Source organism: Microcebus murinus, chromosome 2, assembly GCF_040939455.1.
Source record: "Microcebus murinus isolate Inina chromosome 2, M.murinus_Inina_mat1.0, whole genome shotgun sequence".
In the NCBI taxonomy this organism is placed as follows: domain Eukaryota; kingdom Metazoa; phylum Chordata; class Mammalia; order Primates; family Cheirogaleidae; genus Microcebus; species Microcebus murinus.
In genome coordinates, this window is record NC_134105.1 from 123,399,525 (window position 1) to 123,543,703 (window position 144,179).

The 144,179-nt window shown below is 47.1% G+C and overlaps 1 protein-coding gene, 2 long non-coding RNA genes, 1 other non-coding gene and 1 pseudogene across 4 annotated transcripts; 1 reads left to right on the forward strand and 4 right to left on the reverse strand.

Annotated features, from left to right (window-relative positions):
- Positions 1-20,867: 20,867 nt before the first annotated feature.
- Positions 20,868-49,589, reverse strand: LOC142869604 (uncharacterized). Its single transcript, XR_012918203.1, has 4 exons — positions 49,368-49,589; positions 44,263-44,458; positions 22,109-22,267; positions 20,868-21,057 (listed from the first exon to the last, which is right to left on the reverse strand). It is a non-coding gene; the product is annotated as an uncharacterized LOC142869604 (long non-coding RNA).
- A 1,210-nt stretch (positions 49,590-50,799) lies between these two features.
- SEC16B (SEC16 homolog B, endoplasmic reticulum export factor) lies at positions 50,800-89,420 on the reverse strand. The gene is given in 25 exon segments (XM_012765024.3): positions 50,800-51,873; positions 51,876-51,915; positions 52,506-52,604; positions 54,017-54,115; positions 54,676-54,828; positions 57,428-57,495; positions 58,288-58,587; positions 59,857-59,932; positions 62,010-62,123; positions 63,265-63,405; positions 65,401-65,506; positions 67,149-67,260; positions 68,248-68,365; positions 72,122-72,203; positions 74,173-74,270; positions 78,378-78,608; positions 79,268-79,403; positions 80,751-80,812; positions 81,190-81,341; positions 81,998-82,139; positions 83,246-83,354; positions 84,068-84,188; positions 84,927-85,039; positions 86,386-86,734; positions 88,699-89,420. Coding segments are annotated over 24 exon segments (3,135 nt in total). The 5' UTR covers positions 86,682-86,734; positions 88,699-89,420; the 3' UTR covers positions 50,800-51,706.
- On the reverse strand, positions 59,987-61,638 carry LOC105871615 (glyceraldehyde-3-phosphate dehydrogenase pseudogene; annotated as a pseudogene).
- Positions 89,421-95,881: 6,461 nt separating the features above from the next.
- On the reverse strand, positions 95,882-101,218 carry LOC109730375 (uncharacterized). The gene is made up of 3 exons (XR_002223177.2): positions 100,909-101,218; positions 99,404-99,637; positions 95,882-98,674 (listed from the first exon to the last, which is right to left on the reverse strand). It is a non-coding gene; the product is annotated as an uncharacterized LOC109730375 (long non-coding RNA).
- Positions 98,076-98,179, forward strand: LOC142869764 (U6 spliceosomal RNA). Its single transcript, XR_012918332.1, has one exon. It is a non-coding gene; the product is annotated as a U6 spliceosomal RNA (small nuclear RNA).
- Positions 101,219-144,179: the final 42,961 nt, after the last annotated feature.

Here is a 144,179-nt window from a genome sequence, read left to right on the forward strand (position 1 = left end):
CTTTGGGATCAGTTGTGATATCTCCTTTTTATTCCTGATGGAGCTTATTAGAGATTTCTCTTTTCTGCTTTTCGTTAGCTTAGCCAATGGTGTGTCAATTTTGTTTATTTTTTCAAAGAACCAACTTTTTGTTTTATTAATCTCCTGAATAGCTTTCCTGTTTTCAATTTCGTTTAGTTCTGATTTGATCTTGTTGATTTCACCTCTTCTGCTGGGTTTGGGGTTGGTCTGTTCTTCTTTTTCCAGCTCTTTGAGTCGTTTCATTAGATTGTCTATTTGTGATCTTCTTGTCTTTTGGTTATAGGCATTTATGGAGATAAACTTTCCTCTCAGAACTGCTTTAGCTGTGTCCCAGAGGAGTTGATAACTTGTCTCTCCATTGTCGTTTTCTTCATAGAAGTTTTTTATTTCCGTCTTGATTTCTTCATTTACAAAGTAATCATTTAGTAGGAGGTTGTTTAATTTCCACGTTTTTGTGTAGAAATGTGAGTTTCTGTTAGGGTTGATTTCTAGTTTTATTCCACTGTGATCTGAGAAGGTACATGGTATGATTTCTATTTTTTTAAATTTCTTGAGATTTTCTTTGTGTCCTAGGATATGGTCAATCTTAGAGAATGTCCCGTGAGCTGATGAGAAGAACGTATATTCAGTGGATTTTGGGTAGAATGTTCTGTAGATGTCTGTCAGACCCAATTGTTCTAGAGTTTTGTTTAAGTCCATTATTTCTTTATTAATTTTCTGTTTGGAGGATCTGTCTCGTGCCATCAGTGGGGTGTTGAAATCTCTGGCGATTATGGAGTTGCTATTAATCCATTTGCTTAGCTCCAGTAAAGTTTGCTTTATGAATCTGGGTGCACCTAAGTTGGGTGCATATATATTTAAAATTGTTATCTCTTCTTGTTGAACTGTGCCCTTCACCATTATATAATGACCCTCTTTGTCTTTTACTACTTTTGTTGGTTTAAAAACTAAATCGTCTGAAATTAGAACTGCCACACCAGCCTTCTTTTGGCTTCTATTTGCTTGGAATATTGATCTCCACCCTTTTATTTTTAGTCTATATGCATCCTTGCAGGTTAGATGTGTTTCCTGAAGACAGCATATACTTGGCCTGTATTTTCTTATCCATTCAGCCAGCCTATGTCTCTTGAGTGGAGAGTTTAAGCCATTCACATTTATTGAGAGAACTGATAGGTAAGGTAGATTACTGATCATTCTGTTGGGTTGGATGTTGTTGCTATGATTTCTGTCTTGAGCCATTGTAATATCTGGCCTTTAATATCTTTGGGTTTTGGTTGTTTTTATATTCGTGGGTTATTATTATGATGTTCCGTGCATAACGCTGTTTTAAGTACTTCTTGTAGGGCTGGTCTTGTCTTGGTGAATTCTCTGAGCCTTTGCTTGTCTGAGAATGTTTTTATTTCTCCTTCATATACGAAGCTTAGTTTTGCAGGGAATAATATTCTAGGCTGGGCATTGTTTTGTTTCAAAAGAGTGAGAATGGGGCCCCAGTCTCTCCTTGCTTGTAAAGTCTCATTGGAGAAGTCTGATGTTATTCGAATTGGCGTTCCCTTGTATGTTACTTGCTTCTTTTGTCTTACAGCTCTTAGAAGGGCCTCTTTAGTTGATACTTTGGTCAGTCTGATGACTGCATGTCGTGACGTCTTCCTGTTTGCGTTGAATCTCCCAGGGGTCCTCTGAGCTTCTTGAATTTGTATATCAAGATTTTGAGCAAGGCCTGGGAAATTTTCCTCTATTATATCTTCAAACAGCTTGTCCAACCCTTGAGTGTTGTCTTCTTCCCCTTCTTGTAACCCTATGACCCTCACATTAGGTTTCTTCACATAATCCCACAGCTCTTGTAGGCTTTGCTCTTTTCTCTTGTTTCTCTGCTCTATTTCTGTGACTGATTTATTTAATTGGAGGGTGTTATCTTCAAGCTCTGAGATTCTTTCTTCTGTTTCATCTACCCTGTTCTTGAGACTTTCCACTGTATTTTGTAGTTCCTTGAATTGATTCTTCATTTCCAGGAGTTCAGTTACACTTTTCTTCAATGTGTCTATTTCTTTTCTCATATCCTGGAGACTTTTTGTGGTTTCTTGGTGTTGGTTGTTGAGTTGTTGTTGCAGCTGGGTGAGTGTTCTTAGGTTCCACATACGAAATTCCTCTTCTGTCATATTGGTTGCCTGATTTTGGTCGGTGTCCGTGTCTAGGGGGCTGGTGCTCCTCTTTGGGGGTGTGTTTTCTGTTTGGTTCTTCATATTTCCTGAGTTCTTTCGCTGATTTCTTCCCATGTCGATCAGTTGTTGTTTCTTTCCTTAGGTTATTGTTTGGGTATTCACACACCTTGTTTAGTTTCTGAGGCGTTAGGTGGTGCCTGTGGGTGAAATTGGACCACTTCCTGTATATTGAGTCAGTGGGTGCCATGGAAAGGCTGTGCAAGATGCCGTCCCTGTCAGTAGGTGGCGTTTGCTTGGAGGAACAGGCTATGGTGTTGATTTTGAGTCCTGTTATCAGCTCTCGTTCTGGGCGGAGCTGGGTTGGGTAAGCCTGCCCTCAGGCCGTTAGCAGGGGTCAAAGTTCTTTTCTCTGCTTCCAGGGAAAGCCGTCAGGGCGGGGCTGGAATGGTCCCGCTCAGCCAGAAAGTCTGGGTGTGGGGGTGGGGCTGTCTGAGACCCGCAGTCTGCAGCAGGCCTTGCTTCTTTCCACCCTCCCCAACTCTGCAGCTACTCCTGGGCCTCTGCCAGCAGGCCAGACCACAAGCCACCAGGCCTCCCCAGACTGTGATGCCGGCAGGGAGGTTCCCTGCACAGGGACACCACCTGGGTTGGGCGCATGGCCTCCTTCTGGGAGGAGGGTTGCCCTCCAGGACGCTGATCCGCCCCTGGAGGCACACAGACCTCAGTAGGCTGTTCACGTATAACCCTTCTGTGCCCGGGCAATGGTAGCCCTCGGTGCAGGGGATCTGGTCTGCAGGTCCGACCTCTGGGTCCCAGAGTTCAAACTGTATTCCCACCAGGGAGAGGATTTCCGGTCCTAATTCACCCACAGGGAGCCCAAGCTGGGTCTATGTCTCTCAGCCTCTGAGTCGGCACCGTTTTCCTGGGAACACAGGTGCCAGCAGCACCTGGGAGGGCGGGCAGGGTCCCAAACGGGAAGGTCCCGTTCCCTGGAGGTGCCTCCGGCTGGTGGCTGTATTGTCTCTCTGGGCAGCCGCGGGTAGGGTCGGCGGAGGGGAGGGGGAGGCAATATGGTGCCTGCCGCGTGGCTCTCCGTGCACACGGAGGTGCCCGGAGGAAGTTGGGAACCTGGTGCCACGTCTGCTACAGGCTCACCGTTGGCAGGCGGCGGCAGTCTCTGGGCTGGTGTCCGCAGGTCTCTCCACCCACTGGGGAGCCCACCAGCAGTCCCGAATGCAGGGGAGGGGAAACAGCAATTCCACCTACCCTTGCTGCTGGTCTCCGGGCTGCTCCGGTGGTCTCAGCCTCCAGTTCTCCTCCGCAGCCTCCTCCCGTGGAGTCTCCCGGGGTCTCAGGTACCCCTCCTTCCGGCCCTTGTCCGCTGTATGCTCGTCTTCTTGCTTCTTTCCTCTATTTTCTGCTAGAATCTGTCTTTTCTGCAGAGACCCTCTGTCTGGCGGTGTTATTCGTCCGCCATCTTGCTCTGCCCCCCCTGTAAGGAATATTTTTGCTTTACAGACAAGAGGCAGGATGTCTGGAGAGATCTCTCCTAGCATATGGGAAAATGGAAGGATTTCTATCTTTAGCTGCAAAGATAGTGGTAGCTCAGACTTGAAGACGTAACCCAAGTGAAGCTTCCCCACCATCGCGGTCTCTGCGTAGGGTGAAGGTCACGCGTGAGAATGAAGCCTTCTTCCCAGGCATTCTCCCGTGGCCTCCAGCTTCTGCCTCGCTCTGCAGCAATGCTAATCGGGGGTAAGAAAAACTAATCTTTTCTTTTTCTAACAACATTGATCAAACCTATCAAAGAAGCACCAAAAAAAAAAAAAAAAAAAAGAAAGAAAGAACGAAAACCTTTCAACCGGGGATTATAATGAAATATTTAAGAGAAAAAAAATTAAATATATAGAATTTGCTTACTATTAGTCATGGGAAAGTTAAGAGGAAACATGATAATTATGTGATTGAAAGACACTTGAGACATTCTTTATTTGAAAAACATATACATGTAAACTGAGTATCACAGCCTACCCAATTGTCCAAGTACCCAGTTGTCACTGAGTAAAAATGAATACCAGATACCACTGGCAGCTCCTGGATGTAATAGTACTTCTTTTGATGCTGAATTCTATATAAAACAAATGTGGCATAGAACTCTTCAGTTACTAAAGGACTAAAATGACCTCATTACAGAAATCAGCAGCTGCAAGGCCTGGACCCCAGCAAACGCCAGCAGGGCCATGGATAAAGAGGTGAAGGTGCCTGATGTGCAATAGAGAATACGCACAGTGGCCTTACTGAGTGAAACCAGAGTATGGACAGAGGTGAATTTTCTCCTAGAATATTTCAGCTCTAGATCAGAAAAGAAAAATGCAAAACTCTATCTCTAAATCTAAAATGCTTTCTATAGCCTCTGGGATTTTGTTTCAGGTGTTCCTTTTGCCTACCCCAGCCTTCTCCAGGCCAATGTACTCATCCTTCATTCTCTGCAGAGGCCAATTCCTATCGTCTGCATTCCCCAACTCCCAAGGCTGGGTTATGTGACCCCACGTGCTTGTGCAGCTCTCTGCAATCGCCTCCTTATAGAAAGTGTTTACTCCTTTGTCTCCCCTGCTAGACTGCAAGTTCCTGGAAGGGAAGGAAAGGATGCAGCACATACAAGAACTCAGTAACTGTTCTGGCTTGGTTAAAGTCTCTAGTTGGATGGGAAAAAATGGAGCACTTAACCCAGGAATGGGGCAAACCCTGACAGAGCCCACCAGCCAAGGTGGACCAGATCTCGTGCAGGGGGGGGGGGGGGGGGACTAGAGGGACAGTCCTGGAGAGAAATAGCTTAAGAATAAGATTTTGTCCCGCACCAATCAATGCCATTGGAGCTTCCTTTCCAGAATCTACGGCTTCTTCTTACTCTGTCTTAGAGCAAAGAAGCCTTTAGTCTGCTACATTTAAAAAGTCAAAACCCTTTATCATAATAAAATTTTGTTAATAAATGAGGACCCTGAATACAGATTACTAGAAGTACAGAGGCAGACAGGCCTGAGTTCAAGTCTTAACTTTGCTACCAACTGGCCAAGAGGTGAGTCATTTAATCTCTCTGCACCTCCATTTTCTTATCTGCAAAATAGTGATAATAATAACTGCCACTTCAGAGTTCTCTGAGGATTAGATTAAGTAAAGTAGGACATACACTTTGCACTTTATTCAGTGAATTTCTTAATGATAGATGTGTGTGAGACCATGTGTTTCAGCAACATTTAGAGTTATGATACTCAAATATTTACTAAATTTGTTCCTGTTGTGTCAAGTACTATAAAGACAAACAAGCTATCTTTCCCGCCCTCAGGGAAGTTACAGTAAATTAAATTAAACAGACCCTGAACCAGCTGTAGCACAGAGAGGTTAAGACAGTTGCCAAAGGCTCCCAGATGAGAGAAGTCGGACAAAAAGACATACCTGGTAATTCCCAGGTGTTGCTCTTTCCCATAGTTCACATTTCTTGAGGAGGGGGGAAAAATAAATCATGATAGATAAAGAAGGGGCATTTCTTTAGCTGCTATGCCCCTTCTGCAGAAGCTAAGTAAAAGAAAGAAGATAATGTTACAGACAACAGATAGTAAATACGGTGTTTCCTGAGAATGCATCTAAGGTCATTACAAAAAGAAAAAAAGAGGCAAAAATAAATTCAAAGGTTTTATTTAACAATGCTGTCCCATAACAGTGTTGTCACCCAGAGCAGAAAACCTGGACAAATGAAGACCAGGGAGCTGTTTTTCAGCAGTAGAAGGAAATGCAGATGGGCTTCCATTTTTTTTCCTTCACCTCAATGACTCCTCTTTTGAAAAAGAAATGCCTGTTGCAAAAACTCTTTCACTCCATGACAGTGAAAAACTCATGTGTGAGAGGAACAAAATCATTAATTAACAATCCACCTCCAACTTCAACCTGCCAGGGATTCAAAAGACTAACTCCTAACAACAAAAGGGTCTTCTGTTTAATGGGCATAATAAGGGGTCCTCGGATATGGGTTTGGGGACAGTCAGGACTCTGCTTAAGAAAGGAAGAACTATTGAGAGGGACCTCAAGGAAAGATCCCAACCTAAGTCTCCTCGATAAATACTATCGAACATCTGCTTTGTATTAGACATGGACTAAACAGGGTTCACACACATCCCTTCACTCTGGGTCACAAACTAGGCGTCGTGGCTGGCTTCTGTTTTTAAATGAGGGAGCTGGCCAGAGCACTGTGGCTCAGGCTGTAATCCTAGCACTTTGAGAGGTGGAGGCAGGAGGTTCGCTTGAAGCCGGGAGTTCAAGACCTGCCTGGGCAACATAGCAAGACTCTATCTCTACAAGAAATAAAAGAATTAGCCAGACGTGGTGACACATGCCTGTACTTCTAAATAAATAAACGAGGGAGCAGACCTGACGAGTAAGATGATCTCCTGGAGGTGACATGACCACCTATAAAGGCAATTGTGGAAATTAATCTATACCAAGTTTATGCTTCTGAGGGTGATGAAAGCTGATCACAAGAGCTGATACGAATCAGGAAAGGAACCTGATTTATTCTGAGGAAGAACAGGGAGGAACTGGAGAGGGTGGGGGTACTCCTGAGAGGGCCAGGCTTCAAAGTTAGCAGTGCCAGCATCTGGGGAACTGATTAAAGGCCCAGCCAGGGAGACAGGAGATTTCTGGGGACATAAAAGGCCAGGGAGACATCTGAACCTACACCTAAAATTACTGAAACATAATTTGGGTGAGGCAGAGATTGACTGCAGTCAGAAGACCTGTGCTTCAGTCCCAGCTCTGGAACATGCTTGTTATTTGACCTTAGTCAAACAAGTTCACCAAATCTCCCGCGTTTTGCCATTTTCTCACCTGCAAAATGGCCAATATGTGCTTCATAGCAAAAATGAATTAATGTCATTAAAAATGGCTCAAAAACTGCACAGGGACCTCAGCAGCATGGCCTATGGCAAGGCTTCCTAATTGTTTCTCGACCCCATCTCCACTTTGGCAGCCCCCCCACCCCGCCTTTAGGAGGCAAGACCTAGAGTGGGCTCTGTTTGCTCGGGATCCAATTATTTCATCCCTGCATTTAGGATCCTATCAAAACTGGACTTGACCACATCTAGCCCCTTTCCTGGACAGTGGAGCTGCTGGGCGGAGAGGACGCCTGCCCCCACTGCAGAGCTGACAGCAAGGGCCTCGTTCCAGCCTCCTTTCATGAAGTCAGTGTCTCCTTTTGATTGAGTTTCCTCATGCTTAAATGAGGGGGTTGGAACCGCTGATCTCCATAGTCTTTTAGAAGATCCCTCCTGAGGCAGTCCCATTGGTCCATTTGTTCCAGCACTTTCTATGGCCCAATTAGCAGCATTTATCCAATTTTTTTGTCAGGTATGTGCTTCTATTCCAGGCATTCTGAGCCAATTCTGCAAATCAGACTTCTTGGAAGACTCAAATGTTTTAACAATCTTCAAACATAGGACATCAAGCGTGCCATTTTCCCTTCATCTACCAACTTTGTACTTTTATCAAAAAAAGAAAGAGGTACTGAGTCCATCTGGCATGATTTGCTTTGAATAAAAGCCCATCTGTTTATTATTTCTAATTTCATTGTCCTCTAGAATGTTTACAGAAGCTTCTTTCAGTATTTATTGCGCCATGTTTCTAATTACTGACCCAGACGTCAGCGCAGTCGTGGTGGGGCACCGGGCTAGGAGGAAGGTGTCTTTCCCTTTTTCATCTCCGCAGTTCTTTGCCCTGGAGGCGCGATGTGGCCCTCGGCAGTCAACAGAGCCCTGGTGTGACGCTGCAGAGGCGGATTCTGACAGTCAGCCCCTTTATCACAAGTCTCCCTGGGGACTTGGGAAGCTGCCTCTGATGAGTTTTTGCCTGCGACACCATTATTGTCAAAGGAAGGATAGAAATAATTACCTGACTTATCATCTTGAGGCTTTAAGCTTCATCCTGGGGCCCGTGATCACTGGGAACAGAGGCTCATCTCTGTCCTCAGGAGTCCTGAAGAGACAGGTAAAAGATTCACATTTCTCAAATGGTGGTGTCTGAAAGGCAAGGGATAGGACAGTCTGCCATGAAAACATTTCCGACTTGGTCCTTTTTAAAATATACCAAAAAATCCAAAATGCTAAAAGCTATTTAAAATTAAACTGTTTTTCCCAAATGAGTTTCCATTTCTGATTTCTCCAGTTCTTCTAGGATTCTTTATTTTTCTCGTCTTGCAGCACTGTCACTCCCCTCAAGTATTGTCACTCCCTCTTTGTAGGATCTTAATACCTTTCCCAACTGTCCCTGGCTGCCACTGCCACTCCATTGTCTAATTTCAGCCCCTGTCACATTTTCTCTGTTCCTGCAACGCCGCCCAGCTCTCGGTCTCTCCTGCCCCACCCACCATGCGCTGACTCCAGAATAATCCACCTAAAACGCCTTGGCTTCATCACCTCCCTCCCCAACAGTGCCCTGTGAGTGCCCGGCCTGCAGGACTGCGTCTACACCCCTCGCTGGCGTGCAGCGTCTCCACGCAGGCCGCCCGGCCCCGCGGCTGTGGCGTCCAGCTGCTGCCCCGCGGCCCTCCCTGCAGCAGTGCCGTGCTCGGGGCTCTGCGCTCTGCGCTCCCAGCTTCTGCTCACAGGGACTTTAGGCACACGAAAGGATTGAAAACGAAACAAAGACGGAATTTACAATGAATTCTTAGTGCAGACACCAAGAGGTAATAGTCAATTTTACACTGCCTTTTTGTGGGGAATGTCACAATCCTCCTGATTCTCATACTCCCCTCAGATCCTGGAAAAAGATGTGCACTGTGTGATCCACTAGACAGGCCCCAACTCTCCCCCAGTGACTCAGAAGGAAGTTCTAATTTTAAAAAGAAAGAAAGAAAGAAAATAAAAACAGAAAGCAGCAGACATAATAGAGGAGAGGCATGTGTTAAAAAGACAGGCTTTGGAATCAAGTAGAATTGGATTCAAATCCCAGCCCAGACACTTGCTAATGCCATGACCTGGGCACGGTCCCCGCCCTACCTGAGACTGCTTCCTTATTAGTGAAACCGGCATCTCCACCTTGCAGGGCTGGTGTGAGAGTTAAAGTGGACGTGCACAGCGTCCCCGCACACACCTGGCGCGCGGCCTTGCAGTCAGGGCTGTGTCACTCCAAGTTTCACTCTACTCCAAGGACTCTCATGGGCTTGGGCCACTCTCTGCTGACTGGCAGGGCCACTCTGTCAGCCTTCCACAGTCCTGTGCCCACGTCTAACTGGGACTAGAGGGTGCAGGGAGGCCTAGCCAGTGATCACAGCTCTTCCTCCGAAGGTCGCAGTCTGCAGACGCCCGTTGAGGCCTCCTTCTGGCTGCAGCTCAGCTGCCCAGCACCCCAGGCCCCAGGCGGGGGTCCTTGCTTCCCCTCAAAGAGTATTACCCCCTTGTCATTCCTAGTGACCGGCTTCAGATTCGTCTCCCAGAGAGTGAGCACACTGACTCTATAGACCACGACAAGCAGAAAAGAATGATGGTTGAGGCAGGTTAGCCTAAACCTGGGCCCTTGAGCCAGAGTGCCTGGAATTGCCCCTGCTTTGCCATTGCTAAGCTGGGCATTCTTGGGCATGCTGCTTAGCTTCTCTGTGCTTTGATTTCCTCACCCACAAAATGAAGGCACTAATAGTACCTGCTTCGTGGGGTTGTAGTGAAGATTAAATGAGTTACTGCACGCAAAGCACTTGGAATACTGCTTGCACATGGTAGGTGCATAATAAAGGTTAGCTGTAATACTGATGTCCTCTCGTCACGAAGGTCTCCAGCACCTCACCATGGCTGATGGAGACAGCTCAGCTCCCGGCTGCCTGGGCGCTTCTCCAAAACCCCCACTTGTCACCGCCACCGTGCGCGCACACTCACGCACCCACAGCCCTCGCGGCTCCCCAAGGCCAGAGAAGGAGAATTTCTTAGAGCCCTCAGCAGCGACATTGCTCACCAGCTCCCCCAATGAAACAAATGCTCAGCAGCGTCTTAGATGCGATTTGCTCAGCGAACTGCCTTCAGTTCTCCCAGTCCAGCAGGGGAGAGGTCAGGGATGCAGTTTTTGGTCTAATCCTCCCTTGGAAGACCATAAAAATGTGTCTTTTGGCCTAAAATGTCTGAAATGTCTATATGAGCTCAAATTACCAAATATTTCTCAAACTTATACCTTTCTTTGGTCTCTCTTATAAAGTTTACAAGTTTTAATTCAACCTTTCAGGAAACATCTATGGAGCATCAGTTTTATGTCAAGCACTGGTGGAGCGAGTCAGAGACAGACTTTGGCTTCCAGGTCACAGTCAAGAGGGGAACACAGGCAGCTGGACAGATCGCTTCAATGCAGCATGACAAGTGCTAAGTCAGAGAAACGTACAGGGACCTTGTGGAGAACAGGAACGGAGCGCCCAGCCCAGACAGGCCGGTCAGGGAAGGCTGCCGGAGGAGCTGACTGCTGAGGTGGATTAGGATGAGTCTCATTAACAAGGAATGGCATTGCAAAGCATGTAGGCATGGACAAATCTAATGTGGTTCATTCGGCAGCACGAGAGGAGACAGAGTGAGGAGGGGGTAGGAAGTGAGAACGGCAAGATGGCAGGCACCAGACTTTGACTGGACTCCGTGTTCTGCTGAGTCTTTTGGATTTTAGATGAGAGTGCAAACAGTGAAGGGTGCTAAGCCAGGAAGTAAATGGTAAAAGTTGGATTTGGCTAGAAGTAAGAGGGTTTTCCAGTGGAGGGGAGGAGTGTCCAGAAGCAGAGAACGTTTAGTGATGAACCTGGATTTGTAATAATCCAGGTGAGAGGTGGAAAGAACCTATTCTAAGAAAGCGTCAGTAGGACTAAAGGGAAAGGCATTTCAGAACCATTTAGGAGGTTAGATCGTCGGGATACCAGGGCTAGATAGGCAGAAGGGGAGAGGAGACAGACATGGATGAGTTCCAGATTTCTGCCATGAATGGAAAGTCAAGCTTTAATTTATGAGTTAGAAACTCTAAGAGTATTTTAATTAATATACTTTCCTAGGCAATATTATAGGTATTCTTCACTTTAAGACAATGCTAAAGAGGATTATAATCATACCAATTAGATAGCAAAGAAAATACTTAATTTCTAGACCCTGAAGCCTCAGATGGACACATTTTTAAGCAGCAACAGATATTGTCTCCAACTGAAGCGTGTGCAGCTGCAGTTCTGCGACCTAGAAGTGACAGCCATACAGAGAACAAGACCAGGTGGGAGGGGCAGAGAAACACAGAAACAAAGACTCCTAGGCACAGAACACATTTCTGTGGGCCAGATAGGAGGACTGATCAGAAGAGCATGAAAGAGGTGGTTTCAAGTTAGGCGGCTGCAGCGGGAGAGGGACTGCCACAGCTTGTGGGTGCGACTGCTCTGGCAGGACCCCAAGCGCTGCTGTCAGAGCAGCAGAGACTACGGCTTGCAGCTGACCCCGTGTGGAACTCTTGGTTATAGTTTTCAATTACAAATAGTTCAACATTGGTTCATTTCCAATGTTGAACTATTTGTAATTGAAAGGTTCAGGGTTCTTTTGTCAGACGTCATTAACTAAAACCAGAAAAGTCTACAGGAGAAAATGGAAGATGGGGGATTGGAAATGAGTTTTGGTGAGAAGGTAAATGCCAGGCCTAGGAATAACGTCTACATTCCTAAGCAATAGGGAGCCATTGAAGACTTTTGAGCAGAGCCATGTATGAGATGAAGGCAAATGTTTAAGAAGAATCTGACAGCCCTGTGCCAAATGGATTAGCTTGGCTGTAATCCACTCAAATACTAAATTATTGCAATTATTTTAATTAAACCATTCACTTTCCCCCATTGTTGCATCTTCAGACTCTGCTGTCTCTTAAAGCCCTGGCAAAATTGTTTGCTAAGGATGCCTAGTTTTCTGTCTCAGTTATTTTCAACCAGAGGAAGCACAAGATTTGGAAATGAGTTGGCATTTGCGGTGCGGGGGGGGGGGGGGCGCGGGGGGGCGGGGTTGTTGCTGTTTTCACAAGGTGGGGGAGGGGGTACTGGCATTTAGTTCTACAAGGGACAGTGGTGCCAAGTAGCCTCAACACACTGGACAGTCCTATACAACAAAGACTCTTCCTCCCCAAAATGCTAGCAGCGCCCCTGCTGAGAAACATGGCGCCTGAACTCTTTTGCTGTCCCTGTCTCTGTCTTCTACAAATTTTCTTCTCCTATTTATCACCAGGCATCCCGCCAGCCACCTGATTAGCAGGTTAAATGGTCACTCAACTGTCATCAAACTCCTTCTCCCTTTCAAAAGTAACTGGAAGAAAGCCAATGTCCATTATTGACTGGTTCCATAGCACTTAAGATTTCCATAGTGCTTGGCAATCGTTTCTATTAGCTAATTCTCATGTCAACACATGAATTGAGTTCGTTTTGTTATTAGTGGTTTGCAAACGAAGACACTCAAGTACAGAAGATTTGGCAATCTGTTCATGTCTCTTACGTTTAATTCATAGAATCAGATTTGGAAAGCTATTTTCAAAGACAATAATTATTTCAAATCTCTAGAAATTCACTTAGTAGGATGCCATTTGAGAATACATTTTAATATAAACATTCCTTGATTTTGGAATTTAAATACTTTGGTGACCTAGTTATGAAAAGTGAATCTCCCTCTCCACCAGTTTGCATTGTACTATTGAAGATATATCCCTATTTTTTAAAATCTCTAAAAGAACTGAATGTTATATTGACATCTTTATGTATGGCTTTTTGATATCTGTTACGTTTTATTACTTCTATTACTGGCTGTCTTTTGGGGAATGTCGTATCTTCCTAACAGATTGAAAGTGTCTCCAAGGCAAACTGTCTTGTTCTTTGTGTTTCTCCAGGTACTAGGACAGTGCTTGGCCTGCGGTAATTACTTAGCGAATATTTGCTGATGGATTAGTGACCAAATTGGTGGCCAGTTTCCATGGCTGCATCTGTGAGGAACTGTGGCCCCACCCAGAAGCCTACCCTCGGAAAAGCATCTTCACAGAGCGCCACGCCGTTCGCAGTGTCCAGCCTCCAGGAAGCTCCTGTCGCAATTAGCGTCCTTTTGCCGACACTCGTCTCCAAGCCATGGGGTTTTCTCTCACGACAAGCAAGTCCCCGACTGCACACCTGCAACTCCCTTTACCTATCTTCCATTCGGAAATTTACTGTGCCAAACACACCTGAGTACTTGCCCAGTGAGGGTGTGGTAGATAGACTGCAAAAATGTTCACAATTCTCCCATCCACTCCTCCCCAGGTCCTTGGACTTTGCAATGTAGCTTTGCTTCTTCTTCTATCAAGACATGGGTCTATTTTCTCATTCCCTTGAATTTAGTCTTGTAACTTACTTTGGCGGGTAGAGTATGTCAGATGTGAGAATGTGCCAGTTCCAAGGATAGGCCTCAAGGGAAGTTGGGTGTTTTCACTTGTTCTCATGGAAACTTGCCCAGGCAGGGAGAGGGCACAACAAGCCCAATCAGCCTGCTGTGTAATAAGAGCCACATAGCCAAACCTTCCCTAACACCTCAGACAACAACAAGCAGCTGCCAGACACAGGAATGAGGCACACTAGGCCACCAGTCTGTAGCTGGCCTGCCAGCTATCCGCAGGTGCATGAGCAGGCCCGGCCAAGATCAACCAGGTCTGCCCAGATCAGCAGAGCCGCTCAGCTGCCTACAGCCCCCTGGGTATTATTTAAGGGCACCAGGTTTTAGGATGGTTTGTTCCACAGCATTATTTAGGTGATAAATATCTTTAAAGAGGTCTTTTTAACCATGAACAAATTTAATAGAAAACTATCTTAATTTGAACCCTTTAGATAATGTCAAATAAACTGTTTTGTTTCTTTATTCATATATTCAGAATCATCAAAGAATAAGGTCAACAACAAAACTAATTTTTTAGATAATTGATGCTTACCTCTTAAAGTCTAAAACCTTTTATTTAATATAACCATTTTGAGGATAATCTTTCTAAACTCCATTATATATACATCTATTCTGTATACATCAACATAATATTTGGGTTTTTCCTTTTATTTTTAGTTGACATGTAATAATTGTACATATGTATGGGATTGAGAGTAATGTTTTGATACATGTATACAATGTTTAATGATTAAATCAGGGTAATTAGCGTATCATCACCTCAAACATTATCATTTATTTGTGTTAAGAACATTCAAAATTCTTTCTTCTAGCTTTTAAAATATATACAATAAACTTGTTAACTATAGTCATGCTACAGGGATATAGAACACTAGAACTTAATTGCTCCTATTTAGCTGGAATTTTGTATCTTTTAACCAAACTCTTTCTATCCTCCCCTCCCCTACTCTTCCCAACCTCTACTAACCACAGTGCTACTCTCTACTTCTGTGAGCTCAATGCTTTTTGCTCCCACATATAAATGAGAACATGCAGTATTTATCTTTCCGTGTCAGACATATTTCATGTAACATAATGTCCTTCAGGCTCATCCACGTTGCCTCAAATGACGGAATTTCATTTTTTATTACACCTGAATAATATTCCAATGTGTATATGTACACTTTCTTTATCTATTCATCTACAGCATGATATTTGATTCTAACTTTCCCTTAGTGATATTATTAATAAAAATGCCATGCTAACGTACTATACAGTAATGACCTCAGGAAGTACGTAAGTATATTAGACAATTTACTTCCACACTGGATTGTCCCAGACAATTTTGCCTTTGTCACTCATATCTGTGGATGCAGACACTTTGGGACCCCTCCTCACACTTTAAGATATCATCTATCATTTCTTGCTACTGTGTTATGTGCTTGTCCCTGGAAGCTACCTGTCTTTCAGATTGTTTCTTACAATCTACTGTGGACCATTAAGCCATAGAACCATATTTGTAATTTTTTAAAAGTTCCCCAAATTAAATGAACTCTGAGTGACTAAAATTTACCTGAAGCAACACACCCACAAAGAGGGAATACGGATTTATTTCCTCACCCTAGAGACACATTATCAGCTGAGATAGATATAATTACCCCAGGAAAACATAAGCTTTAGGTAAAATTAACAAGACATCAGAAAATTATAACTATAAAAGAAATACAATGAACTTATCAAACTATGACATCTAATACAGAGAATATATGTAAGTATAAATTCAAACTCAAATTTTTTTTTATTTCAGCATATTATGGGGGTACAAATTTTAAGGTTTCAAATAATGCCCTTCCTTCCCCCTTCCCCTACAAGTCTGAGTTTCCAGCGTGACCATCCCCCAGACGGTGCACATCTCACTCGTTATGTATGTATATGCAAACTCAAAATTGTATAACTAACTAAACTATCATTTAAATGAGAAGGTAAAATCGAGATATTCTTGTTTCTATAAGGCTTCAGAATGTTTCCTAGGCAGACTCTGTCATTGAAAACATTCCCTAAGTCCAAAAGAAGAGATATTAGTTCCCATGGGTGCTATGAAATATGCAAAAAGTGATTAAAGACCTTAGTGAGTAGCCAATGAAAGGTAGGAAGGGGGTGCCAAAAAATATGGTAAATGGAAAACATAAATTAAGATGGTAAAAATAAGTCCTAATATAACAGCAATTTTAAAATGTAAATGAATTGAATTCACTGAATAAAAGAAGAGACTCTCAGACTGAATGAGAACATAATCACCATGGAATAAGATATTTATAAAGGCCACATTTTAAACACAAGCTTTCTGAAAGTAGAAAGGATATTTTTTAAAATGCCAAGCAATTATGAACCAAAGAGAACTGAAGTAGTGATCTGCATTTCAGACAAATTAGAAATAAAATTATAAGACATAACAAAGGACAGAGAGAAACATTATATATTGGTAAAAGAAACAATGAATCCAAAATATATAGCAATATTATTATAAAAAGTAATATTAACATTTATTGAGGACTAGGCACCATTCTAAGTCCAAATCTAAGATCTTTTCATGTATAAACTCATTTAATCTTCACAACAAGCCTATGACAGAGTTATATTGCTATCACCATTTTACACATGGGGCAACTGAGGCACAAATATATATAATCATAAATACAAATGCATCCAACAATAAAGCCCTGAAATACAATGCAATGACTAACAAAACTAAGGAGACAAACAAATTAATTAATTGTGATTAAAATGTTTAGATGTACCTTTAAAAATCTATTGAATCAAGCACACACAAAAAATAATCCTTGAATTCACAATGATACTCAAAGAGGGAAGGAGGTCTCATTTACAGAACAATAACAACTAATAAATGTGGAAGACACAGTAGAAAAAGAAAATTACCATCTGCAACAATGTAGTTCTTGATTCAAGCAAGGATCACTGATGTATGATAAAACCACTGGGTGAAGGTTATTGAGAAACACAATATTTAACCAGTCTTAAATAAGACTACTTACTGATTTCAAAGTGGAAAGAATATACCTGCACAACAAAAAGATCTGGTGGACACCACCTAAACCAGGTCACCAACCGTGGACAAACTGATATCATGTGCCTCCTCATGTGATGCAACAGGAAGAACATTACTTTGACCCTCATCACAAGGAAACAATCAGAAAAGTCCAGACTGTGGAACATTAAGACAATTGAACTGGACTCTAAAAAAATGTCAATCCCAACCAAACATAAAACATAATCCCTGATTGGACACTTGATCAAAATTAAAAGTGAAATAGCTAGTAACCACTTCGGTCTGGCACTCACAGCCACACTCACGGCTGCACTCACGGCCCACAGCCCCACTCACAGCCCACAGCCACACTCACAGCCACACTCACGGCCCACAGCCGCACTCACAGCCCACAGCCGCACTCACAGTCCAAGCCGCACTCACAGCCCACAGCCGCACTCACAGCCGCACTCACAGTCCAAGCCATACTCACAGTCCACAGCCGCACTCACAGCCGCACTCATGGCCCACAGCCACACTCACAGTCCAAGCCGCACTCACAGCCACACTCACAGTCCACAGCTGCACTCACAGCCCACAGCCGCACTCACAGCCGCACTCACAGTCCAAGCCGCACTCACAGCCACACTCACAGCCCACAGCCGCACTCACAGCCGCACTCACAGTCCACAGCCGCACTCACAGTCCAAGCCGCACTCACAGTCCAAGCCGCACTCACAGCCCACAGCTGCACTCACAGCCCACAGCCGCACTCACAGTCCAAGCCGCACTCACAGCCCACAGCTGCACTCACAGCCGCACTCACAGCCGCACTCACAGCCCACAGCCGCACTCACACTCCAAGCCACACTCACAGCCCACAGCCGCACTCACAGCCCACAGCCGCACTCACAGCCCACAGCCGCACTCACAGCCGCACTCACAGCCCACAGCCGCACTCACAGCCCACAGCCGCACTCACAGCCGCACTCACAGCCCACAGCCGCCCTCACAGCCCACAGCCACACTCACAGCCCACAGCCGCACTCACAGCCACACTCACAGCCCACAGCCGCACTCACAGCCGCACTCACAGCCCACAGCCGCACTCACAGTCCACACTCACAGTCCACAGCCGCACTCACGGCCCACAGCCCCACTCACAGCCCACAGCCGCACTCACAGTCCAAGCCGCACTCACAGTCCACAGCCGCACTCACAGCCGCACTCACGGCCCACAGCCACACTCACAGCCCACAGCCGCACTCACAGTCCAAGCCACACTCACAGCCACACTCACAGTCCACAGCCGCACTCACAGTCCACAGCCGCACTCACAGCCGCACTCACAGTCCAAGCCGCACTCACAGCCACACTCACAGCCCACAGCCGCACTCACAGCTGCACTCACAGTCCAAGCCGCACTCACAGTCCAAGCCCCACTCACAGTCCAAGCCGCACTCACAGCCCACAGCTGCACTCACAGCCCACAGCCGCACTCACAGCCGCACTCACAGCCGCACTCACAGCCACACTCACAGCCCACAGCCGCCCTCACAGTCCAAGCCGCACTCACAGTCCACAGCCGCACTCACAGCCGCACTCACAGTCCACAGCCGCACTCACAGCCACACTCACAGCCGCACTCACAGTCCACAGCCGCACTCACAGCCGCACTCACAGTTCGCACTCACAGCCCACAGCCGCACTCACAGCCGCACTCACAGCCCACAGCCGCACTCACAGCCCACAGCCACACTCACAGCCGCACTCACAGCCCACAGCCGCACTCACAACCGCACTCACAGCCGCACTCACAGCCCACAGCCGCACTCACAGCCGCACTCACAGCCGCACTCACAGCCCACAGCCGCACTCACAGCCGCACTCACAGCCGCACTCACAACTCACAGCCGCACTCACAGCCGCACTCACAGCCGCACTCACAGCCGCACGGCGGTCTGTGCTGTGCATCGACCACCGGTCCGGTCTGCTCTCGTGTGATGAGGAAAGCTTGAAAGCACTGACAGCGTGTTTTACTTTACAGGCAGCTTTACTTGTCATGTAAATCAGAACAGGTAACATATACATATATGTTTTCATTACGTTATTTTTAAATGTTCACAATTTTATTTTGATAAATGAAAAATTAGAAGAGTCATCACAGCTGTCGGCTAAAGTCGCTGTGCGCGTTCATCTGTGGCTGTCGACTGTAGTTGACTCTGGTCCCGAAGTGGTTAATGAATTAAAGAATAAAACACTGATTACCTTAACAGGTATAAAATATTGAAAAAGTTCAATCTTTTAATGGCCTTAAAAGAAAAGAACTCAGAAATCTAGAAACAAAAAGTAAATTCCTTAAGTCAATGAAAGAGATCTACAAAAAGAGCCACAAGCCGGGCGCTGTGGCTCACGCCTGTAATCCTAGCTCTTGGGAGGCCGAGGCGGGCAGATTGCTCAAGGTCAGGAGTTCAAAACCAGCCTGAGCAAGAGCGAGACCCCGTCTCTACTATAAATAGAAAGAAATCAATTGGCCAACTGATATATATATAAAAAATTAGCCGGGCATGGTGGCACATGCCTGTAGTCCCAGCTACCAGGGAGGCTGAGGCAGAAGGATCGCTCGAGCCCAGGAGTTTGAGGTTGCTGTGAGCCAGGCTGACGCCACGGCACTCACTCTAGCCTGGGCAACAAAGCGAGACTCTGTCTCAAAAAAAAAAAAAAAAAAAAGAGCCACAAGAAACCTCATTTTAATGTACCCCCTTCAACACCAAAAGCAGACACCTCTATCACTGTTTCTGCAACTGCTTTGAGACACAGTCCTCCGTGACTTGGCCAATGCAATGAGATGAAAATTACAAGGGAAGACCAAACTGTAATTGTCTGAAAATAACAAAGAATGAATAAGAATTTTATAGAAAAAATCTTATAACCTTTTAAATCATGTAAATTCTGATTAATAGAGAAAAACCCAATGCTCATGGATAAGATGAGTTAACATCATAAAGATGTAAATTTTCTCCCAATTTAATGTATAAATTTAATGGGATGACAAGAAAAATTTCAGCAGGATTTTTTTAACATCTTATCAAACTGATTCTAAATTGACTACAGAAAGATAAATATCCACGAGTAATAGAATTTTGAAAAAGAAGGAGCAGAAGCAGTCACTTGTTTTTGGAGTTGCTATAATAAGTTACCACAAATAGGGTGTTCTAAAACAACAGAAATTTATTCTCTCTCGGTGCAAGAGGCTAGACATCCAAAATCACGGCGTCAGCAGGGCCACATTCCCTCTGGAAACCCTAGGTAAGAATTCATTCCTTGCCTCTTCCAGAGTCTGTGGCTTCGGGCAGTCCTTGGCTTCCCTTGGCTTGTGGCTGTGTCACTCCAGTCTCTGCCTCTGTCTCTGACTCTTTTTTTCCAAATAAGGCAGCATTCACAGGTTCTGGGGATTTGCATGTGGACATGTGTTCTTTAGGGCCCCACACAAGCCACCGCACTCACCCCGCCAGAATGAAGGCAGACTACAAAGCCCTGGCACGCCCCGCCCCGTGCGGACAGACCAGACCAGTAAGACAAAACAGGAGCCAGAAAGAGTTCCAAGCTAAAAACTGGGCATATGGGACATCTGACATGATAAATCATTGAGGAAGGGTCAGTTCAGGAAACTGTTTTGTAAAAAATAAAACTATATAGAGATCATTTTAATTTGGGTCCTTTATTCAAAGGTAAAATCCAGGTTGATTAAAAACCTAAAGATTAAAGATGAATGGTGTGTGTGTGTGTGAGTGTGTGTGTGTGTGTGTGTGTGTGTGTGTGTGTGTGCCAGAAAATAAAGGAAAATACCCTGGAACCCTTTGGGTCAGGAAAAGATTTCTTAAGACCCCAAAAATACAAACCATAAGGTGAAAAATTGGCAATTTCAATTACATCAAAATTAAGGATTTCTTCTTTGTAGAATTCTACCCCTCTTTCCAGAAGGTGAAGCTTCATTCCCCTCTCCTTGAATGTGGGCGGAACTAAGTGACTTACATCCAAAGAACAGAGTATGATAAAGAAAACAATTTAACTTGACAGTGGAGAAACCTAGCAGACACCCCCTTAACCAAGTGTCCAGGGTTGACATTGCTAGTGGTGAGCTGTGTTTAATGTTATACACCCTTTGATATGGTGCAATTTAAAAAAAAAAAAAGACACCTTACTTCTGTTGTCTTCTTCCAAAACATGCATAAACCCAGTTTAATCATAGTAAATCCTCAGACAAACCTAAATTGAGGGACATTACTCAAAATGCTTGACCAATGCTTCTCAAAATTGAGAAGGTGATGGGAACAGGGAAGACAGAGCAGCTGTCACAGGCGGAGACACTAAGGAGACGCAGGACTAACTGCAGTGCACTGTCCTGGATTGGGTCCTGGAACAGGAAAAGAGTGTCAATAGGAAAACTAGTGAAATCTGCATAAATCTCTGGTTTAGTTAATAGCAGTAAACCAAGGTTAATTTCTTAGTTTTTTTTTTGTTTTTTTTTTTTTTTTTTTTTTTTTTTTTGAGACAGAGTCTCGCTTTGTTGCCTAGGCTAGAGTGAGTGCCGTGGCGTCAGCCTGGCTCACAGCAACCTCAATCTCCTGGGCTCAAGCGATCCTTCTGCCTCAGCCTCCCGAGTAGCTGGGACTACAGGCATGCGCCACTATGCCTGGCTAATTTTTTTTTATATATATATATTAGTTGGCCAATTAATTTCTTTCTATTTATAGTAGAGATGGGGTCTTGCTCTTGCTCAGGCTGCTTTCGAACTCCTGACCTCGAGCAATCCGCCTGCCTCGGCCTCCCAGAGAGCTAGGATTACAGGGGTGAGCCACCGCGCCCAGCCCAATTTCTTAGTTTTGACAAATGCACCAAGTTAGACCCAGTAAGACATTACCATTAAGCAAAGCTTGGTGAAGGGGCAACTCTCTGTAGTAGCTTTACAACTTTTCTGTGAATCTAAAATTATTCTGAAATAATAATTTCTCTTCAATAAAAGATACAAGAAGAAACTTCCATCAACTAAAATTCACAAAAATGAATGTCTAAATATGCGGAACCCCGGTAAATAAATGAGAAAGACTAGAAACCCAACTCTGGAATAGAAAAGGCTACGACAGACAGTTCCCAGAAGGGGAAATAAATGGCTAGGAAGTATATAAAGAGATGCACTATCTCACAAATAATCAGAAATATGCTAAATAAAATCAAATAAACACATTTACATGAATCAGTTTGGAAAAAAATACGGATCAGAATGTGGAGAAACAGGAAACCTAGTTCACTCCTGGTAGGAGGGGGACGTGGAGCAGGTGTTCCGGAAGGCACCTCGCAGTGCTCCGTGGGATTAAGTGGTTACCCTGTGACCTGTGACCCCCCTCTGGGGCTCACTCCCTAGAAACACCCAGAACAGTAGGGGCATAGGAAGGAGTGGTCCTCACAGCACTGTTGGCAGCTGCAAGCCCGGAGGCAGCGGCGGTGTTGTGACTCGGGCTGTGGGCACGGCGGGCGCGCTGGGGCTGTGGGCACAGTGTGTGCGCGCTCGGGAACACGACACGCAGAGGCACTGGCCACATCACCTTCCCCAACGTGCGTGGGTCCTGGAAAATGATGCCAAGTGAAACAATAAATGGCTATATATATATATATATATATATATATATATATACACACACATGTCTTGAAATAACCATTTATATAAATTTAAACATCATACATTTCAATGGCATATTCCAAACACATTAGTATGCATGTTTACCATATATCAAGGGATAAAATAGGCGTGGGGGGTGGGGCTTGCAAAGGGAAAATACTGAAATAAACTAACACATGGGAGAGACCATGAGCAGGCAGATGCCATGCGCTCCATAGGATGACGACTTCGGTTTGCACTGAGGTCCAAACTAAAGAAAGCAGGGGAGAGTATGGTTCTGGATGAGGGCTCGAGGAGATCACCTTTGAGCTAAGAGCATGAGTTTTAGTGTGGAAAAATGTGGGACAAATATATTATCTGTTCAGCAGCCCTTTTTCTTTACATACTGATTACAAAATGAGTCATTTCTTAATGGTCAGATAAGTCATGCTCAGATAAGAAAGCCATTGCTGTACCACGTTTCATTACAATAAGATCCACCTACAGACAGCCTGACACTCATGAGTAATTCTTTCCGAGACCTTTATGAATCCCCTTAATTCACAAATAACCACTATGGCTCATAATTTCCCCTGTAATATGCATATACAAAGAGTGAAAAACAACATTTTGGGGGGTGTTTGGGGGCAGGGTGTCACACTCATTTACTTGCCATGTAACCCACTGCTACACTCCAGCACCCCAGCCCGCAGGTGAAATTATAATTCATGCTTCAGCAAAAATACAGACTATAATATATTTTGAACATGGAGGGTCATTTGCAAATAATGAGAAATGCAAATTTTAAATCAATGAAAGTCCAGAAAATACTGTGAGATTACCACAGCAGTGCTCTGGAAGAGCTACTGGGGCTCTTTTACGTGTTTGATACAATCTCTGAAATAACGGAGGCCACGCCACAATCCCTGCTCATGTCGATCGACACTTTGGCCTGCAGCGCAGACCACTGACTCTAAGCAAATCACAGAAGATTGAGTTTCTAAAAGAAGCTGTTGATTTCAAAGCTTTTAATGATTCAAATTTTCAATCAGCATTTTTTTCCAGTTCACGGATTCTGTGGCTCAACCAATGTGTGCGGCCCATCTCCTCCTAAATTCTTATAGTAATACAATCCTGCCCATCACTATACCTCACTCTGGAAAATAAAGCCTATATGTTCATTTCACCCTCATTTACCTCGTCAGATTGCAGAAGCATGGGAAAGAAAGTAAAAAAAATTAAAAAAAATAAATCCCAGCAGCATCTCAGAAAGCGTCTAAAGGGAAGCTGACCGAGCCAACGATCCTTCACACAGCTGGCCCGACGGGAGACTGTGCACAGGCTGGCAGCTCTCGCGGGGACGCAGGACAGACGCCCGCGGAAAAAAGAGAAAGAGGAGAGTGGCTTCAGCCTCCAGCCAGAACTGTGTCCGTCTCACAGGGTCCTTCCACCACAGGAGCCTGGAGGTGAAAATAATTCTGCTTTAAAACGCACAGGGGCTATGCAGAAACGCAGCCGACGATTGCGAGCACCAAGGGGCAGGGCATAGGCTCCTACTGTGTGGAATTGCATGTTATTCAGAAAGGTGATTTTAGAAATGAAGCCGGTGGGGAAATAAATAGAGTAGGAACTCAAAATTCACTCAGGTATTGCCCCTGTATCTGTAAAACTAAAGGATTGTAGCTTGTGAAGGTAGTGCCATTAAACTATGACACTGAAGGTCACTCCTATTGCCCTTTTCTGTGAAGGACCTCACTGCTCCTCTGCCTCGTTGATGCCATGCAGCCGGCGCTCACTCACTGGCTCACCTGGAGCCAGCCAGGTGATATTCAGAAAGCCTCATGCTGTCGTAAAGGTCTCCCGGAGCCGCTTCCCACGTTCTGTCCCCAGTGGTGACCCACCCTCATCTCTGGCCTCTTCAGTGCCCCCAGCCAAGCTGCTATCCTGCGAATTCCCAGTAGGGGAGCCAGGTGGTGGCAGTAGCAGAGTATGATTTCTATAGGTGTGTGGCAAATGCATGTTTCACTGGGGTTACCTTGAGAGCCAAGGGCAATCAACACTGGAATATGTCTTGCATGTAGGAGGTGCCCAATAAAAATGTATTCGATGAATGGAGACATAATGAACAACTGACAGTTCGCTGCAGTAGCAGGAGACCGAGGGAAGAAACAGTCAGCATCCAATTCTGGCAGGTCTGTCCAGAGGAACAAAACCCCAGCTGGGGGTGGAGCACAGGGACAGAGCTCAGCTTCCTGGAGGACAGCGCTGGCAAGGAAGTAGCAGGTTTCCAGGGCGACAGCCAAGGAGGCTGTGGATGAGAACAGGGTTCCGGTCGCAGCAGGGAAGGCGGGGGTAGAATGCGGTCAACTCAGCCCGCGTTGAGGAAGTCCGTGCAGGCTCGCGGGCACTCAGCAGCCGTGGCAGGATCAGCCAGGAGCGGGCAGGGAGCACTGCGGAGGAGGGGACCTCCGGGCCTGCCGCAGCTAAGCAGGACCCGGGAGGACTGCTGCCCACACCTCCTGTTCGCATCTCTTGCCTTTCTAGCTGGCTCCTCTTGGGCAGTTAATTCGAGCCCTGGCGGAAAGGCCGCTGACCAGGAGGCCTCATCGGAAGCACCAAATTCCAGTCCCAGCCCTGCCATGACCGGAAAGCGCCCTAAGGCAAGTCCTTTAACTTCTCCAAGTCACGCCTCCCATAATTAGGAGCGATGGCTAAACTCTGAGGATAAGGGAGATTAGCCCTATGGAAGGGCTCTGTAAAGAACGTAGCACCATGAATGTCGGCTATCTGTGCAGTAGGCAGTGTTCCATGTTGAAGCCGGTGTTGAATTTGTCAAACTGAATTTTATATTATTATAGAAATAAAGCTTTAGTTTCTCATTCAAGAAGTTCGAAGCATCAAGCAGGCAAAATGAGTTCTGCAGGGAGCCAGAGAGGCCTTCTCCGGGCCGAAGGCGCGCTGCAACCGGCATCCCCAACTCCGCGCCGGCCCTGCTTGCCGCTGGGGTCTGCCGCCTGGGCACGCCGCGCGGCTGAGCACCTGCTGCAGGGCAGGTAAGCAAAGCCTTCGCTGAGGCCAACAGTCGTGGGGTGTGCAGCCTATCCACGCGTGGCTCTTATGCTGCATTAGGATGTATGGCCTCATAGGTCCGGAAGTCCTAGAATGTGGGTCCTCGCGGCGTGCTCTACGTGACTGGCTGATAAACGGTCATTTACTCACTGGCTTTCATGGCCCATGAGAGCCTTAACCTGGAACACTGTCCCTAACCACCCCTCAGTGACACGGCAGTTCCTCCTGACGGGCTGTGAGTGGCGGCGGCATGGTGGCGGGTGGGGAAGGGTGAGGAGCAGCCGGTGCGCGCCGCCGTGCCCGGACTGCCACCTCGCTGCCTAGAGGAAGGCCAGGTCTGCACTGGTGTGTCACACTACGGCACGCACTCTAGCACACAGGCCATGTCACACATATGAAGAGGTTTCGGGGAAGTGCTTACGTGTTATGAATAGCATGTGTTACTTGATCAAGTGACTTAGCCTTCAGCGTCCACCTTCTGCTGGTTCACACCCAATGACTGTGTTCACCTGCTTGACATGCTCTTCAGGTGCAGGCAAAGGAGTGGGGTATGTTTTTCCATTTCCTGGTGGCACCTGCGAACGCTTCTGTGACTTTAGGCAAGTCACTTCTCCACTCTGGGAAGAAGCAGTCCGCCACTTGGTAACAGATGGTTCCCAGTTTTGCTTGTAAGATCATTGGTTGGCATTTACAAGGAAGTTTTAACAGAAATTATAAATAGTAGTTTGAAAATGTTACAATGGTTATTATAATAACAATAGCTACAAGGACTGAGTGCTTATTACTTGCCAGAAGCTACACTAAGCATCTTCCATGTAAGACTCCCGCGGTGACTCACAGTTAGCATGAGAGGGGACCCGCAGTTGCCATTCCACAGACGAGCCTGAGGCTCAGAGAGGCCAAGTGCCTTGCCCCGACGCCACGAAAGACAAAACTGCAGCTTGACAGCTGTGCTCTTGACCACTCCTCCACAGTGGTGACCCTTGTGTTCTTTATACTTACCATAGTTCCCAGATCTGAAAATGAATAGTTTTAATTGTGCAATCAGGAGGGCATTCTGTGGTTACCATCAGCCATCCAAATTTGGTGTTAGCTGTGCACAGCTGATGCACGAGAGCCTGAGTCAGGGCCGGGGCCAAGTGAGGGATGAGAAAGAAGAACATGGAGAATGAGGAATGGGGTAGAGGAAGAACTCAGAGATGAAGGAGGAGGAGGGTGAGCGAATGGAAATGGAAAAGAAGACATCTTCGTGGGCGAACATGAAAAGGAACAGTGGAAGGACGTCAGAGCAAGATAGTGAGAGCCTTTGAGTGTCAAATTAAGGACTTTGGACTCTATTCTGCCTCCTAAAACAGTGCCACTTTTTGCTTCATGTGGATTTCGTAACATGAAAATGTAATGAATGTTGGTTAAAACAGCTGTCAACTGGAAAAAGGAGACAGCAATTGCTGGCATCTACAAAGACCAAAAAAAATTTTTTTTAAAGAATGAGATTACTTAAGTGCCATATTTGTAATAAGAATCATCTTTTCCTTTGAAGTAATAAAACAAGATGATTTTCACATTTTCAAAATACTAATGATAATCCAGCACGTTAAATTATTGCAAACACTGAGGTGCCTGTGATCAGGGACCATATCTTCTGACGTGGCGTGTTTATGTTTTGTTTTATACGCCCTCCTCAACAGCATCCGCCCCTGTCTCTACACTCAGCAGGTACTCCACAAACACGAGTGGCTGGAATTCCCAGGCAGACCTCCATCCTCAGCAGCTCCTGAAATATGAAGCCGGAAAACTGAGGCAGAAGTCCAATCATGAGCCAACCAAGTGGCATTTAAAAAGACTGCTTCTTGAAGCCTTCTAAAGTATTCAGGGCTCAACCCACTGCAAGAAAAAATCAAACACCAGGCACCTGCCCTGCACAGCAGAGCCGCGCTCACGCGTGCCCTGGCGTGCTGACGCTGGGAAACAGAGGCGCGGGCCCTGCCCTCCAGGACGCAGGGAGTGGTGGGGCGGAGCTGGTGGGTGGAGGGCATCCGTGAGTCCCGCACAGAGAGGCTGGGTAGAGGGAAGACGGTGGGTGCAGGCGCCAGGGCAGGACCCTCCCAGACAGGACCCTGTGGCCTTCGCCGCTCCTCTGCGACCGTGCGAGGAGGCCGCCTCTGCTGCACCTGGCAGTCGAGAGAAGAGGGAAGAGGGGACGTTTGCTTTACTTTGATTCCTTTTGGCCATTATCCCCAGGGACGTCGGTCGCCTTCCAGCCCAGGAAGGGCCTGCCCCAACTCTCGGGCTTCGTCTACCCCTGCTCTAGCCATCCTGGACATTTTTCTGTTCCTCAAAGTGGAGTATTCCCTCCACTTTGGGCCTTTCTGCAGTCTCTTCTTCTAACTGCCACATTCTTCTCCCTCTCCTCCCTCCCCGCTAGCTTGGCTTTCTGGGCTCTATAACACATTCATGCGTCTGCTTAGACGTCACTTCTGAAGGGAAGCCCTCTCTTCCCCAGACCAGGTTGAGTGTCCTGCCATAAACCCCTTAGCACCCTATTGTTCTCTCTTCATGACTCTTATCACACTTGCGAGTATTTGGTCATTGCCTCTGACCCCTCTAGATCTGCGGTCCCCAAGCCCCGGTATGGGTTTGTGGTTTGTTAGGGACCAGGCCTCAGAGCTCCGTGGCCCCCCTCCCCACTCCCCACCTCCACGGTCCATGGGGAAATTGTTTTCCATGAGACGTAGGAAACAGGGGAGAGACGCAGCAGGAGGTGAGCGTGGGCTGGAGCAAGGCGCCATCTGTGATTGCAGCCACTCCCCACCACTCGCATAGCCACCTGAGCTCCGCCTCCCCGCAACCCCGTCTGGAAAACCTGTCTTCAGTGGAACCAGTCCCTGGTGCCAAAAAGATTGGAGACCACTGCTCTGACCATGAACTTTCTGAAGACAGGGCTATATCTGTCTTTTTTCCCACCATCTCTTTGGCATCAAGAGCAGGACCAGGCATAGAACAGATGTCCAACAGGTATTTGTTGAGTGAGTGAGCGAGTTCATCTCTACAGAAGACCAAGTTTCTGGAGATTGGCATTAGTCCCCTGTGAGTTTCTAGAGGCTGAGACCAAGCCTGGTTCATCTTTGTGGCTGGGTGCCCTGCAGCATGCTGAGACATCGCAGTCACTGGGGTCACAGGCTGGGCCAGAGCACAGCCGAGCGTGAGACAGGACCTCCTCACATGGGGCTCTCCTCTGCCCAACTCCAGAAGACCAGCTCAAGTTCACCCACTACAGGAAACCTTGCCTCTCCAACCCAGCCCCAAATCAGCTTCCTCTTCTCAACTCCTATGGGCCTTACTGACTGTGCCGTTCACTTAGCCCTTCTCCCTCCTGTCCTTGCCTGTCTCTCTCCTGAGCTCCTTGAAAGCAAAAGCTGTGTCTTCTTTTCTTTAATCTCTTGACTCCTAATTCCCTACACAGAGTCCATGCTTAATACATGTTGATTCAGAGCTAACAAGAAACTTAATTTGTTTCCAAAAGATTTTATAAACTCCTTCCCTGGTGGACTTTGACAAATAGGGTAGATATTCAGGTGTATGGAAAGCTGAGTGAGAGCTTTTCTGGAAACTCGAAGGCAAACTACATTAAGTCCCTATCCAAGCCTTCGTCTCTACGAAAAGTATCTCACTGACACTGTAAAAATGAGAAGATGCTGTTTTTGTCTTCTTTCACTTTAGACAGAGCCTGGCAATCACAAAAGGAACATTGGAGAATACACAAATACATGAAATTAAACAATATGCCCCTGGATGACAGGTAGGTCAATGAAGAGATTAAGAAGGAGATTAAAAAATTTCTTCAAACAAATGAAAAGGAAAACACTACATATCAAAACCTACGGGACACAGCAAAAGCAGTAGTAAGAGAAAGTTACAGCAATAGTGCCTACATCAAAGGTAGAACGGCCTCGAGCCGGCAGAGCGCGGCTTTGCCAGGCGAGCCGAGACCTCAGAGGCGCCGAGCGGCGGCGGGCCCCCCACCCTCGAGCACGGCGACAGGTGCCCGGCCTGCGGGCAGAGTGAGCAGCTGCCCGGGCAGCTGGGGACGATCGCCGCGTCAGCACAGGAAGGACAGGCAGCACCACAGAGGTGACCCTGTCGCCCCACAGAGGCCCGGCTCCCGCCAGCGCCCTTCCGTGAGGCCCTGCCCCACGCCGCGGCACGCTGCCCTGGCCACAGGCAGCGCCACCGTCTTGCGGGACTCTGCTCCCCGCAGCCACCTTTCCCCAGGGCAGACACAGGAAAGGCCTCCTCAGAGGGCCCTGGGTGCGTCTGGTCCACCCGCCTGCTTCTGTGTCACACTTGGTTACTCGCCCAACACAGACTCATCTGTGCTGAGACTCCGGACTGATGAGATCCTGGGAAGCCTTCAAACTGGGGACTACAAACTGCAGCGTGTTGTCCCGGGTCGGTTTGAATTGTCTAAAGCTCTGATTACTTTCTGATCGCTTCTTTTTAACCTGGAACCCTTTATTTTTCATTTTCAAAAGGGAAAAATTATAGAGTGCTTTAGAGGAGGCAAAGGGTGCTGCTCGGTTGTTTGTTTGGCTACACGAAAGCCTGAGTGGTCAACAGCTAAATCCGCAGAGCTGCCTGGCAGCCAGCTCCGTCTCAGCAATCTTCCCAGTGGGGTATGTGACCTTTGCCTCAAGGGAATGAGAAACTACAATCTTCGATGGCATTTTGCAGGGGAATAATGCAAAGGTTAAACATATTGTTTTAAATATATCTGTGTTCCCACCTAGTTTAATGATCACAGAGACTCCATGCAATCCTTTTAGCCTGATTTCTTATCGTGTTGGTCTCTCAAAGGTAGAAGGACTTTGCATCTCACCGTATTTGCTTGCCCTGGCAATATGGGGTCACAGAGAGCTGCCTGGACTTCAGCTCGCAGACTGCTTGCTGTCTGGGGGGTGGCGGGTCGCCCCGTGGCTGCTGAGCCACTGAAACATGGCCAGCCACATTGAGACGCTCCGTAAGTGTGAATATAGACTTTAAAACTTAGAATGAAAAACAATGTAAAAATCGGATTAACTTTTTAAATATTTGATTGTATGTTGAAATGATAATGCTTTGGGTGTGCCGGTTAAATCAGAGTAGCTCAGCCTTCCCACTCTCCACCTGCGAGCCGGGCCACTCCATGCTGCAGGGCTGGCTGTGCCCTGTGTGTCGTGGGACATTTAACAGTGTCCCCAGCTGTCTCCCACGAAGTGCCTCTAGCACCTTCCCAATTGTGACAATCAAAAATTGCCTAATGTCGGCCGGGCGTGGTGGCGCATGCCTGTAGTCCCAGCTACTCGGGAGGCTGAGGCAGGAGGGTCGTTTGAGCCCAGGAGTTTGAGGTTGCTGTGAGCTAGGCTGACGCCACAGCACTCTAGCCCGGGCAACAGAGTGAGACTCCGTCAAAAAAACCTATTTCCTATAAAGGGTTTTATATTAATATTATTCTCAGGACAATTCTATGTGGTAGAAGGAGCAGTTATTATTTTTATTTTCATTTTACTGATGGGAAAACCGAAGCTCAGAAAGAGCAGAATCTCACAGCTGGCAAACTTCAGAATTTCAAGGCCAGGATTCATGTTGCAGGTCTTCTGGAGCAGCCTCCAACAGACCCCTGGGTGGGGGGTGGCCTCCTAACAAAAAGTCTTACAGGGAGAAAGCCATGCATGTTTCAGTAACTTTCATGGTCGTGGCCTGCCTGATGCAAGGCTACAAAAACTCGGACAGCTAGAACAAATAGCAGAGATTTCCCCACCACTGTTAATTATCCAGCAGAGAGATTTTGCATGCTGCTGCCCAAAAAAATAAGCCTACTTTAACTTTAATGTATGACCTACAATTCAGCAAAAGAGACACTAACTTGATTGCATTGAACTTACTCAAGATGATATTTTTCTCTAGAAAATCCAAAAGATTTTTTATTTTATTTTTGTGAGCTAGAGATATGAATGTTGCTGGAATCCTAAATAGGAAAAAAAAGAGAGAGAATGAAAAGAAAAACAGGAAAAGCATGCCTGTTACACATTAAAATAATTTCAGCAATGGCCTCTCAGTTGGGAGACCCGGGCTGTGGTGTTCTTAAAGAGCCATCAAACTAAGTGCTCAAGCCCCCAGATTCACAGGAGGCTGCTGGAGCAGCAGAGCCCAAGAGATGGGGCCGTAGCACTCCTCAGCCCCACAGCCCCAGCCCTCTTCCATCCGCCCGCTCTGCCGCCCCGCCGGCAACGCCCTGCAGACGTCGGGAGCAATGCTGCCACGGTGGAGACCCGTGAGCCTCCTCCTGACCTCTCCCAGCCTGGGCCAGCCCCATGAGCCCCCGAGACCCAGGGCGCAGAGCATGTCACATAACGAGATTTCCAGGAGAAAAGGACTTTCGCTAAAGAGTATGTCAGCAGATGTCAGTGGAAACCCTGAATAAAGAACAAGGGCGACATTGCCCTAACACCCCTTGCCTTTGGGTTTTCCAAGTGTCATTTCCAGACACTCTACTCCTGGCCCCGCTGCTGATTTGCTACTACTCTTCTTTCTTTTCGGCCTTGGTTTATCCAAAATGTTGCTCTCTGAGCCCTGAGGCTCTATGAGTCTGTGTCGGACCGCTCTGCGCTTGGATCCCAGCGTCACTCCTAGAGCTCATGCACCTGATCACCAAGATGCTATAACCAAGGAGAACTTTCTTCTGTAAAGAGAAGTCCATGCCCCAGCTCCACTGGGTCCCGGCACACCTGCAGGTCCCGCCCCCGCCAAGGCCATACATCTTCCTGTGGGGGCGCGGGGGCCGAGAGCACATCGCCTCAGCCCTGCAGGAGCACTGAAGCTCAAAGCCCCAAGAAGAGCCAGCCTAAGCTGGGTTCATGAATGCTTTATGACTGTTCTGCCGAGCAGTTACCCCCATGCTAAGCGCGTCAGAACAAGCCTTCCGAGCCATGCTGACGGATGTGTGCGGGGAACCTGTGGGAGTTATTAATATTCATGCTCCTGTCACACTTTTGCAAGTAACGGAAGCTTGTTTTCTGCAGCACCTCATTAGGCGAGGAAGACAAGTGACCTCCTAGGGCTTCGCAGCACAAAGTGCGATCGCCCAGGACCCGGAAGGGACTAAGGAAAGGGTAGACAAGGTAAGAGGGACGAAGGTGTGAAATTTTCTTTTTGGACACTCACAAAAGATCCTTTTGGTGAATTCAAACCTTCGTGGGGGACAAAGCGAGCCGCTGTGGAGTCTGGGGGCTGTTCAGTCTCCGCCCTCTCACTGAGGACAGCAGGACTCAAAACGCGGTGTCCGCGACCAGGGTGGAGAATTCGGGCATCTGGGTTGAGCCATCTTGCCTGCGCAGACAAGGCAGGGATGGCGCCGGCAGGGAGCCGTGGGGCAGGGCGGGCACAGCGAGCAGGACGAACGCGGGTGCGTGGGGCGGAGCCGCAGCGCAGGGACGGCAAACGGCCCGCACCCCTGCTCTGGAACCCTTCTCACTTGGCATTATCCTTAGGTGCCTGACGTCTCTCTGCCTCTGTGCCTCTGTTTCCTCATCTGCAAAATGGGTATAAGAGTAGTACCTCATTTTGTTGTGAGAATTGAAAGAGTTAATATACATAAAGGTGTTAGAGCAGCACCTGGTGAGGAGTACACCCCATTAACTGTAAGTTACCACCATTATCCCTGCTAGTATTATTAATATTTTTGTGTCCATTTTGCTCGGCTGAATGAGTTCTCTGAAAGCAGGATGTCTCCTATTTGTTGCCCCAAAGCCCAGCACTGTGCCAGCGCAATTTAGTTGCATAATAAATACCTAATAAATCAATAAACGGATGGATGAATGGCACATTCTCTAACCCTACCATTATAGATGGGCCTCACCCCATCTTCAGGCTACATGGAGTCGTTTCTTCTTGATAGCGTCAGCTCACTAATTCATTCAACAAACATCTGTGGGCCACCTGCTCCAGGCCAGGTGCTGCCTGGCGCTCAGGGAGCAGTCTGCGGTAGCCTGGTGAGGGCGGCCGAGCGGCCTGCAGAGGGGACACGTGCAGGAAGCCCGAGGAGGTGAGGAAGCTGCCAGGCGGCTGCAGGGGCCAGCCTGCCGGTCAGAGGGAACGGAAAGTGCAAAGGTGTGCCCGGACGGCGACACCTCGGCGGTGGCCATGGTGGCCAAACCAGAATGGGGAGGGCTGCTCCAGCACAGGAGCGCACGGGCCAGCCCGCCGCACGCCGCCTCTGCAAAGCCAAAGCACAATCAGGAGGCAACGCCCTTGCCTAGCTAAGCTGTGTTTGTAGAGTGGAACTGGCTTTCTCAGCCTGATCAGGAAGGCCACTCCTGAGAATTCCAGATCTGGTTCTGTCTATACGTCACAAACCCTGTTCCTCCTGGATACACCAATTAGATGAGACATAACTGGAAAGTGCCTAGCACGGTACCTGGCTCACTGCCATGGCTTTCGACGATTACTGTTATTGCAGTCTCGTTCCCTCAGCCTCCCCAGCTCCCACCCTCCCAAATGCCACAGAGGAGGGGGAATCCTGGAGGGCCTGCTGCTCTGTTGCTGCCTGGGCAGCATAGCTGGGGAGGGGGGAAGAGAGAACTGACTATTAGCGTGTATCTTCTGCACCAGACTGTGCGAAGCTGGGGAGCAGCAACCTCCAACTTCGTGCCCATGCAGGCTGCCCAGCCGAGCACCTGGCACATAGTAGATGCTCAATGACTGATGAAAGAATAAGTGAGAGATGGAGCACAGCGCCATAGGCTGGGGCGTGCTCCCAGAATGGCCTGTTTCCAGAAGCCCTGCCACCCTTCTCAGCTAGCAGGAGCTGGCGACACCCACGGAGTGAGCTTTGACCGAGACCTGACATCTCAAGAGCTTAATTCTCTTACCGCCTCACGTGCACACTCCCTCAAATGCCACCTGGCGTTTTGGGTCATGAGTGAGTGGCAGCCCACAAAGGGGGTTTGGGCGATTTTATTGCAGTTTAGCTTTGTTGGCATTTAGATCAACCATCCCTTTCTGTGACTGTGAGCTTTAGCTCAGTGTTCACTGAGAAGATATAAATTATTAAACAAAGGAAAGCAACTCTGGCTTCAGATCGGATGGTAATTAGCATCACCTAGCACCGAGAAAAGTCCCTTCATGTGGCCCATGTGTCAGCATAAGAAGTTTGGGATTTGGCAACAGTGCTTGCGTTCTGGCTGATGTTACTCTCAGACATGCCTGGAAACAGTTTGGGCACTCACCCCCACTACAACAGGGAAGGGTAGAGGGAGAAGACAGGAGGGAAGAAAGAGCAAATCTTGGTATAAGAATGAAAGAAATGTCCACTGATAGCACATCTTCTATGTACCGTCTATGAAACATATATGATCTCATTTTAACTTTTACATCATGAGGTAGGTGCTACTGTCTCTGTTTTGCAGATGATGAAACTGAGGTTCCAAAAAGGCGAGTAACACACCCAAAAACACACAGCACGCAGAGGAGCCGGAAGTGGAGCCGGGGTCTGCCCCATGCTCAGCTGCCTTCTCAGAAGCTGGCACAGACCCTGCAGGTGGCTGCGATGTCCGCCCCAAACGGCTCCATGGATGACCAGCAACCACGCCCAGGGAAGGGCGTAACTGTGGGCCACGCCCTGTGGACAAGCACACTGGGAGGGAGGAATGAGTCTTTACACATTTCGGTAGCACCAGAATTATGTCTCCCCTGTGAGAAGAAGAAGGAGAACTTTCTTTACAGCCAACTGAACAGAGCCCATGCAGCCCTACAGCAGTTTCTCAGCTTTTTTACTATGGTCCCCCTTAACAGCCTTGGTAGACACTTTTTCTCCTAATCACCATAAAATGTTGCTATATTATATACATGCAGACATGTATATGTGCTTTATATATAAAAAGAGCAAGATTTTGCCCCCCACCAAGAACTAATTTTTGCTTCCATTTAGAAGGTACATCCTAGACCAAGTCAGGGTCAGCAGTTCTTTCATATATTCAACAGTATTTATTGTGGGCTCCATAAATGGGCTTCAGACCAGAGCATCCCACACTCATTTCCCTCCTGAAAAGTGGGACTTACTCTAAATTGTCACGTGGAAGACAAGGAGAAGCCGAGTGAAGTAGAGAACTGCAGGAAGTGAGGAGAGAGGCAGAGAAGAAGAGACAGGGCCTGCCGGGGGTGGGCTCCAGCTGAAGCTGGGTCAGCCCATCCATCCAAGTCCAGCAGGACCTGCCTCCACATTGGTGTCCACACTGCTCCTACCCTAAGGCACAGGACCCCAGGAAGGCTGGCTTAGCTTGTCCAGCTGCAAAAGCACGCTGAGGCATGCCTGCACTCATCACAGCAAAGAACCGCAGGGTACTAGGACAGACAAGGTCTTCAATCTCTCCTATCTTTCTCATTCTACAAAGAGGAAACTGAGATGCAAAGGGAAGATGTAAAGGGATGTGATTCACGCGAGGTCTTGGTGGCCTTATTAGTGGCAGGAGGACAAGAAGCCAGGTGTCCTATACCCTTTCCAGAGCATTGGGTCAAATATAACCCTGGTATATCTCAGCGAAAGATGCTAATCAAGATGAAGTCCAAGCTCAGTGCCTTGCTCAGAACAGGTGCTACAGCCACTCAGAAACAAGCAGGGCTCTGCACACATGTGGGGCAATAGCCAAGGGCCGGAGCAGTGGAGCCCAAGATGAGCCAGTCGGAGACGCAGCCATGCAGATAAACACCAACACTCTTCATGCCATTCAGGAAGCCTGCACCCAGTGTTGCTTGCGTGAGAAGAAGCACCTACAGTAGTGTGAGGTGATATTTGGGGAATATCGAGATCTGAGGTTTGGATTCTCAGGGAAAAACATGCCAAGATAAGCTGCAAGAGGACGTATCCTTCAATCCCCATCTGAAATGTCACCTCCTTCACAAAGCTCTCCCCGGCCCTCACCCCCATTCAATTGGAAGTAAATGCTCCCTCTCTCAAAACACTCAGATTGTGCCATTTTTGTGGCACTATATTGCCTTGTATTATAATCACTGCTGCATTCACTTTTGCATATGTTATAACTCTCTTTTTAGAGTATAATCTATATTTTATATGTAGATATAAAGCTAGAGATATAGTATACATTTTACATTCTCTTTCAATGCCTAAAAGTGGGCTTTGCCCCAATATATACTCAGTAAACATTTGCTTAATGAATATTCTAGCATAAAATCTCTTAGAAATAAAAGATTATAATTGATGCAACAAAATAGATTCAAAGAAGAGAAGCATTTAAGCACTGATTTTTTTCCTAATTCCAAAATAAATTCTCTTTTTGGGATTCAGAAAGTGACAGGAATTGTTGACACTGGAAAATGGGAGAAGGGAAGCTGAATCAATCAGGTAACCAACAAAAGCCTTTATTCGCCTGAGAGCCCTCAGCGTCCGTCAGCCGCTTCCCGGGGTGAAGAGTCCTCGCTTCTCAGGGACGATGGAAACGGGGATTCAGTTGAAAAGGTACATGAAGGAGTTAAAGGACACCATCAGAAAGGCACGCAGATCCCTAAGTTAGAGCTCTAACCGGTCAGGCCAAATAGGACTGAGGAAAGAGTGGACGGCTACATGGCGAAAGACCCAAAAATGGCCAATGCAAAACTGAAATTCTGAAAAGTCAAAGCCAGGCAGGTCGAGAAGAAAATGCTGCCTCAAAGATTCCTTGTGAGACCTTTGTCACCCATCTGGAGAGACCACGCACACACACATACACACGCACTAACACATGCACACATAACCTCTGAGAATGTTCCAGGCCTTGGCAACCTTCCAACAACCACTGTGGCCGACCGCTGTGCCCTGTGGTTCCAAGCCACCTGCCTGGTGTAGCACAAGCCAGAAATTCCTGAGGGTCTCAGGACCATGGAAGTTCGCAGCAGCCAGGTGACTTTAGGCCTGAGGGAAGAGCTAGCTCAAACACTGCACTGGAGATCACGCCAGACAGCAGCTGCCTAAATAACAGCCCAGCTCCAGGAAGATTTCTCTTCTGGATAAGAAGGGTCATTTATTCTGCCAGGATATGAGCTGCGAGGCAGGAAAAAAATATTCAGGTAAAAGAAGCTGATAATGTGATAAATTCTTTGTATTTCTTCCTACAGAGTTTGAAACCTTCTTGGACACAAAGATCTAGAGACGTCCTCTGATATAACTTCTCTCTGCCATTCTATAGCCATCCCACATAAAATAGCTAGAATGTATCCAACATTCACTATGTGCCCAGCACTGTTAAAGGTATCTACAAGTATTAGCTCATTTATTCAATGCAAAAAAATTCTATAAGTTAAGAAGTATTATTAGTCCCGTTTTTATGGATGAGGAAGCTGAGGCCCTGGGAGATCAACTCATCCGAGATCACACAGCTCTGGAACTCCCATTCTTATGCACTGTGCTGTACCATGTCTCATGTTAGGGTTCCAGGGAAACCGTCTTAAATTTTTATCTCACTTCCTGTTATTGACACAGAGTAACCCCTCAATTTTTCCACTGGAAATATATGCATGTTCCTGAGGGTTTATCCACCTCAGTAAATCCAGTGCAGTCTTTCTGGGCACCTGCGAGGTGAAAGTCAGGGCAGATGCAGGGGCAGCGCCATCTGGTGGCCGGAGGCAGGGCTCGCCTCACTGCTGCTCACCCCAAGCAGGAGGTGCCAGCAAGCTGGGCAGGATGTTCTGTGCAATGAGCAAGAAGAGAAATCCCCCTGCATCTCTGATATGCATTCTCCCCGCCTTATTTAGTCCTTGACTTCATTTCTAAATTGTGTCTTCATATTTGGTTGGAGTGCGGAAACTTCCTATCAACCCCCATCTCCCAGTGCCTTGGGGGTACAGCTTAGCCCACCTCTGCTCCAAGATGTATTTCCCTCCATCTGAACCTAATATGTCCAAACCAAGCTCTCCATTGTCTCCCTAGACCTGCTTTTCCTGAAGTCTTCCCCATCCTTCTGCTGTTTGAGCCAAAAACCTTGACTCCTTTCTTTCTCTTACACCCCACACCCAATCCATCAGCAAATTCTAATAGCTTCATCCTGAAAATACATCCAGAACCCAACCACTGCCCACCACCATCCCCATGGCCACCACCTTGGTCCAACCACCATGACCTATCCCTGGATTATTGCAAGAGCCTCCTGTCCCTCACCCACAGTCTAATCTCCACCCAGAAGCCAGAGTGGTCCTGGAAAAATGTAAGTCAGAGCATGCAGTCAGTCCTTTGCTCACAACCTTCAGCAGTCTCCCTCTAGCTCGGAGTAATGTCCAGAGTCTTCACCTTGGCCTCTGGCCCTCCGTGACTTGCTCCTGCCACCCTCTCTGAGTCTCCCCCTGCCAGCCCGGCCCCTGCACGGGCCTGCACGCTGGCCTGCTGCCCTGGCACACAGCAACGTGCTCTGCCTCGCGGCCTCACCCTATGCCCCTCGGCCTGGCTTGCTCCTCCCAGATACCTGCAAGGCTCACCCTGTCACTCCAGCCACGCCTCTGCCCAACCACCTCCTTGTCACAGCGGCCATTCCTGGCCTCCCCATGTAGAAAAGCAGCTCCTGCAACAAACACTCTCTTGCTTTACTTTTCTTTGTAGCACTCATCACCACCTGATATTTGTTTGTTTGGCACCTGTCTCCTTCCACCGGAAGGTAAGCTCCGTGAGGGCAAAGACTTAGTCTGTTTTACTCACAGATGTATCTTGGTGACTAGAGTGGTACCTGGCATGCTGTAAGTGCTCAATAAATATGTAGGGTGAGCAAGCACAGAAGTGACACTCTGTGCTTTTGTGTAATGTCTGGATCGAGGAGGTGAGTTTCTAGAGTCAGAGGCACCATCAGTGAGCACTAAAGAAGTATTTGTAGGATCCAAGCAGTCGTGGATGAAGTCCAGAGCTAGGGCAGATCTTGGACAAGCAGGCCCACTTACATTATCAGAAGCATAGTCTAGTGGGTCTCCAGTGGTGTCTAGCAGCTTCAAGTCACAGAGGACCCAACTCAAAAGAACTAGAACATGAATGAGATTCTTGGTCTGTGCAACAAGCATAGAGGAAAAGTTCCCATGGATAGTTAATTCAGCAGTTCAATGATGACGTCAGGGACTCAGATTTTTTTTTTCCATCTTTCTATTCTGCTACCTCAGCACGTTGGGTCTTACCCTCAGACCTGTCCCCTCATAGTCACGAGACAGCTATGGCAGCTGTGAGCACTACATCCTCAACTGACGACCCTCATTATCCAGAGGCGGCTTAGAAGAGAGCGCTCCTCTCCCGGGGAGAGTGAGGGGAGCTTTCCCAGAAGTCAGAGTGGATTTCTCCTTCCGTAGCACCAGCAAGTTGAATCCCAGGCCCACTTCTAACCAGTGCCTGGATGGGATCGCTGTGACAACCTCAGCTTAACCAAGATTTACCCCATGGCTGGGAAGGACCACTGTGCCCTGAAGCCAGTGTCTTGGGATTCCTGCACACAGTCGGGGTCCTGTCAGGAAGGAAGCCTGTTGGGACAGGCTGAGTAAGAGCCCGAAGGCATCCAGCTCCTCATTGCCTGTGAATGCTACCTTACATAGCAAAAGGACTTTACAGATGTGATTGAATTAGGATCTTGAGATGGGGGGGATTAGCCAGGATTATCCAGGTGCATCCAATGTAATAAAAAGCCTCCTTATAAAAAGGAGGCAGAGGAAGATTGGATGGAGAAGAAGGCAGTGTGACCACGGAAGCAGAGGTGGAAGTGATGTGTCCAGGAGCCGTCAGAAGGTGGAAGAGGCTGGGAATGGCTTCTCTCCTGGAGCCTCCAGTGGGCTCCAGACCTACAGACACCTGGATTTTAGCCCCCAACACTCAGTCCAGACTTCTGGCCTCCAGAACTCTAAGGCAATACATTTGTGTGGTTTTCAATCAGCAGGTTTGTGGTCACTTGTTATGGCAGCAGCAGGAATCTACTACTGCTGGGGAGCCAGCATCTGTCACAGGTAGAAAGGCACTGGACGGGCCATTGGGTCTTCAAGAATCCTTTAAACTTCTGATAGACAAACAGGGGCCTTGATGGGAAATCACTGCGCCCTGCTGCCGCTGGCCCTCCCACGGCGAGATGGCGGCGAGATGGCGCGCAGCCCCTCCCCAGCCTGGCCCTTCGCAGCAGGAGCTTCAGGAATCACTATTCTCAGGCCTGGCATACAGAAATCATCTTATTTTTTTTAAGAGCATTAGCTTTCCTAGCTGCTTTCTTTCTTGCTTTTTCAGTGAGAGGGGGAGAAAGAGCAGACTTCGTGCCCTGAAGCAGAGGTGGCTGCCTTCAGCACGTGGAGCCCGATTCCCACTGCTCGGCCCTCCAAGCAAGGTCAGCCGTGAATCAGGAGCAAACCGTCGTCCTCTGTTCACCATTCCTTTAAATAATCCTCTGCTTCTCCTCTTCCAGGAAAAAAATGTTTTTGAATGAAAATTAGTATTAGCCATAACGATACTCTTTCACGTTCACGTTCTCAAAGAGCATAGCATCATTAGCAGTCAATGCACATGACGCTTCTCTTCTCCTGGCGGGACAGGTCCGTGCTGGCGTTCTCTCTCGGCACCAGGGACCAGGTGCTGCGGGACGCAGCGCCACCCTTCAACTTGTCATTCACCAGCCAAAGAGCCAGGTCGACCGAATCTCAGATCTTCCCAACATACGTGGGACCAGTATGGGCCAACGGCCTCCAGAAAAGATTGGGTAAAATAAAGTTAATCAGTAAATAACCAGAAGACAGCGCACGAGCCACGCGCGCCGCGCGGCACAGACAGCAGAGCCGCGCCGGTCAGAGCCCGAGCCGCGCCGAGGGTGTCCGTGCACGGGCCTTTCGCTCTGCCCGCATTTCACACCACTTGGAATTCTCGTAGCGCAGAGAGGCGCTCTTTATTACAGTCAGAACACACGGCTTTCTACCCAAAGACAACGGCAGCTGCACCTGCAGCGGAAGAGAGCACGTTAGACGCTGGTAAACGCGGCCCCGTGCTCCTGGGTGACCCTGCCTGACGGATTTAAGGACTCTCCTGCATCTTGGCACACCACAGGCCTGCAGCCGGCCTGCGGCCTGCTCCGAAGAGACAGCACAGAGAGGCACTCGTAGGACGTGAGACCACTCATGTACTGAATAAGCTAATTCTTTAAGCAGCCCAGTGTCTCATTTAAGGCCAATAGATGGTTTCAGGGAATTTCTTGCAGAAGGACAGAGATGAATTAAATCAGTGGCTCCAGACCTTGGGATTTCACTGACCAATAAAACATCCTCTTCTTGTACCTCCTCCCCTAAAGATGTGGGAGGAATCCACAAAAATTTAGGAATTTGCTCAGGAAAAAAAAAAAAAGAAGAGGATATCATCTACTAGTACCATCATTTTATTTTTAAAGAGGGTATTTTAATACCAACTAAAGCAAAAGGACCTAATCTCAGAATTCTAACAGAGAATACATTTAGCTCTATGAAAAGCTCACCACATTGTCCTTATTTTTTTCATCTCATTGCAGACTGGTGAAAACTTTGTAATGTTCTAGCACCAACTGCAGACCTGCATTTGAAAACCCTGGGTTAAACGCATCTTAAGTTCTCTTACAGGTCTCAGTTTACAAGACCCATTGTCATTTGCCTTTTTACACAAATTCAAGGAAAAGCCATGCACATACTTATGCTGTGCCTTGAAGCCACAGTGACAGGTCGATGGTACCTACAGAGGGCAGCCTTAGAGAGAACACTTTCATCCATCTGCCCATCTACTCATTCATTCATTCCACAATTATGAAGTGCCTACTCAATGTCAGGGACTGTATTGGGAAGGGGAAGCAAAATGAACTTCCAAGCCCTACTGACACACAAACCATGAAATAAGTGGACAAAGTTGCAGCGAGACCCCAAAGAGCAACGCCAGAGCCCATCCAGGTCTGATCAGAGGGAGGGGTTTGGGGCACAGGAAGGCGGGCTAGGCCCACATGCTGCACCCACCAAGTGTTCATCTTCCAGTGTACACACCCCAGTAGCGACGGTGACAGCAGGAACATCTCAGACAAGGCAGACAATGATCTGTCCCTGTTCTAATTCTGGAACTGCTGTGCCACCTCATTAATATGTGAAAATGTGTTAAAAGCTGCTGATAAACAGCTGCACAGAGGCAGAAATAGTGGCTCCCATCACATTTGCAAGCTTTATTGACTCTCCAACATAGCATAAGAAAGGAAGCTCTGCCTGCATGTTTAAACTGGGTAATTTGCCCCTCTTTATTGGCAGACGTTTGCCATGCCGTGTCTCCCCAACCACAGTTTAAGGACACTTCTGTTTCACACAGCTCTGTGAGCTGCCTCTTTCTTTGGAAGAACTGTCATGTCGACTGGCATAGTTGTTTCAACATTCCAATTTATCAATAAAACAGAGTATTGACTAGCATCAAGGCATCACACAATTTCTAATGACTGCATTTCTTTCTTTCACTCAGAGAGCATGTGATTAAGAAATTAATAGATACCAGTTACATATAAATCAGTGCACGCCCTCAGTTGACTGAGGCCATGGACAGTGCATTTTGTAGGCGAGGCGTGTAAAATTTTATCCTAATCCGAGGCCGGCCCAGGAGTTAGAAAAAAGTCTTATCTGAAATGTTATAGCCAGAGCAGACTTTCAAACCTCACAGGCCCCACTCCCAATTCCAGGAGCAAAAGCCGATTTACCTTACCACAGGGAGGGCTCTGCTTCCTATTTCCCTAGCTGGAGAAAAGGTCACCCTCGATCCAATCACCAACTTTCCCTCTCCACACTCCCCTCTCCGGTGACAGACTGATGGCCCCTTGGGTGCCACCTGAGAGTGCCCCAGACGGGGACAGCAGCAGTGAGCTCACCGGATTGATTTCCACCAGGTGCCTACTTGGACAGGCCGTGGCGGCGATTCCTTCACTGACCCCCTTGACCACCCATCCCGCCCCACGAGGAATTCCAACCTGCTGGGACCTTCTCTGCTGGGTAGGTGCTACACTGCTGCTGTCTGGTACCAGTGGCAGCTGCCCCCTTCCCTCTGGGTTAGGGGCTACGCATTTGCGCCATTTTATATTATGTTTGCTTTCTTGGCAGACAGCTGATGTCTCATTATTGGGAGACACGGTGGGGAGAGGAGAGGCGTGACTCTGGGGCATGTTCTGTTTGACAAAAGGCAGATAATAAAAAGGTGGGGCTCTTTTTAAAACACAGAGAGCAAAACTATATAATTTAACTAAATGAGAAGGGCCTTGGATCCTGTAATTATCCAAGCAATGCAGGAAGCAGAGTAACTTAGAGACAGGAGTTTCTTTCTGGAAGCATTTAGATAATTCTCACAGCCACACATCTTCTGCGGCCTGGATGCCCGGCCCTAGCCCCAGCCCCCCTGCTCGCATGGGCTTATCAGGGCATCCCCACCTCTAGAAAGTCTGAATATTTCCTGGCAGTGCCGAGGGTAGGGGGCCTTAAAATTGCAAGTACAGCATTAAGTTAAAGCCCTTGGTGTAAAATTTGACCTAATTAAGGCACTACTAGGGCAAAGTATTCCAATAGCAATTACATAGGTTGTAAAGGGATAACGTATCTTTTTAAAACCAAGAAATGCTTTTGCCAGAAATAAGCACCCCTGAGGGTCAAATGAGGAGTTGTAAATGCAGGACATCACTTGCCTTGACCTCAAGCAGGACACTTCCCTTCCATTAGCTGCCACAAACGCCACCAGCCTGGGCCTCTCTGCAAGGAGAGCTGGACGTCCTCTTCCCAAGACCCCTACCACTCTCTCGCGCCGGCTTCTCAGAAGCTGCAGGGATCCTGTCACTCGTAGCCATTGCTCCTTTACTACACATTCATTCTCGCAGATTGTGTGTGAGCACTTACCATACATAGAGATTGATCAGCTTCTAAAGGTGCAGAGAAGGATCAAAATCCAACAAGATGACTGCACATGCCAGTCTCTAGGCCACATATGATTTGTGGACATTTTCTTGCAAGCAGTTGTGAGATTCTAATGGTGGGAAATTATTCGTTCAGTCTATTTTGAATATTGAGCCCTTATTAGGCATAGGTGCCATGCCTGGAAATAAAAAGATGAAGAAGTTATGACATCTCCTCTGTCCCTGAGAAGTCACATGTCTAGTGGGAAAAACAGACACGCAGGGAACACTCGAGCGAATGAGTAATATCCCTCTGGTGCACACGGGAAAGAGATGCACAGAGAGCCACCCGAGCTTAGGAAGCTTGAGACCAGGAAGAAAGCTCAGTGTTCCTGCTTGGGATTGCAGTATAGGTACACCTACCTTAAACTACATGAGCAAGAGGTAAGGCGACAGGACAGATTGCATAGGCTCAGATCCCAGGCCCGCCACTTACTGTGTGTGACTCCGGTGTAGTGACTTACACTTTCTGAGCCTCCATTTCCTGATCTTTATAGTGAGGCTAATAAAGGCTCCCCTTTGAATTGCTTTAAGGATTAAAGAAGATAACGTATGTCAAGCACCTGCCATGATGCTTCCTGGCTCTATCATTAGCTGTGTAACGTTGGACAAGTTATTTAAACTCTGTGCCTCTGCTGCTTCAAAATATCTACTTCATTGAGCCGTTAAGAGAATTTAATGAATAAACACATGTAAATTCTTACCAAAATGTCTGGTGCAAAATCTTAGTTATTATTATTGATGTTTTATTAACTACAAACACACCCTTGATGTAATAATAAAAAAGCTTTACATTTTAAATTTTGTTCTCATATCCAGAGGAAAAGCCCATTAGCTTGAAAATCAGAATTTTAATTAAGAGAACTTAGGAAAATGGAGTAACCTCTCCAGGCCATGATTTTTTCATGTATGAAGTTACCATCTTCAGAACCTTCCTGCTGGTGGGTTCCAGGCAGGCCGGGTCAGGAGCCGCTGGACACACCAACATCACCTAGAGCAGTGACCTCCCTGGCTATGCTGGGTCACTCGTTAGGCTCCGAATCCGTCTGTGAGCTCTTTGGGAGCTAGGACTTTGAACTCACCCATATATCTCACAGGAATCCCTAACTAAATATTTGTTGGATGAACAAATCCCAAGTTTTTAGCTGAAATGTTTGGGGCACTGAGAGATTCAATGAACTTTCTTAAACTCAGCAGTTTCACTACTGGCAGATTGTGCCTAGAACTAAAAATCCTCTCATTCTTACTACAATGTTTTCCCCAAGACTATAAAGTAAGCTTCTACAAAGTGATAAATTGGGAATAATTGTTTTCTTTGCAAATAATTCTTTATTTTAGGGGTTTAACATTAACTATCTTTAAATTTCAAGCAACTCCAGTATATTTAAAAACGAATGTACCTGTTGCAAAAAAGCAAAGCAAATGGGGCTGGATACGGACTCGTTTCTTTATGTACATCGTAAGGAAGACCAGCGCCATCTATAGGCTTGGGGGTTGGTTTGTTGTTGTTTGTAATAGTAGCAGCTGAAAAATCACATGAAGAAGTCAGGACTATAAGGCTCTGGATTTGTTCTTAGTTCATGGGTATTTATTCAAATGCTCAAAGAAGTAGGGATGAAATCTTGAAGCCCAAAACTCAAATTATTTCCACTCCAGGACAATGAGGTTTCCTCATGATCCCAAATCATGACTGTAGAACCAAAGAATAATGAAAACCACTCAGCAATTATTGTTTACATTGTAAAATGGGCTCTTACACTCAAGCAAGTTTTAAAAGCCAAAGCCTTTGATTCCTAAGAACCCAATTTTGGGAAACATAAAAATTAGCTAAACTTTTCTAGCCAAAAGTTGGGCTCTGTTGACATAGGATCTGGTATATCCTATTCTGGTAAGTGGGACTTTATGGGTGTCGTCACAGTGTGAGCCACATGGAAGATGCTTCTGCAGAGGCTGCCTTCAGGGTAATCCTCTCTTGGGAGAAAGAGTAATTGTGAAGAAGGGGAAATTGAAGAGGTAGGGGTAGAGATTATGTGAAAAGAGACGCAGTCTGAAGGGTGCCTCATGGGATGGTGCCCACATACGTGCACACACACAAAACCACATACACTTCCCACCTTAGACCTCTCTCTCCAGAGCAGTTCCACTGCAATATTCACCACCTTTTTCTTCCTCCGAATCCTGTAAAGGGCAGGGGAAGCAAGAAGGGTCTCTGCAGTGGCAGTTTGGCAAATCTAAATCAGACCATCCTCCTTTCAGAGAGCACGGGTGGTGTCCATGACTGCAGTGCACCGTTACCCTTGCTCACTCAGACTCCGGGTGCAGCCGCCATGTCTCACTGCCACCTTCAACTCTGGGCAACAGATACGCTATCCTGCACAGCTAGCAGGGAATGTCACCTTCATCTTCACCTAGAAGGTTGGTACAATTTGAATGTATTACAGATTTCCCTCCCAATTTTACAAATACATGAAATCACTATAGTATGAAGGAGTATCAAGATACAAAGTTATTTGTACATGTCTTTAGTATAACAGTTCTCACATTATGCAGAAATTTCTACGTTGACATGTCTGTCTCCCCCACTAAACTATGAGTACTTTACGTGTCAGGATCAATTTTGCCAGGAAAACAGTACAATGACTGACGCATTATTCAATTAATATTTGATAAATAAATGAACAAATGTACACATGTCCTGGGACAATATAGCTAAAAGCCTAGATTCTGAGGTCAGACCACCTAAATTATAATTCCAGCTCCATCCTTACCAGCCTTGTAACCTTGGTTAAGGTAACCTCTCTATTCAGTTTTTGATTCCTGATATATTTTGAAATAACAATGCTATATAGTTCATAGAATGCGTGTCCCTGACACAAAGTAAATAACAAATATTTTAACTATTATTATTGAAATCTAGAATATCTGACCACTATGGCTACCAAAGGACTCCAAACATTTAATCCCCAACTCCAGTGAAGAAAACCTCATTTCGTAAGACTTCATTTCACAGCTAAGGCATGAGTCAATGGCTTTCCAGAATGAGAAAGCGTTCCAGGCACAGGTGGTGGCGAACGGCTGTTTTTCATCACCACTGAGAACCAGCTGACAGTCTTCAAGAGACATGAGTGATCTGGGTAAAAAGGATTAGGAATAACTTCTTAACATTTGAGGGTGTTGAAACCTAGGCCAAAACCCTAAGGAAAACCATGGACTTCCCCCTCTCTTGAGATTGTTAAAAAATTGGTTAGCTAACCACCTCCCTCTAAGACAGCTAAGGACCAGGAAAGCATCTCGTGCTAAATTAACAAGCAGTTTTCACAGGTCAGTTGAGTTTGAGTTAAACTGCTGTTGACCTTGTTCCAGAGAAGTACTATTACCTGGAGACATAAATACATATAATAAAAATGAAGAAAGTAAGGGAAGAAGAATACTCTATGTAGTGCGTTTGGAATGCAAACATTTTAATATGCTGTTAATCCTTGTTCAAAATAACTTTAAATCTCATTAAGAAACCATTTCTAAAGGAGCTGAATGAATGATGCCCTGGTATAAGTGCATCATGAAAGCAGGTAGTTGTTGGGGTCACATGTAGGGACAACCTCAGCTAAGCACCCAACATCCTATTGCTTACAGGTAATGCTATATGAAATTTCCAGCTTAAGACAGCAAATAGAAAAGAGGAAAAGTCACAGAGAAACTCATGTGAGTGGAGTGACCCAAATGACATATTATTCTTTTCAAGCACAAGAGTGTTTTGCATATTCCCTCTTGGGTAGAAAACATTCTGATTTTAGCAAAGAGGTCGGTGCAGTCTCTTGTTCCTCTTTGTGGTTGCTCAGAGGAAGAGACCAAAAAGAAAGAAGATTTCTAGGTGGGGAAAGAAAAGCTAGCAAAGGCTTTGATCCAGAGCAACCCGAAGCCTGAGTAAGGGAGAGGAGGAGAGGTACAGGTGACAGAGGGATCAAGGCTCGCTGGCAGTTTTGGAGCCACACGCAGGGATTACACAGGCTGGAATAGTGGGTGACGTGATAGAGAGACTGAAGCGGAATTTAATAGTTTGTTCTCTCAATTAATTATTAAACATTAAATGTTTCAATATAACTACTAAAGCATTTGTGTATAGCAGAATCACAAATTTGCACACTACTGCTCAGTTTTTCAAGGAAAATGTGGTTTCTGTGTTTCCTGTTACCGATCTATTCTTCCTCCAAGCTTGAGGAGCAGGGGAAAAACAAACCTGCCAGTTAATGATATGTCAGGCTCTTCCCTGTAAAAGTGTCTTTTGGTAACTCCTTTCTTTAAAGAGAGAGAAAATCTCTTCGTCCCTCTCCCCAGCGGGCTGATGGTGACGAGAAAGGCGCTATGGCCTATACGGTGTGCCCTGTTCCTTGCTGGTGGCCGTCCTGGCCCAGACCCGGCCTGCTGTCTTCTGGGACACTACTGGTCCCATCTGGCCTTTTGGGACACTGTGCAATTATTCCCTGCTGGAGTCCACACGACACCCGGCTGCAGGGAGCTTGGGGATCTGGTCATCCCCAAAGTCAAGCACTGCGGCTTCTATCATGCTTTGCACGTTTCTAAGCCAAAGCTGGCTTCTCCTCAAGTCTCACAGCCTCCCCCAGGCTACCGAAGACAAAGAGTCACTAGCCCAATGCACTCTCTTTCCTAGCAGTGTCTGTCTGTCACAGCCTGCTCTAGTCCCCAAGCTTCTGTCTTAAAAAAGCAGGAAAAGAATAATTTCCTCTTATATCTGCACTTGCTTTGTTTCACCACAGCTGGTTTGACCAGCTGAAGCTGTAAAATGACAGTGACCTTTGCAACGCCACCACCATTACCCAGGCGACGCTGATAGCCTTTGAGTGACCCCACGTCCTCAGACCCTTCCTGGACTTAACTTTCCTGACCAGTGAGCAACGGGACATGTTTTCACCAAGCATGCACAGATTCAGACAGACACATTCCATCATGAATTAGCATAAACAACCACAAACCTCCTTCCTTTCTAGTGCATAAAACCCCTGGTTTTTCCTCTTCAGAAAATTGGCTCACCGTGTGTCCCTTCGTCTGGGCGATAACTGAGCTCGGCGCTGGCTTCCTGGAGAACTGTCGTGGCCACTGGTTTTCCACGCACAGTCCGGCAGGAGGAGGGGCGAGGAAGCCTTCCTCCTCCGTCCTCACTCTCCTCCTCTAAAGTGCCTCTTGTTATGGGACAGGACTTCTCCTGTGTCATTGTTCCCAGGAGCACTAAGCCTCAAGCCTAGAATTGGTGGTTGAGGGGATGTAGGAAGAGAAACTGGCTTAGCAATAAGAACACATATTGAGAAGTTTTTTAAAATTACTATTCCTGTTATACATGTATGCAAAGAATGAAAAATCCATAGTTAAATCTGGTTGGCAAAAAGGTCAAGGTCTTACTTACTAGATTGCACACTAGTAACAAAAGACACTTAAAAGTACAGTCGGGCCTTGAACAACAGGGGGTTCAGGGTGCTGGCCTCTGTGCAGTCAAAAGATCACACGCAACCTTTAACTCCCCAAAATCTTAACTATAAATAGCCTAATGTGAACAGGAAGTCTTACTGATACATGTACTGCAGATTAACACATATGTTGTATGTTACATATATATTATATACTGTCTTCTTACAATAAAGCATGCCAGAGAACAGAAACTGTTAAGGAGATCATGAGCAAGAGAAAATATATTTACTATTCATTAAGTGAAAGTGGATCATCATAAAGGTCTTTGTCCTCGTCATCTTCATGTTGAGCAGGCTGAGGAGGAGGAAGAGGAGGAGCTGGTCTTGCTGTCTCAGGGGTGGCAGAGGCAGAAGAAAATGCAAATAGAAGTGTTTCAAACCCTCAGTTCAAACACATGGTTCAAAGGGTGGCGGGTCTTACAATGCCCCCACAGGGTAGGTACTAGGATTATTTCCACCCTCACTTTATAGGTGAGAAAACTGCAGCACAGGACAGTTCGGTGACCTTGCCTGAGGCTATGCTGACTGTGGGTGAGCAGGACTCCAGTCTGGGTAGTCTGGCTCCCTTGAAGCTCCCACGCTGGGGCCCCAGGACTGCCACTGGATGTCAGCACCCCAACCGGAGCAGCATCAGCCTTTTATGCAAGAAAGGGGAACAGCATTTACCAAGGGCCTTCCAGGTACAAAACACTTCAGCATATATTTTTCTAATTTAATCCTGTGAGTTGAAAGAAATTTTTTAGGGAACGAAATATGCAACATTTAGTCAGTGAAGTGACTGATTTGAATCAGAGAAGCTTTGTCCATATTTTTTAAATTGGAAAAACAACATTAGAGTAGACTTGGAAGTTCAGAAGATCAGTCCCAAGATTCTTCATTAACAAAGGGCTGTTTCCAGCTATTCATACCCGATGACACAATGAAACCTTTATCAGAAAGACTTCAGGGAAAAGACCATCAATGTTCTTTCTCCCCCTGCAAAAACCAGCCAGAGACAAGCATTTGCTATAAAATTATCTGGGTTTAATCACTAACAACATCAGAACACTAAAGTATCAAACCTGTATGTACAATTACACAAACAAAAAAATGTTCTTTGTGAGGAGCAATTTTCAGCAAATCTTATAAACAGCAAGAGCCATTCCTATTTTGGATGTGAAAAGAGAAATGGAAATGTTCAAGATGTGACACACACACACACACACACCCGGCTCCAGTGACCCTCTGAACATCAATTTGCAAAGGCCTGAGGTAGGAAGGGAGGTATTAACAATATCAGGCACTCATTCCTCCCCTCTCATGGCAGGGAGGAATTTTTAGGAAACACTTTCCATCATTTATTATACTGATGTTCCATCCATCTGCATCATTAGGTTCAGTAGTTACCATGACAATATGATGCCTACAGCAATCTAACTTGATAGCCACATGCCAGAATGTGAAAAAATAGGACCAGCTAAGAGAGTGCAAGAAATATAATTAATCTGAACCACACAGAAAATGTGCACAAAACTGGGACCAAGAGGATCACTGCTGAAATGTCACTGAAGAGGGGATTATGAAGGGCAGCAATCATCAAATTTCCGTATAAAACCTTTGTTAACTAGAGCCATGTGCCAGTCTATATAAGCCAGGGAGGATATGAAAGTTAGTCTAGAACATTGTTCTGAGCCCCTGCCCTTCCCCCTCCTCAATTTCCTGCTACAGAGCCCAGTGGGGTCACGTTGCTTCCAGCTATGGGATTGTTGGGGCCCTAACTTCTCTCAGGATCGCATACTGCCACCTTCACTGCTGCTGCCATGTCACTCTGCTCATTTCCAGTCTGCTATTAGGTCCAGATTTTCCATCTGACAACATAATTTCCATCATTCTTCAGTTGAGTCTTGGGAGACCCTGTCCTCTTCCTCTCTAAGTGCCTGGGGGAGGCAACAGGCCAGCACAACCCTCCGAGGTCCCCGCCAGGGCAGAGGGGCTGGGGCTTGACAGGCGGAGAGCGATGTGGAAGTGGCACTCCCGAGAGACCAGCCTGGGACGCGCGGCCATTCTCAGCACGGCTGGGTTGGATAGCGGCGCTGGGCGAGGCGGTTTGGCCGGTTCTGGCTGGTGGCCATGGGCATCTGGAAGGGAAGAATAAACATTACACTCGTGTGCAGACCCAGGCAGGACTCCGCTCAGGGCTGCCCAGACGGATGGAGGCAGGGCACTCTGAGCCTCTGTCTAGAACACTTCCCAGGGTTGTGGTCTAACATCCACCTTTACCTCCAAACTATGATGAAAAGAAAGTTTATAAAGAGGGGAGGCCAAATGGTACATTAGCAGAGTTAAGTCCACCCAGATCAGTGAGGAACAAGCTTAGCTTCTCCCAAAGTGTGGGATGATCTCTCATGCCCAGGACAGAGTGACAGTGCACCCACAACACTGCCACCAACACCAACTGTGTCCCTTGCAGCTCAAGTCTTGCTAGAGGTCAAGAGCAATATTAATAATAGATACACTTACTGAGCATTTTCTGGGTACCAGGCCCTCACCTATGTATCTGTGAGGTAGCTACTACTAGCCCCATTGTACAGATGCAGAAACTGAGACTCAGAGAGGTTAAATAAATGGTTTGAGAACTCACATGGAGTCAGTGGTAAACTAGGATTATAGACCCAGGTCTTCTGAATCCAAAACCTGTGCTTCTAACCCCTCCTGAGGGCTTCCTTACCTGAGGGACCTGCGACGGGTTGTAAAGGGGAACAGCCTCTTTTGAGGAAGGAGGAGGAAGCAGAACACCAGGCCTGGAGAAGAGCTCAGAGGAAACACCCTGAGAAGGAAAAGAAGAGAAGGTCCTGTTGGTGCCTGTTGCCAGACTCCAGAATGTCGAGAGCATCCCTGAGGGTCAGCTTCTGTCAAGAGAAGCACACAGGAAGGTTTCTTGTAGAGCTCAGGGCATCTCAGGCAAACAGACACGGTCCAAGCATAGCCAGCCCCTGGGTCTGCAGTGGCAACACTGGCGAGAAGGAAAGGCCACCATTAAGTATATTAATACTGTCAGAAAAAGTGATGCACATTCTTTGAAAGGCCTAAAATAGCATATGAATACTACCGGAGTACTCTAACCAGGCTGTAAGAAATAAAAACGTTTTCCTAACAACAGGCATGAAAGCCAAGCCCACGCGGACAGCTCCTCAGGACGCACCGCGTGCCGGGGCTGCCGGCAGCGCGGGAGGCAGGGCCCAGACCTCACCTAGGAAGCGCCGTGGGCTAACCTGCGACCGCTACAACGCTCCTAGCTGAAGCCCCAGCCCCGGGGGCCTCAGAACGTGACTGTATGTGGACAGAAGGTCTTTAAAGAGGTAATTTAGGCACGCCGAGGCCCTACTGGCAGGCCCTCATCCAACCAGGCCCTCGTCCTTCCAGGAGGGCCTGACCGCAAGCGCTCAGAGAAAGGCCGAGACGGCACAGGGCGAGACGGCCTCTGCAGGCTCAGGAGGGAAGAGAGGGCAGCCCTGAGGGCGCCTTGCTCTCGGACTTCCAGCCTCCAGAACTGCGAGGACATAGTCCTGCTGTTTAAGCCGTCCAGTCTGTGACATTTCGTTCCGGCAGCCTGAGCAAAGGGAGGCGAAGCTTCCCCCACGTCCCCGCGAGCAGCACCTCCAGCCCGCGCACCGCTCACCTGGGCCGCCTGGCGCGGACCCCTCCTTCGCCGGCCCGGGGACGCAGCGTCGGGCTACCCCGGGCTACCCGGACGCAGAGGCCCCACCCCGGCCTCAGAGGCCCCACCCCGGCCTCAGGAGCGGAGCGGCCCGCGGTACCCGTGCCCCTGGGGTCGGCGCCTGCCGGCGGGGACTGCGGGAGGTGCGCGTGACAGCCCCTGGGCCGCCGGGGTGTCCTGCTGGCGGGAAAAGACAGGCAGCACCGGTGCCGTTGGTGGCCGCGAATCCCTGCCAGCCTGCTTCCTGCGCCCCCAGCGACAGCCCCCGCCACCTGCCGCGGACGCTCCCTGCAACCGCGTCCTCCTGCCGCCCCGCGGACATTCAGCCCCGCCCCTGCCGCCCTCCGCCCTCTCGAGCCAAAGCCCCTGGTCCTGACTCCTCGCGCCCCCACGGCCTGCCCGCCCTCGCGGGACCGCCACTGCCCGCAGCGCCCGTCGCGGGCCGCTCCGCCTGCGCTGGGGCCGGCGCGGCCAGACAGGGCGTCCCGGGAAAGCCCAGCGCCCGCCCTCCCGCGGGTCACCTCAGAGTCCGCACTGTCCGTCGGGCCTCCATCTCTGGAGGGGGACGCGCGGTCCGTGGGCCTCGATCGAAACCAGCTGAACCAGCCAAAGCCTGAGCTCTGCGGGAGGAAAGGGGGGACGTCTGCTGCCTGCAGCCCGCGCCCCTGCCCGGCTCTGCGCCCGCCGGCCCGGCTCCCGCCCTGCGCCATGGCCAGGCTCCCGCCCTGCGCCCGCTAGCCAGGCTCCCATTCTGCGCCCTGGCCAGGCTCCCGCCCTGCGCCCGCCAGCCAGGCTCCCATTCTGCGCCCGCTGCCCGCCCGGCTCTGCGCCGGCCGGCCCGGCTCCCGCCCTGCGCCCCGGCCAGGCTCCCGCCCTGCGCCCGCTAGCCAGGCTCCCATTCTGCGCCCTGGCCAGGCTCCCGCCCTGCGCCCGCCAGCCAGGCTCCCATTCTGCGCCCTGGCCAGGCTCCCGCCCTGCGCCCGCCAGCCAGGCTCCCATTCTGCGCCCTGGCCAGGCTCCCGCCCTGCGCCCGCCAGCCAGGCTCCCATTCTGCGCCCGCTGCCCGCCCGGCTCTGCGCCGGCCGGCCCGGCTCCCGCCCTGCGCCCCGGCCAGGCTCCCGCCCTGCGCCCGCTGGGGAAGGGGCGGCGGGACGGAGGACAAGGAAACAGCTCCCTCCACCTTTGTGCTCCCTTGCCCATCTCCTGGCTTTTCTGTCCCTGCGGCATTTGGGGGAGGTTTTTTATCAGCTTCATCGGAGGACTCCTCCTCATCCTCCGTGGCCGACATGGTGGAACTCTCGGAAATGCTTCGTGCTCTGGGAACCAGTGGCGCCTGGAATTAAAATAAGAACTGGCATTTAGATAGCACTTGACGGTTACGAGACACATTTACACGTACGTCCCCACCTGACCTGCTGGATAAATCAGTGCGACAGTCTATGAGATCACATTTTACTGATGAGGAAGCAAGGGTAGCCACGAGCAAGGACTTGCTGGAGGTCTCAGGATGAGATGGGAGCCCAGACCCAGTTCTCACGGTAGCCCTAGTCTTATGGAGTCTGGTCTGCTCTCCTACCTCTCCGGAACATAAAGTTTCTAGAACTCTGCCAAGGCTGGGGTGGGGGCACGGAATGCTAGCGCTGGAGAGGAAGAGGGCCAGGGAACGCCCCACAGAGACCCACAACCCTCAAAACAGAGACTAGCAAACGCCTAACCTGACTCATCTTAGAGCTCATTTCCTAACAGACTTGCTCAAGATCAACTGTGAACATATGCACCAAAAAGGATTAAAATACACCCCTGCCCTTTTATATTACTTTTTTTATTATAGCAAAATATACATAGCGTGAAGTTTACCATTTTTACCATTTTAAGTGTACAATGCAATGACATTAAGAACATTCACAATGTTCCACAACCACCACCACTGTCCATCTCCAGACCGCTCATCTCCCCAGCCGACACGCTGTGCCACTGAACACCAGCTCCCGCTTCTCCTCCCCAAAGCCCCGTCACCTCCACTCTGCTTTCTGTCTCTGAGTTTCCCTGCTCTATGTATCTCACATTAACTGGAATCATACAAACATATTACCCTTATATTTATATTGTGCCCTCTCAATAAGGCATCGTTGGTACAAACTTTGGAAAACACTTTAGCAAAACATAGAAAAGGCTTTATTTTTATTCAAATGACTATAGTATTTAAAGGTGCACCAGGCCCTGTTCTAAGTGCTTTATATAAAATGATCTGCTTAGTCCTTACGACAAGCCTGTGCAGTGTGTACTGTTATCATCATCTCATTTCACATATGAAAAAACTAAGGCATGGAAAGGTTAAGAACCTGTGGAAGGTCACACAGCCAGTAAATGGCAGAGTGAGGGCTCAAACCTAGGCAGCCTGCCTTTCCTCCTAAGAGTGTCTCCTAGTTGAGTAATTCAAGACATAGACACGGGCTCATATACTAGGATGCCCATCACTACGTGTATTATATATGAGTGAATAAAGGAAGGAAGTGGGGGAGGAACAAAAAGGAACGCAACATACTCAACATTCTCAACATTCGTTAGCAACGTGGGAGTAACCAACTGACACAGAGCTCCTGGAAGCCTTCTGTCATCGAGGCCTGCTGCCTCCCTGGCCTGTGTCTCAGCCTCCCCTGTTGCTCCTCACTCTAGGCACAGTGGGCCCCTGCTCTTCCTCAGTCGCACCAAGTGAGCTCACTTGGTGGCTGTGCTCTTGCTGTCTCCTCTGCCTGAACACCTGTCCCCTGGATACCTACCTGGCTCGTTTCTAAGCTCCATTCTGATCTGTGCTGGAAGGCCTCAGAGCCGCCTTCCTTGACCGCCCCTCTAAGGTAAGATGCCCCACACGTATGGCTCCTACTTTTGTCACCTCCCAAACTTGAGCACCACGAGGCAGGGCTCTGACCCAGTGATGCACCCCCAGCCCATGGGACAGTGCCTGGGACATTGTTGGAGCTCAGCGAACATTTGTGAACAAACAAATGGATGGATGGTGCTACTTTCATACAAGGGATTTTGTCATGCCAATATTAAAAATCGCATTTATAAATGACATAGAAAGTCTCATTATATAGTATTAAATAATCAATAGGAAATAAAGCTTTATATACATACGTTCTTAACCATTAAAAAACATGTATGTATAAATATATAAATGTATACATTTACAAATATATGCACATAATAAAAAATATTGGAAGGAAAGAACTGAAATATTTGACTGTTGGATTAAAACTGATGTTTGTTTTGTTCTTTATATGATACTTTATTTTTAAATTTGTTTATAACAATAATGTACCATACTACTTCTTTAGTCAGGAAAAAAAAAACAGGAAAAAAAAGTTTTTTAAGACCTGTAGCCTTGCTTCTACTTGAAAAAGTGACATGATGTGACCCTGGGCCAGGCGGGGCCAGCGCTGCCCGTTGTGGGCAGGGTGACTTGGAGGAGCAGCAAGACAGAGCGACTGACTAGACCTGGCCACGCCGCGGCCTCCGGTCTAGCTGAGGGGAGACATGAGCAGGCGCTGTCACAGCGTCACAGATCTGCCTTTGAAATAAAGCCAGGTGTAAGTTAGAACAAGGAAATAAATAACGAGTCTTCCACCACGGGCAGGTATGGCGAGCGTTTGGCCCAGCGGTGAGATGCTGTCAGAGGGCCCAGAGGTTGTGCGGCCCAAACCCAACGCGGCGCGGCTGCTGCTGGCCCCCCGTTGACACAGGCTGGTGGCACTGAGCACAAACAAGAGCGCAGCCTCCTGCCCAACGCCCAGGAGTCGGTGTAGACAGAAAGGCGGTGCGGCGTGGAAGGGAGAGCTGCCCCAGCTCCTCTCTGGGAGAAGCCAGGGCAGGCGGTAAAAGCCGGAAGCATGAGAGTGGGCATCGGCTTCTTGTATGCTTTGTCCTCTCACCTGTGGTTTGGAAATGACCTTTAGACCATCAGGATGCTGGAAAGTTTCTTGAAATGCTGTATACTCTCCTGTAGCACAAAAGAGAAACAAGGACAGAATTGGAAGCTGTGTGGACACAGCCGGCTTTCTTAACCGCAGCAGCTCAGAGCCCATGACCCCCAGCAGACCACAGAAATGCAGAGTCGGCTTGCACAGCTCCTCTCGGTCCCAGCCACCCCAGGACCTGCTGGGCAGCCCACTCTCTCCCCCTAGGTGGTTCCTTAGGAATCTGGGCAATCAGAGCGGGGGCCTCCACTACCTTCCCTCAGTTGGCATCTCCATCCAGAACTGGACCTTATCTTAGAGGGTCTATGTGGCCTCCGGCACTTCCCTGGCATCACTCAGCCCTGCTCACACACCTGGTCCCTGCTGCCCAAGCTCTCATGGGCCTGAAGAAACTTAGGACCAGGGCAGAAACTCGGGTTTCTGCTGGAGTCCCTGCCAGTAAGCTCTTGGATGCAGCACTGCAGAAAGAAGACTCGGCCTCCTCTACGATGCATGTGAGGTGCAGGTGGTGTGTTCTTCACTTCTCCGCCCTGCAATCTCTCCCCGAGAAACTATGAAATGCCAGGGAAGGCCAGGAATGGCTGCCACTTGTCCTGCTATGCTTGTCCCAGCGGAGGGGCAGACAGGACTGGGAGAGAGCAATCCCCCTGGGATGCACGCAAAGTACCAGCACAGTGGCCAACACCGTGGGCCTCAGTAACGCTCACAGCCACCGCTTCAAACCCCTCCTCTGACACTCCCTAAGCCTCCTTCACCTGCTTCCTCCCCACCCAGACTCTGCACCCAAGGCAGCCAGCCTGGCTGCCAGGTCCTACCAGGGAGCGGGTGTGTCTGCAGCGTTTCCTCCCAGACTGTTCCTCCAGGAACCTGTGTCACTGCCACGCTGCCACTAGTCCCTGGCAGATGGGTCTCAGGAACTGAGTAAAGAAGCATCGGTGCCCCGGTCTGCCCTGCACCCCCTCCTGCTGGGTAGGAGCCCGGCTGGAGGGGAAAGGGCTGCTGTGGGCTGGGCTGGGTCAGGCAGGTCTGCTCAGATGTCGGCCACAGGGCTGAGCGATGTCCAGGGGCTTCTGAGTAACCCTGAGGTCCGGAAAGATCCTGGTAGAAAGTGTTCTCTAAGGACAAGGCAAAGAGAAAGAAGTGAGACTTGAAATGTGGCACTTGCAGACTGAGCACACCAGAAACATTCCTGCCCACGTCCGCTTTGGAAAGCAGACACAAGGACAGGCTGCTTGGCGTGGCTTCTCCGATGTGATGACAATGAAACCCAGAGTGGCTGTGTGCTCACAGAGTCATTCCCGCACTGCCTTGTGTGGTCTCTGAGCCTTGACCAGGGACTGGAGGGCAGAAATTATCATCCTATCTAACTCCACACCTTTTTATTTGGGGATAACTCTTTCTCCTTTAAGGAGTTTTTAATGGACTTAGGTATTTCAATTTAGAACATTTCCAGTTAAAAACCAAAATAGAAATGATGGTTTTGCTGTTACTTATTTATTTTTTTCTTTTGAGACAGGGTCTTGCTATGTTGCCCAGGCTGGCCTTGAACTCCTGGGCTCAAGCAGTCCTCCCACGTCAGCCTCCTGAGTAGCTGGGACTACAGGCGAGCCACCACAGCTCACTCGGCTTTGCTTGTAAAGAATCAGAGCACATTTGCTCTAGAAGGCACTTTGCTGGTAAGAAAAACTAAGATGTGGACATGTGATGGGCACAGGTCACAGGCTGGCATGGGCAGCGCCTGGCACACTCCGTCAGGTCCCAGGACACAGGGCAGGGAGGAGGTGGCCATCCAAAGCCCCGGCCTGGCTCTCCTCCACCCTTCACCTTCACCTTTACAGAGACAGAAACCAAGACCTGCCCTTCCTTCCTGAGGGCTGAGAAATGGCCGGAAGGGAGGAGGTGAGCGCCTTCCCTCCGCACTGCTCAGGAAACTCTGGAGCGCGCGTGGAGTGACTGTGGACAGGCTGCCTGCCAACCTGGCGCCCAGAGGCCTCCTGAGGGAAGAACGCGTCTATTCACAGTCATATGGCAGCTGATAGCTCCAAACTCAAGAGCTTCCCATGACCCCAACACTAACATAGGACACAGATAAACCACACCCTCTAGACCCAAGACAGTCATCCAGCTGGGGAGAAAGTATTAACATAAGCAAAGCAATTAGTTAACAATACAATGCAACGCTAAAACATCCAGGGATTTAAAACCCTGAACTGCAGGAACTGGGAAGTGTCCGGCCTGTGGGCTGCCAGGAGCCCAGCGGAGAGGCGCCAGACCCGGAAGGCGCTCTGGGAAGGGGAGGGCGAGGGTCTTGCAAATTGTTTTGTCGCCTATAATCAGAGCCTGAGCTTCAGCTAGTTATATCACCAGTTCATCATTTTGAGTACCTGTTGTTGCTCCTCTGGACCCTGAAATATCTGAGCGAGCAGAATGAGGATCCACAAGGTCTCCTGTTAGCTTTTGCTGTTGAAAATAAAGTAAAATCCTTTTAAGCAGCACAAAGAAAAACAAGAACAAAGAATAAGGAGGTTCAAAAATCAAGACAAAAAGAAATTTCCAGTGGGAGGGACAAGGCAAGGGAACCTCAGCTGAAAGCTTAGGGGCCGGGCGCCTGGTCTCCCAGCTGCACTCAGAGCGGGCAGAGCTGGCCGGAGACCAGGGCCGCCCCCTGCACCCCGGAAGGGCCGACGGGAGCACACTGGGCCTCGGCATGCGGCGGATGGAGGGAGGACAGGCGGTGTGTGCTTCAGAAAATCCACTTTGTCCTTGCTGCAGGAGCAGGATGGGAGAAGGAAAATGAAGGAGGCCCGTTTCAATTACCGTTCCGATTACAAGCAGCAGCTTTCGCAACTGTCAGAACAGAAAGAAAAGGCCCAGAAGTCTTTTCCTAGTACAGTGAACTTTATTGATGGTACATGACAAGGTGGGGCTCCCTAGGCCCCTCTCATTCTTCAGGGCTCTGGCATGGAAACTGCGTCGTGAGGAGGGAGAGTCTCAGTGAGGTGGGGACCGAGGAGGCAGGGACACCCCAGCAGCTGAGGCCTCTCTCTTCCTCGCTGTTCTGGCTGGGGCTGATGGTCCGGGACTCTTATTCCTTGGTGGCCATGTGGGCCATGAGGTCCACCACCCTGTTGCTGTAGCCAAATTCATTGTCGTACCAGGCAACGAGCTTTACAAAGTGGTCGTAGAGGGCGATGCCAGCCTCAGCATCAAAGGTGGAAGAGTGGGTGTCGCTGTTGAAGTCGGAGGAGACAACCTGGTGCTCAGTGTAGCCCAGGATGCCCTTGAGGGGGCCGTCCACCACCTGCTTCACCACCACCTTGATGTCATCATACTTGGCCGGCTTCTCCAGACGGCAGGTCAGGTCCACCACGGACACGTTGGCCGTGGGCACGCGGAAGGCCATGCCAGTGAGCTTCCCGTTCAGCTCGGGGATGACCTTGCCCACAGCCTTGGCTGCGCCAGTGGACGCAGGGATGATGTTCTGGAGAGCCCCACGGCCATCACGCCACATCTTCCTAGAGGGGCCATCCACGGTCTTCTGGGTGGTGGTGACGGCATGGACTGTGGTCATGAGTCCCTCCACGATGCCAGAGTTGTCATGGATGACCTTGGCCAGGGGGGCTAAGCAGTTGGTGGTGCAGGAGGCATTGCTGACGATGGTGAGGTTGTTTTGGTACTTGTGGTTCACGCCCATCACAAACACGGGGGCGTCAGCAGAGGGGGCAGAGATGATGACCCTTTTGGCACCCCCATCTAGGTGAGCCCCAGCCTTCTCCAGGGTAGTGAAGACGCCAGTGGACTCCACGAGGCAATCAGCGCCCGCTTCACCCCATTTGATTTTGGTGGGATCTCGCTCCCGGAAGATGGTTATGGCTGGCCATTGATGACAAGCTTCCCGTTCTCCGCCTTGACCGTGCCATGGAACTTGCCGTGGGTGGAGTCACACTGGAACACGTAGACCATGTAGTTGAGGTCAATGAAGGGGTCGTTGATGGCGACAATATCCACTTTGCCAGAGTTAAAAGCAGCCCTGGTGACCAGGCGCCCAAAACGGCCAAAGCCGTTTATTCCGGCCTTCACGTTCACCGTGGTGTCTGGGAGACGGTGCTGGCGCTGCCTGAGAAGATGCGGCTGTCTGTCAAATGGGAGGACCAGAGAGCCTGGCCCAGAAGTCTTTTAAGCAGTTGCTCTACGTCACATGAAAGTGGCACGGCTCCTCTGTGCCCCACCGTCCCTGATGGAGACGGCAACGCTCTGACGGCCGCACACATATTGTCTGGGGCCCAGGGAAGGGTGGCAAGAGCGGTGGGGGCGCCCGCCGGGCCGCACGCGAGCATGCGAGCGGTCTCCACACGGCAGGGGCTCGAGCCCACCTTTCGCAGGACACAGGCAGTGCGTCTTGGGTGACGGCAGAGACCGCCGCGATGCCTGGGGGCTGGGGGCTCGTGAATGTCAGCGCCCACCTGCTCCAAGGTGAGGGGAGGAAGAGCCAGTCGCAGGGCCCGCCCACCGGCGCCCTGGCTCCAGCCCCACTCACCTGCAGACCCTCCTGCAGCCTCCGAAGCTGCGCCAGCCAGTCTGGCTCCAGGCCTTTGTCTCCGCCGTGCCCGGCTACAGCCAGAGGGTCCGACGGCTGCAGTCTCTCCGCCAGCTGTGCCGGGTTTCCAGACAGGTCCGAGGCAGAAAGTAAGATACGGGAAAGAAGAGAGAGAAATAACAGAAATGGACAGACGTGGGGGAAAGAGGCAACAAGGGAAAAGGAGAGAAAAAGCCATGACTCACTTGAGAATTAGATTGTAAATAGTAACTGAGAAACAGCAAATTCAGCACGTATTTTCCCAATATGAATAAACAACCCATTTGGGGCTTAGATACTAAATAAAATATGAGGAGAAACAGTTACTCAGCTTTATTTCTCTGCAAAGCTGTCTGCTCTGCACCAGTGCTTCTCAAACTTCCGTGTTCATAGGAATCACTCAGAACCTTGTTAAAATGCTCATTCTGATTCCAGAGGTCTGGAGTGGGCCTGGGAGTCTGCATTTCTAACAAGCTCCCAGGAGATACTACTTTGTGCTTCAAGGCTTTATTCCATGATTAAGTCCCCAAAGTTTCCTAATCACCTATCCTGGGCCCTTGAGCTCCTTGCAACCATCAACCTGTTGGCAGAAATTTGGGAGTTTGGGGAGGTTCAGCACCACAAGTGGATGGGTTACAGAATCCGGCACTGGGGCCCCATTTAAAACAAAACAAAAAATTAGGCTGCTTTTTAAGTCTCTAGCTAATGAGTTTTTCTTCAATTAATGAACAACTATTTGCTTGATCACTGTTTTCTTTCCTGGGAAACAAAGGTTGATATGTTTTTGTTTTCTATTTTAAATGTATCCCACATGTGATAAAATATTGTATGCACTTAAAAGCATTTTAATAAGAATCATTTCCTGTTTTAATCACTAAAATATATTTTCTAAACCCGGCTTTTGTAATTAGAATGGTTCGCTGTAGCATGCAGTTTTACTGTACCAGAAAAGCAGATGCAAGAATGGATTTCCTGAGTAGCACACACATGGCTTCCAGTCCCCCAATCCCACCTCTGCCTGCCCGGAGCAGCCTTCTTTGTGTCGTGTCGGCCTCTGCTTATCACATCGGGGCATGCCTGCATGGTCAAAGCTGCCATGGGCTGAAATTTTACAGTGTGTTCGAAGAAGATGAAACGTGGAGTCGAAGCTGCTCTACAATGGCTTTCTCTGAATATTGAAGATAAAACAACGCAGAGAACCCTTTGAGAGGCTCACCTTGATGAGTTCCACTAAGAGCACGGGGTGACTGCTCTCTCCCTGGCTCAAGACAGCCGCGCCAATGGCTTCGCAGTAATGCAAGGCCTGGGACACGAGGCCATAATCGGCCAGACGGGAAGCATAAAGGAGCTTATACACCTGCGAAGGGAACAGGGCCAGAGACTAGTCCATCCGGGCAGGGACAGGAAAAGAGAGAGAGAGAGAGGTGTAGATAAGACTTCTTGGAAGTCATCTGACTGCCAGCTTCTGCTAACTCAGACATCCAAATATCAAGAGCCTTGTGCCATTTGGAATGCGTTATCTGTGCGTGGGCACAGTTACAAATGCAGCCCGCAATTCCTGCATTACAGGGAAAAGGGTGAGAGTCACATCAGTTCAGTCCTCCTAGGTCCTGCTCACCACGGAACGTACACTGGAGCATTTGCTTGCTGGGTGGACACATCTCTGGAGGCCAGATGTATGTGGGGCCCAGGAGCAGGCACCACAGGGACAGGTAAAAGAAGCAAAAACAGGCCCCAGCACAAGGGGCTTAAAGCCAGTGGAGAGCACTGACAAAAAGAGGTACCTCCCGCGGAGGCATGAGTGACAGGGCAAGCAGGAGCACTTTATCAGACGGACCCAAGTTCAAATCCAAGGCCCTCGCTAGTGTGAAACATTGGGCTAGCTACCTCCTCTCTCTGTGCCTCAGTTTCCTGACTAGTATGGCAATACTAATACTACCCACCTTCCTGGAGGTTGTGAAGGTTAAATGAGATAATCCTTGTAAAGTACTCAGAGCAAACAGGATGCAAGAGATGTGAGCTGGCAGCATATAAGCCCTCTGAGTCTCAGTTTCCTCTTTTGTAAAAGGGGGTAATCACGTCTACCTCTCAGGATTAGAAGTAACACACACAAAGCAGAATAGCACGATGTCAGGCATGCAGAACACAGTCGTAAAACTGGTCATGTCATCACTGTCAGCCCAAAGCTGCACCCAACTAACAGGGAGGTGGGATGAATGAAGAGGGGAAGGAACAAGAGACCAAGGTGCCAGGAGAGGGTACGAAGAGGCAAAGCAAGGCTTTGCTCACAAAGGTGAGTCTTTGGCAACATGCTTAAAGAAGAGACGCTAAATGGGTCATTTCTCCATATTACAGTCATTTGCAAGGTTTTATTTGTTCTGCGCTGTGTTTGTGTGCATGTTACTGTTGCTATGTGTCCTCTTAATGCCGAGCACTGAAGGAGACAGAAAGAATCACAGGGAAAGGCCCGTGCCTAAGACGCTACTGCAGGCAGGAGGATGAGGAGCCTGCACACTTAAGAGCAGAGCACGGGGCAGGGTAAGCTCGGTGCCGACCGGGGCCTGCGGCCAGCCGTGGGAGCTACGCTGTGGCTGCAGCGGTCCCGATGCGGTTCCAGTGCCACCAGCCCAGCCCGCCCCTTCCCGCGCCAGCCCCACGACAAGGCACCACCGTTGCCCCACTGAGACCACTAGGGCCGCCCCTTCCGTCACTCGAGTCCCAGTGGTGAGGGACCTTCACGAGTGAAGGAATGATGCGGATCTTGGGGCACACGGAGGGTCTGGACAGGAGGATGACACGACGTCAGCAGTGGTCCCTATGAGTTTCAGGTGACACAGGGACATCAAGTAGAGAAGTTGAAAGACAGGACAGAGATGAGCGCCGCCTGCACAGCCGAATCGATGAGAGGAAAGAAGAAGGGTGAGGGCCAAGCTCTGAGCAGGAGGGCTTTCCAGAGGTAGAAGACGGAGGAGTCCAACAGAGACCCGAGAAGGAGCCTCGGGAGGGCAGCGGGGTGGGCTGGTGCCCCACTCCCTCCCAGGGTGGCTGAGGGGCTCGGGAGGAGGGAGCTGTCTGGAGAGAGGGCACTGTTGGGAGTGAGGTGCGGGGCAAGGCTGCAGGCACGGCCTCCCGCATCAGGAGTGAGCGAGGCCTCTGGCAGAGAGGGCTCGGCAAGGTTTTGCTTCTGCATCATAAAGTGCAGACCTTTGCGGGATATAAAAAGAAATCCTAACCCTTTCCACGTTCCAACTAATGAGGGAGCGTTGAGGAGATGAGCTAGCCCAGGTGCCAGGAGCCAAACCCAAGGAGGGCGCCAGGCTGCACGGTGGGGCAGGGCCTCCTCCGCGGTTACCTGGAAGGGAGCGATGAAGGACTTGGGGCGGCCCAGCATCTGGCAGTACTCGAAGATTTCCGTCCTCTGCATCGCCTCAGTTGTTGCAAATTTCCAAAACTCTTGACTAAAACCAGGGAATAACAACAGGAGCGACTGAGCTGTGCAGGCAGGAGGGGACGCAGGATTCAAATCCTAGCGGAGGGCAAACACCAGCCGCATCCTTCCATGGTAGAGCTTCGCCCTGGGCTGATCCCTGAGGCAGCTTCAGAAGAGGGAAGAGACCTGGGTCCCCAGAGTGAGCGCTTTGCCTCCTCTCCCTCTAGCTCCTGAGCTGGGGAGGGAGCGACGAGAGCTGGGCGGGCACCGGGTGCTGGGAGAGGAGGCTGGGCAGCCGTTTGCAGGGAGCTCCCACCTCTTGCTGGAGGGCAGCAACTTAAGGTGCGCTGCCCCGAGGGGCACAGGTCCCCCTCTTACGCAGGCCAAGAGCCAGCCTTCTCGCCGCTAGCGCCACGCGCACTTGCGAAAGGCACCCCTAGTCTGAGCAAACTGGCATACAAGAGGGGCTGTGTGACACCCAGGAACACTGGGACGAGCTGTGGCAGAGGATGAAGAGGACTGCCAAGCCAGAAATCCAAGTGACAGTTTATTCTACCAGTGAGGAAGAGGACTGGGTGAATGTGCCCTAAAATCTCTCCCCCAGCGACTTACACTGGTGTCTGAAATCACAGTCACCAGGTCATTCCTGGGGGGTAGGGCTTTCTCTCCAGAAATTTCCCCATGCAACACAAACACAGGCAGGGAGCCATATTAACCCACCTACACTTATCATCACATTTGGCACAGAAGGGCCTCTTTGATAAGCTTTGTGCTGTCGAACACCAGGGCCCGGGACGAGTGCTGCTACAGCGGCGGGCACTTTGGTGCAAGAGTTGACAGTAAAGGCTGTGCAGCCTGCAGGCCTGGAGTCCAGATCCAGCTGGACCGCACACTAGCTGTGCTGTCTTAGACAGGTTATTTAACCTCTCTGTGCCTTGCCTGTCCTCTACACGTGAAGATCAAAAACATACATTCCTCACAGGGCAAATTTGTTAACAATTCGAGGAAATAGTGTAAAGGAAATGATCAACACCACACAAGAGTGTGCTAACTGTTAACTATCATCAGGAGGGCTGGCGAGACGCCCCGGCCCCTCCCCTAAGGGCTCCCGGAGGCCCTTCTGCGTGAGAGGACAGAGGATGAGAGAACAAGGGGCAGCGGGACTCTCAGTAGCTTGTGCGCTAAGTCACTGTGGGGGTGCTGGGGCCCCAAGCAGAGACGAAACAGAAACTTCTTCCCCTTTCTAGTTGTGCAGGGCGGCTTTCAGGGCTCGCGCAGGGCTGCCGCCCGCACCGCCTCCCCCGACAGCGTTCCAGACGCGGCCTCTGGCTGCAGGCCGGCACCGCCAGGCGGCCACGGGGCGCACCGCGACCCCTGCACGGCGCCCCCCAGGGCAGGCCCGGCCGGCCGCGGGGCGCACCGCGACCCCTGCACGGCGCCCCCCAGGGCAGGCCCGGCCGGCCGCGGGGCGCACCGCGACCCCTGCACGGCGCCCCCCAGGGCAGGCCCGGCCGGCCGCGGGGTTGGCGGGCGCCCTGCCCAGCCTGCGCAGCAAGCGACGCACGCGGGCCGGCAGCCGCGGGCACTGACACGGAACGTGCGAAGCGGGGACGTGACCCAGCGAGGGCTCACGCAGTCCTGCGGGAAGCGCCGCCCGCCCCCGGCCGTACCTGTGGCTGCTGCCCAGCAAGGCCATCCGGGCGGTCTCCGCGGTGTAGTAGCCGAAGGGCAGGCGGGCCACGAGGTAGCAGACGTGGGCCGCCTCCGCCAGCCCCTTCCCGGCTGCAGGGCAGAGCGGCAGTCAGCTGGGCCGGAGGGGCGGCAGGGAGAAGGGGCCCGGCCTCCCGCCCGCGCGTGCGGCCTCAGACGTGACATCTCTCCTCAGCCCTCAGCCCGAGTAAGGCGCCCTTTCATGCCCCAGGTGGATTTCCGGCTAGGAGTTCTCTGAACACTCCCGTCCCCCCAGAGGGTGGTGCTGAGCCGGGTGCCTCCACCTGGGCGGGCGGCCGCGGGCGGCAGCAGTCCTAAGCTCGGCTTCCCCTGCGCCAGTCACACATAGCAGACTTCTCCCAGTGCCCAGAATATCGCTCTAATTACCAAGCTGTTCCCAGTTTTAAGATGTTCTCCTGCACATTTTCCATCGCCTCACAATGGAATGCGCTCAAGCAGGCGCTGTGCCTGGCACGTCCGGCCAGGAGGCTCCACAAACACGAGGCCCGCGGCCTCCGCTGCCTTGGCTCGACCCCACGCACACACAGCTATTTTAAGTCTGGGGGAGCACTGCTTCACAAAGCTCCACCAGAACACGTGATTTCTAGATGTCCTGCCCCTTGGCCAAATTTGAGAACTACTAATCTGGAACATTTATGAGGCCACATTCACGAAGTTACCTAGGGCAGTTCAGGCAAAAACAGAGTTTCCTGTCTGGCAGAACTGGTCGCTGGGGGACCGAAGCCAGCAGCAGGCAAGGTGCCTCGTGAGTTCACGCCGCCTACCAGGGAAACCCACCAGGGGCGGACGGTGTCCCACAGCAGAACACCAGGGCTCAGGGCCTGGACGGCATTAGCTCGCACCAGAAATTCTGGGAAACAGAGGCAAGAAGGACATGCCTTTCCCCAGAGTTGCTGTCCCCAAAACACCGAGGTGCCAGGAAAAGGCCCGGGCATAGACTCTGGCCCTGCACAGAATCAAAGAATCCAAGGACAAGATGCTCGCACTGGCCTGGACATGCCCTGGAGGAGAGGAGGGCACAGGGCGATGTCTGCTCACCCAGGGTGTCTCCCATGGCGACAACAGCACGCTGGTGCAGCTCTGCATCCCCAGCCTGATTGGACAGCATCACAGCCAGGTGAGGCCTCCAGTCTCCCCACTGCTTGTCCCCACAGCACTGGAAGACAGCAGAAACAATGAAAACGCACAGGGCCGTTTAGGGCTGTCGGAAAGCAGGTAAACGCGGCTGCGGTGTGTTTCCTGTTGTGGAGTTCAGGCAATGCTCACTGCACGCCTGCAATGCTGTCATTCATTGACTTAGAGTCCCCTTTTTAAATAAAGCAAAACTCACAGAAGGATGGACAGACAAGAGGACAGATAGAAAGATACATATAGATCCATAAAAACAGGGATAATGGGAAATGAAATGACATTGTTGGTCACTTACTAATTTTCAAACTTTTTCCCAGTATCCTGACCCCAAGTAGACACGAAACCCAGAAGCCCTGATGTGCCTGTGGAGGAGAGCCTCCAACACCCTTGGCTCAGGTAGAGGTGGCTTGTCATGGCAGCCAGGGGCTCGCAGGCCTGTCCATGCCTTACCGAATGGTGACTGCTCTCTGTTTTTACAAGGTCCTTTCACACACATCGTCTTATTTAGTCTTCACAACAACCCTACGAAGTCTAGTTCCTACCACCACTTCAGGAACGAGAAAATCAAGCCCCCTGGCCCAGCCAGGCCTCAATCCCCAGTCCCCTTCCCAGCCCAGGGCTGTGCCCCATCCCTCCGGTGGCACTGCGGAAGCAGTAGAACTCCAACGGTAAACCGAGGAGTGGGACTGCGACAAAGCCCCACAAACACTGTGCTTTCCCTACAATCTTGCCCTAAGGCGACCCTTCTAAAGAAGGATATTTCAGTGAAGGAAATATCAATAAAGAAATAATATAATGTCGTGGAAACAACACAGGCCCTAGATTCAACTTGAGTCCTGCATCTACCAACTGTGTTACCTTGAGCAACTTTCTTGATATCTTTGAATCTTTGTTCTCTCATCCCTAAAATGGAGATCATAATTTCTACCTAACAAGGTTATTATTGATAATAAAATAAGATAGTATGTAAAGCACATAGCATCGTGCTTAACACTTGGTTTGCACTTTGTAAATTACACGTAGGTGTAAACTCACACACAGTCAGACGCTCAGCAGAGGAGAGAAGTAATTTGCAGACCAATCTAACTTCCAGTTTGTTACATAGATAGGTAAAGCAGGGAGATTGACAATAACAACCAAGATCTTGAGGTCAAAATTATTTCCAATTATTTGGTCTTTGTGTAATAATTATACCAAAGAATAAAACATGCTTTATCCAACTCAAGCTCCATTTTAGACTTACTCCTTATTTGCCTGGGCAATACAGTGCAAATGAGGATGATGAGGATGATAATAAATTATGATAATAATAGCAGTTCTCATTCATTGCATTCAGACCATGAACCCTACTCTGTGCTAAGCATTTCTCCCACCAATGATCACATGTGCCAGATACCATTATTACCCCCATTTTATTTGTAAGCCAGGTCCCTTCTTGCTGGAGCTAAAGGAACCAGTGAAAGAGAAGAAAAGCCCTTGCTTAAGAATTTTTAAAAATAAAAAAAAAAAACACAAAAACTTGGAAGTCATTATTCTGTCTCCTCCCTGGGTGATTTGGAAAAAATCACTGTAAGTAGATCTACAGAGGGAGGGAGGGTGGAGAGAGAGAATACAAACATTTATTAACAAACTTCAATGGACCACGCTTGGTGGTTGATATGTTCAGACATTCTCTCTCCTTTAATTTTCAGAATAACTGTACTGGTTAGGCACTAAAATCCCCGCAAAGATGAAAAACTGAGGCACTGTGAGAATAAGGCACAGAGCCAAGCTCGCATGGCAGTGAGGAGCTGAGTCCAAGTTAAGCGTGCATGAAACCGTGTCTGTGTTGTGCGGTTCCACGCTCCTCCGCCACCCCATTCACCTCATGTAACTAAGTCTGGCCTTTCGGTAGATGCCAGGAGGTAGGAGACATCCAGCACCTAAGATCAAGCGCTGCATCGGTACGTTAGCTCTGGCTCCTCAGCTTTCTCACCTAAAAGTAGGGGAAATTTAGCTAACTTTCCTCTTGCAATAAGACACAATGAACCATAGCTAATTTTATCCTTTCCTGAACTTAGTGCTTCGTGACATGATGCAATTTTGCTGCAGAGCAAGGGACAGTCAGCTGAGTTGTGAGGCACACTATGTCACAAAATAGCCAGTTAATTTGATGATGGGGCATGAAAGCCGTCATTGCCCTTTTCTTCTTAGAGTCATCCACAAGCAATAAGAAGGACAAAATGCAACAGTGTGAAGTCCAATTTCATTAAAACTACTGTTCATTGCAAACACATGTACCCTATGAATACATACAACTCTTATGTACCCATAATAATTAAAACAAAAAAAACTTTTTTGAACCCAAGCCTCAAGATATGAGAAAAAGCTTCCAAGAGTGCTGGAGATTGAACAGAGGTGCATCAGGAGGAAGCAGAGAGGACAGGAGAGAGAGAGGTCCCCCGGCCCTCTCCACTGGCGCGGAGAAGCACGGGCTACACAGGCTCACGTGGAAAACTCCAGGTCATGCGGAAAGTGCCAAATGGCCTGGAACACGGCCCTCACCCTCCCCCAGCACAGACCTAATTGTGCATGACTGGCCCGGGAAAGAGTCGTCTCCTCTAAAGGAACACACTATCAGGGAATGAGCACAGAATCGTGCAAATACACCACAGGACGGAAGGAGGAATACAACATGTAAAATATACAGAGAGCAGAGAGAACATTCACCACAAAGATGTTACCACAAAACAAATGAAAACTGTCGCCAAACATTTCATTGTGAATTTAAGTAAAACAGTGAAACGATTTCTTCTATAGGCAAGAGCACAAGTCTGAGCTGTAAGAGCTCAAGGAAGAGACGCGGGCGCGGGCCGCGGCGCAGACAGAAAGGGCACAGCATGGAGCAGAGACGCCGGCGAGAACACACTGGGAGACACAGAGGGCGGAAAGAAGGAAAAAAAGAAAGAGGGAAAGATGAGGATGGAGGGGAGGAAGGAAGGGAGGGAGAGAAAGAGAGAAAGAAAAGAGAGAAAAAAATTATATATATAATTCATATTCATATATACTGCATATATAGAGAGTTCCTGAAAAGAAAACCAATATAATGGAACAAAACAAATATTAAAAGATATAATTTAAGAAAAGTTCCCTGAACACTAAGATATGAATGCACATATTAAAAGGGCACACCATATATGCCCTAGGAAAAAACTGACCCAGAGAGTCAATACCAAGTTATGACCCAGTCAAGCTACTAGACTCTAAAGATAAGGAAGGAATGCTTTGGAACAAAAAGATCAAGTCTCTCCTAATGAGAAAACTATCAAGCTGGCCACAGACTTCTCCTCAGCCATATTCAACTCTGCAAGACATAAAGCCCAGCGTGCCCAGCTCCGAGGCGCCAGTTGCAGGGTGGGCCGCTTTCCTGCAGGGGGCAGCCCCGCTGGGAAGGCCTGGAGTGCAGGCGCGGGCGTGAGGCGCTGCCGGAGGGCAAGGCTGCAGGCTCAGACAGGGCTAAGCTGTCTTGGCCCCACGGCTCATTACCTTGAACCTCACGTCATTTTAACCTTTGCACCTCAGTTTCCACATCTGCAAAACAGATGATAAGTCCTACCTCCACGAGTTTAACGAAATAATATGCATCAAAGCACTTAGCACAGGGCCAGGCACATGGTAGGCGAGTAACAAACTAGTGTCACCATGCTTCATCCTGAAGGCCATCGCTGCATTCCTGAGCAGCCGCCACTCCCCCCAACCCTTAAGATGCCCGGGTGTTGAAGAAATCCCGTCACGAGAGTACCGTGGCTGCTTGTGGAATCCTCCCGGACATGAGCTGGAAGAGGGTCTGCAGGGGGTCGTTGAGCGCCAGTGTGCTGGTGAAGCTGCGGGAGAGGAGCAGTCAGTGGGGCCACACCCGGGGAGCCTCTGTCCCGTTGCAAGCAAGGCCTGGGCCTTGCGTATTTTTGTTTGGTTCTGGCACCTTCGTTGGAACATGAGCATCTCTTTGCTTGCCACTGTACCTCTATAACACCCCCCTTCTGGGGAATATTGGCAGGGTCTTCATTCTACCGCACTCCCCAAGTAGATCTCATCACGGGGCGTGCTTTCTGCACCCCAGCCCTGATGGCTAATTCTGGAATAACCACTTCTGTAGGCTTTGTCCTATCTATCACTGAGACAACCCACTGCTATCAAAGGCCCTGCGGGGCCGCAGCAGTTTAGCTAGAAGCTCTTCTCCATGGGCCCCTCCTTCCGGAGCTCCTACCCGCCCCAACAGCCCTCCCCTGTGCAAGTTCACAGCACTAAGCGCTGTTTTTCTGGCTCATCACAAGCTGGCTCTGTAGTACTTTTACTCAAAAGCACTAAATAGCCATTTTCAGTAACCAAAGAGGCGTGGAACAGGGACCAGAAATGATTCTGCTGACGACAAACCCTGGGACATGCTTAACAAGGATATAATCAGCTCTACAGTTGACTTGAGATTTAAGCATACTCAGTAAGAAATTTTTTACAATTCACTGGCCCCATCAGGAATCAATGGCCCAAGGCAAAACTCTGTAGCAGAGATGTATGCCACAACGTGAGGTTGCGGGATGTTCATTTTCAGAACCCAAAGGAAAAATCACCCCTCACAACACCATCGTTTAGTAGCACGCTTGCCACAGGGGCTCAGCGCACCAATCGCAAGAAGACCGCAGTGTTCCTCACCGTCCCAGCCCCGAGCAGGACGCAGCAGCACCACTGCTCCTGGGAAGACTGAGGGCCAGAGCAGGCCTCGACTGAGGCCATGGTGGAGAATAAACACCCAGGGACTGTGACAGCCATTAGGCCCACAGACTGAACTTCAAGTGGAAGTGTCCCTCTAATCCAATCTCTGCCCAACAGGATTTACAGATAATCCAAGATGCATTAAGCCGAGAGGGTAGCTTCACAGCTTTAACCAACACTATTCAACAGACACTTTGAGGCAACATCCTTCTCACTGTCTGACCCAAGCCTGCTCCTTGCAGGCCCCCCCACCCCCACCCCCACCCCCACCCCGCAGGTTTGTCCCTGGCAACCCACAGATGCTGTCTGGGCCTGGAGGACTCATTAGAAACCCTTCTCCACCCAGCTGCCCTGTATCCACTGCCTGCATTTCATCCTGGTTCTCTTTTACTGTTCCTCTCCCTTATTCCAAGCGCCTGCCTGCGATGTCCCCTTGCTTCCACTCCTGCCTTGCCCTGGTTTGGACGTCCTTCCTAGGCCTCTGCCCTGGCGCCCAGATCACGGTGTGCTGGCATGATCTGTAACCCAGCACACCCCTCCATCCCAGCACCCTCCGCTGCCGCAGATGTAGACTCCTGGATCTAATTCCCAGTCCTGTTACTCCTCTTCCCGGCACAGCTCACAGCCCTGCTACCCCACGCCCCACCACCTCTCAGCGCCCACGTCCCCGCCGCCGCAAGACCAACCTGAGCAGCAGGCACTCCCCACGCCAGAGCCCTCGCCCAAGGCCCTATCAGGCACACTCAGGCGGTCACCTTTCCCTCGCTGTTGGAACTAGCTAGAATAGCCCCTCCCAAAGAGAGAAGACGACCGCAATTTAGAAATATACTTAAGTTTTGGAAACTCTGGCCCTGGGAAATTTTACTAAAATGTTTTATTCAACTTAGCAGGTAGAAAGAAGGCATCTGTGTCTAGGCTATAAAGATCTGGAGAAGAGAAATGGTGTCTTCAGCTCAGAAAAGAGAGCGTGGAAAGGCGCTTGCAGTGTGCGGCTCCTCAGTGCATCTTGCGTCTGTCCCCACCCTCGGCACCACCTCAGCGGCCTCGCTGCCCCACCCATCTGCTCTGCAAGTCCCGACTCACCCGCTCATCACCCAGCTGTAGGTCCTTGTGTCCATCTTGCTGGCCAGGAACAGAGCATGGCCCCACAGCTGGCTCCTCATGGCCCACTCCAAGGCTTCCTGAAAAGCAGCGTCACAGTCAGTAGCGCCTTGCCCACCTTCCTGCAACAGCCACTTCCTGCACTCAGGCACGGCTATGCCATGAGCAGTGGAGGCGGGCTTCCAGAAACCTCTTAGGGCCTCGCATCTGAACATGAAAGAGGAAGAGCAAGGGGCCAGGCCCTAACTGGCACGGCATCTTTCTCTAGCCTTCCCTCTGTCAAAGCCCACCATGCCGTTCCAGTAGCTTCCTGCAAAGTTAGCCCTATCTGGTCAGCGAAAGCGACCAAGCGTTTGAACGAACCTGTGCACCGAAAGTGAGACAAGAACCTCCCCCAAGAATTGAGTCTCAAAATATAAGCAGCAAAATGGCATTCGTGGGGGCTTACATAGGAACAGTGCCTTTCTTAGCTGTGGCGGAGACTGCCAGGCGCTCGCCAAGATCGCCGCTCTCCTTCCTGGGCAGGGCGCTGGCTACATTTCCCTCGCTCGCACCCACCCGCGCCCAGCTCCAGGCCTGGGACGGAGGGGAGCGCCGTGTGCACCCCGGCTGTGGGAGGACGGCCCACACCCAGTTCTCCCTGCGCTTTCCCCAGGGTGCCTGGAACGGAGGGGCTCCCGGGAAACCTTAGAAACTGCAAGCTGAAGGCCCCCGGGAGCGGCCGGCCACTCTCCCAGGACACACCGCCTGACGTCGCGGGACGCACTCCCCGCCGTGACGGGACGCACTCCCGCCGTGACGGGACGCACTCCCCGCCGTGACGGGACGCACTGCCCGCCGTGACGGGACGCACTGCCCGCCGTGACGGGACGCACTGCCGCCGTGACGGGACGCACTGCCCGCCGTCGCGGGACGCACTGCCCGCCGTGACGGGACGCACTGCCCGCCGTGACGGGACGCACTGCCCGCCGTGACGGGACGCACTGCCCGCCGTGACGGGACGCACTCCCCGCCGTGAAGGGACGCACTGCCCGCCGTGACGGGACGCACTGCCCGCCGTGACGGGACGCACTGCCCGCCGTGACGGGACGCACTGCCCGCCGTGACGGGACGCACTGCCCGCCGTGACGGGACGCACTCCCCGCCGTGACGGACGCACTGCCCGCCGTGACGGGACGCACTGCCCGCCGTGACGGGACGCACTCCCCGCCGTGACGGGACGCACTGCCCGCCGTGACGGGACGCACTGCCCGCCGTGACGGGACGCACTGCCCGCCGTGACGGGACGCACTGCCGCAGTCGCAATCCAGCCGCTCGCACGCGGCAGTGACCCTGCCCCGCTAATGCTGTGCCTGATTGCTTGCTGACTATCAAATACTTTCATAAGCCAAATTACCAACACCATTAACCAGGTGAAGCAGTTTAAATTTTAAAACATACACAAATACCATTTCATTCGGTTTTTGGAATTATTTACTAATGGCCTATTTATATGTGCGATTTTGAGCTGGGTTTAATAACTATATTAAAATAATATTTAAATGTAAATGTGAAGTCAGGAAAAAACTTCAATGATTTTTGGATGGGACGTCACTGACGAGGTAATTCCACCTCCAGCTGAAGAGTTCTTTGATACTCCCCCACGTATTCTTATCTGAAGAGAACGAGGGTGCAAATTTAAGGAGACACATTTAGGGAATTCAGCCATACATACAATGCAAGTAAAAAAAAATGACATTAAGAGTTGCTCCTTTAGTATGTTTTAGCTATTTAATAATCTTTTTCTAAAGCAGTTACTAATGCTTGGTTGGGAATCACGAAGTTTATTCAAAAATCTGCTCCTCCAAAACTATAATTTAAGAATAAGTGAAGAAATTGAGAATTTATATTAAGAATATCAATTTCACACAATGCCAGAAATAAGGCCCCAGTCAAATATGAATAAATGTTTTGAAGTATTGATATCCATCTCCTTGTAAATGATTCTGAACCCCTGCAGCTCTCCATCTATCTCTGGCTTACCTGGGGCTCAAGGTATGAAAGGTGGCGTGTGGGTGGTTAGAAGCCCAGGCTCAGGCATTGGACTGCCTAGATCTAAACCCTGGCTCTACCACTTACCAACTTTACTCACCTATAAATACATAAAACAAGGAAAACCTAATTTACAAGGTTTCTACGAAGATAATAAGATAATGCATCTAAAATGGTAAGCAAATGCCTGGCAGGTAGCAAGTATTTTCAAAATCTTTGCTTTTGTTGCTGCTGTTGTCATTGTCATTATTTATCTTTCTTAAGGGAAGAGTTCATGGCTGATTTATCTCTGTGTCCTCCACTAGGTTCAATGTCTTAAGAGTAATAGTTGCTAATAAATGTTTATTGAATAAACAAATCACTGGTGAAATTACAAGTCCCTAGTATACAGCAGAAAAATAAATTTAAGGTGCATGATGAGAGGTTGCTTGGCGGGTTGCTTCAGTGATTTATGCACTGAAGGCCCTGACTTCACCACAGCGCAACGTGTCAGCATAATAAAATAGCACTCATGTATTCATATAACAGAAACATCCATACCCCTCTAGTGTTTTGAAATAAATAAAGTTTGATGAGTATGAAAAAAAATTGTACTTGTACTCCATAAATATATACAAATTAAAAAATAAATTGGAAAAATTAGAAATAAATGTGAAAATAAATAAATAAAAGAGCATCATATACAAAAAAACAAGAAACTAAATATTTAAATGTAAATGTGAAGTCAGGAAAAAACTTCAATTTCATTTTCATAAATTAATTTTGAAGTAGGCAAAGCCTTTTTAAATGTGACCCCCAGAAAGTTGTGATTTGGGACAGAAAATTCTAAAAACATAAGGAGCTCCAACAAATCAATAAGTGAGGATCAAAGACACAATGGAAAAATGTGGAAAATTAAAAGATCTTCAATTTCATTCATAATAACAGAAATGCAAATAACTACACTTAATTTTTTTTTTTAACTTCTCATATTGGTATCTATCAAAAAGTTTAGAAACAAACTGTGGAGAGAATTTGGAGAAACAGGAACTCTTATACATTGCTGGTAGAGTGAAGGGGTTCAACCTCTTAAAAAGGCAATTTGTCAATATGTGTCAATATTACAACCCAATATATCTTTTGACCCACACTTCCTCTTCTAGAAGTATTCTCTCACAATGGGCAAAATGACAGTGATTATTCATTGCAGCATTGTTTGTAATAGCAAAAGATTGGAAATAATCTTAATGTCAATCTACAGGGGATTTAAATTAATTGTAATTTAACCATAGAAAACTATGCCAACATAAGAAATGAGGGAGGTATTTATATAGGATATACAGTAAAGGTCAACAAAATATGGCCTGAAGGCCAAATCCTGCCACTGCCTATTTTGGTGCAGCCCATAGGCTAATTACTTTTTAAGTAATTGGAAAAAAATCAAGAAAAATAATATTTTACTACCTATGAAAATGATACGTGATTCAAATTTCTATGTCCATAAATGACATTTATTGAAACACAGCAAACCCATTCATTTCTGTACTTTCTGTGGCTGCTTTCACATGACAAGGGCAGAGTTGAGTGCACATGTTTTAACCCAATATTTCCACTTCTAGAAATCTATCCTAAAAAAATTAAAAGATCGGCCAAAAACTTAGGTAATAGGATGTGCAGACTGTATAATTCATAATGGCTGACAAAACTGTATATGGCCTATATATTCAATAATAGTGGATTGATTAAATAAAATGATACATTCATATGATGGAGTATTATGCAGCCATTTTTTTAAATAGTGCTACTGGAGCATATTTAATGCCATGGGGGTATTTCACCATATAATCTTAAGTTAAAAAAAAAGAAATAAACAATTTTATATGTAATTTTATTTTTTTATTTATTTTTATTTTTTTATTTTTTATTATTTTACATTATTTTTAATGTATATGCATAGAAAAATGCTGGAAGTAAACATATCAAAGTGTTACCAGGTGTTTGTTATCTTTTAATAGTAGGACTATGGGTGTTCTTATTTTCTTCTTTGTACCTTTCTGAACTTCTCATGTGCTCCCTGAAATTAGCGTGTACTAGCCATGTAACTGGAGGAAGTGTGAGTGGTGGGAAGGGATGGTGGTGACTTTTTTAAAACAAGTGTGGAGGAAGGGCATACTTGCCTTCTTCCTTCCATAGTAGAGCAGCTCAGTGAACTTCTCCACGCTCTGAGCAGGCGTCTCCACGCTGGGGGGGATCTCCCCAGTGAGCAGGTTCCGGTTCCCAGAGCTCAGGACGGGCCAGTCCTCATCGGTCAGAGGGATGAGGTTGGCCACAGGGGGCTGCCTCTTGTACTCCTCCAGCGCCCCGCAGTCCTGCATCAGCAGCTCAGCAACGTCAGACCCCACCATGGACTGTAAGGCAAAGGGCACCATCCAGGGGAGACTCCTGCTAGTCCTCGAGCTGGCAGCCCACGCCGGAGAAGGAAGGCACCAGGGCGCCTGCGTTCTTCACAAGGAGGCCAGTCGTGCAAGTACAAGGCAGTGCTTCCTTGGATTCCTCTATTTCAACCTTCAGCAACACTACCTTGGTTAAGTTCTGCCTATCAGGAGCCACCAAGCTTACCAGAAAGGTCCACAATTGCACAGGGGTATTATCTGGCTGGTACAGGGACCCAGGAACTGTACGATGACCCCAAGCCAGGGGAGAAGAGCATCAGGGGAAAGGCTCACACTAGCAAACTGGCATCAACATTTGAGCCATTTTCCCCCTTGGGGCAATCTGATGCTTCTTTGCTGGGTAGCTAGATATTTAGTCATTTATTTTTCTACCTACCTACCTATTTATTTATTGATGGGGTCTTGCTGCGTTGACCAGGCTGGTCTCGAACTCCTGGGCTCAAGCAATTCTCCTGCCTCAGCCTCCTGAGTAGCTAAGACTACAGGCGTGCACCACCATGCCCAGCTAATATTGCTTTTCATAATCATGCCATAAATCGAATCTTATCTATCCCATGAAGACTTAAAATTTCAGTCTAGCCTGCATCCACTTGCCCATGAAAGCAGGCACTTACCCCATTTTGGCGACAAAGGAGAACCAAGAGTTGCCACAGCAGAGCTGAGTCTCTGCTCCCCGGTGTCTCAGATCTCCGGCTCTGAGCTGCTTTCTGCTGGCAAAACATCATGATATCCACCTTGTGTACATCTTCCCTACGGAAAAGTACCAGGGAGCAAAGACTGAGCGGGCAGACACTTCCCCTGTTCAGGACACTGGGCTCCTCCCACAGCAGCGGTGCTGGCTGGGTGGGGTCAGACAGATGCTGACAGCCCCGCTGGCTGGCGCGATGAGTCTGCATGTAGCTCCAGGGCAGTTATTTCCTTGCAGAACAGGAGGGGCTTCAGAGATTCTCTTGTGCACCCCTCCACTTTACAGATGAGGAAATTGAGGCCCAGAGACCTGAAGTAACTGCACAGGACAGTAGGCAAGAGCACAGACTTTGGAGTCAGACAACCTAGGTCTAAGTCTGAGCCTGCCCTGTCTCAGTTTAGACTAGTTTCTTACCTCCTCTGAGCCTCAGCTTTTCCTCGGAAATAGGGACAACACAAGAACTACTCCATACAAAAAGGAACTAGCACATTGTCTGGCATATATTAAGTGTCAATAAACTGGCAATATGTTTTGCTTGAGATCATCCAAGAAAAGCAAAGCCAAGGGGGGACCAGCACCCCAATGTCCAACTCGGTTCGCTATCCCACATCCGTGTGCCTGTGTGTAAGAAAGAGACAACACTCGTGCTCACGTGGAGGAGCTGCCCCGACACCATATGGAGGTTTTCTTGGAGGGAGCTGCATGATAAGAATGCGTTTATAGAGCAGTGATAGTATTTAAAAGGCTTCACGGCCAAGCCTGTGGTAGACTAAGCAGGTGTTATACCTACTGAGGGGAAACTAGGCTCAGAGAGGGCTAAATGACCTGTCCACCATGGTGCCACTAGTCATTAGGACGCCTGGGCCTAGCACCCAGGTCCTCTGTCACCTAGCCAGGAGTACCCGCAAAAAAAGTGCCCTGAATATCTGAAATAGGACTAAGAATTTAAAAGCAGTTCCAGATAAGTCCTGCAGAGGGCAGACCAGCACACTATTCGGTAACTTGAACACTGACAATGTTATTTTTCTCCAGAAAAAAGCCACTGTTGCAAGAATTTTTCTACTATGATCCACTTGTCTATGACTTCCCAGGCTGTGCTCCACTTGCCTACTAATATCTATCAAGTACACAGAACACTAAAACGTCCTACCATGTAACCTCTGCACAATGGAACTAATATTAAATGTCTAAACTGCTGGCTAATTTTTCTTTCTGTTCTTCAACTATTGAATGGCTTGACAAAATGGCTTAGGGCACATTTGGTTCTACCTTGCAGCCCAGAGAATTCTACTCCAGCAAGGATAGACATTTTCTTCCACAGAAACCAAGAGCAAATCCCCCAAAAATGCTGATCTGGGCAGGAAGATTTTCTAGGTTTCAAAAGCCCGTGCTCAGCACCTCTTATTCACCTGATCAGGGGTCCTGAGAAAATTCTCATCTCCTCTTGCTCTTCTGAATCGTTAAGAATAATCTGGAACAAAAAATTAGATTTGGTCTTCAAGACTGTGTCCACCCAATGCCCCTTTCAATCAAGTCCAGCATCAGAGCCCGGGCCGAGGTCCGAGATGCGGCTCGGTGCCCTGTGGAGACAGCAGGACAAAAGTCTCGTCTTGCTGCTAAGATGAACCCCTCACATCTCAGGAGAAACACAGGTCTGGCATCACTTCTTTCAGAGCAGAGCTCCACCCATTCCTGCACTTCCCCCAGTCCAGTAGGTGGATGGGCCAGGGCCCCACAAGAGCACCCCATTCCTAGAGCCTCGGGGTTTGGCAAAGGAAGCAGGGCAAGCAGGTCAGGAAGAGCTGGTGAGCAACGTGCCAGCCTTGCAGGACACAGGGTCTTGCTCACCTCCACGCTGTGCAGGTCAACAAGGGCTGTTCGCCCACCAGTGGGCGAGCTGGGCGCCACACACACCAGCTGAACTCCTGGTCCAAAACTCACAGGTACATGAGGGCCATAGAACTTCATGGGTGCTTTGGGATCAGCTGCAGAGACATCCCCTGACCAACAGACACAGATGGACATTGTTAGCATTACTTCCGCTGTTTTTCTTCAGTTTGGAAATATGTCACAGATATATTTCTGCCCACATCCACCTTGGGACCAAGATAAGATTCTGAGTGGGCTCCAAGATCAGAAGCAGCCCACGCTCCATGCTCCAGTCAGATGTAAGCCTCTGAGAATGGGTCAGAACATAATGCATGCATCCGATGTTCGGCCCAAATGACATCGCACCCCGCCCAGACGCTCAGTGTCACTTGGAGGCCAAGGAGTCTCTGGCTCTTGTAGCCTCTGTACTCATGACGTCTCCACATCCAGGCAAAGCAATTATGCTTTGTGTCCTACTTTTGCTTTTCCTAATTCTCTCTGGTCTTTACTTTCTTCATTTGCTCCTTAAAGGCACCTCCGCCCCTCCCAGCCTGCGGATGGCTGGGGGCAGTGTTCCCTTCCAAGGGTCAGCTATGGTGATTCTCCGTCACAAGCACAGAGGCAGGAAACAGCCAGAACTGGCCTCTCCACCTAGGGCGCCTACATAAGCGAATCAAGCAAACAGTGATCCACTGGGAGACACAGGCAAGGGTGGCTTTCCCAGAGACCTGCCACCTCGCCTTCCTCGTCGGGCTCAGCCGAGTCCTGAGATCACTTTAGTACCCACCGGCCTGAACTGGGCTCCAAGCGGCTGAAGCCACAGAAACGCACTGCTCAGCGTCTGCCATGTACTGGCTGAGCTCATAGCTGCTGGAGCTGAGGCCGGACTCGTGCTGCCGGAGGAGGCTGGACTCGCCGGTCAATGGTGGCTGCAGTTGAAAACAAGGCAGACACGCGGGAGTGAGTTTCAGAGTGCGGGTCCTCTCAAGTATTCCTCCAAAGAAACAAAATTCAAACTTTCCAATACATTTCATGAACGTTGATGTGTTGAAAGGAGAAGAAGGAATCACTTAGTTGACAGGTGTTTGCCAAAGGATGTATCATGCACAGTGGAGAGTGCAGGCCCTAGGGGTGGGGGTCTTAAATTCAAATCTTGGCTTTGTCTAATACGCAGCTGCGGTGACCTTGGACAAGTGATGTAGGCTCCCCGAACTAAATACTCTCATCATATCTGCCCTCTATACTTCAAGTACTTACTCATGTATTCATTCGCCAACTATTTAATGAGCACCTATTATGCTCCAAGGGCTCAGCTTTCCTTTGGGATACAGGTGTACCAAAAAATTATGGAACTTACATTCTGGGAGCATATGAGTAAAACAATGAATTCAAAAGCTGTTTGTATACTGTAAAGTGCTATACAAAAGAAACAGCCCTCAAAAATCATAGAAATCTAATCAGGGATACAAAATTAATACAAGACTATCAAAAAGTAAGAGCTCATCTCTGTACTATCTTTGCAAATTTTCCATAAATCTAAAATTATTCCAAAATCAGAAGTTTATTTTTAAAAATTAAGAGCTCCACGTTGTGACCCAGCTGATACACACAGTAAGATTATAGAGGACAGAGACGGAAGAGTCAGGAAAGGTTTCAAGCCCTGCTTTTCAAACTTGAATTAAAAGATTCTAGTAACTTTTCAGTTCCTAGGTAAACCCAATTGCTAATCCCCTGGGGTCCAGAACACATAACACCTGGTGGCAGCCTCTTCTCTTTCCCAGCACCTTGGATGACTTGGGTGACATTTCTTGACACTGCCTATTTGCCAAAAATGCAGAGCCAGATCAAGGCCTCAGACCTGTGAAACTGCAGCAGGAAGGCAGGAAGCAGGAGGTGTGAGTGGAGGCTTTGCCAAGCAGGGAGGCGCGGGCTCCTGCAGACAGCTGGCCACTGCGGCCACATCCCCACAGCCCGCCCTACCGCTGCGAACAGTGGTGCCAGCACAGCCTCCAGCCCCCATGCCGCTTCAGATTACCTTGTTCTCCTGGGCCCCAGTGAGCAGACTCTCTGGCAGCAGCTCCCTGGCCCTCTCCTGCCCAGGGCTGGAAGCAGGGCTGTGGTTGTACGGGTTCTGGCTGCTGGAGCTGCAGCGAAAGGACCGGGCAGTGAGGGGTGCGAGGCCAGCCGGCGAGGCTCGGGCGCTCCCCGCCACAGGCTGCAAGTGTGGGCAGGTGCTCGGATGCCTGGGAGTCCCAGAGGAAAGTATTTTCCTCCCATTCGCCACCTCAAGCTACTAATCCCAGAAAAGCAGGAGTGCCGGGTGCCCTAGCGCAGTTATCGGAAGTGGCCTCGGACCCGGTGGGGGAGGGTTGGTCTCTGCAGCCTGACACCTCGCAGTGGCTAACTAGGAGTAGCTGGGCGGGTGGATCGCAGGGCCAAGGGCGCCAGGCCAGATGCTCTGCCTACCCCGGAGGGCGTCCCATTCTCAGGGCCCAGGAGTGGGCTGAGGAGAAGCACCTCAGCCATAGGCAAGGCCCAATCATGAGAACGTTTGCCAGGCTACATTTGTTCTGAGGCCAGTATAGAATTAAGAACTTCCTTTAGGGTAGATCCTCAAGTAACCTCAAGTAACCTCACAGGACTCAGCCGGGTCTAGAAACAGCCTCTCGGAGACAAGAATCGCTCCTCCCAGGGTCCGTGTCCACAGCCGCCCAGGCCCACCCTGGGCTGCTCTCATGTCCCTGTGGCTAGAACAAAGGCAGACGGGCAGAGGGGCTAGCACCAGATGCCATGAGGTTTGCCCAACAGTCTGAGTCCGACTGAATCATGTCAAACTGGCCTCGCCTTTCACACTTACTGGGACTGGGTCTCATTGTGTGTTCCAAACACACTACACTGGTTTTCATGATGATGTTCACTGAAGTACTTTTGATCTTGGTAATCTTCATACCAGACATAAGGACTCCCTTGCCTTGGCACTGCACCCTCAGAGAAAACAAAGTAAAGACATGTCACTTTCTGATTCTGCAAGCTCTTTCAGAAAGACACTAGCAAGCTGTGAAGCTTAGTTACTAGTGGATCATAGTAGGTCTGAGAACATATTTGCCAAGTTGAATTAAATTGATAGGTGAGCACTATGAAAGTCCATAAGATGCCCCTTGGTCCTCCCTGAACCAATTAGCATGGCTCTACACAATTGTCCCATGTGAGGATCTCTGTGTGTGAGTGTGTGTGTGTGTTCAGTGTTGAAACAGATTCCTCTTTGCTAGCGGGTGCAAAGCTGCCATTCACACAGATACCCTATACCTATCGCACAGGGCCTGAAACTCCTGTGGTGCATGTCTGCCACCCTCAGGTGACGTCATGGTCGGACACACACACACAATGCCCTTAGGAACTGACTTCACCGTTGCTTGGTCAGAGGATGTAATCTTGGCTATAAGAAGGAGTACGAGAAAAACGTGGACAAAGTGCAGACTACCCACAGTGCTCATGACGGCGCCGGTGCCGCCACCTGCACACGCAAAGGAAACACGGCTCCTTTCTTTCTATGCCTCCCCTCCAGACAGCTAGGAGCAGGGTCTGCCGCAGGCTCACCTGGCCGGGAAAGGCCGCCCCAGACGAGGCTCTGACCAGGACTCCTCAGGCCCTGCCCTGCCTGTCAGACCTGCTGCGTCGCCCCAAGTCCCAGAGGCCTCTCCGAGACTTTTCCATACCTCTTGCTTCCTGCAGCCACTGTGGGAACCCAGGATAGTAACGCTTTCCGTGAGTACATTCTTCCCTCAGTGCTGCAGAATGAGGGCTCTGGTACTGATCCATATAACCTGGCCTAAAAGACCACAAAGAAGTCGGTTGAGTATGAATGTGACACAGAGAGAAGCCAATGTTTAGTTGACAAACTAAACAACTACAGAGGACAGAATGGCAATCTCAGTCTAGAATCTGCTTAAAAGCCACAGTTAATTCTAGATCCTATAAACAGAAAATTCAGAATTAGAGAAGGAATAGGGCCTTTATCACATAATAAGGCTAAGATTTTTACAGTAAAACTCTTTTTTTCATTAAAAGTTTTTTTAAAAAGTCTTTTTTTGTTTTTATATTAAAATTCTTACTCCCTAAATACACACATTCAGCAATACAAGCAGATATTATCTTTAAAAACTCTGTCCTGAATTATCTGAGAAAACCATTTCCCAAGATGACTGTGTAAGCTCCCAATATACCATTGTAATTTCCATGCATGTCACAAACAGAAATTAGGTGAAAAAGTCAAGTTGGACTATCTTAAATCTGATTACTTTTATTGCCTCTGTCAATATACCTCCCTTGAGAATTCAATAATCCAAAAAGATTGGAGAAAGGAACATCAGGTTGCTAGTGTTTTTATCAATTAATAATCATTCAGTATTTCATAGGCAAAATTCTTTATAACAATTTATAATAATTGTTATAATTTCAATCCTAAATCTATAGGCAGGTAAACATCACCTCAACTGGAAAGCCGAAGCAGAACATAGATGTCTTCTAACATTCCATGAAAGAGCAAGTCCATGCTATCAGTTAGATCCTCCAACTTACAACTACCCCACTGTGACCTTTTCCTTCTGAATTTGGGGTCTACAAGTTTATATCTGATTTCTCTGAGATAGATTTTTTTTAATTCTCATTCTCTGAGCACAGATGTTTTGTGTGCCTAGTGTAACCACTGCAGGCACTGTTCTAGGCCCAAGGACTGCTTGGTGACGGTGGTGTCATGCTAGCCCCAGGTCAGAAGGGTCCACTAACAATGAGGACCTTTTCATAGGGTTCCCTAAACCAAGCTTTTCCATAGTCTATAAATATAGCTCTGTGCAATCCCAGAGCAAGACGGGAAGGCAATCCCGTCTTCCTTCTTGCATTTCACCACTTTTTCTACCCTCTACTGAGTCCCTAATACCCAATCACATTGTGAAGACGTCTTTAATAAGCTCCACTAGGAAATGAAGAGAAGGGAAAGATCATCTGCAATCACCAAAAACCAATTTGGGAGAGGACAGGATTTAGCTAAGGCAATATAGGGTGGAGAAATTTTAAAAAGAGAGAGAGGAGAAACAAAAGGAAAAGGAAGAAGGGAAAGAACAATCTATTCACAAGCATTTAGGAGAGCTGGGTTCATTCCAAGCCCTAACGCCATACCTTGCATACAACTGACTAAGATAACCACCTTCGTAACAGTCAACTCCGGACAAGGGCTGGTGCCATTGCCCAGGCCTGGATGCATAGTGGGGCTGCCGGTGGTCTGCTCTGGGGTCCTGCTGAGGCTGGGGGCCCCCTCGGACATCTTGCCATTGATGGAACCTCTCTCTGTTGTGCTGAGGGTGAGGAGCCGGCCGATGATGCCCATCTCTCTGAAGCCCCCAGTCTGGATCATTTGATGGGGCTATGGGCCTCCCCCGTGGCTGAGGCAGCCTCTGGGGAACCCAAAATTCCATCCCTGACCCTCTGAATTTCTTTTGGGTTGACAGTCAGTGGTATAGTTATCTTCCTGCAGACAAAAACAAAAGGAAAAGAATAGTCATTTTAAGCTTATCTCCAAACATGGTGATTGATTAGGTTTTGTGAAAAGAGTAGCTATGGTCCTTGAAATCTATCTAAAATAAACCATAAGGGAATGGATATAGAGCAATCTGAAAAACATATCAAGCAGACACATGAAACAAATAACAGGCTAGATAATTATATTGATGTTGCTTAACAAAATTAAAAAGTACATTTGGAACAACAACAGATGGAGGAGGCAAGAGAGACAGATAACAGTAATAGGTACAGCTAAAAATGCTATCAAGGAACGCCAATTAGTGTGTCTTCATATATTCTACTAGCAAATATTTATTTGACACTTACTATGGAGGCCCTGTGGTTTCATAGAAATAGAGTGGGCCTCAGAGAGAACTAGATCAGAGTTCAAATGCTAATTCTGCTATTTACTAGGTAGTTAATGTTTTCAAGCTTCAATTTCCTTACCCATAAAATGGGTCCCTTAATAAACTACCTTGCAGGGTTACTGTCAGAACTAGAGACAACACATGGAAAGTGCCTAACACACTACCTATTATATAGTAACTGCTCAATAGATAACAGTGTTCTCAGGAATAAAGATTAGGGTAGTGTGAGTGGCTGGAGACATTTCCTAAACAAAAAGAAGCTAAATTTATCTCTTCAAGAGATACCTTTTTAGAAACCTTACATTAACCCCCTGGAAGAACTAGACCCTATTATATGCAATACCTGCCCCTCCTCCAGGCCCACCAACAAAAGGCAAGTTTGAGATTGCTTACACAAAAAAATAGACAGCATGTCTCCAGATTCTTCTTGGCTGGAGATTTTAAAACTTGGAAGTCTCCCTAGGGTCAAACTGATTTCCTTCACTTATTGTTCAAAATGGGAAATAGTTCCAGAGGCTGATTACCTTCCAATCCCTCTTCCTGTATGGGGGGGGGGGGCGCGGGACACCTGCAAAGGGAAAGCACTCCTCAGACCTCACCCTGCTCAGAGGTTCTCTTGTGTCAGGAGCACACAGGTTCGGTCAGCCCCCACCTTCTTCCTCCCCTGGGAACTGTCTTAAATTGCAAGATTCTTATAGAGTCACATAACTTGCTCCCATCCCTGAAGCTCCCAGCCCCACATAAAAATTCACAGCAGAACAAAAGGGTGTGTGTTGAAACCAAGATGTCACTCTGCTCGAACACCACGGAGTCAGGGTCCACAGCTGTGAGCCAAGAGCAGAACATACAAGAAGAGCAAGACGCAGAGGTGCCTTCCAGCCCAGGTCAATCACAGCTAAGGAGAACAGGCGCCTTCCTTCCCGTGCGACTCACTGCTTGGAAAAGCCAGGCGCAATGAGAGCCTTTGCCAGCAAATCCCAGGAAAGGGCAAACACCCCAGGCACAGTGAAAGGGTGCATGAGCCTCTCCCATGGAACTCAAAACCATCTGGACGCACATCGATAGAACGAGAAGAAGCTACTTTCCCTTGTCCCTTGTCCCCAGATGCTCTCACTACACAGCCCTTCCCCAACTGCGAAGGCACAATAGTCAATCTCGTCACTGAAATCACACCGTTCTGTTGCCAAGAGACATCAGCTCCAGCGAGTTAGACCTCAGGTCACATTCAAGGACAACAAACGCAAAGCACCTTAGATTCTCGACATGAAGAAATTACATCTATGATGACAAGCCACACTCACACATTCACATGAATGACCTTCCCTGGCCCCAGTAAGGCAATATCGCCCCTCCTGCTCTGAAGCGCGGCGAGCACAGCTCAAGGAAGGGAAGAAGGCAGCTGGCGCTGCCACGCACCTGCTCCGACGGCGTCCCACCTTCCTACAGCCTGCTCCGGGACCTGGCCTAGGAGTGCGTCCCCCCCTCCCCCCCGGACACTGTCAAAGTCCAGGTGCCACGTCTACCAAGGTTTACCTGGCCCTCGTGTCTACAGCAAGTCAGTTACCTTTGCAACTGCCCAGCCTCCATGGAGCTGATCGTTCGGTCAAAGTACAGCCCAGCCACCTGAGTCTGGGAGCCGCCCACTTGGGACTTGGCCGGACCCGTCCGACAGTGGTGCTGCTGTTTGCCTGCCCGCGGCTGAGCCAGGTGCACACACACGGGAAGGCATCCAAGCCCCACAGCAAACACGAAAGAGAGACACCCAGGAGAGGAATCTAGGAAGGCCAGCGGCCGGGCTGACAAGAAGAGCACCCACTGCCATTGGGGCGCCGACTCGCGGGCACTCTCCTGCTCAGCTTCTTTGAGTCCCGTTTCTTTCTCTCTAAAATACAAACAACAATACTCAGCTTATGGCAGTCATTATGAGGATCAATTATTGATAAAGCAGCGCATGATATACAAATAATTATGCTCTATAAATATTATCTTTTCCTTTCAAAAGAGATGAGCTGATTCCCCCGGCAGGGCCGGGTGGGGAGGGGCTGTCGCACTGGTGGCCGCTGAACACCTGGCCACCCGGGCTGGGTTTTCCTCGCTCAGGCTTCTCTCCACTGCGCTCGGGCTGTGCAGTCTGCTCTGCCATCTAGCTGGAAGGCAGATTTAAATGCCCAATACGGAACTGAAGGCACTGAAATGTTTTCTGCTATAACGACAGAGTAATTTGAATTACATATATTTCCTCAGCATTATTAAGGTAAACACAGAGAAGTGCATCTCTACTTTTGAATTAATATTTTAATATTCAGAATTTGTTCTAAAAAAGCTGAAGTGGTTTATTCTTTCAGCAAATGCTTACCAAGTTTCTATTATGTACCAGGATTTGAAACACATAAATATAAAAGACACAGTCCTTGCATTCAAAAAGCTTAGAGCCCATTAGCCTCTTATGTTGTTACTAGTCCAGGGAAAGCCTGTGTTCTGATACATCAGGGTAACATTCCCAAAATTCTGATGTAACTCATTTGGCCTATTAAAAAAATTGGTCTTGCCCTATAGCACTGGCTGCATTAGCAGAATGCTAACTTTGGAAAAGATCTTAGAGGTCATTAGTAACCCCACTTTTTTGTGAATAAAACAAAGACCCAGCAAATTGGTTTATCTAAGAACGCAAAGCTAACTAGCATCTCAGAAAGGCTCATGCTGGTGTGCTCTTGCTGCCTCACGCAGTGCTTGCAAGAACTGATTATTAATATTCAGGAACAGTGTGAGCCAGTTACTAAACCATGGATAATTTGAAATCCTCCATGGTGGGAGTATTTACACCACAGAAATTGGTAACTGCTACGAAGCAAGGTTCCTGGTGGGTTTTTTGGTTTTTTGTTTTTTGTTTTTTTCAGAAAGCCAGTTTACCAGCATACTGATTTCAACCCCAAACTCTTAATTCCTAATTCAGTGTTCCTGCAATTATAGAATTTTCATTCCATTGCTAGCCTTCAATGCAGTTTAAACATCTAGCCCAGTTATTCCAAATGCTCCTTGTGTGACATCCCAAAGCATCTCTAATTACCTCAAGAGTTATTATGAAACTCTTCAAACCCTTACCAACCAAAATTAATTCCAATTAGCTTTCATTATTTTATGTAGACACATGGCATATAACAGTTATATGGGTCACAAAATGAAACAGACTGGAGTGGGAACTCACCTCTCAAAGGGACTGGATCATCACTTGGGATTCATCACTTCCTGCCTCGTTAAACCCCCCCCCTCGCCTCCCCTTCCCCCCTGTCTACCATTACTCGGTCTTTCAACCTGCCAGCTCAATTCCTCTTGGTTTCTAAACCAAATTTACCCAGATTGACAATACATTAGAGCTCACCCCCCACCAGGTGGTGGATTAGAATTAGTCTCGCCACTTCAAGTCCTGTTTGCAGTGCCCTTGGATGATCCTGTAGGCGCCCTCCCCCCAAACCGCTATGACCTTCGCATTCCCCCTGCCCCAGTGCTCTGCCCTCATGCCTGGCTCCTGCTCTTCCTCCCAACTGTGCCTTGGGCTCGGAGCCCTGAGGCCTGCTGATGGTGTGAATGTCCTGTCCAAGTCCCTCTGCTCCTTTCCAAACGCCAGACCACTGGCTAGGGTCTTGCTTCAAATAAGAGTAATGGCTTTCTAGAACAGAATGTTTGTTTCCTCCCACAATGTATAAGTTGGAATCCTAACTCCCAGTGTGATAGTATTAGGGACCCCTGGGAGGTAATTAGGTCATAAGACGAGAACCTTCATGAGCAGAATTAGTGCTCTTATATTAATAAAAAGAAAAAAGAGAACTTGTTTTCCCTCTCTCTCTGCTCTCCGCTGTCTAAGAATAGAACCAGGAGATGGCCATCTGCAAACCAGGAAGTGGCCCTGACCAGATACCAGATCACCTTGACCTTGGACTTCCCAGGCTCCAGAAGTGTGAGAAATAAATTTCTGGTTTTTAAGCCACTCAGTTTATGGTTTTTTCTGTCATAGAAGCTAAAACTAAGACACCACCCTAGTTTGACATCTGTCTAACAAAAGTATTGATAGTATGACTGCTAATGACACTGCTAATCTTTAGCCACTCAATTAGTGCTGATGGATATGCACACCCACCTAGGTCCAGGTCAGGTTTGCCATGAATCCTTGAGCACTGTGATTTAATGACTGGTTACTCTTGCAAGGGACAGCTCAGAACCTGAGACATCCCCCAGGCTTGATCTTATTCTCTTACTGAAAGTAAAAATCTGAGAACAAAAACAAAAACAAACTGAGGGCCGGGCGCTGTGGCTCACGCCTGTAATCCTAGCTCTTGGGAGGCCGAGGCGGGAGGATTGCTCAAGGTCAGGAGTTCAAAAGCAGCCTGAGCAAGAGCGAGACCCCGTCTCTACTATAAATAGAAAGAAACTAATTGGCCAACTGATATATATATAAAAAAAATTAGCCGGGCATGGTGGCACATGCCTGTAGTCCCAGCTACTCGGGAGGCTGAGGCAGGAGGATCGCTTGAGCCCAGGAGTTTGAGGTTGCTGTGAGCTAGGCTGACGCCACGGCACTCACTCTAGCCTGGACAACAAAGCGAGACTCTGTCTCAAAAAAAAAAAAAAAAAAAAAAAAAAAACTGAGAACTCTGTATCAACATATTAGCAGTAATTATCTATTTCCAGGTGATGGAATTTTGGATGATTTTATTTTTTTCCACTTGCTTGTCCATATTTTCTAACTTGTCTACAATTAGACAAGTTAGAATTTTAAAGGACAAAGTCAACTAACATTATTTTTAATCAATACTATATCCAAATGTGTTATTGTCACATCAGTAACTAATTAGCATCCAAACTGCTAAAATGGGCTGATGACTCTTCAAAACTTCCAAGATTGATTAACTCCGCTCCACTGTATCAACTGTATTGATTAAGTATGCTCTTCTGGATAGAGTTTGAGTCATTCATTCACTAAACAAGTGTTTATTGAACACCTACTATATGCCCTGCATTATCACATACATCGAGAACACAAAGATAGATAACATATGATCCCTGCCCCAAAGAAGCCCTCATTCAGTGGAGCAATAGACATTAAAATATGCAATCACAATACTATGCAATCTTATTAGAATGGATATATCTGTGGCTGGTTTTTCCAATGAAAGGAAGCACAGGGGAAAGCATAAGACTAGAAATGAGAATGTGTGCTATTCCAGCTATTCCACAAATCAAGCAAGACAGAGAAATGCCTGGACTAGAGAAGCTGTAGGAAGGTTGGATGAGAAGGGACAGATAGACTACATATAAATATATATATTTTTATAAAATAGAATCAACATGTATTGATACTCAGTTGACTGTAGAAGATGAGTGAGAAGGAAAAGTCAAGGAAAATCCAGGTTTTCAGGCTTTGCAGCTGAGATCACGCTGCCTTTTTTTAGATAACAATCTTAGAAGAGGAGCCAGTTTGGTGGAGAATATGAACTCAGTATTGGACATGCTGATCATGAAGGCCTGTGGGACACAGAGGTAAGTGTGGCCAATCAGTAGTTGGCTACAGTGGACTAAAGAGAGAGGCCTGAGGAGAGAGATGTGGTGGAAGACACAAGCATGGACAGTATTGCCGAAGAAAAGCCTCGACGTAGAAGGCAAGTCGGAAGAAGGAGCTCCGAGGGGGACACAGAAGAACTGGACATAGGCGGAAGAGCCCAGGGAAGACAGTGAGGAGGCGCCAGAAAAACAGCAGAGAACCAGGGCTGATGGTGCCCCAGAAACCAGCTGAGGTGATGGCTTCAAAAATAGGAAAGTGGCCAGCAACACCAAACTTAGAAGAAATATTAAGAAAGGCAACAGGCCAAAGTGTGTTCTCTGGATTTGACAGCTAAGAGGTTTGATACTCTTAACAGGAACAGTGTTGGTAGGGCTATGGTCAAGGGGGTGAGGGATCAGACACAGAAATCACCTAAGCAGCAAATGGGAAGTGAGGGGGAAGAGGAGACAGCGAGCATAAATTGCTGTCTGCAGAAGCCTGGATGTGAGGAAAAGAGCTGGAGCTACCACAAGACCCTCTAGTGTGAGGAACTGATTTAGGGTGCACAAGGCAAAGAGAGCTATGTGCTGGTTCAGAGGGAGAGACTGGAGAGACAGAGAAGAAACACAATCGCTGCAGGAATAAAGAGGAGGCTGGTCACGTGGGATCCCGAGTATAGGAGCAAAGATTAATTAGGTAAAGGAAGGGCCCTACTCCTCTGAGCAGCGGAGGAAGAAGGCAGAGACAGGCACAGAGGAAGGCGAGTCTGTACAGGAAGGGACCCAAAACCATGGATTCCTTGTGGAGTAGAACGCCGAGTTCCACTGGCTATTCTAGGCGGAGCATTTGATAAGAGACTTGAAAACCATCACGAAGCTTTGGGATGGGCAGCATGGAAAATGGCATGGGCTTCAAGCAGGAACATGTCCCCGAGTGGCACGGGGCTGGAAGCGCAGCTGTTGCGGAGGCCTAGACCGGCTCTGAGCTGCGTGGGGCACGCTGACGCTCTGCTTTGCTCCGCGCTGTGCTCGCAGTGCCGGGCATACAACAAGAGCTCAATAAAGTTGTATTTATAGATGAATGGACATCTTAAATGTACAGCAGCAGCAGCGTGTACTGAATGATTGTAGACAATGATTTTCACAGCCTGAGTATAGAATTAAACTTTGACAGGGAGCTACCAGAGAAAGTAAAAGAGAAGGCTGAGGCCATGAGGTGAGGAGCTGATCGAAGAGTGGATACAAGGGCGCCATGTGGGGCATAAATGAGACAGAAACAGACACACGCTATCTGCATACCCTGTTAAACTGGGGTCCATGGCCATACTTAAGAGACCCATGCCAACTGGACAGTGAAAGAAAAACATGAAATTCAATAATAATTTTTAAAAATATACTCTTAGCCAAAGTGGGAATGACAGGAGAACGGCCACACCTGCATTTCCAGCAACAGCTGATGCTTTGTGGCTCTTTTTAAAAAGTCAGCAAGCATCTCATATTTCTGACTCCACAGATGAGTCAAGGGACGAAGGTTTAGTGCAGAGCAGCCTCTCGACTCCAGCCAAGCCGCCGCCTGGAGCCAGCACTGAAGATATGGAGCTGGTGGCCCAGCCAGGGGGGGCTGCCAAGGCTTTGGCCCCGTCCTGAGCTGATCCGAGGGACAGGCCAGACACGGAGCATCCTGTGCCAGTCAGCGGTGCCAGTTATTAGGAGGAGATGCGCCAGGAAACCACGGTGCCTGTGCCAGGGACAATTAGCCTGGCCCGGGCACTGTGAGCTGCCAGTGCCAGTCCTGGGACTGTCACTCTCACCACAGCCTTCAAAGTGGAGCTGTGGGCACAGTGCAGGTCTCCTATAGGACCAAGCCCTGATGGGTGAGCCCCGACAAAGGACTCCTTTAAATGCCACCTACCTGCTGCCTGCAGACTCGCCCTCCCTGCATCGCCCTCTGCTGCCGAGAGCTGGAGAATGTAATTATTTAAAACTCCATTTCATGTGAATACAATGATTATAACCTTCAAAGTTATCAGTCAGTATAAACAGGCTCATTCAACATGATGACAGGGAGATTAGAATAGATATTTAATCATAAAAATAAGAACTCAAAGACTAACTTCTGTATTGTCTCCTTGTCCCATTTGTCAGCCAATAAAGGTTCATACCACTTTGCAAGTTCTACCCCTCTGCCCACTGTTCCACGCACAGAAATAGCCCGTGTGTGTGCACAACGTGAGTACATACACGTGTTTCAGTGGCACTCACATTCCTTGTTCTCTCAGTCTGGAATGAGTGACTGCAGATATAGCAAAGCTCCCTGTGAGTGCTGCTCTAATGCTAAATTCAGCACATCAGGGCAACTTCCATAGGCGCCACTTCTGATGCCAAAAAACAAAGTTCAAATTTCAGTCTCTGGAGGACGCTGAAGGGCATGACAGTATGATAGAGAAGTGACGCACGCACGCCTGCCGTCCCACAGGGAGATGCCCAAGGCTCACTCTTTGAGAGGAACATCCCATAAACGAGTGTGTAGACTCTCTGCATGCTGAGTAAGTATTTACTGCCCTTCCCGACTTCGCTTCTGTGATATGCTTTCCATACAAGCTTGTTAGGAGTATTCCCGTTAAACTAAGGATGCAATGCTCTGCGTGTCCCGTGACATTATGACACCACAGCACCATGTTCAAGTGTTGGCCAGATATCATTCACTGTATAAATTGTCACTAAATGAATCTGGCTGAGGTATAATCTCACCCCTGGAAGAATAAAAAAATTATTTGCTACATTCAACAAATACTATTTTGGACAATATTAATTCACCTATTTGTTGTAATAAAAAATTTTTTCTCCCATATGAACTACTCTCCGTAGCTCCTCAAATAAAGTTGCTAAGCCCCAAAACTATATGGAAGGAACCCAAAACAATTTGCACTATTTATTATAATAACCAAGAAATGGGTGGGAAACTGAGTACTACATTCATTGTATATTAATTGTCTACTATGTGCCAAGCATCATTTTAGGTGTTAAGTTCAGGCCACATGAAGCGAACAAGGCAAAACTGTTCCTTATCTTCTTGGAGTTTACTGCCTAACAGGACACAGACAAGGTAACAGAAATTCCAAGGATAAGTGTTAGGAGAGGATGACAGCAAGAAGCAGATGAAACGCACAGTAAGTTGTCCACCCTCGTCAGAGAAGACTTCCCAGCAGAACGATCCCAACTGAGACACGAACCGTGAGAGCACACCATCCTGGAAGGAAGGGTGGATGTGACCGGGGCTCAGAGGTCAAGGAAGGCCTGGTACCTTCACAGCACCATTGGTGGGTTTCACGTTCAGTGTGATTTGAGCCTGGAATGCGAAGAGAAGTGTTGAGACTGAAGGCAGCCCTAACCGCCTCACCCGGCCAATATGGCAGGAGCAGGCCCAGCCCTCCCTAGTATCGCGGGTGTTTGTGCACACCTATGACGAACATCTGACATTTCTGTCAGCCCAGTATCCTGCCCTCTGGCTTCTGGCAATAAATCATCACTTTTCCTTTTATTGGCATCCCTGCCTCTTCTCAGTTTCTGTATCATGTGTGGCACTGACCCCATCCCTTGCTCTAAGAATGAGGACAAAATTCAGGCCTGGACAGTAAGAGTCTTGCATCTCCCTGGCTGTGGTGATTAATCCAGCAGCCAGTACATGTCCAGAGACGTTCCAAGAAACATGCACCCGGAACTTACGCTTGTTACTGGGAAAGAAGGGTGCTTCCCATTGGGCTGACTGAGATAACATTAATAGAATATCAACCTACAGCTGTCATCTGTCCACCATTCAATCATTCAATAATCATTTATTGCATAACTGTCATGTGACTCATGCTGTTGTAGGCATTAGGAATACACAAACAAAAGACATATTTCTATTTCTTAGGTTTCACCATCAAGTGGAGAGGCAAATGAATTAAACTCGTCACTTGAATAAACTGTGATGTGTCGGGTTAAAGGTGGTGTACATTGTGATAATGCAGGGAAGGGCAGCCAACTCAGAGGGACGTGAGTTCAGGCTGGGCCACAGCAAGCTGAGTGGCCTGCAGGACAACATACTGGGGGTGTCTGCGAGAGTGGATATAAGTTAGGAGTTCCCCAGAGAAGTCTGCAGGGACACATATTTGTGGTTGATAGTGTTCCTTTGTCTATACTTTGCTTCTTTCCTGAAGATTTGTATGTGCTGTGATTTAGGCATTATCAGCACACAAGACATAATTAAAATCATGGATATGAATGAGATTGTCAAGGAAGAGCACAGATTTCAAAATAAGAAAATAACTGTTTCAAGTGAAGAACAGAGAAAGAGAAGTCCAGGAAGACAGAGAAGGCAAAGTCAGAACAGCATCAAGACAACCACAGGAAGATAGAATGTCAAGAAAGAGGAAAAGGTACAGAGAGTAAATATAGTAAGAGATAAGTCACGTAAGAACTTGAGCCAGGCACAGTGTCAGGCACCTGTAGTCCCAGCCACTCGGGAGGGCGGCTTGAGGCCAGGAGTTCGAGGCCAGACTGGAACACAGCATGACCTTATGTCTGGAAAAAAAAAATTTTAAGCAATTAAAAAGAACTTGAAAATGTCCACTGGATCCCAGAGGGTTGTGAAAAGGTCAGAAAAGAGAGAGAATAGTAAGGAGGAATTGTGTTTGTTCATTGACTGGTTGGCTGGCTAATTCGTTGGTTGATATAAAATGGAAGCGACTCACACAGGTTTTTACCTATAGTGAAAAGACAGTGTAAAGGAGAGACTGAAGACACAGGGGAATAAAAGAACTGAGTGACAAGTGTGGGAGCCCCAGAGGAGGCTCCCGTCCCCACATGGGGATGGACAGTCCAAGAGAAGGCCTCTGTCCCAGGTCAGGAAACACACCTCTGCCTTCCAGAAGGGAGGGCAGCAAGGGATGTATGAGCCCATCAGATGATTTTGTGAGCCAGCCTAACCAAGGTTGATGGAAAAAGTATAGATGCTAACTATGGTTTTTAAAAATTGATTTATTCATTATTCTACTAAACATGTTATGAAACTCCCACAACTTCCAGTGTCAAAAATGACTGAGCTAATGGTGAAGAGTTTCAGGAACTTGATTGAGGCTGTGCTGCACAGCCACCAATGGTCAGTATTTTCTATTCTATTTCAAACCACAGTCTGGCTTATTTTTAGACTCAGTTAAATTTCTTTCAGCCTTAAATCTGTGGGTCATACCTGTTTGAAGCCATTTCATTTTCCTTAGTATCAAGTTTTTGTGCCTTTTCCCCTCAAAAGTCAGCAGCAGTTGAGAAGGTACTTGTTCCAATCAGTGACCATTTGAAAACAGAAATTCAGATATTTAAGATAAGTCTGTGTAGAACTGCTACCTTTATGACATATTTCTCTTGCTGCTCACTTTGGCAGCACATATAATAAAATTGGAACAATACAGAGTTTAGCATGGCCCCCGAGCAAGGAGGAAACACAGACTCATCAAGTGTTCCCTTTTCTTAAAAAAAAAAAAGACACCTTTCTCAAAAGTAACCATTCCTCCTACAAATATTATATTGTAAGTGGCCCCATTTAGAAGGATCCTTCAAGTTTCTTTTGCAGAATATCACAATCTCATGAAGCCTGGTTGGCAACATGTGAGATCCATTTCACAAAAAAAGCACCTGTTCCCAAATTGGATGTGGAGCAAATTCAATGCTGTGTGAGAAGCTGTTCAGCAAGGGGAAAACTCACATGAGGTGAGCAATCAATTACTGAAGAGGTTATCCATCCCAATGCATTCATTTTACAGCACATAAACTGAAGCCCAGAGTTCCATATGGTTCACGGGGATCAGTGCCGGGACCTACATCCGGGTCTCCCAACTCCCAGCCAGGTTCACGTCTCCTTTCATAGCGTCTGTGTTTCCTGCTGGGCGGCAGACTCCACAGGGGCGGGGCCTCTTCCATCTTCTTCACTTAGGTATCCCCAGCATAGAGGTGGCAGTCAAATATATCTGTTTGTCAATAAGTTAACCACATTCAGGTTAAATTGTTATGGGTCATTTATGAGGTTTCATGCAGAACTGAACATCAGACTAAAAGGTCTCAACAAAAAGAAAAAACATCACCAACCCATAAACACACGGTCTATGAACTCTGAAAATACTAGAAACTGTGGACATGACTTCCAGGGTGGAAGCCTTGGGAACAGCAGCCACAGAGCCACCTCTTTAAAGGGACCCAAGCCAGGGCTTCATCTGTCATGGCAGGCACCATGCCCCTCGCCATCTACACAGCCTGAGAACAAGTTTCCACATTGCCTCCAAGTCAGACTTAACAAACTTGAATCCTCCTTAAAATATTTAACAGGTTCTCTCCTCTCCCCAAACACTATAACTGCTAAGCCTCATTTCATCTTCCCATAATCAAACCTGCCTAAAATTTTTTTGTAAGTTGAAATTGCTTATTCTTTTGCACACAGCAATACATTCAACCCCCCAGGTACAGCCCCGCCAGGGTATGCAGGCAATCCAAGGAGTTAGGCTTTGAACAAGACCCTGTGAAGTTCTTCCTTTTGCTGAAAGCCATGTGCTGGCTTAATGCCTTTCTATGCTGAAGAAGACCAAATTCTTCTCAAATAAATCTGCTAGAAGGGTCTCTCATGGGAATTGTATTCCCTCTTAGCATTCTTCAGTTTGGGTTTGGTGTGGATTAATTGGTTAATGGTGAAAATAAGCACTTACATCTTTTGCCCTTAAATCAGGAGTTGCTGCTGCTGCTGCTGCCATATTCCATCGTGATAGCCTGCTGTCACTCACAGCTGGCAGACACTGTAGACCGTGATGCCACATCAGCCGCCCAGAACCTTTCTGCTTTAGCAACAGTTTCCCAACGGAATGACTTCATGTGTAGCTCCCGAGACTGGAAGCATGATCCAACCACCATATTGAGAAGGTCTGAATCAAAAAGGCCACTATCTGAAATTACAGAAAGAAGTTACACTTACCTCTTCATGTATCTGAATGAGAATTCCAAGGAGAACATCAATATCACATTGAATTTCTAAACAATAATGACAGCGAGTTAATAATTGACAAAAATACCATCCGGATTAGAAATTGAAAAAGTGAAATTTAGGGACACTTACAAGTGCTAGTTCATCACAAACGCTTCCCTTTGGAGTGGCAAAAACTGAAAAGGTGAATGCTCATGAAAAGCAAAATAGTGTAATAAATAATCAGACGTTTATGTTGTAAAATACTATGATATCTAATAACAAATAATAAATTACAATTATACCATTTGACTCGGAGAGGTTTCTGTAGCATATTATTGGTAAAAAGGTATATTATCCCATATGCCATTATGTATAAGTATATATTAATAAAATTATATAAGATTATATATGAGTATTTATGTATCTATATAGATTAAAGTATATAAAAGATACATACCCGGAACTTAATAATACTTCCTTTGTTTAAGGGAGAGGGCATACAGCGTAATGGGTAGAGGTAGAAGTAACATTTTAAAGGCTTTACAACAAAACAACATTTATTATATCCCATTCCTGTAAATCTGTCTGTGAGTGGTGTGTGTGCTTAACAAGAAGTATGTGTAAGATTATACCAGTGTAATTGGATATCTTAAAGTGGTGGGATTCCAGATGATCTTTATTTAACTTGCTATATTTTTATGTATGTTTCATTTTTCCAACGAAAACACTTTATGTAATCAAAAGAAATAAGAAAGCTGGCCGGGCGCTGTGGCTCACGCCTGTAATCCTAGCTCTTGGGAGGCCGAGGCGGGCGGATTGCTCAAGGTCAGGAGTTCAAAACCAGCCTGAGCAAGAGTGAGACCCCGTCTCTACTATAAATAGAAAGAAATTCATTGGCCAACTGATATATATATAAAAAATTAGCCGGGCATGGTGGCGCATGCCTGTAGTCCCAGCTACCCGGGAGGCTGAGGCAGAAGGATCACTCGAGCCCAGGAGTTTGAGGTTGCTGTGAGCCAGGCTGATGCCACGGCACTCACTCTAGCCTGGGCAACAAAGTGAGACTCTGTCTCAAAAAAAAAAAAAAAAAAAAAAAGAAAGCTGTTTTTATTATATAACAGTCATTGACAAGTGGTAACTTGCCTGAACGCTTATGCTTCTGAGCCCTCTGCTGAATCTTAAATAGATTTGGGTTTTTTCGTGTCTCTGTTCCAAATACACTCAAGAATTCTAAAGATGTCTTGTACTTACCTGGAAAAGACAAGCCAGGCCAAAGAGAAATGTAAAATCCTTTTCTAGCACAGACCTCACATAGCCCTTTCCTCCTTGGAGACTGCTGTCACACCCTCATACCCTTCTTTGCTGCCTGCTGCTGAGGGAGGGACCCCGAGCACGCCACGCAGAGCTGCTGCCGGCAGTGCTGCTCAGGCCACACCGTCTCGGGCGGTGCCTCCACCGTGACTCAGACACTGCTGGGGAAGATGCCAACTGAGGAAAGGAAGAAGAGACTTAGAATTAACCAACCAATCCCTGCATTTCACCAACAGAGCCGGAAACTGGGAAATAAGCTCTTATTGATCAATAACCCAATAACCAACACATTTTACATAATCAGAACAGAAGAGAGGTCATTATGTTTTTTCCTAGCTACATTTTTTTGAATTAAAATGAAGTGAGGTATGTGAATGTAGTTGGATTTTAAATTATCTTCGCTATATAGATAACAGGGTTTTTTAAATTGGGGAATTATAGAACATTCAAGATGTCCAGTCACCACAATGGCTGAGTGGCTGTGTATCAATTAGATACAAGTTTAAAATAGAGGAAATATATTGTGTTATGTATTTATTATCGTGGAGCAGAGGAAACTCTCAATGTGAAAAACTTAAATAGGGAAAGGTCTGATTTTGGTAAAATTTCTGAATTACAGAACTGTTTTTAAAATAACTTTAAAGCAAAATAAAAAGAAATAAAAAGTAAAAAGAAATGTTGTTCTTTTACTTCAAGAACAAAAAGAATCCAAAGTAGACTCCTAAAATCCTAAAAATTTTTTATCCTAAAAGGATCTTGTCTTGGTTCATGAGCTGCTATAAGAAAATGCATAGATTATATGGCTTATATACAACAGATATTTATTACTCAGAGTCCTGGACTGAGACCTGAGAAGCCCAACATCAAGGTGACATCAATTCGGTGACTGGTGCAAGGGACAACCCAGGCCTCTTTTATACAGACACTAATTCCATTCATGCGAGCTCCAAGCTAATCACTTCCCACAGCCTCACCTCCTAACACCATCACTGTGGGGGTTAGGGTTTCAACATATGAGTTTTACAGAGACACAAACTTTCAGCCCACAGCATTGATCTCTAATTCAACCCATCATTTTAGATAGAAATAGTTAGAGATTCAGAGTAGTTAAATAACTTGCCTAAGGTCACACAGTAGAACTCAGAGCCTTGGGCCCTCAGAGATCATTCCACAACATCATACTGCAAATATTAAGAACAGATCCCTCAGAAATTGTCTTTTCATAACTAGAGAAGACACTCATAATTACTACCCTTGCTTTGTATATAAGGAGCACTTTCTTAGATTTATACAAAGAGTAGTTAAATATGACCTGTATTTGCTGTCCTGTCTGGCAATTAATTTACTTTCCTTTATCTTGTTAATAATAACTTAACTGGTTGAAATGAAGGATACAAGTATTAATAGATATACATAAAGAGTAGAATGCAAATAAATGCCAAATGCATAGCCTCAGCAGTAGGTGCTGTGAGAAGTCAGGAGGGGGAGATGAATCAAAATTAATTTCAAGGAGGGGTAGGTAGTGAGAAAAGAGGTCAGTGAAAAGAGGAATAGGAAAAAATATTAAAAGATGAGATTTATTTTCTGTGAACACCACACATATTTATGAATACTTCTACCATTCAGGCTATTATTGACAGTATTGGACCTTAGATTACATGGTACTTGTGAACCTGGTCCTAAGACAATATTGTAGCCTCATTTCCCACATATTCCTCTTACTTAAAAAAAGACACATTTGGAATTTGTGCAAAAATCACACATCCACATATGCATAAACCTGCATTTTCCTTGGCTCAGATGTCTTGGGTAAATTAAGGAAGTTACTAGATTTGCCTGCATGTAACTAAACAATAGAATAAAATGAAAAATGCAATGACTGACACGTTCCCAAATATACGCCTTTTGGGTCTCACAGTCCCGTCCTTTCCAATGTCATCAGCAGACTGGAGGTATTAGCTCAGACTTTGCAGAACCAAAATCCATGACAGGAAATAGCAAGTATAAATATTTCTTCTCAAAAGAATTTTAAGCTCCAGTACTTAAACTAAATTACTTATTTACAACAGACCAAAAATTTCATGTTAACCCACCATAAGACTGAGTCAAGTGACAGGAAAACGTCTTGAACGCGGTGGGCTGCGCGTGCGGCGGGCGGTGGGCTGCGCGTGCGGCGGGCTGTGCGTGCGGCGGGCGGCGGGCCCGGGCTGCGCGTGCGGCGGGCTGCGCGTGCGGCGGGCTGCGCGTGCGGCGGGCTGCGCGTGCGGCGGGCTGCGCGTGCGGCGGGCGGCGGGCTGCGCGTGCGGCGGGCTGTGCGTGCGGCGGGCGGCAGGCTGTGCGTGCGGCAGGCGGCGGGCGGCGGGCTGCGCGGGCGGCGGGCGGCGGGCTGCGCGGGCGGCGGGCTGTGCTTGCGGCGGGCTGTGCGTGCGGCGGGCGGCGGGCCCGGGCTGCGCGTGCGGCGGGCGGCGGGCCCGGGCTGCGCGGGCGGCGGGCGGCGGGCTGTGCGTGCGGCGGGCTGTGCGTGCGGCGGGCGGCGGGCCCGGGCTGCGCGTGCGGCGGGCGGCGGGCGGCGGGCGGCGGGCTGTGCGTGCGGCGGGCTGTGCGTGCGGCGGGCGCCCCGCCTCGCGGCCCCGCATCTCCACAAGGAGGAGCGCCGCCCTCGCTCCTGTGGGCCAGTGAGGTGGAGATCTTGCCTCAGCTTGCAGATGGGAAAGCCCAGCTCTCCATCAGGGCCCCGGGCTTCTTTCCACTCTCAACTTCGGGCCTGCCCTGCATCTCACTGAAAAGTGCCCCAGACGTCCCAGAGCCCCGGGGAGGGCCGAAGCCCGCAGCGCAGGGCCCTCCCGGAGGGCTGCGCGAGGTAGCCGGGCCTGGGTGCGGTCTGAGCACCAGACGCTCAGCTTCCTGCTCATCCTCTCATCTGTCAGTCAGTGTTGGGACTTCCTTGCCGAAGCGGTCCCAGCTGAGAACTCAGAAGACTGGAAAGAAAATTATTTTTTCCTCCCTTACAATAGACATCAAGTAATCACCAGCCAGGCCAAGACACAGAGCAAGACATTTGCACTTCCCCCTCCAGACAGCACCCACCGCACCCCGAGTGGCGGTGGCCGGCAGGGGGGAGCGCTGACCTGGGCAGCCGGAGACGTCTCTCTTGTGATGTTCAAAAGCATGTCTCTGCCCTTCTCCATCAGGACGACGGGGTCCTGGCTGGGGAGAGCTGCTGTGCTCCTTTCTAGAGGAAGAAACAGATCTCACCAGTGTGGAGACAGTATGGTAAGGTGGATTCAAATCCCCTCTCTAGCACTTGCCAGTTCTGTGATTTCCAGACATTCAGGATACTGCTGTAAGTTTCCCTTTTCTTATCTGTGAAATAGCTATTAAAATGTCTAGCTCAATAAATGTAAAAAAGAGAGAGAGAGAGATCCATCCTTTTGTTCATCTGTTCACTCATTCATTCACTGGGGCTTGCTGTGAGCCGGGCGCTGCCCTGCCACAGGGAGGCAGAGATGACGGGCCACACAAGAAGGGAACCGCCTGCACGGAGCCTGTGTGCACACAGAAATAAATGCACCGTGATGTCAGATGGTGGTGAGTGCCCTGACGAACAGAAGGCAGAGTGAGAGCATAGAGAGCTTCAGGGTCAGGAGAGGAGGCTACTTAGGCAGAGGAGTCTGAGAATACTTCCCCGGGAAGGAGAGATGACTCCAGCGAGGAGTGTTCCACGCAAGAGCAGGGCAGGAAGGCAGAGGGGCTGCCAGTGTGAATATCAGGAGGAGCCCCATGGAAGAGTGAGAGCGTAGAGACACTTAAGGGACTTGCTTTGGATGGAAAAGGTGTAAAGTAGCCTCTTGAAGAATAGAAAGTGAGCCGGCTGTGCATTTGTGTCCAGCCACATCCTGAGATTTGGTGCCTGGATGCGGCATGAACAGCGGAGCGTAGTTCCATCAGGGCTGGGGGCTGCCGGGGGAAGGCATCAGCGGGACAGTGGGAGCAAGGGAGCTGAGCAGGACCATGGCTCCGGCTGGGAAAGGACATCAGGAAGGTGGGCCTGCAGGCCACAATGGGCAGTGAGAAGGCATAGGGACGAGGGATTGGTGGACCTGGTGAGACCAAGCAGTGGTTGGAGTTGGGGTTCCAGAGGGAGTCAGCTGGCGGTCAGAGCAGCATGCCAGAAGTCAACATTTTTGAGGTGTGGCAAGTTCTAGTCATGACCATCACCAGACTGTGACGGTGAGATGGCCGGCTGGGGTGGGAGGAAGGCTGTGGGATTAAGGAGGTTATGATCTGAGAGGCCAGAACCCTACTCAGGTCACCTAGGCCAGTGGATCTCAAACCTGGCCACGTGCTAGAATGACCTGGGAGCCCCTAAAAAATACGCATGCCTCCAACCCCCTAAAGATTCTACTGGCTGGAAATAGGAGGAGGGGAGGAGAAAAGAGCAGTGCCCGGGCTTCTGTAAAAGCTTCCCAAATAATTCTGAATTGCAGCCACGGCTGTGCCTGAGTGACCTAAGTGGACAATGCAGTCACCACGAGTGAGGCCAGCAGTGGTGGTGGAGAGTGACCGTGAGCCCGCAGGGGCTCAGAGCCTCACTGACCGCAGGTGAGTGGCCGTAGGCTGGTGGGCCACCACAGTGTGGGAGGCTTAGGGATATTCTGACGGCCTGCGCGCCAAAGCAGAGGGAGGGGAAGGTTAAGGAGGAACAGTAGTCTGAGAGTGGTCTCGAGGAGCAGGGCGGACACTCCACCCCCACCATCAGGACCCAGTATACTTGAGCGGTGTCCCCATGTTCCCAGAAGTGAGCCAGGCAGCACTTAAAGCAAAAAGATAAGAGGAACGTTCATAAAGAGGTGAGGATACAGGGGAAGGGGCGTGGGGCCAGGAGTGCGGGAGATGGAGTCAAGCAGAGAGCCGTCCACAGCTGTGCAGGGGCGAGGGCCTAGGAGGCTGGAACTTCAGCAGTCACCAGGTGCGGCGTGCGGGACCAGTGCCGAGGCCTTCAGGGGAAGGTGGGCCATTGGCTGTAATCAAAGCCTCCCATTTGTATTTTATGTAGACTCTTTAGGCAGCACATTAGCTTCTTGTGGCTGCCGTAGCAAATTACCGCAGACGTGGCTGCTTCAAACAGCAGAAGCTCATTCTCCCACAGCTCTGAAGTTTGCAAGTCTGAAATGAAGGTGTGAGCAGGGCCGCGCTCCCTCTGCAGGTCCGGGCAGAACTTCCTTGCCTCACTCCAATCCCTGCCTCCATCTTCACACGGCCCTCTTCCCTCTCTGCATCCAAAGCTCTCTTCTTGTAAGGGTACCAGGCATTGGACCGAGGGCCTGCCCCAATCCAGTAGCACCTGATCCTGATTATGTCTTCAAAGACCCTATTTCCAATAAGGTCACATTCACAGGTACCAGGGGCTTCCTTCGCCATCCCTTCTGGGGGGCACAATTCCACCCACAGCTGGCAGTCTGTGGCAGTGATGTGACAGCTGGGAAGGGTGTTCTTACTCAAAGAACACAGGCTCTTCGGGCCACTATGAAGTCCAGTGAGAGCCTGTCACAGCTAGAAGGGCGTCAGCAACAGGCCCCTCACAGACCGCAGTGTCCAGCAGCGGGCAGGGCAGTCTCGCCAGCTCACCTGCGCGGTGGGCTCCACCCACCTGCGTGAGAAAACAAAGCTCAACGGGGAAACCCATCCTCACAGTGGAGAGACAATTCAAACACACTTTCTGTTCATAGCAGGTCAGCGGTATTTTTGAATACACATATAGCATATATTTGATGAGAAGCCACAATCTGACAAGATAATGAAAGCCTAAAAGATTTCCTGCTATCTCACCACTAGCAACAAGCAGTGAAACCAGAGAGATAAAGACAATGAAAATAATCTGTGTTGAGCTACAGAAGCCACATTTAGTTAAACGGTAATGCACTCCATCCCCCAGTCAGCAAGGATTAAGTGCCTGTTGTTGCAGTGTTGACACAAGAAAACAATGCACAGCACCGTCCTGCAAAGAACATATCCACCAGCTGAGGCTGCAAAGGAAACTAGAGTCACATATTAAAGACAGGTATGGTTAATTGTTAAATTGCATGGTGTAGGCTTAATAACACAGAAATTCAAAATAGGAGAGATTAATGATTCCAGAACTACTGAAATTGGGCTGTCTAGAGTTTGGTAAGTATTTCTTTGGGCCCATTCTGTGTATTTCAGTCACCAGGCTCTCTGGACCCTAACCCTCCACCCTTACTCCATGAAATTCTCAGCGTCCCTGGTTTACAGACAAGGGCACTGAGGTCACAGACATTAAGTGACTTGTCCCAGGTCAGATAGTGTGTGTTTCCAAGTCAGGAACTGAACACAAGTCTTTTATCCCCAAGTCCAAGGCTTTTTCTGCGATACATTGAAGAATTAGTAGGGTTTGGATAGGCAAGAAAAGCGAGGAGAGTGTCTCATGTGTGGGGAACAAGATTAAGGTCTTATCATCACATTTAGCTCCTGAGCTCCTGAGAGCTGCCCTGTATCCCCAGAAGAGAAGCTGCTGTGAGTCTCTTAAAATATCTGGGTCAGTGAGAAGAGGATCACAAGGTCTCCTTGTGGTTATTTTTAACTTTAAAAAGATAACCTTTAAAGCAAAGGAAAGGATAAAACTGAAACAAGTAAATAAACAAATAAATCGGAGATTTTACAAGCTGAAGCCAAAGGGAGCCCCCTCACAGGAAGAGCTAGGCGCCTGGCCCTGACTTGGAAGCTGCAGGAGGGGCCCCTGGTGGTCGCAGCGGTTCCTGGCGCCACCAGAACCGGGAGGGTGGCCTAGATCCGGGCGGGCCTGGGCGGGCGGCGCCCAGGTGCGGGCGGCGCCCAGGTGCGGGCGGCGCCCAGGTGCGGGCGGCGCCCAGGTGCGGGCGGCGCCCAGGTGCGGGCGGCGCCCAGGTGCGGGCGGCTCGGGTCCTGCCCGCAGAGAGGCGCTGCCCTGGCTCCTTCTTCAGAGAAGACAGGGAGAGAGACATTCAGCCAGTCTGCCCCAGCTTCTACCACTGGCTTTTACAGCAAAAGGAAAGGAAGGGGAGTCTTTTAAGCAGCCAACAGACGTTACACGGAAGTGGCACCCATTGGCAGCGAATGCTGTTTTTATTGAGAAAAACGTTGCGAGTGGAGGCGAATCAGAAACGCCCTGCGCGCTGCCCATCAACTCCACGACACCAGGAGGGAGGAGGGAGTCCTGCTGTCGTGTGTCCCAGGTCCTGGAAGGGCGAGGCGCGGGCAGCCCGAGAGCCAGGCCCAGGCCGGCGCTCCGCCTGCGCTGGCCCCGCAGGGACAGGGGCGGCCGCCCTCCTGAGTTCGGGAATTCACCCCTGCGAGCGCCTCTGCCCGCGACCTGGATCACGCGAGTCTCACTAAATGCCGAACGTCACATAAGGAGAAGACTAACACGGACAGTGCGACCAGACGAGGCGGCTCTCTGGCCCCACGGCAGTTGTGAGGAGAGCAGGACGAGCTGGGCTGGTTTCACGGGGAGCGGGCCTTCAGCCGGGCCCGAGGGGGCGATTTGCACAGAGGGGGCGACGGATCTTGGTGCAGAGATCTGTGCTGTCGGCGCAGCGCGAGCACCAGACCCTGGAGAACACAGCACATCCTGGTCCCCGCGCGCAGGGCTTGTGGTCCAGCGAACATCCTCCCCGGAGTAGACGGCACCAGTGGTCACGACAAACGCTGGCATCTATTTAGGGTCTTGACGTGCCAAGCACTATGCTGAGCGCTTCACCGGCGTAATCTCGCTGATTCTCGCTGCCCCTCAGTGGCACGGGGGTCCCTACTAGCGCCTCTTCATGGGCGGGAAACAGCTCACACAGCAGTTAGCAGGGCAGCCAAAACTCAGACCCTGGGCTGCCTGGCTCTGGCAGCTCCCCCCACACTGTGCCTCATGGGAAGGAAGGTCAGGTGAGGTTTGTGAAGTAGTGCTTGACAGCCAGGGGAAGCGGGTCACATCAGCTGCGGAGGAAATAGGAAGCTGTTTGTTACCAGTCTCTCTGCTTGTTGTTGCGTGCCCGCTCTGCCGAATCAAATTCCCGGGATATACACATGGAATTCAGAGCACCCTCCAGGCAAGACATTCTGTCTCCCTACATCTCCATCAGCTTTCCTGCCACTGTGAACTGCAATGGCCATCTTGAAAGGAAATGTCGTGTTCATATTTGTCTCTCTCCCTTAAATCCAAAACCTATGAGAAACCATAAGACACCAGTCCCCATGGTTTCTCTTACCTGGCCCCTGGTCTTTTGTAGGGTTCCTAAGGACCACAAGAACCCTGGAAGTTAACCAGGGACCAAACAACTCTTATCTTTTTGGGGTTTTTTTCCCTTTCAGAGCCAGGGTTTCACTCTGTCACCTGGGCTGGACTGCAGTGACACAATCATAGCTCACTGTAATCCCAAACTCCTGGGCTCAAGCCATCCTCCACAGCACAGCCTCCCGAGTAGCTGGGACTACAGGTACACTACCAGGCCCAGCCATATATATATATATATATTTTTTTTTTTAAGAGACAGGGTCTTGCTATGTTGCCCAGGCTGCCCCCATCTTACAGGTGGCATCTTATCACCCAAAACATCCAAAGGAGAAGAAAAATGCTTGCAAAGTTCTCCTTACCTTTAGTTCCTGACCAGATCTTCCCAGAGAGGGAAGAGGAACGAGAGAAGAGGTGGCTGCACCCTGTCTCAGTCTCTCTAGAGGACCAGGGCTTGTTCCCTGCCCTCATCATCTCTTTTATTTCTGAGTTGGTAAGTACTGCCCCCTAACAAGGCCAGAGACAGGAAGGCCAAGGTGAAGGTCAACCCACCTGGAGGGCATAGAACTGGAAATACTACAATAAAAGAGAAAATTTTACATTCCTAAGGACAATATCTGTTTATCATTGACAAAGCACTTTCAGAAACATTAGTTCTCTCAAATCTCCCACAATAGTCAGAGAGGTTTTAATGTTAACATTACCTTCCCCTCTCCTTTTTGTACAGGTGAGTAAACAGAGGTATATAGAAGAGAAGTGACACCTTAAGGTCACAGAGGTAATACTTGCGGAAAGACCCCCTGAGCCCAAATGCTGTGCACCTGCTTTCTGGCATATATATTCAGGAATCTTGATTTAGACGAGAATGACAGGTAGAGACAGGAAAGCATCGTGGTCACTCTCTATGGTGTCATCCTACAAGATTAGAAAGAGTTAATGAAATGGTTTTTGTTTCATTTTATAATCTCCTATGAATCTATCCTTCAACAATATAAATCTTCTTTTATAATATTTGATTTTTGTCATAGCAAACTTTGGGAATAATAAGTTCTATACACTTACTGTTCCAGTGTAAAAAAAAAATGCTATTTTTTCAGCTGGGTGTGGTGGCTCACGCCTGTAATCCTAGCACTCTGGGAGGCAAAGGCGGGCGGATTGCTCAAGGTCAGGAGTTCAAAACCAGCCTGAGCAAGACCCCATCTCTACCAAAAATAGAAAGAAATTAATTGACCAACTAAAAACGTATATATATATATATATATATATATATATTAGCCAGGCATGGTGGCGCTTGCCTATAGTCCCAGCTACTCAGGAGGCTGAAGCAGTAGGATCACTTGAGCCCAGGAGATTGAGGTTGCTGTGAGCTAGGCTGATGCCATGGCACTCACTCTAGCCTGGGCAACAAAGTGAGACTCTGTCTCAAAAAAAAATTGCTATTTTTACTTTGTCCTAAAATTATTTCTTTAAGATGATAAAGTTTCCCCTAGTTCTTATGCTCTGAGGTTTAATAAGTTCATATTTTAATCCTATGATTTTCATTATTTTAGAAATTTCAATCATATTCCCCTCTCAGCCTGTGTCTTTCCAGAATGAAGAGCCTTAATTCTTTTATCATCCCTCACAAAGAATATTTTCTACCCTCTTGATCAATTTAGGTGTCCTTCTCTAGACCTTTTCTGGCTCTGTATGTCTTTGAGATACATCAGATCATCAGGCCCCCATCACTTTGTCTATTCTTCTATATAAAAGAGTACAATGAATTCAGCTAAAATGGAAAAATATTTGAAAGACATTTCTTAAAAATCAAACAATTTTTTTTGCTCCATGGCAGCCTAGTATATGCTAAAAAATATACATTGTTGCTTCAATAGAATGAAATTAATTTAATTCTCAAATGAATTTAAACACACTGATACAAGGCAACCTTGTAATCCATTATGAAAATGGCAATTTGCAAAGCACTTTTACATATATTGTCTCATCTGACCCTTACATGAACCATGCAAGGTAAAAAAAAAAACCACATTATCCTTATCTTTCACATGAAAAAGTAAAAAGATGTGTCTATCCCAAGATCAGAGCTGGAAGCAGAGCTCCCACCCCTAGCTGTCAGAGGACAGTGCATTGGCCACTGCACAATACGGGCTGCCTTGTAACCACATGTCACTTATTTTAAATCACCCAACTACTCTCTCTCAGACTCATTTGGTGGCCCACAGCACAGTCATGAAATATTCCTTAGTTCTACTGAAAGGAAAGATGTTCAAGGCTGGTCTACACCTTCCTCCTTTCTCACTCGACACACTCTCCACAGAAGGTCCCAGCCACGCGACCGCCATCAAGGCCACTTCCACACAGATGACTCTCAGATTCCTATCTCCAGGTCATACCTCTCTTCTGAGCACCAGACAGGTACTTGACATCTCTTGGATATCTCAAAATGTGCAGACCTTAACCTTCCGCCCCATCATAGCCCTCTCCACTGCCATACCCAATTCTTTTCTGATGTTCCTCTTCTCAGATATCTAGGTGCTGGGAGTGTCTCGGCATTTCCCTCTCCTTCCCAATTCACACCCCTGCCTCCCACACTCCCCTATATCCAATCTAACATCAAGTCCTTCACCTTTATCTCCTACGTAGCTCTCTTTGTTGTCCATTTCTCTCCTTCCCCATCACCACCACCTCAGTCCGCTACAGGGACCTCTCATTTGGCCTTTAATGGACTCTTAATTGCTCTGTTCCTCCCTATCCCTACTTCCCGATAGCTGGAGGGGTTCTTCCAAGGTGCCATCTAGTCATGCTGCCCCTGCCCCACCCCTACGTGCACCATTTCAGTGGCATCTCACTGCTTTTAGGGTAATGTCAAAACTCCCATGACTTGCCCACAGACCTCTGCCTGACCTTGTCCCCAGCCCCAGCCTCATCTCACAGTGCTCTCCTCCATTTCTCATGCTTTCATTGGCCACAGCATTCTGGAATATTTCTCCCTTCCTCCCCTATTTAAATCCCTACAGTTAAATTTCTAGAAGCCTCCAGCTGGGCACAGTGGTTCACGCTTGAAATCCTAGCACTCTAAGAAGCTGAGCCAGGAGGATTGCTTGAGGTCAGGAGTTCAAGACCAGCCTGAGCAAGTGTGAGACCTCCATCTTTACCAAAAATATAGAAAAATTAGCCAGGCGTGGTGGCTCATGCCTATAGTCCCAGCTACTCAGGAGGCTGAGGCAGGAGGATCACTTGAGCCCAGGATTTTGAGGTTATAATGAGCTATGATCACGCCACTGCACTCTAGCCTGGACGACAGAGTGAGACCCTGTCTCAAAACATACACGTGTGCACACACACACACATTAGACATTAGAGAACAGTATGTATACTATTTTTAAACCTATATATGTATATCTTTATTTAAAAAAAAATCCTGTGTGTGTGTGTGTGTGTGTGTGTGTGTGTGTGTTTGAAAAGGTCTGCAAGACTAACACCAAACTGGAAAGGAGAAAAGATAGAGCAAAATAGGATAATAATTTCTACTCATAACTTCTGGGTGGTTTGACTTTTATCAGTGACCATATGGTAGGTATTGTTGTAATTATTTTAATAATACCATTTTTAAAATAATTATGTAATTTACCAAAGTTCAGGAAACTGACCATTTCTAAATACAGTGAGAAAGAAAAAAAGCGACTTTTTATATGATTCCTCAACAATTATAAAGTTCCAGAAACCAGGATATTTCCAAGTCCGATCTTCAATCTAGCAATAACCTCTGAGGAAGATGCAAAATGGAAGAGAACAATTGAAAATGCCAGAATGTGTTCTTTAATTAGGCCTTCCCCTCACATGACTTTTATAAATAAAAAAGATTTCCAAAAAACTAGCTGCTCTTTGATTCCTTTATACAAATGTGCAAGGAAAAATAAGAGAAAGAAATAATAGCATGAAGTTTTCTTAGTTTACTCAGATTTCTTTTTATTAAAGACAAGTGAGTATGTGAAGGCACCGCTATTTCCCTTCATTTGTGAAATAGCAAAGCTTTTATTGTCTTTACCATAGCTCAAACAGAAAAGATAGTTTTCTAAATTCACACACATTGCAGAGGAAGGAGCAGGAACAGATATAACTGGTGGTGTGTAGACAGGATCGTTCTACAGCTAACAGCACAAAAGCCCACTTGGATTGTTGAGAGACGTGTGCAGGTGGACAGACCCACACTGACTGAAAAAGGAGAGGCATGTGTGTGGGTGTGAGTTCTCCAGCAGTCAGCCTACAAGGAAAGCAGGGAAAAGTCTATGGATATAGAATAAATACTGTCACTTGGAGCTGCATTTATTCTTTTTTCAGACTAATGGCTCAGATGGTGGAACAACCAAATGATGACTAAAATATGAGTCAAATGCTTTCAAATCAGATCATTCCAATGAAGCAGGATCACAGAAGAGCAGAAAGCAGTTCATTAGAGGTTCTGACCAATACTTGTTAAATCTGAAGAAACCTGCTCTCCTTAAAGACTGCCTCTTTCAATCATTTTGACATTAGTGACCTGGGGACAGTAGATCTTTATTACCTGTGACACCTACTGATCAGCTCTGAGCAGTGGCAAAGGCAGCTCCTGGCTGGGCTTGTGCGCTTTCCCCAGTCCTGATTTCTCTTCCTTCTCTCCCAGGTCTACCTAGGATGCCAGAGGGCGTCAGGACATTCAAAAATTAGACTCAAAGTTGGGTTTCTTAATATTTTTGAAAACCAACTTTCATTTAAATATAAAAATGGCTCATATTAAGGTGGAGTGAGGTTGGGAGAAAGGAGGTGAAGAGAGGCATATTACTAAATGGAACCACAGATGTCAAGCTCCCAGAAGGCTGAAACACACCCCTGAGGCGTGGAAGAGGTAAGAGCAGGCACACTGGGCCTCATGGGAGAGCCACGTGGGCCCACGACAGGCATGTGGATGGCTTCCCTGACATCTTTCTCCTCCCCCTTCCTTCTGCTAATTTCTCAGTTTCAAATTCTTTCCCCAAGTGTTCATCCCTATTTTACAATTCTATTCTTTAAAAAGAAAAAGAAAAGATTTTTGGTGAAGACACAGTGAGAAGGAAAATGTTCCTAAGTGGACTAAGGTACTTAGAAAACAGCCTCTTTCCACATTTGTCGGAGGAGGACCTCATCAGGAATGCGCAGAAGTGCCCACACATTCCTCTGTGTCAGGCTCCTGTTGTCCCCACTCTATCCTTTTTGAGAATTATCACTCATGCAGCAGGAAGAATGCAGTACAATGTTTAGCACCCAGCAAACGTACAAAACCTCTCCAGACAACCTGGAGCTTACTTCAGCCTAAGCTAGGCACTCCACATACTCCCTGCTCTCTTCCCTAATGGATGCACTTAGAAGTGAAGACTATATGTTCTTTTTTTTAAAACTGTTTTTAATTGTGGTAAAACGTACATAAAATTTACTATTTTAAGTGTGCAGTTCAGTGGTATTACATACATCCCCATTGTTGTGCAACCATCACCACCATCTACTTCCAGAACTTTTCCATCTTCCCAAACTGAAACTCTGTATCATTAAACAATAACTCTCCATTCCCCGTCCCTCTGGCAGCCACCATGCTACAGGTTGAGGATCCCTTATCCAAAGTGCTTGGGACCAGAAGTGTTTTGGATTTCAGATTTCTCTCGGATTTCAGAATATTTGCATTATACTCACTGAGCATCCCAAATCCGAAAATCCAGTATCTGAGATGCTCCAATAAGCATTTCAGAACTCAAAAAGCTTCAGACTTTGGAGCATTTCAAATTTCAGATTTTTGGATTTGGGACTCTCAACCAGTACTTTCTGTCTCTTTGAATTTGACTGCCCCGGGCACTTCACATAAGTTGAATCATACAGTATTTGTACTTTGCGGCTGGTGTGCTTTACATATAGTGTCTTCGAGGGTCATCATGTTGTAGCACATGTTGGAATTTCATTCCTTTTAAGGCTGAACAATATTCCATTTTGTGTATATACCATATTTTGTTTATCCACTTGCCTGTCAAAGGACATTTGAGTTGTTTCTAGAGCAACATATTCTTAATTTAATCTCGCGATGTAAGACTTGCAGATAATTCAAATTCAATTCAATTTATTGAGTATTTACCAAGGGCAACTCACTTTGGTGTTATGGGAAGTACAAGGGTGAATAAAACATGTACCTGCTCTCAAGAAATTTATGGTACATTGGGAAAGGAGAAGAGAAAGAAGTGAAAGTCATGAACATTTGCCAATTGATTACTAGGCACCAGGTGCTTTACCCAATCACTGCATGTACTGCCCACAACAGCTCTGTGAGGAAGATACTGTGATATCCACTTTACAGCAAGAAACGTGAAGGTACAGAGACGTAAGTAACAATCTCTAAAGAGGTGAGTTTGAGGGTTTTTTTGGTTTTTTTTTTAGAATTCCATATTTTTGTTTTATTTGTGTCTCCTCATCCTCAGCACAGGTTCCCCCATAATTACCATCTTGCATTAGTGTAGTAATTTGTTATAATTAGTGAGCCAATATTGATACATTGTTATTAACTAAAGTCTATAGTTTCCATTAGGGTTCACTCACTGCTATTGTACCGTTCTATGGGTTTTGAAAAATGCATGACATATCTCCATGAAGACATATACAGAATAGCTTCACCACCCTGAGCTTCATGTGTGCAGAGGGCAGCATTCGAACCAGCCTCTGCAGAGGGCCTGGGGGATCCGATGGGCTGAGGAAGCAGGGTGCGCAAAGCCAGGTGCAGGAAGGCTGGCGGGCCTGGCAGGTCAAGTCCTCATTTCTGGGCTCTCCTAATTAATTCATAGCAGACACACAGCTCAAGCTTGCTTTGTCACATGTGACAGGTTCCAGGAACCCAGACTTCTTGCCCCAGTGGCATCTGGCAGGCCATCCTTCAGCTTGTGGGCCGGTATAGGAAGCTCACAGCTCACGCACTCAGTGGGTTCCGTCAGCCATGGCGACTCAAACCCACATCTTGGAATCAGAAGCCTGTGTTCATCCCACTATACACGATTTCCCTGTGGTTCAAGGCAGAAAGTAGCAAATCTTGGAAGAGATGCTACAGGAAGGCAGAAGAGAAAGAAGAGACTCCCACGCTCCTGAGGGTAAAGGCACGTGGCAAAGGCAGGTCTTAGAGGTCAGGAGGGCTTGTGTTTGGCATAGATGAAGAGTAGAGGAAATGCACGAGCAGAGCAAAATGAGGGAAGAAGGAAAGCTCGGTGTACCCTTGGGCTCCAGAGGAGTTGTGGAGCATAAGGCTGGGACAAAATAATGATTTTAATGAAATGCTAGCTCAAGAAGTCTGAATCCACCATATAGGCAATGGTAAGCCACTGTGGGTGTTCTAACAAGAGACACAGTCAGACCGATGATTTGGGAAGATCACCATGGCAATGACGTACAACAAGGATGGGGGGAGTGGGGTAATTTAAAGGTAGGAAAACTGGTTAGAAGGTCAGTCGAGATAGCAGGTGAGACATAATTAAGTCATATGGAAAAGAGATGTGGAGGTAAGAGCTATCTTAGAGATGGGAATGACAGAACTGGGCACTTGTGCATTACAAATAGGGCAGCCATACATGCAGGTTTGGCCTGGGGTACATTTTCCTGCTGTAGTTACTAAAAGTACTCTCAAAAAGGTCCAAGTTTGGACAATAAACTATATAATCAAACTAAATTAGGAGCAATAAGAAAACAGAATCAAAGGTGACTCTAAGATTTTAAACCTGGATTAGTAAGGAAGGTGATAACACCTTGGAAATACAGAAGGGAAATCAGATTTTTGGGAAAGATGATGAGTTTGGATTTGGACATGCTGAGTTTGCTGCTGAGGTAATGGTTTATTTAGGAGAGAGAAGCACCTTGCCCATGGATTTGTGCTGTATCACATGAAGGAAGGCATCATTAACCTGAAAAAAATTCAAAAAAATGTGATCAGTCATGCACATATGCATATTTCAACAAATGTTTGTTGCTGGTTCAGTTATTAAAGTAACTAAAGTGTTCAGATGTGTCTCTAATGAACTGTATGTAACTAACCATGAAATGCTAACTATCACGACAAATGCAATGAAAAACAATAATATTTAAGAATAACCCAACCCCAGAATTTCTCTCTGTCTAAACCTATAATCCTCAATGTGTTCAGATAATTGCCAGCAGATAAAAAGCCTGTCCATACTCTACTGTAATAGTTCTGTGTGTTCCAGCTTGTGAAAAATGGAGCCTCTGGCAGAAAAATCAATACTTATTTTTTACAATTTTTATCTTTTTATTAAAATTACCCTATTTCCTATGTAACTAAAATTGTAGTCTATCTTAAATCTTTTTTCAGAAGTATGAGGTTACAAAACATATACTAAAAAGCAGCTACAGTAATAAAGGCAGTATGGTATTGGTGAAAGAATAGGCAAATAGATCAATGGAACACAATACAGAGCCCAAAAATAAACCCACACAATAGAGTCAACTGATCTTTGACAAAGGAACAAAAGCAATTCAATGGAGAAAAGACAGTCTTTCAACAAAAGGTGCTAGAAAAACTGGATGTCCACATGTAAAAATACAAATCTAGATACAGGCCTTACACCCTTCACAAAAATTACCTCGAAATGGATCATGGATCTAAATGTAAAATGCAAAGCTATAAAACTTCCAGAAGAAAACACAGGAAAAAATCTAGGTCACCTTGGGCTTGGCAATAAGTTTTTAGATACAGCACCAAAAACATAATCCATGAAAAAAAATTGCTAAATTGATTTCATTAAAATTAAAAACTTATGCTCTGCAAAAGACACTGTTAAAATAATGAAACACAAACCACAACCTGGGAGAAAATCTTTGCAAAACACATATCTGATAAACAACTTGTATCTAAAATATACAGAGAATTCTCAAAGCTTAACAATAAGAAAACAACCCAATTATCAATAAAAAGAAGGCAAAAGACCTGAACAGGCCAGGCACAGTGGCTCACACCTATAATCCCAGCACTTTGGAAGGCCAAGGTGGGAGGATTACCTGAGGCCAGGAGTTCAAGACTGGCCTGGACAACATAGCAAGACTGCCATCTCTATTTTATAAAAAGGAAAATATCTAAACAGACACCTCACCAAAGAAGATACATATATGGCAAATAGTATATAAAAATATGCTCAGTATCACAGGTCATTAGAGAATTGCAAATTAAAACAACAATGAGACACCATTACACACTTATTAGAATGGCTAAAATCCAAAACATTAAAACCAAATGCTGGCAAGGATGTGGAGCAATAGAAACTCTTAATTGTTGCTAGAAGGAATACACGGTACAGCCACTTTGGAAGCCAGTTTGGCAGTTTCTTACAAAAGAAAACATGCCCTTACTATATAATCCAGCAGTTGAACTCCTAAGTATCTATCCAAATGAATTGAATGTCCATACAAAAACCTGCATGTGAATGTTTACAGCAGCTTTATTCACAATTGCTAAAACTTGGAAGCAACCACGTCCTTCCATAGGTGAATGGATAAACAAACTGTGGTACATCCATACAATGGAATATCAAGCCATGAAAAAACATAGAGGAATCTTAAAAGCATTTTGTTCAGTGAAAGAAGCCAGTCTGAAAAGGCTACATACAGTATGATTCCAGCCATACAACATTCTGGGAAATGCAAAACCCACAGAACTGTACAATATAAAGAGTTGACCTTATTGTAAACTATAGATTTAGTTAACAATGTATCAATGTTGGTTTATCAATTGTAATAAACACACCATGCAATGCAAGATGTTAATAATATAGTGGAAACTGGGCAACAGAAGAGGGAGTATATGAGAACTCTCTATACTTTCTGTTGAATTTTTCTGTATACCTAAAACTGCTCAAAAATAGTCTATTAATTTTTAAAACAAAATAAATGATAAATTAAAAATGAAATTAAAAAAGCAAAAAATACAATAGACAAAAGTGTCATTATTTGCAAACAATATGATAATCTAAAAAGAAAAACTAATCAAAGCAACAAATAAGAAAGATCATCAAGATTGTGAGATAAGATCAGCTTATAAAACTTACTGACATTTCTCTATATCAGAAGTAACTAACTAGACAATTTACAGAAATAAAATATCATTCTAAAGGCAATGAAAACAGTAAAGTACTTATAATTAACCTTACTAAGAATAATCCACAAGACCTTAAGAAGAAAAACTTTAAACTCTAATAAAAGACCAGGTGCAGTGATTTGTGCCCATAATTCCAGCACTTTGGGAGGCTAAGAAGGGAGGATCACTTGAGTTCAGGAGTTTAAGTCTCTACAAAAAAATTTTAAAAATTAGCCAAGCGTGGTGGGGCACCCCTATAGTCTCAGCTATTCGGGAGGCTGAGGCGGAAGGATCCCTTGAATCCAGGAGTTCAAGGCTGCAGTGGGCTATGATTGGACCACTGCACTCTCACCTGGGTAACAGAGCAAGACCCTGTCTCAAAACAAACAAACAAGACCTGAAAGATCTATATAAATGGCAATGTATCCTTCCCTGTTCACTTGTTCATAGATTAGGCAACTTAACATTGTAAAAGTATCAATTCTCCCCCTAATTAATATATAAAATCAATGTAAATCCATTCAAGATGTCAGCCAGAGTTCTTGAGGAGCTAAACAAATTTATTATAATTTATCTAAAAATATAAAGTTTCACAAGTAGCTAAGTCAAATTTGAAAAAGAACAAAGATGGAAGAGTTACCCTATCATATATTAAAACATTCAAAGCTATAAACATAAAAACTCTATGACACTGGTTGAAATAAGATGAAAGGAGCACCACAAATCAATGGGAAAACAGTGGACTCTTTGGTACTGGGAAATTCAGCTCACTATCAAAAGAAAAAGTGAAAAAAAAAGGCTACCTGACTCATACCCAATATAAAAGTGACTTTAGATACATTAAATCCTTAAGTGTGAAACAAAACTATAAACTTAATAGAGAAAAATTGAGAAGAAAATCACTGTGACCCAGGGATAATGAGGACTTCTAAAACAAGTCTCCAACAGCATAACCATAAGGTAAAATATTGAAGTGTTTGATTACATTAAATATATGTAAAGGTGACAGTAGCATGATAAATTTGGAAGGCGACTTTTGCAAAGTCTCAAACCAACATCTACAACCTTGCTACTCAAGGGGAGGTTCGGGGACCATACGCTTCTACATAATCTGAGAGCTCATCAGAAATGCACAATCTTGAGTCTTATCCTACACTTATTGAATCAAAACCTGAATCTGAACAAGATCCCCAGATGATCTGCATGCATATCAGAGTGTGACGAGCACAGATTCCACAAGGAACTTTTGTAAATTATTTAAAAAAAAACCAAAAAACAAAAAAAAAAGAAAGGAGCTACACAAGGAGCTTAAATTTCATTTCAAAGCACTGGAAACCTGAATTGCTAGCAAATATATAAAGAGATCCTTAAATGTATTAGAAATCAGGGAAATTCAAGTTAAAATAGTAAGATGCCACTTTATGCCTTATCAGTTTGGCAAAAATCCGAATGTTGAACATTGCTACACATCAACAGGGTGACAAGTGAACGAGAACACCACTGGTGGGGCATAACCTGGTCAAGTCATTCTGGAGAGCAATTGGCAGACAATGAAGGATGCACACATCCTCTGACCCAATAATTGTACTGCTGGTAAAATACTCCCAAAGCAACATTTGCACAAGTCCCCAGGGTTACACACAGGAGGCTGTTTACTGCCACACTAATTATAGTGGCAGGGAATCAAGTCAACCCTCAAGTTCATGGAATAGATTTGCAAACTATGGGGGATGCACACCGTGCACCACTATGCAGCAGAGGGAAGCAATGAACCAGGTGCAGGGACAGCAACACAGACGGATCTTAAAAAGACAGCACTGAGTGAAAAATTAAGAAACACAACAAACTCAAGAGCACAACACCATTTGTGTAACTAACACCAATTAATTCTGTGTGTTTTACAAGGAAATATAAATCCAAAGACGTGTATCAAACATGTTACAGAGACTGGCTTGGAAGGGAGGAAAAAGAGTGAGGAGAGACATTGGGAAATGAGATTAAAGGAAGTAAATACAGATGTTCATAAATATAACAGACATAAAAACAGAAGATGGGCTTTGCATGGTCCAACAATGAGAATGTGCTTTGAAATGAGGATTATGATTAACCAATCTTTTTCATTTGAGATCCTCCAAAAAAAGCATATCAAAAAATATAAATTATACACATTCTAATACATGTCTAAAAAAAAAAAAAAAAAGAAAAAAGAAAAAATATAAATTAAAATAAGCAGAGAAACAAATCAATCATGGCAATCTCTCTGTAGCATGAAATCCCTGGCTTCAAAAACATCTGTCTTTCAGGACATTGTGCTTTACAGAGATCTTTCCTATCTAAGCAAATTTAGACTCACTTTGAGGAGGTGGAAGAGGTCGAAGACAGATGTTTGAAACACTCAGCCCCCCTGTCAATCATCTCCAGGTGACTCATAGCTCATCACATTCCCTGTCAGTTAGAAATCACTTGTTCCCAGAGATTTGTCATAGCCCAACAATAGAAAATACATGAGAAAATAAGTATTACTTGAGATAGTGATACTTTTTTACCTGACATCCTGGGAAAATTTAAGGATCTCCTACAAATAAATGTTGATATAAAAGAAAGATACCCCTTCGAATGCCCAAGCTTATTTTTAACCATTTTGTATATAAATATTTATTAAAATGTATCACATATTTATTTGACTTCTGTAAAAGATAATACTGGGGGAAGGCATAATCTTTTCATCCCACAACTTGAGCATCTCAAAATGTTAACATTCATTACCTTACTTTCTGTTTTTCAGATGTTTTGTCACCTCTCCATGTCCAATTGCCACTTCTGTTGTGATTGCAGCTGCTTCTAAAAATAACCCAACTCTGTCCCTTTCTACCTGGTAGTCTCTGTCTGGGCTGGGAAAACAGACAATCAGTGGTGTTAAGGACTAGAAGTTTAGTAAGAGTGATAAGGCTCGGAGAAAGAGACTAAAAAGTAAAATGCACAGCTTGAGACTTACAGACTTTCGGTAGCTACTTAGGTGCCTAGGGACACCGTCCTCCTCTGGATTCTACAGGCTGCAGCACACAGAGGAAGGCTGGGCAATGCTGACGCCTGGATAGACACAGGCTGCTCCCAGCACCCTGGTTCCCTGCCTTGAGGGGGATGAAGCCATGATTAAATTTTTCTCTAGAGATAGCACAACCCGAAATGTGGGGCAGGATAAGGATATTGCTTTTGTTTTAGGATGTGAAGGTTCTACTATTGGAATTTTTAATTAGCTCATCAAGCAGGAATAATCAGAGTAACTTGTAGTTCCCTAAATATATCATGCTGATTCATGCTTCTCATTAGAATCTGGTCTTCCCCTATCACAGCACTGTCCTGAGATCTTCCCAATAAAAAATTAACTCTTTAACTCCTTAAGGGCATGACTAAGTCTTACTTTTTATTGACTGACATACAGTGAATGTTTGATGAATAAAATAAATTCATGAATGAATGACTGTATCTTTGATGAGTGGGACTGTTTTTAAAAGGTAAAAACTTTTAGCTAGTGATACATTGCTATAGATGAATATATATTCATCATATCATTGCTCTGATACAAGTTGATCTGAATCTCAGATATCATCCACTACACACCTAATGAAATGGCTAAAATTAAAGAAGACAACTGACAAGACTAAGTTCTGGCAGATACAGAGCAACTAGAACTCTCATACATTGGTGGTGGGAATGCAAAATGGTATAACCACTTTGGAAAATAGTTTAGCAGCTTGTTAAAAGTTAAATATGAAGTAGCAAATCAGTGCAAGCAAAATTCCAAATGTTAAAACAGCTCAACTTTGGCCACAGTTGTATGCTGCAGCACATTTGTATTCTCTCATCCAGAATGCACCAAAAGAAATAAAAATATGTGTGCCATGGGCTTTGATAGGAATGTAGTAATGGTAGCCTTGTCTTCAAAATCATCGGACATAGAGAATAAAACACAATGCTTTGGAATAACTGAGGCATAGAGAAAGAGCCATTGACATATTCAAGCTAATCTAACCTTTAAATGGTAAACAAGCTCAGACCTGCGAGATCCGAGCACCACACCCGGCTGAGACGCGTGTGGGCAGCTCCCTACAGAAGGAAGAGAGCAGGTAAGTTATGAGCAGCAAACAAGTTATGATAAACAACTTTTTCCAGTATGTTAACTAATCTACATGGAAAAAAGTTATCCAGGCTTTAAAGTTCCGTCAAATTAATTATATATTCATTTAACCATCTTCATTTTAAAAGAACAAAATATATAAATTCTGGTGCTGCTCAAGAAAATATGAGAATCCTGGTCATTTTAACTATAAGATAGTTTTTCTCACATAGATAATTCCATGATAGATGAATACATTTCATACTATAGAATAAGATTTCTAAGAAGTGACTTCTTGGCCTCTTTGAGAAGAGAGTTTCACATGGCCATAAGGAGCCCAGATTCCAGCATCGGTCTCATCAAGACTGGATGCCCACTCTGTCACTTGCTACAGTTTAGGGGGCAGGGTGGTCAGCCTCTGCAAGCCTTGACTTCTCCATGTGTAGAATGTGATAATAATGATCCCCATCTCAAAGGGCTGCTGCGAAAGTTAAAGGAAATAATGCGCGTAAAGTGTTTAGCACAGTTCTTGACCCACGGTAAGCACCTAATGTTTGTGTGAGCTATCGCTATTATTATGATTCCTCTAAGTGGTTTACACATTAAAGAAACAGAAGAAGTGATAGATGGATGCCGTATGAATGAGATGCCTGACAGGTGTCAGGGAGCGTGGCATAAAGAGCCACCTGATAACACCAAGGTCAGCGGAGTGGAGAGAACTATAAAAATCCCACATGCAGAGCCCTCGCTGGAAAAGACAAAGGCAAATGGAAGCCGACAGGCACTTAGCAACTACATCATCAGTTCATGCTTAAGAGGAGAGAGAACTTCAACATGGATAATTAAAACAGTAATCCAGCTCTGGCTTTCCTTCATGCCTAAGCAGCAGCTAGAAGATGTCAAGAGAGGAGAGATGTCCAAGCCAAGACTTGATTCCACCCTGTACTGCCTCATCCTCTATTAACAGGTGTAGGCTCAGGAAAAGCAAACCTCAGTTTAGAAGTCACATGTTAAAAGACACGAGATAGAAGGGGATCCAGAAACTATCTAAACTAGTGGTTTTTGCAGATTTGAAGCCATACCTTCTTAAAAGCAAAGTACAAACAAAAAAGTAAAAGCCATGCAGCTATTCAGACCTCGGCAGAGATGGGGTCCCACAGCCCAGGCAACGCAAGTCTACACCCGTCCGCCCCGACATCCTACCGGGGCTGCAGAAGCCCAGTCTGAAAGCCACTGACAATGTCCTCCCCTTCCTTTTAGAGATGGGAAAACTGAAGGTCAGAAAGGTAAGGAGATCGCCACAAAATTGCAGGGACACAGGGACAAAGCTGTCACTGGGATCCAACCAGCCTTCTAACAGCCAGTCAGGGTCTCCTCACCACTGAATGCTTTCTTCTTGCCTCACATACCAAAAAGATAAAGAAGAAAGAAAACCTTGTTTGAAAAGAATGTGCCTCATCACAAGGAAAAGCACAAAACGGAAGGCTGGTAAGCAACAAAGCCTGGCGCCGACAGCTCCACCGACCTGCATTTGAATGAAACATGGCTCCGTCTACGGCTGCCTAGAGTTGCCGAGACAGTTTTTAAACATTAAAACAAATTAAGCCAAAATAATAATAATAATAATGATAAGGACTTCACAGTGAATGTCTAACAGATTCCCATTTACAACTGTGTTGCATGTGCATGTCCACAATCACACTTTGGGGAAGTTTAAGCCACATTAATGAGACCGGGCGAAATGAAAAAAGGGAGTGAATAGCCAACAAAATTAATTACAGTCACGAACGGATGAATTATAGATTTAAGATGATGCCAGGCGTGATTTAGTGTTCTGTTCACAGAATCTCAGCTTAGACCATCTGGCTGTACTTTAAGGCACCTATATTTTAAAGTCAAAGGTCAAGTCAAGCACTTCCTTCTTAGGCTTCTATGTTGTAGAGTTCAAGGTTCATATCAACACTTGTAAATTATTTTCTAAAATGCCATAACTCCCCTCTATTTGAGATACCAGCGACAGAGAGGCCTCAAAATCCAATCTCACATGGCCTTCACAGACCCATGTCACACTGCGCCTGAGCCTGCAGCCACACGACCTGTGACCCTGAGCCTGTGAGATTGCGATTTTGTGCTGGATTTTTATTTCCTCATTCCATGAAAGGAAGATTGAAGGCACCCAGAGATAACTATCGGGTAGTCTGAAGCAAGTTACTTCCTGGCCTCATCTGCATCAAATCCCTTAACAGTATCTCGCCTCCTCCAGCCGAAAGACCGTCCCGACATGTGGCCGGACGCACCCTTGCCGGCAGTGCTGAGAGCGGAGGTAAGGTCTTGGAGGAGACAGGAGGGTTCTGTCTCTGTACTGGCCACATGACACCTCCATGGCAGAGATGTTCTTCAAGAGCAGAAGGTTGGCTGGCACAGAAGCAATGTTTCCTCCCGTAAATCCAACCACCACGATCCTGCCCTCCCATGCCAGGCTGAGGGAAAGAAAAAGAAAAGAAATTACAAAAAAGCAATCTACATTCATACCATTAGGATGGCTACTATCAAAAAACATCAAAAAAATAACAAGTATTGGCAAGGATGTGAAGACATTTAAGCACACTGGTGATGGGATTATAAAATGGTACAACTGCTATGGACAACAGTATGGAGGATTCTCAAAAAATCAAAAATAGGTCCAGCAATTCCACTTGTGGTATGTGTCTAAAAGAACTGAAAGCAGGGTCCCGGAGAGATCTGTGCACACTCATATTCACAGCAGCACTGCTCACAACAGCAAGAGGTGGAGCAGCCTCTTTCTGTCAGCAGATGAACAGATAAACAAAATGCAATATATAAGGGCTGTCTGGAAAGTATCCAGCCATTGTTAATATAACTAGAACATTTAAATGGCTGGATATTTTCTGGACAGCCCTCATATACATAATGAAACACTATTTAGCCTTAAAAAGGCAGGAAATCTTGTCATGTGCTATAACATGGATGAACTGTGAGGATATTATGCTAAGTGAAATGAGTCAGACACAAAAAGACTAATGCCGTATGATTTCACTTATATGAGGTATCTAAAGTCGTCAAATTCATAGAAACAGAAAGTAGAGTGGTGGCTATCAAGGGCTAGGAGAGGGAGATAAGGGGGGTTGTTTAATGTGCACAGAGTTTCAGATTTGCAAGGTGATAAGATTGTGGAAATCCATCACATAACAATGTGAATATACTTAATACTACTGAAATGTCCACTTAAAAATGGTTAAGATGGTAAATTTTATGTTATATGTTTTTTACCACAATAAAAAAGTAGAATTTTTTAAAAACCAATGTACTCACAGAGACAGAAAGCAGAGCAGAGGTTACCAGGGATCAGGGGAAGGGAGAAAGAAGCAGTTAATGTTTAACGGGGACACAGTCTTTACTGGGGATGGTTATACAACATTATTAGTGTATTCAATGCCAATGAACTGCACACTTACAAATGTGAAAATGATAAATATTAGGTTATATATATTTTATCACAATAAAAAGAAAACAACACGTATTAAAGCCACAACTGGGAACTCCCCTTGACCTTACAAACTGGCAGTTGTGAACCGTCCTTTACTACGTTCAGTTCCTCAGTAGGAAAATATAAAAATAAACCATTAAGCAAGGTATTAGGGAGCCACGGCAACAACCCAGGTTTATAAGGGGACCTATTTCAGAATCAAGGCTATCTATTTAACTGCCTCAACCACTTTGTAGAAAGCAATTGGGTATAAACAAATGTCATTCCATAGTTTGTATTTCAAAACAACTCAATTTGAAGATTTTGAACTTAAGAAGCAGGTATAAGAAGATAAACACTTTAATCAAGGATCATTTGCTTTCCACAAAGACTTCCTTTAAGTCATGCACTCTGTTACTGAATTTTGAATAATCTACAAAAATTCACATTCCCATTATGTAAAGTATCATACAGTATCATGGCTAAGCAATGAGTTACAAAAACAACTTTTGTAAACATCTTTGGTATAAAATATGTATCTGTTTGTTTGGTCTGAGCTTTTTATTTTTTGAGAAATGAGAAGCTGTCATCAAAACACTATTATCCAGAAAGCAAAAAGAAGGCAAGACATGGGTGAGTTTTACCAGCTATCTGTCCTGACCCTACACTTAGTCTACACGTGCCTTCTTTTGCTTCTTCTCTAAGCACAGTCTCAGGCACGGTCAGTGATGATCAGAAATATATGCCGCCTGCCACTCAGCTCAGGGGCTAAAGAACCATCTGGATCCCTTCTGCGGGTGGGCTGCTCTCTCTGCTTCCGTTTCTTCTACTTTAAACTGAGATAAACCACAAAATTAGCTTGCCAGGATGATGTGAGACATGAAACCAATATTCAGAATACTCTAGAATTCCTGACCAAAAACAGAAAGAGAGCTGGTGGGATATAGCAGTCCCACTAAATCTCCAGTGATTTTTTTAAAAATAAAACAAATCAAGGAAACATCCACAGTGCTGGTTGCTGCAGAAACCGGTAAGATCGGAGGAGTGTGTACCTTGGTACATGGTGAACTTGGGAAAGGGAGGCTGCCTCCCCAGTAATTCTAACATCGTAATGATCGCCTCAAGAATTCCCCACATCCATGTATATAAAGTAGTTAGTGGGGGCTGGCATAGCTGAGTTTAGCACATGTATAATTTCTAAAGCATTTGACATTGCCAGCTAAAGAGCCTGCAGTCATTTTTTGGATATTTTCCAGTTGGGTATTTTGCTTTTGCTATATTTAAGCATTTCCTGATTTTCTCTGCTTCTGTTCCTTTTCATCCACCCACTCGGCTGTCCTCGTGGGTGCTGGTGCCTGCAGCAGGAGCGAGCAGCAGAGAGAGAGGAGCAAGGCCAGAAGGGAGACCGAGCCCGGAAAGGCTTCAGCAGGCTGTCCCAGATGGGGCCCTCTCAGGACAGGCTGCTCCACGCACCTGCAGGGCCTCCAGGAAGACGCCTCCGCCCCCGTCGACGGCCACGTTCACCCTGCCACTGCCCACCGGCGTCCTCGCTGCCTCCTTCAGGCTGCCCTGGCTGTGTCCACGCAGAGCTGGGCACCTCGCGCATCGCCAGCTCGCACTTCTCGGCACTTCCGGCAACAGCTATTACCTTCGCAGAGAACACAGTTTCTGATGGCCCAGAACACGTCGCAAGTGGGGATGCCCCACCTACCCCTCCTCCAGCCAAAGGGCTACTCAAGGAACCAATGTGACTTGCCGCCCTGGTGCCAGCCTCGGGGCCACACGTCAGGCCCAACACACAGACCTTCCCGCCGGCCCCTCCATGCCCACTAGCCATGAGGTCCACATTTTGAGGAATCCAGGAGCTCCAACAGGTCTAGCTAGGAGATGGTTCAAAAGACACACAGCAAGTCCTCTCCAAGTGTCAACGAAAATCACCATTTACTGAGCACCAGCTATGAGTCAACTAGTAAGGACACAAACTGGATACCCAGCTCGGAGTTAAGAAAGCAAGATACAGCAGTGTGATGGGGAAGTGCAGAGGCCTCCAGAAATGCAAACAAGAAGTACCCAATCTAGAAGATCAGGAAAGGCTCCCCAGAGGGTAAAACACGACTGAATAGAAAGATCTTGAAGTCGGACAGACCTCAGTTCAAATCCTGGCTCTGCCACTCACCAACTGTGTTACCATAGGCAAATTACTTAGTAAAAACTAACACACAGTGTTACCATTTGCCAGACACTGCTCTAAATGTTTTTACATATATTAGTAACTCACTTAATGATAATAGACCAAGGAAATATATGCTATTATTATCCTCACTCTATAGAGGAGTGAGGCAAAACAGTGAAGTAACTTGCCCAAGGAAGGTCACACAAAGAGGCAGAACTGGGACACAGCTAAGGCACAGCAGAGTTCCTGCTTTTAACCTCTATACTGCCTGCCAGCTTCATTAGGTTTCAGTTACTCCATCAATAAAATAAGACATTTTAAAAATTAAATGGAAAACTGTACATAAACCACTTGGAAAACAAAGTGTCAGCACATCGAAGCTATTGTCGCACGCATGCAATCACTTGTTCTGTCTAAACCTCACAGGAGCGCACGGGGAGGTTTCATGGCTCCCGCTCTGCAGATGGAGGCGGGCCCAGGGCGTCCAGGCAGCCGGCGCCAGGACAACTGCTCAAGCCCGCTGCTGCCTTTCCCCAAAGCCCACGCTTTCCCTCCCATCACCCTTGGAGAAACCAAGCCGAAGGCGCGACACAAACGGCACAGACGGCTGTGAGCCCCTGTGGGGGCGTCTGGGTGGTGAAAGTCTCTAGAAAAGCTGCAGAGACTCAACCAACGCTTCATCACTGGGCAGCACCCCCCACGCAAGCACTTTGGCCCCAAAGTGACCCTCAGAACTTGCACCCAACACCTCAAGAACATCAACTCCGTTAAAAGTTTCCAAACTCACTCATAACTGAATCCTTCCCTCTATGCCTGCCCGTGGGACCCTCAGACAGAGCAGCGCACGGGGGCAATGCGGCACGGTGCCACCAAGGACGGGCGCTGGACGCGGATTCGCACTCGAGACTCTCGCTCGGTCTCCGTGGGACCTGCAGTGAATCACCTTCTCTCCCGGGCCTCCTTTCCTGATCTGTGAAGTAGGATAACACACACTCACATTACCCATCTCCCCAGAGCTCTGCGGGGATCACAGGTGAGATAACTGCTGTGGACGCTCCGAAAGCGTGTGGAAGGCTGTGGATGGAAGGTGCCATCAAAATGACCTGTTCCACGTAGGTGGCATGGTAACATTATTGTTTTTGTTTATTTTTGTTTAAAACCATTATTACTGCTAAAGAAAATACAGCTTAATTTTAATATCTGAATTAAAGTGAATTTTTCTTTCTACTTAACCTCTTAAAACTATTAAAAACCAATGGTACAATTTTATCTTCCTAGAAATGTTAAATAGTCAATAGCTCTAGGCAATGAAACAAATTATGGTCTCTACCCCTAAGAGGAGCTTAAAGCCCATCCTTTTGACATGAAATGCGTTAATATCACTTGAGGAGCCTCCTGGTATCTAAGATTGCTTTCAGAAGTCACATGCCCTTCCCAAAAGGATCTTAATGTGAGAAAGGAGAGATGCCACCTAAAGAAATTCCAGACCAACCTAATAATCTCCAAACATGGATCTCTAGTTGCCTTCCCGATATCCCAATTGCACACTCAGCAGGGGCCTCACACTCAACACGTCCAAAACTGAACTCACCATTTCCCCTTGTGTTCTCAATTCTCAATAAACAGCAATTCCACAAGTTAACTTAGTTTGCTCCTTCCCACTCAATGTCTAATAATAACAGGATTTTTTTAAAGACATTCTTATTAACATGCCATGCCCTCTAATAGGCATCGCACATGTAATCTCAATATTCCTACAACAGCTCCACAAAGAAATCATTATTTCACGAATGAGGAAATGAGGCAGAGCTCAGATCTGAACCTTCCTCAGGCTAACTTTAAAGTCCTTGTTACTTTGAACAGGATGCACTCCACTCACCAAATTCTCTATTTTTTTCCACTTTGGTATCTCTCAATTCATTGCTTCCACTGTCTTGGCTCAAGTATCCTCACCTCTGGCTTGGCTTCCTCCAAGAGCCTGTTCTTCTGCTTCCAGACTACCCCTGACCTTGCCCTACCCCTTTCAGAGTGAAATTTTCAAAATGCAAAGATGATCACATCACTTCCCTACTTTAAAATCCTCAATAGCTTCCCATGAATATTCAAACTCTTCAGCCCAACACAAGGCTCCTCAGGATCTTATCTCTCTCTACCCTCTTCTCTAGAGTCATCTTCTACCATTTCCCCACAGGACCTGGTTCCAGCAATGCCACTGGCAGTTCCCTGAATGCATCATGCTGGTTCCCATTTATCTGTCATCTAATGCACCCCCCCCAATAAAATGGCCTTCGCCTCCCTTCTTCCTCTATTCAACTGCTACCAGTCCTTCAAAAGTCAGCTTAAATGCCCACCTTTTTCAAGAAATCCTCCTTCTCTGACACCCACAGCCTCAGAGAGATGCTCCTGCAGAGACCTGGGTCTTTCTTTCATTCTTTTATTCATGCATTCATTCATTCATTCAATCAAGAAATAGTTCTTGAGTTCCTACTGTGTTCTGGGTGCCATACTAGGTACCAGGACTACAGTGATGAACATGAACCAGACAAACACTGTCACTGCCTTCATGGGGAGTATATTCCAGTAGGAGGGAGACGTTAATCCAGTAATGACACAAGTAAAGGAGTAATGACACACTGAGCTATATATGATGAGAGAGAAGCACAGGGCACTATGAGATCACATATAAATCTCATGAGGGGAGGGGCCTGACATAGCCTGAGAAACAGAGAACACTTCTCTGAAACAGTGAGTTAAAATCTGAAGCACAGAGGAGACAGTTCAGAGCCCTACGGGTAGAGAAAACAGCCTCTGCAAAAGCCAGGAGGCGAGTCAGACCTTGCCAGGATGAGCAGTGTACGTCCAGGCCTCCTCAGTAGTCTGTAAGCAAATAAATGGCAAGACTCTGCTCTGGGTTAGTTTGTATCTCCAGTGTCTTGCACACGAGTTCTGATGAATGAATGAATATATTCCATGTTTGAAAACAGGAGTTATGATTTTTTAAAACAGAGACTCTCACATGCAAATGCCTCAGCCTGAAGAGTACCTGTTGCCACGCCTACCGCTGCAGGGCCTGTGGCTCCCGCTGCCACCACCGCTAGAGCGGTGTCCCTGCCAGACAGAGATGAGTGTCACTTCAGAAACCTTAAAAATCATCCAGTAATATGACTATACAAACATTTTAGGACCAGAACATTTTAAAGCAAGAATGTTAAAGGTCATTTCATCCAAACCTTCATGTGCATCTGCTCTCCAGCAGGGTTTGTATGTGACTTCTAGATCAATGCTAATTTGGTTCAGTTTCGAAGACTTCCCAGGAAAAAGATTCCTTAATCTCTCTAGGTAGCCTCTCCCTCATGTCAGTGGTAAACTTTCCTTCGAGATACCACTCCATTTGTGGGAAATTCTGTCCTAAAATCATCCTCATACTAAATACTGCCCAATTTTCTAGTGATTATATAATGGCACTGTTCAACTAAACCCACCTATCTGAGGAGCAATTCTGAGACTTGGCTGTCTGAAAAGATCAAGAGACAGTATAAATGTTCCAGGTACAGTGGAAAACTTCAGCACCTGTGAGTTTGAAATACCCTAATTGGCACACCCAACAAGGCCTCACAGAAACAAATGTCACAGGCCTCCATCAAACTCAGAGTGAAGTAAATTAAAATAAACCAACTCTCTAAACTTTAAGGTTTTCTATGAGGTGATCTCCAGAGTGGTTAGATTTGAGAAAGAGATTTTTCCAAATTCAAACTGGCTAGTTCATACTCCCAAATGAAAGAATGCCCCCCTAGTCACGAGACCCCCGTCTCAAGTGACTGCCTCCCTTGGCCTTTCCTCAGCCAAAATGAACACGAGCAGAGAGAAGGGGAGAGGTGTGGACAAGCCTTGTTGGGCACTTGTGGTGTCAGAAAAGGGTGCCGTCCAGCCCTGTTGTCGACACAGCCTCACCCAGGCTGGGCACAAGCCCGATGCTCCAGCGTTAAAATGCAGTGGTGTAAGATATAGGCAGAGCAGCAGCTTCTAGCAGGGAGACCTTTTCTGGAATCTGCCAGAGCATCTATAAAAATAGATAACAGTGACTTAGGGATTTAGCACATGTACTTGGTTACAAAGGCCACTCAGTAAATATTATGATTTGATTGAGTGACCGATTTGCAAAGGGAAACACATGCCCAAAACCAAGCCAGTGGAAGTCAAGATCAAGCAAGCCGTGGCAGAGCTCAGGACCTGGGTGTATCAGACTTCAAAACCCCAAGCATCTGGCTCAGGAAGGAGCCAACGGATGGAAAACAGAACATAGATCACTGTACTGTAATGAATGAATTATATGATGTATAAATTTTACCTCAATAAAGCTATAGAAAAAAAATTGTATACTGTATACCACCAGAGGGCCAGCAACATTCACATCCTGCACAACTGTACCAGGGCACCCTGGCTGGCTCTGTTCCCAGGGCTATCTCTTTCATAAGCTTTGTGTGGGGAGAAGCCCATTACATCCAGCTCAATGCCCCAAACCAGTTTTTCTACCAAACGCTGTTTTGCTACCTAACTATGGTCCAAACAAAATGCCCTACTTCATTAAAACACTCTACACATTCAAAGCTCTGTGCAAAGATTGTCACCCTAGTAAAGAGAAGGGGTTTAGCATTTGAAAAAATGAAATGCTTGGCTAAGAAACAAGATATGGACAAATACAAAGAAAAGAAGGGAGAATGGGAGGACAAGGAATGAGCAATTAGTGGAAATTAAAGAAAACAAAGGAGAAAAAACATCTCCAAGCATTAACCTTGAGAGGCAGAGATACCTTCTGGTCAATGATGCATTCCTCAGCCATACCATTAAACAAACTCACACCAATAACTCAATCTCCCTGCAGGGAAAACAGCATTAAGGATATGTTCAAATGCATTGCCTTACATCCACCTTTCCCTGAATTAATCCAAAAAAGGAAGAAAATACACATCTCTGACTCCATGAAACAATTAAGGTTGGCCTTAATTTCCAGTCAGAGTTAATGTTTAGTAAATAAAACAAGAATTTTCTCAATACCACCACCAGGTTGCCAAGCCAATCTGGGCACATTTTAGACAATGATGGGATAGAGTAAGGAAAGGTTGATACACATTAGATTCCCAGTATTCATTTCTTTCACAAGAGGCTCAAACTTGAGAATTCTCTATCCTCTCAGTAGTTAAAGACTGAGGTACTACCTTTTATTCATAATAAAGTTTAATGAAACCAGATACTTCCACCAACTTCCTTCCCATTAGAATTTGTTCCTTCTTCTCTTTCCATCTCGGTTTCCCTTTAGTGCCTACGGGCAAAGGCCAGTGGAAGCAAGACCCCGTGGTTACAAATGAGGTCAGCGCATTTCTCATAGCTACACATACACTGATTCCCTAGATTTCACCTGATTTACCTCTTTCACTGTGCTGACGTCTGTGCCTGTCTCCAACACTGTCCCAGAAAACTCCATTCCTAAAACACATTGTTTACAGGTTAGGTTATCTTTAAAGCCCCAAACCGTGGAGATGAGAAAACCCTGATCAACGGACCATCCCATCAGCTTTTTGTTGCTGAGAGGGTTTAGGTTTAGGTGTTACAGGCTGGTCCAATGATCCATTTAGCCACACTCCATGCTAGTGACACTTCTGGGCTGCAGCTGCATTTCTCCCTCTCACCTGCGTCCCCAACAGTGAGGCCCACGGCCTGCTTCCCCCGTCAGAGGTTCTCATTCCCCACACCGGATGACACGGTTACCAGAGTGGTCCCTGGCAAGGCCAAAGTGACTTCCACGTTTCCGTGGAGCTGCCTACAGCCCTAAACTGATCCCATCCCAAATCGCCGCAATGCCCTAGAGGGGCAGCAGGCGCGCATTCGCGTGGAAACCTGGGGTCACTGGGCTGGTTTACGGGAGGCAGGAGACTGAGTAATTCTCGATGTCGACACTGAAGAGGAAGAAGCAAAGGATGGAGGCCCATGAATCTGCATTAAGTCAATAACTTACAACGCAAAGTCGATGCAAATCAGAGTTCTTGGATTCTAAGGCAACAGCGCCGGAGCCTCTGTCTCTCTCTCTGTCAGAGAGAGACACAGAGAGAGACTGAGAGTCTGAGGGAGAGAGAGACAGAGACAGAGAGTCTGAGGGAGAGAGAGAGACAGATACTGAGAGTCTGAGGGAGAGAGAGAGAGACAGAGACTGAGAGTCTGAGGGAGAGAGAGACAGAGACTGAGAGTCTGAGGGAGAGAGAGATAGACAGAGACTGAGAGTCTGAGGGAGAGAGAGACAGAGACAGAGAGTCTGAGGGAGAGAGAGAGAGACAGAGACTGAGTCTGAGGGAGAGAGAGACAGAGACTGAGAGTCTGAGGGAGAGAGAGATAGACAGAGACGAGAGTCTGAGGGAGAGAGAGACAGAGACAGAGAGTCTGAGGGAGAGAGAGAGAGACAGAGACTGAGAGTCTGAGGGAGAGAGAGACAGAGACAGAGAGTCTGAGGGAGAGAGAGAGAGACAGAGACTGAGAGTCTGAGGGAGAGAGAGACAGAGACAGAGAGTCTGAGGGAGAGAGAGACAGAGACAGAGAGTCTGAGGGAGAGAGAGACAGAGACTGAGAGTCTGAGGGAGAGAGACAGAGACAGAGACTGAGAGTCTGAGGGAGAGACAGAGACAGAGAGTCTGAGGGAGAGAGAGAGAGACAGAGACTGAGAATCTGAGGGAGAGATAGACAGAGACTGAGAGTCTGAGGGAGAGAGAGACAGAGACACAGAGACAGAGAGTCTGAGGGAGAGAGAGAGAGACAGAGACTGAGAGTCTGAGGGAGAGAGAGAGACAGAGACTGAGAGTCTGAGGGAGAGAGAGACAGAGACTGAGAGTCTGAGGGAGAGAGACAGAGACTGAGAGTCTGAGGGAGAGAGACAGAGACAGAGACTGAGAGAGAGAGACTGAGAGAGAGACTGAGAGACAGAGACTGAGAGGGAGAGACTGAGAGACTGAGACTGAGAGGGAGAGACTGAGAGACTGAGAGAGAGACTGAGAGGGAGAGACTGAGAAAGAGACTGAGAGAGACTGAGAGAGAGACTGAGAGGGAGAGACTGAGAGAGACTGAGCGAGAGACTGAGACAGAGAGACTGAGAGGGAGAGACTGAGAGCGGGAGGGAGGCCTGGGGCGCGTTTGCCCCGGGCGCCAGGCCGCGGGAGGGCGGCGGGAGCAGGCACCCCAGCGCGGGTGCGGGAAAGGCGCGGCTGGCCCCGCGCGGGCGCGGGTGCGGAAAAGGCTCGGGTGCGGGAAAGGCGCGGGCGCGGGAAAGGCGCGGGCGCGGGAAAGGCGCGGGCGCGGGAAAGGCGCGGGCGCGGGAAAGGCGCGGGCGCGGGAAAGGCGCGGGTGCGGGAAAGGCGCGGGCGCGGGCGCGGGAAAGGCGCGGGCGCGGGAAAGGCGCGGGCGCGGGCGCGGGAAAGGCGCGGGCGCGGGAAAGGCGCGGGCGCGGGAAAGGCGCGGGCGCGGGAAAGGCGCGGGCGCGGGAAAGGCGCGGGCGCGGGAAAGGCGCGGGCGCGGGAAAGGCGCGGGCGCGGGAAAGGCGCGGGCGCGGGAAAGGCGGGCTGCCCCGCGGGGCTCCGGGCGAGGCGGGGGCGCCCGCACAGCTGCGCGCGTGGAGCCGCCGCAGCGAGGAAGGGCGGCGGCAGGAAGGGCGGCCCGGAGCCGGCCGGGTCCCCCACGTGTCCCAGGCTGCGCGGGAGGGGAGCCCGCTGGAGGGAGGGGTAGAAAAACAAGTAAAAGGAGTTAGAGTACCTGAGATTAACCTTCACTGGCATTTTTTGTAGCAAATTTAGGAGACTTTCAAACCCACAATTGGAGACATTTAAATGGTGGTTCTTGGGTCTTCTGCACGAAATCCTAAGAGCACAGGTAGAGGCTTTAAAGTCTGCATTCAAACGCCTTGTTGAAGTTCAATTCTTTTTTTTTTTTTTTTTTGAGACAGAGTCTCGCTTTGTTGCCCAGGCTAGAGTGAGTGCCGTGGCGTCAGCCTAGCTCACAGCAACCTCAAACTCCTGGGCTCGAGTGATCCTCCTGCCTCAGCCTCCCAAGTAGCTGGGACTACAGGCATGTGCCACCATGCCCGGCTAATTTTTTATATATATATATCAGTTGGCCAATTAATTTCTTTCTGTTTATAGTAGAGACGGGGTCTCGCTCTTGCTCAGGCTGGTTTTGAACTCCTGACCTTGAGCAATCCGCCCGTCTCGGCCTCCCAAGAGCTAGGATTACAGGCGTGAGCCACAGCGCCCGGCCTTGAAGTTCAATTCTTGTTACTAATTTTCTCACATTTACAGGATCATTTACACTAAAACGGAACAGTCCTAATGATCCTATATTGAATGATCCTACACAAATCCAAAGAATACTTCCAGCTAAAGTCAAGCCAAAACCTGGTAGGTTTCATGTTCCCAGTGCCTATATTATGCCTAGCACATAGTAGACGCTCAATAAATGTTTGTTTATTCAATAACCACATAATTCCTAGGTGAATAGGCACGCTCTGGAAAAATTGAAAGCACACAATATAATCTGTGAAATATTATAAAACTGGGTAGAGCTCTATTACAACAGTAACCAAATATTTACAGACTAGCAATGTAAGAGAAGCGCATGTTATTCTGGGAAGAATGTTTCATTTGACAGGTAGCTTTTAAAATCAGCATGAGGCCTTTTAAAAGACATCTGGTCAGAGAGCACAGCATCTCAGGTTGAGGCCTAGCCGTACCACTTATTTGTGTGGCTTTGGCATTGACACTTGATGACTCTGGGCCTCAATTAACTCCTCCATAAAGTGAATGCATTGAACAGAATAATCTCCAACTTGCTAAATTCTGTTTCTATTTTTTGACAGCAGCAGTGTTGCAAGGTAGCAAATGACCTGGAAGGCATGATCAGGAATGGAATAAAACAAAAATGTAGAGCAAAAATGAAGTAGGAATGAACTTCTGAGATTATGGCCTAAAAAGGGAAGGAATTCAAGAACCAGGTCCCCACCTTAGGTATATAGTAGAACTTACTGTTATTTTGATAGCACTTACAGGGAATTTGAGAAGTCATTTTAGCTCCCCGTTCCCCCAGGAGGAAGACTAGAACAATGACTTTAAGATGAGAAGATGAAGAAACTTGTTTTGAATGAGACATGAAAGTACTTTGTAAACTGTTAATTTCTAAGCACATAAAATTAAACCCAGAATAATGGGGAAATACCAACATTATCATCATCAAACATTCTGGCTGCCAAATAACAGTGAGCAACGAGAAACCTCAAGTGTATAAAGTACAAAAACAATTGATTGTTCTGGGGATGAAATGAGTTGTTACATGTGGAAAATGTTTTGTAAAATATTAAGTATTTGTACAAGATATAAAGCACACAGCTTTTAATTAAGCTCCTTGACAGCAGCAATCATTTCTTAATCTCCTTTAAATAGTGGTTTGCAGTAGTTTGCACAGAGCCTGACACTTTTAGGTATTTGATACATGTTTATCTAATGAATTGTTGAATGAGCACTCCATTGTCTCGATTTTTCAGATAATTGGAAATATCCTTAAGAATCAAGTTTTTTATTTTTAATTGTTTTTGTGCAAAGTTTTTATTATGATTTGCATAATATCCTTGTCATTCTCAGAGAATATGAAAATATTTGGATAAATCTATATGAAAATCAGGCCAGGTGCTATAGCTCACACTTGTAATCCTAGCACTCTGGGAGGCCAAGGCAGGAGGATTGCTTGAGGCCAGGAGTTCGAGACCAGCCTGAGGAAGAGCAGACGCCATCTCTACTAAAAAAAAAATTAGCTGGGTATAGTGGCACATGCCTGTAGTCCCAGCTACTCGGGAGGCTGAGGCAAGAGGATCCCTTGAGCCTAAGAGTTTGAAGTTGCAGTAAGCTACAATGATGCCACAGAACTCTATCCAGGGCAGCAGAGCAAGACTCTGCCTCAAAAAAAGAAGAAGAAGAAGAGTCTTGGAGGGAGACAAAAGTATTTTGGGTAATTAAGGTGATTTTAAGCACATAGGCAGAATAACTTTCACATTTCCAAAGACCATTAAAGGTAAATGACAAGACATATAATAGTAGTTAGCTATTGTAGCAAAAGAAATATTTGGTCTGTCCATCAAAGTGCTGCCAGCACACCGTACCTTCTAGTTTTGGTTACTGTTTCTGGTTATTTTGTTTTATTTGGAGGGAAGATAGAAAGAGGACAAGAATAAAAATATATGAGTCCTGGGAGAGAATACAATCAAGCAGCTATATCTGAACTGATCAGTCCTCTGGAAAGAAAAAGAAAGGATCAATAGCTGCCCTCCAAACCAGCTCGAGAGCTCATTAAGGAAGTAAAAGAGTAACAGATGACTCTTCCTTCTGGTACAACTCACATAAAGAGATAAAATATTTAACATCTAGAAGCTGTTGGAGGGCTGAGGGTGGAGAAGCAATCCAAAGCTGAATACACAAACAGCTATGTTTTCACAGAATAGCTAACAATATACAAACAATATAAGCACCGTACAAGACTATGCTGAAAATGCAAAAGTATCCTCTACAGTTAAAGTGCCTTGAGCCTAAGAGTTTGAAGTTGCAGTTGCAGGTATTAGTCAAATACCTAGAAGTGTCAGTAGCTCCTTGAGAATAAAGACTGAGTCTCAGCAGCCTCAGGGTTTCCTGCCATGCCTAGCACATCACAGGTACTCACTCAGTAAATGGCAGGGAGGCAAAAAGCAAAGAGCCCTACAAGTGTGTGGGCAGCTGTCAGCACAACGTAACTATCCAAAGCCACACATCCAAACAGGTTTCAGAGCTCCTACACACACTTCCTTACCTAAGTATGCCAATGCTGGACACCGTCTGACCATTCTTCCCACTGGTTTAGTGTTGCCATTTTAAATATAAATTGTCTTATGCCACAATCATGTCCTCCCAAAGTCCTGGGTGTATAGGAGTAGTTTGCCTTTTTATTGCATTCCCCTGGATGGCTTCTTTCCAATTGTTGCAGTTGGGGGTAACTTTTATCAATTTTAGAAATGTGCTTTGGCCATTGGTATCTGTACTGCATAGTGTCCTTCTATTCCAGGACCTGTGTATGATTTGCTATGTAAGTTATTTGCTCCAATAGTTATGGAATCATAGCATTTCAGAGCTGGGATGGATCTTCAATATAATCTAATCAAACCACTTCATTTACCGGTAAGAAAACAGAGGCTCAGAGAGAGGCCGGCCAAAGGTCACACTGCTTGCTAATGGCAGGGCAGCATTAGAATGTAGCTTTCCTGACTTCCTGATAGCTGCTCTTTCTACCATGCTCTTTGGATTTCACTCCTTGACAGTAGACACATAATTATAATTTTTCACGTTTTCGTAGTACTTCATAGGTTTTAAATCATTGTCACCCAAGTTGCTTCGTCCTGCTAATGAATAATAATAATTATCATTACAACTTGCACTTATTGGTTACTTATGACTGGTTTGTCATAAGTAACCAAATCAGTGCTTTTCGCATGATTTCTTCAGTCCTCACAATACTCCTATGACCAGGACACTATTATTTTTGCTCTTTTATAGATCCGGAATGTAGGCTTAAGGATGTTAAGTAACTTGCCCAAGCCTCACAGCTGGGAAATGGAGGAGTCTAGAACCATCCTAATTGCCCGGGGCCAGAGCCCTTGCCACAGCATATCCGGCCACCTACTGTCTCTCCCACAAGCACCCCTGGGAGCAGACAGAGAAGGTATTATACAATACATTCGAAAGCAAGGCTTTGCTTGCAGTTTTAAGCTTAATTTTATAGGAATTTTATGGTAGCTCAAGCCTATAAAATAGATTAATTCCCTGAAGGAAAGAGTACAGAGAAAGCAGCCTCCAGGACGTCTGCAGAGAAGGGGCAAGAGCAGGAAGAGAAGCTGACACATACTGAGGGGTTATTACCATATTCCATAGAGCCATGGCTGGAAATGCATTGATCTCATTTCAATTTAAAGTATATTGTGTAAGATTAAAATTGTGATTTTGTAAAGTAGTTTTCACACACACACACACAAATATATGATTTTAATGAAACAATGTGCTGAGTGGGTTGCCTGGTTACCAGTTGTCACTCAAGCAGGTACTGGCAGGCATTTGGGCTACATTCCTGGCACTCAGACCAATTTGGAAGCAATGGGGACCTGCTGCTCCCCATCGTCTGTGGTGGCCCCCAAAACCAAGGACCAGTATTTGATGCAGGGCACTATTTTCCACTTTGAGCCATTATCATGGAACCAGCACACAAAGCCCAAGCATTCTTGCAACCTTATGAAGTCTTTCCAGCTCCCACCTTCCCCAGACAGAACAAATTCTTTCTTTCCATATGTCACCCAAAGAACTTTGTGTGAACTTGTATTAGCTCACTAGTCTCCTTGTTCGGATGGTATTTGTCTATTTATCTATCCCCCCAGCTAAGCCGTGAGCATCATGGATGATTCCGATGACAGTGAAATGAAAAGAATTTGGGCTTTGGAATCAGTAGTACCTATGTTCAATTCCTGGCGTAGCTACTTACTCATTGCAACCTGGGGAAAGTTATTTAACTTCTTTCCGAGCCTCTGTTGCTTCCTCTGTAAAACATGCATAATAATACCTACCACGGGTGGTGGTTGTGAGAATTAAACAAGGTAAGCAAGTGTATGCCAGCATGCAATAAATAGCAGCTCTTATGAAGACACAGTCCCTGCTCTTGAGCCTCTCGCTGTCTGGTGGAGTGAGGCACACATATGTAGGCTGCTAAATGCCTGCGATATATTCTGTGATTTAGGGCTGCAAAGGGGGTGTGGGAGCAGAGAGGAAGGGGAGTCTACTCCAGCCAGAGAGCATCATTTCGAGAAAGCCTCATAGAAGAAGGATGCAAAAGAATTAGCCTGTCAGGTCACAGCTAAGTGTGTCCCAAGCAATGGAGTGCATGAGAGAGAACACGGCATGTTCAAGGAATTGCCAAGTGATCAGTTGTGGTTGAAGTTAAGGTTTGAGCTGGAGAATGGTGAGGGACGAGGCTGGTGTAGAAAGAGCATAGGTTTTGGAGTCAGACAGTCAGGAAATACAGCTTTATTGCTTCCCACCTGTATATCCTCAACCAAGTAATTTCTTTCTGAGCCTCAGTTTCTCCATTTGTAAAATGATTGTGTTTACATGAAGTGCCTGGCACAGAATATATCTTGTTTGAATGACAGTGAGTATTCTTTAATTCTGTTTATCTAGGATAAGCTTGGTGGTTGGTCCATAGTATATACTCAGTCTTGACTGAATCAATAGGAGAATGAATGGGTGAATTCATTCACTTAACATACATTTATTAGACAACATCCATGTGCCAGACACTATTCTAGGCACTGGGGATACAGCAGCTAACAGACAAAGTCTCTGCCTTAGTGGGACTTACATTTCATGAATTGAGATGGAAAAGGAGTCACAGGTGTTGTGAGGGGACAGTCTACTTCCTAGCCCCTGTGGCTCCATGGTTCTCCAGGAAAAGCTAATAAACTGACAAAGCAAAGTTCCCCAAGGTCTGGATGCAGTCCCACTTCATAATAACAATGAGGAGGCTCTTGTCTTCTCTCTCAATTGCTTCTCACTTACCAATCCCCGGCTTCCTGTTGTGATCCAGGGAAACTGGCCAGTTGTGTTGTTTGGCAGGAAGAAATGTCAAGGAGACATCAGAGCCATTCTTGGGCTCTAATGTCTAAAGAGTGGCAAGAGGAAATAGGAGAGCAGCGCCCACAAAAGGCTACAGAGAGGGAGATTGGCCTGTCTCCGAGGCCACTGGTAAGGGAGCTCAAAGGCCTGTGGTGATGCACCGAGGTTTTATTTTAATAGCAGGATAATCACACTCCACATGTGCATGTCTCTTTACAGAAAGGGCTCACCAAAGGGGTCTCATTTTAATCCTCAGAAGGACTCTATGAAGCAGGAATTAAACCTGTTTAATCCCATCTCTCTCCTTTAAATTAACTCCTCCCTCTTGGCTGTGGCATATACCCATGGCCAAGCCTCCGCCATAAACAAAAACGATGAAAGTTCCTTCGTTGCTTCCCGCCCTAACCAGCACCCTATGCACCTCCTCCTCACAGCCAAGCGCACCAAGAACGTGTTATGAGCCCTGTTCCTCCCTCCTGTCACTCATGCTGCTATGGTCGGCCCTCAAATGCCACCAGAATCGTTCTTGCTAAAGTCACCGGTGACTTCCCATTTGCCCAGATCTAGGGATGTTTGTCAGTCCCTACCGGAGCTGGCTTCTTGTAGCATTTGAAGCTGTTGTCTGTTCTTCTCCTACTTCTCAGACTGCTCCTCCTTAATCTCTTCTTCAGGTTCTTCTTCTCTGCCACCCAGTACTGTGGTCACCCAGGGTGTCCTTTCCACCGCCTGTGTGTGAGCATGTGTGTGTCTGCCTGTCTCTCACTCTAAGTGAACTCTTTTTATCTTCAAAATCCTGCTCAGTCTTCTGATTTGTGAAATGCTCCTCAACCGTATTCTGACCACGGCTCACCTTCTCACTCTTCTCCCTCATCTCAAACACACGCACAGTCCTCTTCCTCTTGCTTTCATGGTGACTCCTTTATAGCTTCAGCAATACTCATGTCACATTGTGTTGTGCCTGTCTGTGTGTCTATCTTTCCTGGGAGATGATGAAAACTTCAGGGTAGAGATAATGACATCTCTGTGTTTGCATTCTCAGTGCCTGGTGCAGTATCTGGCACATGGTAGACACTAAGATTTGAGGGTGTTTGGCAAATTCCCAAGAGTCAGACATAGCTGAGTATGGTGGCACACTCCTGTAGTCCTAGGTACTCAGGAGGCTGAGGTGGGAGAATCACTGAAGTCCAGGAGTTCGAATCTAGCTAGGCAACACAGGCAGACCCTTTCTCTAAAAAAACAAAAATTTAAAAGAGAAAAAAAGAGCAAGAGTCAAACAGTTAGCAAGTGATAAAGGCAGGGCCTAAACCCTGGTCTTCTGACTTTAAAG